Source organism: Poromitra crassiceps, assembly GCF_964638095.1.
Source record: "Poromitra crassiceps genome assembly, chromosome: 3".
NCBI classification, from domain to species: domain Eukaryota; kingdom Metazoa; phylum Chordata; class Actinopteri; order Beryciformes; family Melamphaidae; genus Poromitra; species Poromitra crassiceps.
This window is the reverse complement of record NC_139625.1, coordinates 29,269,864-29,407,363: the sequence shown is the minus strand read 5'-3', so window position 1 is coordinate 29,407,363 and position 137,500 is coordinate 29,269,864. Positions and strand designations below refer to the sequence as shown.

Here is a 137,500-nt window from a genome sequence, read left to right as displayed (position 1 = left end):
GGGAACTGCGGGGGAATAGCGTGATCCTCCCACGCGCTATGTCCTGCCCGTGGGAACTCCTTGCTGTCAGGTAAAAAGAAGCGGCTGATGACTGCACATGTATCGGAGGAAGCATGTGCTAGTCTACGGCTCTCCCCAGATCGGCAGAGGGGGTGGAGCGACTGGGACAGCAGGGGGAATTGGCTAAGTACAATTGGGGAGAAAATGGGAGAGGGGGGCGGGCAGAAAAAGGGGTCTGTCTGGGTCTGTCTCTCTCTTTGTGTCTGTCCTGGTCTGTCGCTCTCTCTCTTTGTGTCTGTACATGTTTCTGTCTGGAGACACGTGGTGCACATGGCGTCTATTTCGATTAAACAGATCCTCAAGTGTGGCACAAACAGGTGACATTGCAGATCTCAGAATCAAAGCAGGGAGGATGAATCACGCGAGCACCCTGGGTGCTGTGGCTCGTTAGCCTGCCAGCCGCGGCTCATCCACTCCCCTGTTCATGAGTGTTATCTCTGATCATAAATCCTGCTTTTAGCTTTGAACGGGCCTACAGAGACACAAACAGATCGATACCCCCCACTCAACACTCACCCAGATAAAAGACAGAGTGAGGAAAGGGGGGGAGGAGAAGGAGAGAGGGGAAGACGGGAGTGGAGGGGTGAGGCTGGGTGAGGGAGAGAGCAGAGCATTAGCAGCCAACATGAGGGCAAAACGCAGTGGGTCAATGAAAATGGTGAAATATTCATGAGAGAAGGAACGTGTCCCGAGAGAGTCCAGAGACAGAAAGACAGAGACAAAGAGTCAGAGACAGAAAGACAGAGACAAGGAGTCAGAGACAGAAAGACAGAGACAAAGAGTCAGAGACAGAAAGACAGAGACAAAGAGTCAGAGACAGAAAGACAGAGACAAAGAGTCAGAGACAGAAAGAGAGGGACAAAGAGTCAGAGACAGGAAGACAGAGACAAAGAATCAGAGACAGAAAGACAGAGACAAAGAATCAGAGACAGAAAGACAGAGACAAAGAGAGAGACAGAAAGACAGAGACAAAGAATCAGAGACAGAAAGACAGAGACAAAGAGTCAGAGACAGAATCAGAGGGACAAAGAGTCAGAGACAGAAACAGAGGGACAAAGAGACAGAGACGGTGTGCTTGCCTGTGTGTTGAATTATATACGCTGCCTGTATGAAAAAGCTGAATATTTCCATAATACTTGAGGCCCCTTTAGCTAAGAGGCCTCATAGTGGACATTGGTGTCTTTTATCAGGGCAGTTACAGCCCGCTACTGATTTCCATGGACAAGAGCTCCTATAGATAGTCTGATTTGCATGAAAATAGAGGGGTCAGACAGGGCCTAGTGTATATGAAGTCCTCTCAGTTCTCTGTGTGTGTGTGTGTGTGTGTGTGTGAGTGTGCATGAGTGTGTGGAGTTCAGTTGCTTGCCTACATTCTGAAATGGAGGCATGTTATGACACATCTCTTTAAAGATCAACAGAATACAACCTATTTCTTTCAAAAAGGTGGGTTGTGTTTGATTATGTTGTTGGTGTGTGAAGGGCATGAAGGGAGGGCTTGCTTATAAAACTAACGTTATCATGCACTGCCCTCTTCTGGCCATAAGCGTACAGTGTTAATACTGAGGAGCTGCGGCCATTTTTGTTGTCTGTGAAAGGGGAAGGGAGAGGGGTTGAGGAGAGGAGAGGAGAGGAAAGGAGAGGAGGAGAGAGGAGGGGAGAGGAGAGGAGGAGAGAGGAGGGGAGTGAAGAAGAGGTGAGAGGAGAGGAGGGGAGAGGAGAGGAGAGGAGGAGAAGAGAGGAGGGGAGTGAAGAGGAGGGGAGGGGAGAGGAGTGAAGAGGAGGGGAGGGGAGAGGAAGAGAGAGCAGAGGAGGGGAGAGGAGAGGAGAGGGGGAGGAGAGGAGAGGAGGAGAGAGGAGGGGAGTGAAGAGGAGGGGAGGGGAGAGGAGAGGGGAGGAGGGGAAGGGAAGGGAGAGGAGAGGAGGGGAGAGGAAAGGAGGGGGAGAGAGAGGAGGAGAGAGGAGAGGAGGGGAGGGAGTGGAGGGGGAGAGGAAGAGAGAGGGAGGGGAGAGGAAAGGAGAGGGGAGGAGGTGAGGAGAGAGGAGAGTGGAAAGGAGGGGAGAAGAGAGGAGGGGAGGGGAGAGGAGAGGGAGGGGAGAGGAAGGGAGTGGAGAGGAGAGGAGGAGAGAGGAGAGGAGAGGAGAGGAGGGGAGGGGTTGGGGAGGGGAGGGGAGGGGAGGGGAGGCCACATCAATATTTTACAATACTTCAATTCAGAAAAGACATGTACCAAACATGCACCAAACAACAACATCCTACGTTTGGGCCTCCTGTGAGCTGCATGTATTGGGGTCGTTCAAAAACTATTTAAAGGAACAGTTCACCCCAAAATCAAAAAGACATTTTTCTTCTTACCTGTAGTGCTAGAGCATTTTGGTGTGAGTTGCAGACTTTTGGAAAATATCAGCCGTAGAGATATTGGCCTTATCTCAAAACACACGCGCACACACACACACACACACACACACACACACACACACACACACACACACACACACACACACACACACACACACACACACACACACACACACACACACACACACTTGAAAAACTCAAAAGCAATATCTCTCCAGAAACGGTTATGGACTGGAGGATAATCCTCAACAGTCACGTGACATTGTGACGTCACCTTGCGTTCCGGAAGATAATTCCGTATCTAAAGAGTTTTAAGCCTGGAACCAAGCCAACTGCCTGCTAGAGAATCGTGACCATAAAACATTTGATTCAGAGTTGGAAAAAACATTGAAAAAATAAAATAAAAACAAGAAAAAGCGCTGCGTACAAGAGTATCTACATTATATCGCAAGAGTGAAGAAACTAGTCATCCCACAATCCATTCCGGCATTTCCGGCCAATCAGATTAGCGGATGATTGAGTGACAGAGCGTTTCAGCCAATGGGAGAGCACTCTGATCGGTAGTGGGTGGGAGTAGCGGTGTAGTGGAGGGTAAACGCAAGTAAACGCAGTTTATCCACCTCTTTCTTGTTGTAGTATTTTTTGATGTGCTGATGTTAATAGTGTAATTGTTTGATGTTGTGTTGCTGTTTTTTACTGTGTGTTTATATTGGACCTTGTGTCTGCTAATAAAGATTGATTGATTGATTGATTGATTTGAAATGATGCAGATAGTTTACTCACCTATTTTCAGATCACCTATATAAAACAATGAAGGGACACAAGGTGGGTAAACTACTCACCTTGGATAGTTTACCCACCTCTGTATTTATCACTACACCCCTGGGCGGGACCAGCATTCTGAGACTATTAGCTCCATGGCTAATGTTATCGTAGATAGACGCATTTCCGTGCATTAATGTGAACGAACCAGGTAATAGACTTCAAAATGCGTGCCGGTGTAACGGCGTTGTGTAGGTGGTACTTGCAGCAACCCATGTTAAGGGCTTGCCAGGGGTGAACGAACCGCCGACCTTTGGCTTGGGAGTCAGACACGCTAACCTCTGCACCAAGAGAGCTAGCTCCCTTGGCGGAGCAGATTAACGTGTCTTTATACTGGGGGGGTGAGTTTAACCAATCCACTCGCTACCACACTGGACTCACGAGGAATCGACACTGATTCACTTCGGTTACACTGGCGTTGAAAGCAGCATGACTCGTAATAGTTTCGATAAACTTTCAGTCACTCAGTGGGGGTTTTAGCCTTTTATTCAGCAAGCTGTAGCCTCAGTCAATAGTAGCCTAGCCAGAGAGAGAAGAGCCAGAGAGAGAAATGAGTGCAGGCCACCAATCACAGTCACAGATGACCATACAGCGAGCTCCACCAATCAAAGATGTCAATATTAAATTTTAGAATTGTGGGTAGTGTAGTAGGCTACTTCTCCATGACCTATGATCGAATAAAATATAAGAATAAACAAGGATGACATCATACAGATTTGTAGTTACAGGAATTTAAAGCATTGTTTCACAACTAGCTCGCCCGTGGTAAGTCTACCTTGGGTGGTTAGGACATATTATGGCTAATAATAAAAAAAACTACAAAACATTAGGCTACAGAATATAAATGGGGAAATACTCTTCCGGAACCGTGAACAGACAGGAGCCCAAAGCAGACAAATACAGATAAAAACAAGGATATTACAAATAAGGCGCAAACATGTCTTACAAGTTACAATCTAAGAAATTGGGCCATGAGCTTGTGGTTGTGTGTGGTTGTGTGTGTGTGTGTGTGTGTGTGTGTGTGTGTGTGTGTGTGTGTGTGTGTGTGTCTGTGTATGAGTGTGTGTGTGAGAGAGAGAGAGAGAGAGAGAGAGAGAGAGAGAGAGAGAGAGCACACCCGGTGAATCCCTGACCCTAAAAGTGGTGATGGTTGGATTAACCCAGCTTGTCAGGTGCAGTGATTTGTGACTCCACCCTGGGCTGGGACAGGACGGACCGGGGCCGAGGTGCTGCTGCTGGTTTGACTGGTCTGCCTGTGGATCAGAGAACAATGCACTCTGATCCAAGATGTTATTATAGTGGCAGTTAAGACACTCCTTCTGACCTGCACTGTATAAGCCTAACGTGTGATGCTGTGACAGACAAGAGAATGGTTAGAGTGAGTGAAGATTAGAACTCTTTTAGTGAAAGTCACAATGTCCACATGTAAGAAGCAAACTGGTATATAAGATTGAGATAGCATGATCTGATTTTATCTGGTATAAATTTGGTTGAAAAGAAAAATATGTATAACATATTTAATGATATTTTCAATTGTAAAAATACATCAAGATACAGTAGGTCAGATGATTTGTTTTCAGATTCAGAGAAATCTTAGAGTGCCATCAAAGCATATTACAATAGAACAGGATCAAATAAGGTAGAGCAGATGAATATTGTGCAATAAAGCATAGACAAAGTCAGTAATTATAGAATAAAACATTATTTTTGTTCATATGATTATATGCAATTCTATGTATCCTATATATTCATATGCAGTGGATCCTCCAAATGTCTTTGTTGATCCCTTATCTAGATAGTAAGTTGGCCTGTTCAGTCCTGATATAGCAATATACAGTATATCTAGTTTATAATCATAAATGTAATGTTTTTAGGAGCATGATAACCATCTCCGTCTCTCAGCGCCCTCAGGCAAAGAGGCTTGGCCCCGGTTCAAGTGAAACTCCTCTGTTTTCTCTCCTTGCTCTCTGTCAGGCCCTGGGCTCTTGATTGGCTGTTTTTCGACACTTGCCTCCAACCCCTTTTTCATGTTCACATTAGCAGTGGAGGCGGCAGCGGCTTTAGCGCTAATCCCCTGCTAACGGGTTAGAGAAAGAGGTAGGGTTTGAAACCGGCTTGTCATGGGGGTCCATATGAACACTAGATGATGGGAGGGTGGCGATGAAAGAGAGTCACCAAGAAGTCAGACATGGTGTGTGTGTGTGTGTGTGTGTGTGTGTGTGTGTGTGTGTGTGTGTGTGTGTGTGTGTGTGTGTGTGTGTATTCCTTTATCTTGTAATAAACTTTACATATTAGATTTTTTCTCCCAATTAATATACTCTTGTTCACTTTGTACTCTCTACATGGAACATTGAGCCTTTTCACAAACACCACCGCCCCCTCCTTCCCTCTCTGGCCTGGAATGATGCAATATGAAAATAGTTTTTGCCTTCTGAGGAATTTCTCAAGGGCTTCCCAAAAATCCAGGAAAATGTGTACAATATGAGGCACCAAACTGAAGAAGACTGACGGAGGCCTTGCCCCAACAGGCTACAGATGGAAAAACATCAATTCAACAACGGTAGAGGAAGAAGATGAAGTGTTGCATGTTCGTCTGCTCTTACAGTATCTGCTGCTCTTCTCTGCTGTACGTGCTTTCCCTGTTACAGGTGAAACAGGCGACACCTCGGCTGCCCTCAACGCCACAAAGCCCATGTGAGAGAATTAGCTGACAAGGCCTCAATTACAATCACATGGCACGCGTGTGCATATACGTTGGAGGTGAAGGAGTGGAGAGAGGACACATGACTTTCAGAACAGCAGCAACATCTTGGCTTGAAGACAACAGAAACTCCTACAGGTTTATACAGGTCCACTGAGATCCTGCTGACTGTATCCCAGCCTGTGTGTGTGTGTGTGTGTGTGTGTGTGTGTGTGTGTGTGTGTGTGTGTGTGTGTGTGTGTGTGTGTGTGTGTGTGTGTGTGTGTGTGTGTGTGTGTGTGTGTGTATGTGTGTGTGTGTGTGTGTGTGTGTGTGTGTGTGTGTGAGCCTGTGTGTGTGAGCCTGTGTGTGTGTGTGTGTGTGTGTGTGTGTGTGTGTGTGTGTGTGTGTGTGTGTGTGTGTGTGTGTGTGTGTGTGTGTGTGTGTGTGTGTGTGTGTGTGTGTGTGTGTTAAAATACAGAAAGTATTAAACTCTTTCTTTTATGGGGGCATTTAAAAGCCCCCATCACCCCAGTTCCAATAAGGGCAATTCTAGATTCTTTAAGGGCATTTTCCCCCGAGCCTCCGCTAATTTTCTACCCTGGTGTGTAGTGTTGATATGTGTGTAGTGTTGATGCAACGTTCCCACAGTGAGTCCATGTGTGTAGTGTTGATGCAACGTTCCCACAGTGTGTCCATGTGTGTAGTGTTGATGCAACATTCCCACAGTGTGTCCATGTGTGTAGTGTTGATGCAACGTTCCCACAGTGTGTCCATGTGTGTCGTTTTGATGCAACATTCCCACAGTGTGTCCATGTGTGTAGTTTTGATGCAACGTTTCCACAGTGTGTCCATGTGTGTAGTTTTGATGCAACGTTCCCACAGTGTGTCCATGTGTGTAGTTTTGATGCAACGTTCCCACATTGTGTCCATGTGTGTAGTTTTGATGCAACGTTCCCACAGTGTGTCCATGTGTGTAGTTTTGATGCAACGTTCCCACAGTGTGTCCATGTGTGTAGTTTTGATGCAACGTTCCCACAGTGTGTCCATGTGTGTAGTTTTGATGCAACGTTCCCACAGTGTGTCCATGTGTGTAGTTTTGATGCAACGTTCCCACATTGTGTCCATGTGTGTAGTTTTGATGCAACGTTCCTACAGTGTGTCCATGTGTGTAGTTCTGATGCAACGTTCCCACAGTGTGTCCATGTGTGTAGTTTTGATGCAACGTTCCTACAGTGTGTCCATGTGTATAGTTTTGATGCAACGTTCCCACAGTGTGTCCATGTGTGTAGTTTTGATGCAACATTCCTACAGTGTGTCCATGTGTGTAGTTTTGATGCAAAGTTTCCACAGTGTGTCCATGTGTGTAGTTTTGATGCAACGTTCCCACAGTGTGTCCATGTGTGTCGTTTTGATGCAACGTTCCCACAGTGAGTCCATGTGTGTAGTTTTGATGCAAGGTTCCCACAGTGAGTCCATGTGTGTAGTTTTGATGCAAAGTTTCCACAGTGTGTCCATGTATGTAGTGCTGATGCAACGTTCCCACAGTGTGTCCATGTCTGTAGTTTTGATGCAACGTTCCTACAGTGTGTCAATGTGTGTAGTGTTGATGCAACGTTCCCACAATGTGTCCATGTGTGTAGTGTTGATGCAATGTTCCCACAGTGTGTCAATGTGTGTAGTGTTGATGCAATGTTCCCACAGTGTATCAATGTGTGTAGTGTTGATGCAACGTTCCCACAGTGTGTCCATGTGTAGTTTTGATGCAACTTTCCCACAGTGTGTCTGTGTCCGTGTGTAGTTTTTGATGCATCGTTCCCACAGTGTGTCAATGTGTGTAGTGTTGATGCAACGTTCCCACAGTGTGTCCATGTGTGTAGTTTTGATGCAACGTTCCCACAGTGTGTCAATGTGTGTAGTGTTGATGCAACGTTCCCACAGTGTGTCTGTGTGTAGTTTTGATGCAACGTTCCCACAGTGTGTCCATGTGTATATTTTTGATGCAACGTTCCCACAGTGTGTCCATGTGTGTAGTTTTGATGCAAAGTTTCCACAGTGTGTCCGTGTGTAGTTTTGATGCAACGTTCCCACAGTGTGTCCATGTGTGTCGTTTTGATGCAACGTTCCCACAGTGTGTCCATGTGTGTAGTTTTGATGCAAAGTTTCCACAGTGAGTCCATGTGTGTAGTGTTGATGCAACGTTCCTACAGTGTGTCCATGTGTGTAGTGCTGATGCAACGTTCCCACAGTGTGTCCATGTCTGTAGTTTTGATGCAACGTTCCTACAGTGTGTCAATGTGTGTAGTGTTGATGCAACGTTCCCACAGTGTGTCCATGTGTGTAGTTTTGATGCGTTCCCACAATGTGTCCATGTGTGTAGTGTTGATGCAATGTTCCCACAGTGTGTCAATGTGTGTAGTGTTGATGCAATGTTCCCACAGTGTATCAATGTGTGTAGTGTTGATGCAACGTTCCCACAGTGTGTCCATGTGTAGTTTTTGATGCAACGTTCCCACAGTGTGTCAATGTGTGTAGTGTTGATGCAACGTTCCCACAGTGTGTCCATGTGTGTAGTTTTGATGCAACGTTCCCACAGTGTGTCAATGTGTGTAGTGTTGATGCAACGTTCCCACAGTGTGTCCATGTGTGTAGTTTTGATGCGTTCCCACAATGTGTCCATGTGTGTAGTGTTGATGCAATGTTCCCACAGTGTGTCAATGTGTGTAGTGTTGATGCAATGTTCCCACAGTGTATCAATGTGTGTAGTGTTGATGCAACGTTCCCACAGTGTGTCCATGTGTAGTTTTTGATGCAACGTTCCCACAGTGTGTCAATGTGTGTAGTGTTGATGCAACGTTCCCACAGTGTGTCCATGTGTGTAGTTTTGATGCAACGTTCCCACAGTGTGTCAATGTGTGTAGTGTTGATGCAACGTTCCCACAGTGTGTCCGTGTGTAGTTTTGATGCAACGTTCCCACAGTGTGTCTGTGTGTAGTGTTGATGCAACGTTCCCACAGTGTGTCTGTGTGTAGTTTTGATGCAGCGTTCCCACAGTGTGTCCGTGTGTAGTGTTGATGCAACGTTCCCACAGTGTGTCTGTGTGTAGTGTTGATGCAACGTTCCCACAGTGTGTCCGTGTGTAGTTTTGATGCAGCGTTCCCACAGTGTGTCCGTGTGTAGTGTTGATGCACCGTTCCCACAGTGTGTCCGTGTGTAGTGTTGATGCAACGTTCCCACAGTGTGTCTGTGTGTAGTGTTGATGCAGCGTTCCCACAGTGTGTCCGTGTGTAGTTTTGATGCAGCGTTCTCACAGTGTGTCCGTGTGTAGTTTTGATGCAGCGTTCCCACAGTGTGTCTGTGTGTAGTTTTGATGCAACGTTCCCACAGTGTGTCCATGTGTGTGTAGTGTTGATGCACTGCAGAAGGACAGTGTGTCCATGTGTGTAGTGTTGATGCACTGCAGAAGGAATGGCTTCATCTGGCCATTTTGACAGGTCTGATAGTGAAAGACACCAAATGATGAATTAGAAACAAGAGCAAACATATCCAAGCATCATGATAGATACAGATAGATCCTGAGATGAGATCATTTCAGCCAGCTGTCATTACCAGGCACATTTTTCAAGAAACAGTTGAGTTTCTCCTTTGCTTCCTCTTGAAGACATCTTTCAGGTTTGACCAGAAATCTGTTCAGGAAGGATTCTTCTGTGGTGAATGCTGTGTGTCTGTGTCTGTGTGTGTGTGTGTGTGTGTGTGTGTGTGTGTGTGTGTGTGTGTGTGTGTGTGTGTGTGTGTGTGTGTGTGTATCTCTGTGTGTGTGTGTGTGTGTGTGTGTGTGTCTGTGTATCTCTGTGTGTGTGTGTGTGTGTGTGTGTGTGTGTGTGTGTGTGTGTGTGTGTGTGTGTGTGTGTGTGTGCACGTGTGTGCGTGCGTGTGTGAGCGGAGCCCATGTTCTTGCCTGCATATGTGTGGCATACAGTGAAAAGAATGCCCTAACACGCTAATCATGCATTTTTCCAGCTGTTTTTTTCCTCATTTGCTGTATGCAAATCTACATCCATCAAACAAATGAGATGTTTCTTTACACCTTCTGAGGGATGAAACAACAAAATCTGGAGACCATCTTGCTAAGGGATCACATCTGCTGTGACGCCCGCGACTTAAAACAAATGTGTGCATGCTAGGGGTGGAAAGTGTGTGTGTGTGCGTGTGGGGCTGTGGGTGTGGCCCCCTTGCTTGGTTCACACCCATTTTTGAACCCGGCCTTCATCTTGATGTCAACTGCACTCTTGTCAAGTTTCGTGACTGTGTCTTGCACGGTTTTGACGCTATCACATTCGCAAAATCTGTCCACAGACAGACAGACAGACAGACATATTTCACCTGGCAAAGTACTTAAAGGTCCCAATTCGTGCAGCTGTAACCTCTTAAAAACGTGTGTCTCTGGTCCATAAAACATGATTCTGGATTAATCTGTCGAAAATATAGCAACCCCGTTTGTTGTGACGGAGTTCTCACTTCCTCATCTCGTCGCTTCCCAAGAATGGCCTGTTTCTATAATATATTCAGAACTAACAGTTCCCATTGGCCGCTGAGGGAGAGCCCGCCCCAGGCTCCCAGCGGCCAATCAGATTAGCGTCTGTGGACCAGCACGCTGGGTTGCGAGTTATCGTTAACTTAACGGTACTACGCTAAAGAGGACATCTCAAAATGCCTAGACTTACCGAATGCACCTCTGCAGTTGCTGGATCACGTACAGTTGGCGTCGCTCCAGCTAGAAGTGTTCATTTTGTGGCTATAGACTAAATGGTGCAGGTAGCTTGTGTGAGAGAGACCCGCGCAGTATGCAGGAGGAAGCTAGTGACGTCCCAATTCCCCTCTGGGCAAACGAAGCGTTTGGGGGTGTGGCTTGGAGGAGACTGCAGGGGGACGCTGGATAGGGACAAATCCAACTGTGGCAGTTCTGAGCGTGTGACCACTCATTACAGGGAGGGCTGACAGCAGTATATATGCATTTACAAGTAAAAACAGCTTTTGCACGGAATGGGACCTTTAAAACCTCTTCCCGCTATGATAGGTTTTTCCAGGACCACATTTTGCCATGATGACACAGACACACACACACACACACACACACACATACACACACACACACACACGCACGCACGCACGCACGCACGCACGCACGCACGCACGCACACACACACTTAACTTAACTGATAGAAATGTGAATTCCCCCCTGGGATGGAACACGGTGCAGTATTATTGCAGTGTTGTGTAGACCATGCAGTATAGAGAGCCAAAGTGAACATCGCTTCCTGCCTTTCTCTGTGTACCAGCATCAAAAGTATGAATGGTGATGAACGGCGAGAGACAATACTTTTTTGCTCCCGTTTGAATTGTGCCACGGGGTGCACATATCATGTTTGTCAATGTAAAAGATAAGTAAAGAAAGTCGCAGTTTGTGGTAAAATTGTGGCACTATACATTATAAATCAGAAAGACTACGCACAACCAGTCGCATAAGTGACGTCTCTCCAGCCAGTCCATGTTTTTTTTTTTTTTTTAAGTATGTTTATTCATTTTTTAACCATCAGAGGGGCAAATAGCCATCAAAGAATGCAATAACAAATAATATGCCCTCCGTCCCCAGCCACCCACAACACAACACATACAATCTCCACAAAAACAACAAAACATAAAACCAAACACACAAACAAAAACAAACTCACAGAGCACCCACAGCAGGCAGAAGGTTAAAAAAACAAAAAACACAGCAGGGGTATGCAGACCCAGCAAATGGACAAAGGCCCATCACACGTCACACGTCAGACCAAGCCAGTCCACAGAGACCACTCCGGAGGGCCCGAGCCCTATCCTCTCCAATGTAGTCCAGAAAGGGGATCCAGATTTGGAAGAATTTGAAAGGCCTATCCTTAAGCCAAAAGCCGATAGCTTCCAGAGGGAGAAGTTCCATAATACTCCGAATCCATTGCGAAACTGTTGGGGCTGAGTCTGAGATCCACTGAAGGAGAACACATCTTCTTGCACTATATAAAAGTACTTTGAGCAGCTTCAATGAAGAGGAAACAAGGCCCAATGCTGCCGTATGTAGTCCCAGAATGCAGGAGACAGGGCCAAGTGCAATTTTTTTCCCGAATATAATATCAACTTCTCTACACACTTTGACCCAGAAGTCACGAACCAGTCCATGTTGTTGATGGTGTGACGTACTGTATATTGTGCGACACGAGGGATGTAGTCGATTGACAAAAGTAAACTTTACGTTTCAGTTTAGTTACCTTTAAATGGACAAAATGTACATGGTACCCTGTGGCACAATTCAAACGGGATCAAAAAAGTATCATCTCTCGCCGTTCACCACCATTCATATTTTTTCAGACGCTGGTACAGAGAAAGGCAGGAAGTGACGTTCACTTTGGCTCTCTATAAAGTCGAGCCTCTGTGATTGCTGCATAGGTGCTAAGCAAAAAAACTTGATTGAGCAGAATGGGAGGTTTGACCGGGGTGACAACACGCAGAGGATGTTTAGCAAAACGCCCACGTTTCCCTTCAACAATCACTTCCTTCAGTTAAGTCACCTCACTGGTCCCATCCAGAGCCGTATAATAGAAGAGTTCCGACATCTCCATTCACGCCAATGGACCAGTTTTTTTCCAGGAAGTAGAAAGTGGAACTCTTGAGTAAAAAAAGCAGCACTGTTGAGTTGCAGCAAAATAGACAGTGTTGTACTTTGAAAGGATTTTTCATCCCTTGAAATGAATCAAATTGTACATTATCGGCTTTATTTTAGCATGCAAAAGTAGCGCGAGACCCATTCCTGGCTGTTCATTGGCTAATGAGTCTCGCATTTTGGTCCTCCGCTGACGCCACTCTCTTACTAGAGGACACTAGTCCCATCCATTTCCAAACTGCCCTGACCACTCCCCTCAGGTGCCATGTGACCTACCACTCCCCTCAGGTGGCATGTGACGTACCACTCCGCTCAGGTGCCATGTGACGTACCACTCCGCTCAGGTGCCATGTGACGTACCACTCCCCTCAGGTGCCATGTGACGTACCACTCCGCTCAGGTGCCATGTGATGTACAACTCCGCTCAGGTGGCATGTGACGTACCACTCCCCTCAGGTGCCATGTGATGTACCACTCCGCTCAGGTGGCATGTGACGTACCACTCCCCTCAGGTGCCATGTGATGTACCACTCCGCTCAGGTGCCATGTGACGTACCACTCCGCTCAGGTGCCATGTGACGTACCACTCCGCTCAGGTGCCATGTGACGTACCACTCCGCTCAGGTGCCATGTGACATACGGATAATGCTGCTTTGTTGTCTGTGCTTCTGAAGGCACCTGTAACAAACAGGCCTGTGATGAGGAGGGCTGAACAACTCACACTGTTTCTCTGCTAACCAACTTCAAAAAGCCAACGAGAGGGCTTTCTTTGCTCTGACCAAACGTGGAGTAGGGGATTGCCACTGGAATGTGTGATGAAACTTTACTCTGTGAACTGTGCTGGACGAAGAAACTTTAAAGTGTAACTAACCCCCAAAACACTTTTTTCAGCTTTTAACCAATATATATGGCTTTTGGGGTGATGTGTGAAGGATTCTGGTTAAAATTGAGACCAAACTGTTACATATTGTACAAAATGCATCATTTTCACCAGGAAAAGTGCCCTCTATGGGTTGAAACCTTCTTTTTTGGGGGGCCCTCTAAAATGGACGATTTGGTTGCATCCTACGTCACGGCCAACTTTCCCACTCATGTGATTTATTTTTTATTTTGATGTGATTAATATTACTGTAGTTCATGCCAGGATAGTTGCAACATCTCCATTCACTCCAATGGACCCGTTTTTAGAGCGAGCCCTTTAACAGTGCAATGCATCATGGGTAATCGCCTACTGTGCCTAATATTAGCGGCTAGTTAGTTATGTTACATGGCAGTAAAACGGCACTGAATGACCAAATTGATATAACTTTTAACCATTTAGAGTAACACTGTTTCCATACGGACCACCAGCGTTAGTTTGTTGTTTATAACGTGGCTATATTTATAACATTATCTATCTCTGATACACTGAAAATACTGGGAGGCGGGTCATAGCGTCTCTGTCGATGATTTGATTTGACAGTTCTGGGCACTGGCGTTGGCGTTGGGCAATCCTGGTGTGTTTCACCCCAACTCGAGTGTGTTCTGGCGCTATGCAAGTGGGTTCTAGGACAACGAGGCTCTCTGAGGCACGAGCCAACTACGTTAACGTGGAGCATTGGGGTAAATACAATATTCCTGGAATGCGAGTTTAACAAACCAGTTACATGTCCTCTGCATTCTACATCAAATTAAGACATTACCGTTTTTTTATTTTGTATGTTACATACTTATTGGCCAAGTTAGTTAGTGCATGGGCTAGGAATTCTGCCAGGGTCAGAGTTTTCAAATCAAGTAGAATACCGTTTTGCCAGAAATCTGCGGGTAATACCCCGTTCAAGACAACTCGGACCACCGGACAAAATGGGTTCTGACTCTGACCTGTAAAAAGTGAATTGAACGGTCATCCAGGCCGGAATTACAGCTCGGAAATTCGGGTATCATTCAGAGCTCCGCTTTATCCGAGTTGACGTCATATCCACACATCGCATCCAAAATGTTGCATTCCGCCTCCACTTCCCAGAACCCTCCTTGGTTTTTCCCAGTGTTTTCCCTCCGACAGGGAAGTGCAGCGTGAACGCAAATATGCCAGGGGTGTGGACGCTGGAATTGCAAGAAAAAAATCCTCTGTTTGGTTTAACCAATCACACTCGTCTTGGGCGGTGCTTAGCGTCAGGTCCCTTGGAAAATAGTTTCCAACAATCCAAATCTTCATCAAAACTTGCCATTTTCAGCATGTAGCAACGAGCTAGCGTGTAGGTTTCTGCTGTTAGCTTGCTAGCTAGTTAGCGTTGTTGTTTTCATTTCGGCGGCCAGGGACATTTACAGTGACACACAGGCAGGAGGGAGCCGAAGCCGCTCTGATTGACATGGTTGAAGCCAATGACAGAGCAGGTAAGCCGGGAGCGGAAATCCGGCAGCGACTGAAATGGACACCTCCAATGGGAGAGCAGCTGTAGAGCAGGGGAGGGCTTATGCCAGCAGCCTGTTTCCATGCAGCCAGGCTCCTCTCACAGAAGGGAGGGGAGGATGGCAAGCGAGACTAGTCTTAAAGTGAAGATGAAGTCTGCATACATGGCTTGGACAGAGAAACGACAACCTTCTTCTGAAGCCTGATGAGAAGATTTGAGGGTTTTAACTGCTCAGGGGCCTGATTCACCAATGTGTTCTTAAGATAGCTCTGAAATTACACAGAAAATTAAGGATGGTTAAGGCTCTTATTCTAATTCCTCGATATTTTCTTAGTAACAGTCTAATTTCTTACGAATATCTTTAATTTTCCTACATAAGAACTTCTCAAAATAGTAGAATAATTATCAATAGTTAGGAACCTATGAAGACTTTCAACTATAACCTACTTGTCTACAATTTATATTAGTGGCTTGCCTTTCACTGTAGGAAGTTTACCCCTTTCCCTCACAGAATCCATCATTCAATGTGCTTGACGATATGACTGGTATTGAATGGTTTATGTAATAATATAACTAAAACAAAACTTAGGAATATGATCCAAGCTCAAATTATGTGGCTATAGGTCATTAATTTGATTGATTTCTGGTGACTTACAAAGAAAAGTTAGATGTACAACTGTGATAATGAAACACATGTGTATTTTAAAATGTAGGCTAATTCCCATGGGTGTGGGATCTTAAAATAAACGTGTTCAAACTTCCATGATCGAACTGGAATGCTGCATGTTCGGTTTGCCTGCATTCCAAAAGCAGGCAACCATCAACAAACAGGCTTTGTATAAAAACCCTGCACTATATAGCTGACTGTAAATACAAAAATGGTTAGTAAGGTGTCACATTTTATTACATTAATTGTGGATCAAAATAGAAACTTGGCCAGATAGGCAGCATTTAGCATAGCATCTCAGAAAAGATAAGTAAGGTAATGAACCACCCCCACACACACACACACACACACACACACACACACACACACCGCGCACGTGCACACACGCACACACGCACACACACACACACACACACACACACACACACACACACACACACACACACACACACACACACACACACACACACACACACACACACACACACACACAGGTTACCAGTTTAGAGTGTTAAAGAGGTCTATTTTGTGAGGAATGTAACATTGGAGTCAATATTTGACTGATGACACCGTTCCCGCTGGGTATTTGTTCAACATACAGGAGAGAGCTATCATACATTAGGATTGTTAGGTAACCCTTTTTACATGCTGCTAACTACATATGAACACCAATGTAATTTTACATTCGTGTTCATGTCTTTGTTGAAATTGATGAAATAGTTCATATGTAGTTACATGTAGTTGCATTATGAACTATTTGTAATTAGACATGAGGTGTTCATATGTAGTTACATAGTACTGGACCTGTAACATGGAGTGAGTCTATATTCAACTGTAGTTCATATGTAGTTACATGGTACGGGACCTGTAAAGAAGCTATGGCCTGGGACAGAGATTGCTAAAACCCAGTGGTGGATTTGAACCACTGAACTTCTGATTGGAAAGCATGCAGCTTTAACCTCTCAGCCACAAGGGCTTTCCAACTTTCATTGTGGAGTTTGAGAGGATATCTGTGTCAGTCGGATGTAGTTGTAACTTCATAGCTTTGTTATTATACACAGAGATTTCGAATCCACCACTGCATGGATTAGCTGCTGCGGGCGGGGGTGCAAAACTCGGCATAACACCTGGACACTGGTGCTAGGCGGACTGCTATCTTCCCTGCCTTAAGGCAGGCGCAAACAGGTGCGCAAGCACAAATAGGGGATATCGCCTGTACCAAGATAGGGCCCTGGATGTGTTATTAATGCATCTGCTGCAGTTTCTGTGTCGTTTCAGCATTGAGCACCAAGTAATAGGCAACTGCTTCTATTGTATGGTGCTGTCGAGTCTGTGCTATGAGATCACTGCCTGGTTCTGAAACCGAACAACTTCCCACAAGTACCACAAAAGATGACTGGTGCCAACATCAACATCAACATACATCACCATCAAACTCTCTCTCTCTCTCTCTCTCTCTCTCTCTCTCTCTCTCTCTCTCTCTCTCTATCTCTCTCTCTCTCTCTCTCTCTCTCTCTCTCTCTCTCTCTCTAGTGGACCACATATAAGACTCAATTTTCAAGTGTCATAAAACGCAGCTTGGATCTCCCTTCACCCCTATCCCACAGTATCTTGCTTTATTATCTATTTCTTTTTTCACATGCACATGGCCTGAGATGTTGTTATTTTTATTTTTGTACTCCCCCCCCCCCCCCACACACACACACACTGCTGCTGCTGCCATAATGTGGTGGCAGAGATTTATAAAGGGTATAAAACCTTTATTGTAATTCATTCTGTTTACATTTTCTAATACTTAAAGAGATACTCAACACTTTTTCCACTTTTTTATGCTGAAAATCTTTATATATTGGAATTTAGCAGTGTCCGTATGAATCCAGGTCAAAGTCCTGACAATTACTGTAAATCTGAGTAATTCCTCATTTCTACTCACATACCTATGCAGTTCCATACATTCAGAAAAGACCAAATGCCAGGCCTAGATTCAAATTTCCCTCTCTTTCTATTGGCAAAGCTGTTTGGAATATGACGTAGCTCGTTCATGACGTCACCAACCCCAGCCCGCCCATCTCTCAAACCTAGGCCCCTGCCAGCCAGAGGGGCTGCACACCACGCTGGGCCTTGTGGCGACAATGGATAATTGTTGAATAGAGATAGAGAGAGAGATTTGTGGAGTGTTTTGATAGTGTAAATTGTAGTTGTGTGTTTGTAGTACTTAGTAGGTTGGTTAGTGTAACAGCAGTATAGGTTTAGTTTTAGACAACACAGTCTCTTAGAAAAACGTATAATACCAACGATGTGGACCAACGTTGCTATTTTACAATTTCGGCTCGAAAAACGTAAAATATTAACGTTCCGAGTGGTTAGGGTGAGGATTAGAGTAGGGGGAGGGGTTAGAAACAGAAAATCTCCATAAAACACGCCCAAACCCCGCCCACCGCTGTAGACGCGTACGTTCCCATTTTACAATTTCTTAGCCGACATCGTAAAATAGCAACGTTTGTCCACAAACGTGCCTATTTTACGTTTTTTTTTGGAGATCGGGTTGTTTTAGAGTACGTCAGATAGCCTAGGTTGTGTGTTTGTTTGTAAAAAAAAGAAAAAGTTTGCTCGTCTGTTTGTGTGTTTGTTTGTTTGTTAGAGTTTAGTGGCCAGGGACAGGTTAGGGATAGTCATGTGTTGAAAGTGTTTTGTTCCCGGCTGCAAAAGCTACACCGGTTTGCACCAGTTTCCCGGAGACCCGGACATGAGGCGGGAATGGCTGCGAAAACTGGGCTTAGCAGATCCGCTGCCTGACCGAGAGGTTGTTTGCAACCTGCATTTCCCACCAGATAGCTTCTCTAACCGCATGGAGGCGGATATGGGTTTTCAAAAGGCACTGGAGCTGAAACCCAACGCTGTATCCAGTGCCACACTACCGCCTAGGCCCAGTCCCCGACCCTCCCCCACTCCCACTCCCCCTCCCGCAGGGGCAGCGCCGGTGTCATTTTTTTCAAATGGTGGATATTTCATTTAGGAATTAAACTCTTTAGTTTAACATAATAAGTCACCCATAGCTCTGGAGTGGTCTGCCCATCAAAAATATTGATGTGTTTTTGCACAGATCATAGGAAATCTCACTTAGTTGTGAGCACATACTAGCAACACTTTGAGTGATAACGGTCCCTTAGTCAGTTCGAACAGCCCGTTAGCTTCATCATAACATCAGCAATGTTGTGAAGCAAAACACACAAACACTCCATTAAGAGAATCCCATAACACCTAAAACCACCGACCTGTTTCCTTCTGTGTGTGTGTGTGTGTGTGTGTGTGTGTGTGCGTGCGTGCGTGCGCGTGCGCGCGTGTGTGTGTGTGTGTGTCTGTGTGTGTGTGTGTGTGTGTGTGTGTGCGTGCGTGCGTGCCCGTGCGCGCGTGTGTGTGTCTGTGTGTGTGTGTGTGTGTGTGTCTGTGTGTGTGTGTGTGTGTGTGTGTGTGTGTGCGTGCGTGCGTGCCCGTGCGCGCGCGTGTGTGTGTGTGTGTGTGTGTCTGTGTGTGTGTGTGTGTGTGTGTGTGTGTGTGTGTGTGTCTGTGTGTGTGTGTGTGTGTGTGTGTGTGTGTGTGCGTGTGTGTGTGTGTGTGTGTGTGTGTGTGTGTGTCTGTGCCAGTGTTAGGAGCTGCAGAGTAGCATGTGGGTCTCCCTTGCCCTCACTGCCTGTATCTGTTTGTACTGTAAGCATTGGGAACAGACTGATAACATCTAAGCCAGGTCTCAGCAAAACATCAGAAAAACATCATCATCAGAGCCTTGGTCATCAAGCTGTTTGGACACAACCTCGCTTCCCCAAAACATCGCCCAATATGAGCCGCAAAGACCAGAATCAATCTGCAAATGACTAAGATATAAAGTGTAATGATGAGGCTGTAACAGCGAAGGGAAACACATATAATCAGTTACACATGAGGGATGGCAAGCCCACAAAGTCAATAAAGGAATATTTGTGGTTCAGACACCTCTGTCCTCCAGGTATAGTTGAATAGATCCCTAAAATATGGATGCATGGATTACATGGTTTCTCATAACTTCCCAAACTGAAGTTCTTTCCCTGCAGATATGACTGTTTTATTTAGAGAGACAACGAGCTGATAATGATCTTCATACAGAATAAAACAGTGTTTCATTGTTCAAATCAGCTCATCCCTAACACTGTGCCCTGTTTACCGAACAACAGCCAGCCTCTCCGGGCTCTGTCTGACTCGGAGCCCGCCTTGAACCGACGGCCCTGGCAGGGTGACTCAAATCAGACGTGCATGTGTTCCTCCTGCTCAGACAAGTGCCTGCATGCTGGAAAAGCAGGGATGGATTTGCATCTTATTTCCATCCTGGTTAAGCTGAGAGTGCCTGGAGTGAGGCGTTGACACCAACTGTCGTGTCTTCCAGGATGAGGGGAGGGCGAGTTGGAAGGGGAGGCGGAGGGGTAAATTATGGTTTGATGGAGGGAGGGGGGTGGAAAAGAGCGATGGGATGGGAGACAGGGGGCTGCGTCCCACCAAACAAAGTGACAGTCATAACAGATAGTGATCGCTCGTCCTCCAGGGTTGAGTCGTTAACTGTTGGAAACTACAGTTGCACTGGATTATATCCAAGTACTCTACACCAGTGATTCTATACCTTTTTCATATCAAGGACCCCTAATTTGGTCCACATTGGACCATGGACCCCCCTTTAATGACATTTTGTGTCTCAGAAAATGTGTCTAGAATTCCATGACTATTTTGTAAGTAGAGGTAACAGTGACGTTTTGATGAATATTTTGATCCACTTTTTTCTCTCTGGTACAGCGAGGCTCCTTGTTCCTCCTTGTGTGTGTGTGTGTGTGTGTGTGTGTGTGTGTGTGTGTGTGTGTGTGTGTGTGTGTGCGCGTGTGTGTGTATGGGTGTGTGAGTGTGTGTGTGTGCGTGCGCGCGCGCGTGTGTGTATGGGTGTGTGTGTGTGTGTGTGTGTGCACGCGCGCATGCGCAGGCGTGCGTGTGTGTGTGTCTTCCACACAATCATGACATCACCTCTGCCTCAGGCTGTTGAGCATAGAGAGCTTGGCCTGGGTGTGGGTTCCCTTCCGTTGCAGAGTTATTGTACCAAATGTCTGCTTAATCATTTCAACTGCTGTCAGAGTTGTCTGCATAAAAACTAATTGGGGATCAGACCCTTGGATTTGCAGTTTGATATTCTCTTCAAGATTGGATTTTTTGAGTCTTCCACTTTGGATTTCAGTTTTTATCCTAACCCCCCCCCCCCTCCCTTCCCCCTCTATTTCCTTCCTTGCATTCTCCTTGAAGGTAGCTTTCCTTGAGGAAAAACCAGGCTGCCTTTCCTGGGAATAACTTGGCAGGGCTTTTCTCAAGTTGGCTCCTGGTTGATGGGCATTTGTCCCTGTTTTTTCTGTTATCCCCCATGGCTGAGGCTCTCTGTACTCTGTTGAGTCAGCATCCACACAGACAGACCGACCATCAGCAGCCCGGCCATTATATTCCCAGCCACCCCCCCCCCCCACCCCCCACACACACACACACATCCTCGTATCCCTCCCTCGCGGCATTATCCCATGTCCTCAGTGCAAACACAAACAAGCTCCCAGAGAAGCAGGTGTCCTTCCATTGGGATAAATAAACAGTAAACCAGGATCCAAGAGCAGGAGCTTGTGTGTGTGTCTGTGTGTGTGTGTGTGTGTGTGTGTGTGTGTGTGTGTGTGCGCGTGCGTGCGTGTGTGTGTGTGTGTGTGTGTGTGTGTGTGTGTGTGTGTGTGCGCGTGCGTGCGTGTGTGTGTGTGTGTGTGTGTGTGTGTAGAAACTTTGAATATTGCTGATAGCATCTTTTAAGCCCCTCTCTGACAAAGGGGAAAAGCTGTTTATTTTCACGCATAGTAGTGTCTCTTTCTCATCTCACTATCAGCCCAAAGCTGTTAAAGGTTATTAGGAGCGAGTCAGAGGCCATAATAATAATGTGTATGCAAATGTGATATGAGCACCTCACAATAGAAGTTGGACGGAGGGATGGATGATAGATAGATATATAGACAGTGATGGATTATCACTAAGTTCCACTCGCTCTGTTTTATGGCAAACACTGTTATATGAATAGCAGCTGCCTGCTGCAGGATGCCGTGTGTTACCGTTACAGTGGGCCCCTGATTTGGTTATTCAATTCACTTGCATGCTGTTGCTGGCTGTGCTGCTTTCAGGACTGATTTGCCTGCTGTTTATGTGCAGTTGTGCAGGCTGATAGTGATCTATAGTTCAAGAAAATGTAAACAACTTTGTGTCTCCTCTCATGCAGTATTGATATGGTGGAGAGGATTTCTTACTAGATTGAAACAGTATGGGAAACAACAGGCCTGCTGGAGAGTCTTACTGCACATTTTGTGAAGAAGAAGAAGTTATAGTTTGCATGAGTGGACTAAGCCAGGGGTTAGGAGCCGAGAAATTAACAATGACACATTTTCATTCTCATCCATCTACAGTACTTTGAGAATATATGTTGGCACTTTGGCATGAACTGAGTAATTCCTAGCCTTCTTAAATGAGCTTTGAAGAAGTTTCTTTGTGCGTGCAATAAGCTGACTGAGGGAAAACCATAATAAGTGAGTTTAACCACATTTTTATTTTTGGAGAATTTACTGTTTATTTTAGTCTGACATGAAACATGATCTAATGATAGCTCTAAGTGCTATCATAGGTAAGGCTACTGATCTAATCAAGCTAAAAACAAGTGCTGTGCGGCCTCACCCACAGCTTGGCTGCTGAGTAGCCTTGCCTGCCCTATTGGCGCATGCGCAATGTCTCCCTCTCTCTCTCCCTCAGTCTCTCTCCCCCCTCTCTCTCTCTCCCTCAGTCTCTCTCTACTTCTCTCTCTCTGCTTCTCCTCTCTCTCCCTCTCCCTCAGTCTCTCTCCCTCTCCTCGTCTCCCTCAGTCTCTCTCCCTCTCCTCTCTCTCCCTCTCCCTCAATCTGATGACATCACTGAACTATAGCCTCAGCCTTAGGGCAATCAGCCTTAGGGCAATTAGGGCAATTAATCTGCCCTAATTAAAAAATCCGGCTCCAGGTCACCCACACGGGTGATCTTTACACTTCCTGAAAGTTTCAGCCCGATCGCACGTAAAACGGCATAGCTGTGGCCGGACAAAATTCTTGATACAAACAGACAAACAGAGTCCACATTGCCAAATTTATATATAGATATTTCATATTTTGTTGATTTTGGTGGCTGCTTGACTTACAGTATAATGCATCACCAAAGCACCAATAATGGCTAAGATCATCTCAAGGGAGTATGGGCTTTTACACTACATTTACCAAAACAAACAAATAGGAAACATCTTGTCCCCCATCAGTGATTGCTGATACCACTCACACCAAAGAGTCGACCAGGGTCGATCGGCCTATAGTAAGAATTAGCCTATAGTAACCCCACAATAATGGTTTGCAAATATATGCTACAATCCAGATATCACAGCAGAAATAAAGCTTCCTATAGTAGCCTATAGTAGGCTATCTTATGGAAATATTATATTAATGTTATAGCGTTACAGTATAGGAGATACAATGTATGAATTAACTAGCTACACTATAAACTCACTGTTTAGCACCACAGACACTCATAAGATTATATAGGCCTATAGGAACATTATAGGCTATAAATAGTAATTTACAATTCATCACCAGAAATGATGAACAAAATGCATGGAGCCTGTGTATTTTTAATACTAAAAGCAGCAGTTATGATAAAGTCACAGCTGTGGGCCTATTTCACTGTCCGTCCCTCTCCAACTCAAGTAGGACATCAGGCAGTAGTCTGGGTGAGCCAAACAGGCGCAAGTGGGGGTAATTGACAGTTAGGCCCCGCCCCCTATCCACCTGTAATCCAATCCCAGGCCCTGTCACAGGTAAAACCTGCCGCAATTTTCAGCATAGCCCAAAAAAGCGAGAAAAGCCGACAAAACCCGTTCTCTCAGTAGGGGATAGCTTGTTATTCGCCGTGGCCCTCATCCCGTGCTGGTGACTGCAGGTTTTCACGGTAAAGAAGACGGATCGGATTTTCAGTACCAACTAGAAAGTCCAGTTCGACCGACCGAGATGTCACAGGAGCATGACAAGTAAGTTGCCCTGACTCTCCACTTCTACTCAGCAGAAACAACAGCGTGATACCGAAAGCTTCTAATAATGAGTCCAAATAACTTGTGGATTTTTGCACTTTTTTTTTACTTTTTCCACAGCAAGCTACAGGAGGATTTAAAAACCGAGGTCACTGTATAGGCTTTGACCTGGTAGCCTATGACATAGGCTATTAAAAAAAAATGCTGATATTTCTCTTATATTGTAGGCTATCTTTATACGATAATCTAGTTGTTTTTCTTAATGGTAAGTTTATTTTAGACTGGCTGTCAAGTGAGAGAGTGATTGTATCTCATAATTTCCCATGATGTGAGCTCTGTGGGACGGGAACTCGGCTTATTTCACCTGTCATGTTCAAGCCTGTACAGGTAGCTACAGGTGTATCTCCCTCCACCTGTCGTGCGAGCGGAGCGAAGGCGCCTGTTAGAATAAAAACAGTCCCGTGATAGCCTGCTGCTGGGCGGTTTAGTGTTTAATTTTTCCTTAAGCCCTTACAGTTATGTGGATAGTCTTAATGATGTTTGTTCAGGAATAACGTGGACCTCAACGCGACTGCAGTTAGAGTGAAATGCCAGCTAAAAGGGAATTGTCACACCCTGCAACTTTTTTTTATTTTCCATTCATGGTTTTGGATAAAGAACACCAAAACAAACTATTTTTCATCTTGGAAGAGATGCATTCGGAGTGTTTTGAGGGCATTGACAAGGAGACATTTGAGGGGAGTGAAATTGTACACCTGCTAGGCGTTGCCCGAGTAAGACAGACAATGTAAGCAAGCTGTATAGGCTGTTAAGGAGCATTTTAAATGTGTTTTATATACCATTCAACCTTACACACATATCGGTCAAAAAGTCAACAATTTGGAGAACATAAAAGGTGTAATGTTACAGCAATTAAATGTATGCTTGCTGTGTGTTTTTTCCCCTTACATGTGTAAACAGCAACAATGACATAAATCACTGAAAGCATGAGTCTGAGCTATACTTTTTTCCAGTAATCTCCATTCTATTCACCATTTGAAAAACAATCGAGCGTTTTTGTTTTAGCAGAATAATTCAAGTCCTTGTGCAGTTTTATTGCCAGTAAATAGTGGATCTTATCGGGTTGCGTTTTATGAATGGCACAATTAGATATAGGATTACTAATTATCACTTTGCCTTGACCATTCAGAGAGAAAAAGCTCTATTTGTTGTAGATACTCAACTTGGAAACCGAGCCAATCCGTTTATCTGGTTGTTATGATAATTATCACAACTTACTTTGTTGTGACAGAGTGCCCGCAGATGGATTTGGTTGGAAGGTGATTTAATGTGATTGTCCCAATGAGAGATACAATGTAACAATTTTAACAACAATGTAATGAAGTTAACAACATACATGGGACATTATTGATCCCTGTGAGCAAATTGAAAAGAACAATTAGTGCCAAGGATTTTATTTTGTTGTAATCATCATAAAGAGTTTTAATTAAAAATGAATACAATCTGCACAACAATAACTTGCATTTTTTGTATTTTTCGGTTCTCTCATATGCTCACACTAATAACCTCACACACACTTGTAGTTATATGCTGTATTGTTGTTATTATGCTATATGGCATTCCTTCAAGGAACACATTTACTTTCAGGTATACAGTAGTTATATAGTTTTGTGCAATGAGGAGAGTTGAATAAGCATACATTCACATATTCACATATTCACAGCAACCAACAGTAAGGAGTGTATGTGTCAAATACACTGAAATAGCTTGATACCAGGTAACTGTCACTGCTCCCCACAGTCCTGTTTACAAAGCAGTGGCTCTCTGACTCTGAGTTGATATTGAGGTTGAACTGAAAGGAGGCGGAGGAGGAAGAGGAGGAGAAAGATGCAGGCGGTGACTGAGTGTGGAAACTCGTGATTATTTTTCACAAACAGGTTTTCTTGCAAAGACAGTAGCATGACTGTTAAAATACAGGAATGTAGCAGGGACAGATCTACCTCGACTGCGCTCAGCTTCTTAACCAATGAACGATCCACAAGTGAGAGTCGTCACACTGGACGAGCCAGTAGAGCATCTTTGCTCAAGACACCCCATTTGTTCGAAGGCTGAGATTTGTTAGGCAATCGTAGAAAAGCTTGAACAACAGGTCCTTCAGATAAACAGCATCTTCATTGTTGATCTGTCTTATAACCTGTTTGTCTGTTCTGAACAAGACCGTGATTGTAGGTGTCGGCTTTGTGGATTCACACAAGGTGTGTGGCCGATCAATCTGAGGCGAGCACTGAGTGCAGTTTAAAGGGAGATATTCTTAACTCCCAGAATAAGAGACAAGAGACTCTTCCACAACACGATACAGTATCAGCTCTTTAAAGCATGTTTAAAATAGCAGTCATATGCTTTTGAACTAATGCTTGAATTGTCAATGTCAGGTTCCTTTTTTTCTAAACATTGATTGATTGATTGATTGATTGATTGATTGATTGATTGATTGATTATTTTGGTCATATTATTCCAGAAATCAATAATCAATACAAGTATTTTCATATAGATCAAACAGGACCAAAAGGTGTAGACTGAAGCCGGGGCTTATTATGTCTACCCTTTTAACACAATCTCAAAAAGCCTTTGTAGTGCAAAAGAAATATTTAGAGAATGAAAGAAGCGAACTAAAGAAAAATAAAAAATAAAATAAAAAATGTTACTCAAACTGGCGTTGTCTCGGCTAAGCAGCATCGAAATTCCATAATATATAATGTAATATATATATAAACATATCTATATACATATATATATAATATAACTATACCACTGTTTTATATTTATCTATGATCTTGCATTTATACATATTTTTGAAAGTCTTAAGTGAGTTGCACAGTTTCATTTCATCATCAAAATTGTTCCACAGGTTCACCCCTTTTACTGAGATGCATCTCTGTTTCACATTCGTTCTTGTTTTTGTTTTCATAAACATAGATGTTCCTCTTAGTTCATAAGGACTGGTTCTGCGTTGGAAGAGCCTCTGAACACAGTCAGGGTGCATATTATTATTTGTTTTGAACATAAACTGAGCGGTTTTAAAATCCACCAAGTCATAGAATTTTAGAGTATGTGAGTTTATGAATAAAATGTTGGTTGATGCGTAATAATCTGCATCATCTCTGGGTACAAAGTTTCTTGGTACCTTGAGGATGAAATCACATAGATGAATTCTGTCTAATGGGTGTTAGCATATTATTACCTAGTTTGTACACAATAACATACAGAACTGTAAGCTATTTACAGACATACAGTAACCACACCACTTATCACCACAAATGATCCTTGTGGTCCATATCCACCCATCTATCCATATGGAATACCCAATACCACACAGATACAAGAAACACAAGCCTCACCCTTGCTCTCTCACTCAGCCTCTCTCTCTCTCTCTCTCGCTCTCTCTCTCCCTCCCCTTCCCAGTAAGCGTGCGGTCCTGGTTCTGCAGAACGACCCGGGGTATGGCGGCCAGCGCCGCTCCTTCACCACGGAGGATGAAGCCTGGAAGTCGTTTCTGGAGAACCCGCTGACCGCCGCCACCAAGGCCATGATGAGCATCAATGGAGACGAGGACAGCGCCGCGGCTCTCAGCCTGCTCTACGACTACTATAAGGTAGCACAGGAAAGCTTGATGATGATGTGATATCTCTAACCCCAAGACCATCCTGCTGCCCAAAACAACCAAAGATCAATGAGAGAGCACCACAAGCAAACCCACAAATGATTTCCTATGTTAGAGGAAGGGAATCAAAACCACAAGTACCATGTCTTATGTCGGAGGATTAGTTATCCAAATCCTTTGAGGCTTCACCTATATGATCATCATTCAGAATGACAAGCAGCCAATTAGACAACATGTGTGAGGCAGAGTGCATGTCAGCTGCTCGTAACTGATCCATATAGAGAGCAGCAGGACCGTGATGTGGTCAGACGATGAGCGGCTGTGTTTACCTTCCCATACAGGTGCCCAGGGAAAAGAGAACAATATGCCAGAACAAGCCAGACACACTGCTCTCTGATGTGGATCCCAACAAAAGGTAGGCGACCGCCCTCACCTAATACCCCCTTTAAACAGCACAGCAGAGGGGAGCTGCCCCTTTAAACAGCACAGCAGAGGGGAACTGCCCCTTTAAACAGCACAGCAGAGGGGAACTGCTCCTTTAAACAGCACAACAGAGGGGAAATGCGCCTTTAAACAGCACAGCAGAGGGGAAATGCCCCTTTAAACAGCACAGCAGAGGGGAAATGCTCCTTTAAACAGCACAACAGAGGGGAAATGCTCCTTTAAACAGCACAACAGAGGGGAACTGCCCCTTTAAACAGCACAGCAGAGGGGAACTGCCCCTTTAAACAGCACAACAGGGGGGAACTGCCCCTTTAAACAGCACAACAGAGGGGAACTGCCCCTTTAAACAGCACAGCAGAGGGGAACTGCCCCTTTAAACAGCACAGCAGAGGGGAACTGCCCCTTTAAACAGCCAGCAGAGGGGAACTGCTCCTTTAAACAGCACAACAGAGGGGAACTGCCCCTTTAAACAGCACAGCAGAGGGGAAATGCTCCTTTAAACAGCACAACAGAGGGAACTGCCCCTTTAAACAGCACAGCAGAGGGGAACTGCTCCTTTAAACAGCACAGCAGAGGGGAACTGCTCCTTTAAACAGCACAGCAGAAGGGAACTGCCCCTTTAAACAGCACAGCAGAGGAAAACTGCCCCTTTAAACAGCACAGCAGAGGGGAACTGCTCCTTTAAACAGCACAGCAGAGGGGAACTGCTCCTTTAAACAGCACAGTAGAGGGGAACTGCCCCTTTAGAGTCGAGCTGAACCCAAAAATGACTTTTCTTTTCTTTTAGTTCAAATACCTGGGTATTCAGTGCACCTATTTAATAATGTATGCCAACAAAATCGCAAAAATCTAATTTCTTTAGTTTTTCACACTTTTTCACATCAAAAGTTCATTTTTCAAGATTTCATTCATAACAGTAATCTACAGTTTGCTGATGTCACATTGCACTATCAAATTTCTACCCCATTTCAACCAATCATATCACAACATGGCAGTTGTCAATCAATCTTAATTTCAGGAGAATTTTCTCCTCCAAATGAAGGAGAAAATGGCACCTAGTGTCTGTAATCTGGCAGAATTTCTAGCTCATAACTAACTACTAACTTGGCCAAAGTAACATACAAAATAAAGCAAACGGTAATGTCTAAAGAAATGTAACTGGCTCGTTAAACTCGCATTCCAGGATAACGTTAACGTAAGGGGGTTGCCCCTCTGAGATTCCAGGCGGGCAGGCACCACTCATGCATCGGATTGTCCGCTCCGCTCCACACAGAAGCAGCTAGCTCCCTGGTACTCTGCGGATCCCACTCGCGTAGCACCACAACACGCTGAATCCCACTCGATTTGGGGGCGGAACACACCAAAGCCAAATCCAAATCCAGTCCCCATAATTGTCAAATCAAATCATCGACATGCTACTATGGCCCGCCTTTCAACCTGTCATCTCATACCCCGTTCAAGACCACTCGGACCAACGGAAAAAATTGGTTCCGACCTGTAAAAAGTGAATTGAACGGTTGTCCAGGCTGGAATTACAGCTCGGAAATTCGGGTATCATCCAGAGCTCCGCTTTGTCCGAGTTGACGTCATAGCCACATCAAAATGGTGACTTGTATCGTTAATGGTAATCAGATAATTATTATAAAGACGTTTGTTAACGTTTGAACACAAAATTTGATGTCTCAATTATGTCATGTTAACGTTATATGTGTTTCTATGTTTCACTCTGATTAGAGCAATATGTGAAGTTCAGCATTCGGTTAGCATTGTTAGCTAGTAGATAGCTACAATGCTACACGGGTTGCCATAGCTGCCGAGTGGGAAGTGCAACGTGAACGCAAATATGTCCGAGGCGGAGGCGAGGCGTTGAAACTTACGGCGGTCCGAGTTATCATGAATGCGGTATCAGACAAGTTTTGTTTTTCAGTCTGAAACGTGAATCCGACCCACGCGCCACTTGGGCTCCGTTGGGTTCATCTCGTCTAAGCACGGCAGAGGGGAACTGCACCCCCTTTAAAAAGCACGGCAGAGGGGAACTGCGCCATGAACGACATGCACAGAGAGACTCAAGCTCTTTCCCATTCTCCGAGTCTGCAGTGAGTGCAGCTTTATTTATCTATGTAAAGCTTGTCCGCGATGAGATCTGTAACACAAACACATTGAGTGATGCTGTTGGTCGACCATGAAAACATCGTAACTCCAGTGTTGATTTTTGTGTTTTGATCACATGGTTCTATTATATAGGATGAGACAATGTTCTGACTTTTGGGCTGATGAAACCCTTTCAAAACCAGTCAGATGAACTTGGCTGCAAAGCTGTCAAGCAAGGTTGGTTTTTTGTTGTTGCTGAAAAGCTGACATTTTGCAGATATGAGGTTTTCACCTGACAGCAGCGACAACAACAGGGAACAAGAATATAAATGCAACATGTAAAGTTTTAGGGCTACATTTAGGGCTGTTTACATGTGCACGACTTTGTTTACATCCTGTTTTTGCTGAGCATTTGCCCAGATTTTCATTCAGTTTAATGATTTTCTTATGAACTGTAACCAAGTCAAATCTTTGAGATCGTTGCATGATGTGTGTATACTTTTGTTCAGTACCTTTAAATCTAATGTCAGTGTGCTATTTCCGCTTTGTTGCAGACACCAGCTTCAGGTAGCACATTCCCTAACTCCGCTCCAAGAACCTTCCTTGACCAACATGGAGAACAGGATCCAGGTTCTCAAGGGGCCATTTAATATTCTTCTCCCCAACCAGCTGGCCCAGGACAAGAGGGTCCCCTTCCCCTCACCAGGTCTGTTCACATTGCATGACGATCAGACAAGACAAAACCACTCCATTTTCATCCATTGACTTTGCAATTGATTGATTGATTGATTGATTCAGACACAACCGTCACAGTTTCCATCGCCGCCGTGAACAACTACCCGCACGTGAAGACGGAGGTGCCCACCCACGGCTTCTCTGTAACCGTGCCCAACAACTGCGCCGAGGCGGACAGCCATGTGGGCGTCTTTGGCGACCGGCATCTAACCCACGGCTCGGTCCAGTTCAGCCCAGGCAACCAGTCCCGCACACCCCCTGACTCCACTTTCCCAGAGAGCTTCAAGGATGGTTCCCAGGAGGTGTGTGTTTCGATGTGTGGAGGGATCCAATACCCCCTCTTTCTAAACCCCACTAATGCCCTCCTACACCCCCCTTCCCTCTCTCCTCTCCTCTCCTGTCCTCTCTCAGATCTCTCCCATCAGACAATAGGCCATTCACCTGATCCCATGGAGCCAGCGGTGGGCTCAGCCTTCCCTGGTTTTATTTGAACATGCCAAAATAGCGGCCAGCGTGTTATTATGCCATTGTCTCACCAACACAATAAAGTGCTGTACTTTTCTCCTACAATAGCCAAAGCCCTTTCTCTCTCCTCTTTCTCTTTAATAACCTGGAGGGGATTACCTCAAGAGGAGGAACCCGACAAAAACCCAACACTAGGGGGAGGCGGAGGGTTGGAGGGAAGGAAGGATGAGGTAAAGAGGGAACACTAGGGGGAGGCGGGAGGGAAGGAGGGAAGGAAGGAAGGATAAGGTAAAGAGGGAACACTAGAGGGGGATGCGGGAGGGAAGGAAGGATTAGGTAAAGAGGGAACACTAGGGGGAGGTGGGATGGTTGGAAGAAAGGAGGGATGAGGTAAAGAGGGAACACTAGGGGAGGCGGGAGGGAAGGAGGGAAGGAAGGAAGGATGAGGTAAAGAGGGAACACTAGAGGGGGATGCGGGAGGGAAGGAAGGATTAGGTAAAGAGGGAACACTAGGGGGAGGCGGGAGGGAAGGAGGGAAGGAAGGAAGGATGAGGTAAAGAGGGAACACTAGGGGGAGGCGGGAGAGAAGGAAGGATGAGGTAAAGAGGGAACACTAGGGGGAGGCGGGAGAGAAGGAAGGATGAGGTAAAGAGGGAACACTAGAGGGAGGCGGGAGGGAAGGAGGGAAGGAAGGCTGAGGTAAAGAGGGAACACTAGGGGGAGACGGGAGAGAAGGAAGGATGAGGTAAAGAGGGAACACTAGGGGGAGGCGGGAGAGAAGGAAGGATGAGGTAAAGAGGGAACATTAGGGGAAGGCGGGAGGGAAGGAGGGAAGGAAGGATGAGGTAAAGAGGGAACACTAGGGGGAGGTGGGAGGGAAAGAGGGAAGGAAGGATGAGGTAAAGAGGGAACACTAGAGGGAGGCGGGAGGGAAGGAGGGATGAGGTAAAGAGGGAACACTAGGGGGAGGCGGGAGGGAAGGAAGGATGAGGTAAAGAGGGAACACTAGAGGGAGGCGGGAGGGAAGGAGGGAACGAAGGATGAGGTAAAGAGGGAACACTAGGGGGAGGCGGGAGGGAAGGAGGGAAGGAAGGATGAGGTAAAGAGGGAACACTAGAGGGAGGCGGGAGGGAAGGAGGGATGAGGTAAAGAGGGAACACTAGGGGGAGGCGGGAGAGAAGGAAGGATGAGGTAAAGAGGGAACACTAGGGGGAGGCGGGAGAGAAGGAAGGATGAGGTAAAGAGGGAACACTAGGGGGAGGCGGGAGAGAAGGAAGGATGAGGTAAAGAGGGAACACTAGTGGGAGGCGGGAGGGAAGGAGGGAAGGAAGGATGAGGTAAAGAGGGAACACTAGAGGGAGGCGGGAGGGAAGGAGGGATGAGGTAAAGAGGGAACACTATAGGGAGGCAGGAGGGAAGGAGGTAAGGAAGGATGAGGTAAAGAGAGAACACTAGGGGGAGGTGGGAGGGAAGGAGGGAAGGAAGGATGAGGTAAAGAGGGAACACTAGGGGGAGGTGGGAGGGAAGGAGGGATGAGGTAAAGAGGGAACACTAGAGGGAGGCAGGAGGGAAAGAGGGAAGGAAGGATGAGGTAAAGAGGGAACACTATAGGGAGGCAGGAGGGAAGGAGGGAAGGAAGGATGAGGTAAAGAGAGAACACTAGGGCGAGGCGGGAGGGAAAGAGGGAAGGAAGGATGAGGTAAAGAGGGAACACTAGGGGGAGGCGGGAGGGAAAGAGGGAAGGAAGGATGAGGTAAAGAGGGAACACTATAGGGAGGCAGGAGGGAAGGAGGGAAGGAAGGATGAGGTAAAGAGGGAACACTAGGGGGAGGCAGGAGGGAAGGAGGGAAGGAAGGATGAGGTAAAGAGAGAACACTAGGGGGAGGCGGGAGGGAAAGAGGGAAGGAAGGATGAGGTAAAGAGGGAACACTAGGGGGAGGCGGGAGGGAAAGAGGGAAGGAAGGATGAGGTAAAGAGGGAAGGCCAATGGCTGATTTCCCCATTCACAGAGAACCAAACAGGGAGGAAACATGATGTGGGTTTTTAGAGAGAACGAAATGACAAAAACTATGGGAAGAGAAACAGTGATAAATGGCAGAGGAAATAAAAAAATATGGGGAGAGGGGAAGATAGAGAGACTCAACCTGCTAAATCCCCATAATTGTTTTTGTTTAATGTGTGTGTGTGTGTGTGTGTGTCTCTCTCTCTCTCTCTCTCTCTGTCTGTCTCTCTCGCTCTTCACCCCTCCTCTTTGTGTGGTGCAGGTGTTTTCCTTCCCAGGGGATCTCCAGTTACGTATGGCCTCCATCGCGCCTGAGGACTACAGTGCGTTTGACACCATGCCGGGGTAAGCTGCACTGCCGCCGGCCCACTGTCCGGCTCCCATCGCCACACTGCCATTCAGCTGTGATACAACACTGTGCCCAGTGGCCTCATTCATGGCAGTCACTGGGGAGACACCAGACTCCCTTCTGTGTGAAAGACACAATGCGCCGCACAATGTTATCAGGCCCGGCTCTGACACCGCACTGATTTTAGGTCATGATTTAGCTGTAGCGGTTGTAGAAGCCGTCAGTGGAACACGCACCAACAGACTTTTACTTTGTTCTTTTGTCTGGGTGCAAACTTTACTTAAAAATTAATTTCACTTTTCTGAAGGTTTCAATGAGTAGAAATCTGCTTTTACAAAAGTCATTGATTTCTTGCAAGTCATAGTTCTTATAGGAACTTAAGACTGTAAAGTTTTACCCCCCCCCCCCCCCCCTCCCTCGTTTTTTTTCTTCATCTTTCTTGATTTTAGGAATCATTTTGAGTATACTCTGGAGGCGTCCAAGTCTCTGCGTCAGAAGACAGGTGACGGGACGATGACGTACCTCAACAAAGGCCAGTTCTATCCCATCAGCCTCAGGGAGATTGACCACAGCAAGGGCATGCAGCACCCCATCACCAAAGTCAGGGTGAGCGAGGAGGAGAACTAACTTCCTGGAGAGATCATAATGTTTCTTGATTGTAGCAGTATCACTTGCTTTGTTGATCAACAATGAGCAAAAGATACTACGGTATTATACAGTACTAATAAGTGTTGTGGCTGTCTGTGGTGCTGCGTTCCAGAGTGTAGTCATGGTGGTGTTTGGAGAGGAGAAGTGCAGAGATGACCAGCTGAAGCACTGGAAGTACTGGCACTCCAGACAGCACACGGCCAAGCAGCGGTGCCTCGACATCGGTAAGAACTGCGGCACATTGGACCGCGTCTGTCCGTCAAACATGATCTCACTGGTCTGATTTAGATGACGCTTGGAGGGACGATGCTGTTAGGCACTGAGCTCTGGGGGTAGTTGCCATGTTTGTTTGTTTGTTTGTTTGTTTCGTTTGTTTGTTTGTTTGTTCTCTGTAATCTGGTTTGAATGCTGGCTCCCTTGGTAGGACAATGCAGCAGATGAATGCAGTGTGACCCAGGCTGATCAATCTTCCTGTGTCTGCAGAGTGTGTGTCTGGTTGAAAGGGCAGCTTAGCTGTGGCTGTGTATCTCTGTCTCTGTGTGTATGTCTCTGTGTGTATGTCTCTGTGTGTCTGTCTCTGTGTGTCTGTCTCTGGGTGTCTGTCTCTGTGTGTCTGTCTCTGTCTGTGTCTGGTCTCTGTCCGGGTGACTGGTGGCAGTGATTCAACTTGACTGGCAAGGGATCAATATGCAAACAGAATGTGCACCTGTGTTAAGAAGCCTTTCTTTAGTATATCTGTGTGGAAATACTCACAGTCTTCTGTGCTATAAGTCAGTGATGGGGTCTGGGGAGCACACAGGAGTCCTTGGGTGGGATTCCAGGGGGGCCCCAGCAAATTGAAGAATTTACAAGAAGTTAACACGATTAGTCAATGTGCAAGAATGACTATTTTGATCATAGTTTCTCTGTTCTCTACTATCTTTCTACTATAATACAGATAGTCATGGAATTCTGGACAAAATCATATCAAAAAATAAAAAATATTCTCAGATTTAGGTCAGAGTGAGAGACGAAATCTCATCAAATGGGGGACGTTGGCCTGAATGTGTGCTATTTGTGGTCCTTGTTATTAAAAAGTTTGAGAATCACTGCTATAATAATAATTGATTGGATTTATATAGTGCCTTTGAAGACACTCAAAGCGCTTCACATATCAGGGGAGGGAACTCAACTCATCCACCACCAATGTGTAGCACCCATAAGTATAAGTACACCTTCAATACAATGATCATGTATCACCTCTAAGAATCTGCATCAGTGACAGTTTGATGTCATAAGACAGGGGTGCCCACACTTTTTCAGCTTGGGAGCTACTTTTAAAATGACCAAGTCAAAGTGATCTACCAAACATATTTATATATACTGAGTATACAGTGGAAAACAGTGGAACAGTGGAAAAACAGTGGAAAAACAGTGGAAACAGTGGAAAAACAGTAATTTTTTTTTTTTTTTTTTTTTTGCCCTCAATGCCATGCGATCGACGACACTACCTTCGCGATCGACCGGTCGATCGCGATCGACATATTGGGCACCCCTGTCATAAGAAATACCTCTTACCACTACACAGTCACTGCATCTAACAGTGACAGTTTGATGTCATAAGAAATACTTCTTACCACTACATAGTCACTCACCTCTTTTCTGCTGTGTGTGACAGCCGATTACAAGGAGAGCTTCAATACCATTGGCAACATTGAGGAGATCTCCTACAACGCCATCTCTTTTACCTGGGACACCAACGAGGAGGCCAAGGTGAGAGGCACACACACACACACACACACACACACACACACACACACACACACACACAATCGTACAATTGGGAGCTGCCCAGTATGGCCGCAGTCTTCTACTATTGGCCACTGAGCCACTGACCAGCTCTTAAGGGTGCCTTGCTCAAGGGCATCTTAGTGGTAGTTGTTGAGGGACAGGAGAATGTTACTCATTTCCCCACATCAATCTCCAATAATGAGGCTGTTTCCAACATCCCAGATTTCCACTTAACGGCAAATCCGATGTCAACAGTTTGGTCTGGCTAGTACGTATTTTCTCCCCATCAGCGTTCATGTAAGAACATGTATGTTTTACAATATCAACAATGAGCCAGGGTTTCTATAGTTAACCTTACAACATGACAACAAACTGCTTGTTTTGAACTGTTAACATGAGACTTGACCTCTTCACATGAACACGCTTGACGACTTTGCCCTAAAATAGACTTCTCTTTGTTCCTCCAAAACAGCCTTTACGGAAAACACAGGCTTATGGAGGAATAAGGATGCTGTTGTCCTTATGTGTTGTGTGTCGTCAGGTTGCATAGAGATAGGGAGGTGTGTGTGTGTGTGTGTGTGTGTGTGTGTGTGTGTGTGTGTGTGTGTGTGTGTGTGTGCGTGTTTGTTTGTTTGTTTGTGCGTGTGCGTGCGTGTGTGTGCGTGCCTGCTCTCTCCACATACATTCTTGACTGGTCCGACCTGTCACCCCTATTGTGATGGCAAAGTGACGCGCATTAGGCATTTCCACGCGCCAGACAGGTGCAACAATGGGTGCAGGAATGAGGAAGCTCAGCAGGGGGCCGAGGAGCGGATCGGACGGTGAACAAACCTAAATCCCGTCCGACAGGTACGAGGTGACAGGGAGGAGGAGGTCACTTCTTTCCGCTCCTCTCCATCTCCCTTGCTCTCCTGACCAGTTTGTGACGTGTACTGCTGGAGTTTGTAAACCAGAAGTCCAAGTCACCAGGCTGGCTTTGCTTCTGTGTTTGTGTTTGTTGTGACACCGCCGTGCCGCTTCCCGACACTGTTGACTGTTCCACTGTCAACCTGAGCTGGGATGGGAGGCGAGTTGACTGACAGGCTAACATAAGCAGGGACAAGACGGCGCCGCAGTTTGCCTCTCGCATCTTGCAGTGTTCTCTTTGGACGATATCTGACAACACACACAAACACACACACACACACACACACACACACGCACCAGGATGTGGGTCTGCCTGTCTTATGACTTGAGGCCTGTGTCCATAGGATGTTCATCCTTGTGTGTGTTCATTGCACCTCTGTGTGTGTATTCATCCGTTTTGTATGCCCCGCCCCACCGGCCTGTTTGAACCTCTGATCAACTAGGTGTAAGATGACACATGTTTGTGTGTGTGTGTGTGTGTGTGTGTGTGTGTGTGTGTGTGTGTGTGTGTGTGTGTGTGTGTGTGTGTGTGTGTGTGTGTGTGTGTGTGTGTGTGTGTGCGTGTGTGTGCGTGCGTGTGTGTGTGTATGGTGTGCCCCCTAGTGATCCCCCTCAGGCACAGAGAGACCCAGTGTGTTTACTGAGGCCAGCCCTTGCCAAATGTTTACCTGCTCTGGGGCTATTTACTGTAATTACCATAGAAAAGTCTGTTGATGACAATGATTTGTCTGATGCTGCACAACTGAAACGCTGCTGACTGACTGTTCTTTAACGCTTTAATAGTTGCTACAAACTAGAACTGAACTAGATCTCATGAATAGGGAACTACAAGGTAAATATACTGACAGAAGATATATCATTTCAGTTTGGCATTTATAAATGTACTAGTAATACATTGAGGGAGGTAAAAATCATCCTTGCTTTGTATGTTATAGATATATTACTGCTTATACCTTAGACCCATCCCGTTATTTTTATTTTATTTTATCCCTGTTAGGATGATGTCTTTTGTAGATATAGTGATAGCTTGTTTCACTGTCAGTGGGTCAAAGAATCTCATGACGAGACTAGAAAATCAGCATGTGATAACCGGAGTCGACCAATAGAGGGCAACACAGAACACTGGATGTGGTCTGAAGACAGCTTAGGCCTCCGCTGCAGAGCGAGGCACCCTTCAGTAAATGAATATAGGCTGAGGTGAATGGCAGCATAAACCCTATGAACATTTAGAAGCATTTATCATTTGCTGCTGTTGTAATTTGACAAACGACACCGTTTTTAGGTTGTTATAGGTAACAGCCGTTCCTCTGTCTCTCTAATTCATCCTATCTTCTTACTTCTGTTCTTGTCTACATCCCATCCTCCTCCTCAGATCTTCATCTCGGTCAACTGCCTGAGCACAGACTTTTCCTCGCAGAAGGGGGTGAAGGGGCTGCCTCTGAACCTGCAGATTGACACCTACAGCTACAACAACCGCAGCAACAAGCCCATCCACCGTGCCTACTGCCAGATCAAAGTGTTCTGCGACAAGGGAGCGGAGAGGAAGATCCGTGACGAGGAGCGGAAGCAGTCCCGCCGGAAGGGCAAGGTGTCCGAGCTCAACGCCGGCCTGGGGACCTGTGAGTAGCTGAGGAGGATGTGTACCGTCACTCAAATGCTCTTATGATGTGCACAAGTAACGGCACATTTGACCATTCATTCCCTACCTGGAATTCCCAACCTGTCCATAGGTTTAAGTTTATTTGCACAGTGATAAAGCTCACAGAAGTGGATTGATTTAAATAAGCGGGGGGGGGGGGGGGGGGGGGGGTCAACATGACAAGTTAAGACACAACTGCTTTCTAGATCAATATAAATGTCAAAACAAGCAACATTGAGGAAAATAATTGAACGATCTTGAACTAAACACTAAAATCATGCTGTTGTCCGGGGGAAATTTTATCTCATGTCAACTTTCCAGGAACTAAGAAAAACAGCCTTGTTTTCAACTTGATGTTTATTTAATGCGCATTTAAGTAGGGAGAGATACATATACATAGATGCCATTTTGAGTTTGCATGGGTTTAAAAATCCTAAGGGTTGTATAATTGTCTCATCCCATAGAGTCTATGATTCTCCACCTTTTTCTGTCATTTCGTCCACATTAGAGCCACGGACCCCCTTTTGATGAGATTTAGTCTCTCTGACCCAAATCTGAGAATATTTTGTATTTGTTAGATATGATTTTGTTCTGAATTCCATCACTATCTGTATTGAAGATACAGAGATAACAGTCATCAAAATAGTAATTCTTCTACATACTCTAATTATGTTAATTCCATAATGATGAAGTGTAATAATTCATCAATTTGCTGGGGACCCCTCAAGGACCCCTGGTGGTCTCCAGACCCCACGTTGAGAAGCGTGGGGTCTATAAAGGACCATGCATCCTTCAGTTGAAGTTAAAACAATGAAAGTCACCAATTGCAGTTGTAAGATTTTCACCCTACAGTGACGATAACCTTTTTCCTGTTGTAAGGACTGTAAAAATGTTCTTCTGGTTGAATAGCCACTTAGTAAAGCCTTTCTCGTTGTGACTTTTCCTCTCTCCAGTTGTGGATGTCAAAGTGCCGCTCCTCCAGAAGCGCAACGACGTGACCATCTTCAAGATGATGAACGACTTTGACACGCAGCCCGTCCTTTTCATTCCCGACATTCATTTCTCCAGCTTCCAGCGCCACGTGAGTGCCAGTCACAATGGGACACAAAGCTTTCCTCTCGGCAGCATTAGTGCCTAAGAGGAACTTTAAAGAGTACAGAGAGTTCTTACCCAAGGTGTAAGGGTTTAGGTTAGGGGGACATTAAGACACATCTCCTTTTCTTTCTTTCATTGCCTCAGAGACCATGGCAGCTGTAGCATCTCACATGGTACATAAACGGAGTGCACCTTGGTTTCCCAGTCACCACCCACTCATCACAGGGCAAGAGTCGGGTCAGCGCGACCTGGATGCCAGTGTTGACAGGAACACAGATCTAGTTTTAGAACCGTAGTGTTCTGATACAAGTCCCACATACTCATGGCTTTATTCCAGACTGTTGAGTCACAGAATGGATCATTTACTAGTGATTCAAAGCACACCGGGGGGTTCAGAAGATACATGTAGTGCCACGCACCCAGGGTGGGAATTACATGGAGGCCAAGAGTCAGGTCAGCGCGACCTGGATGCCAGTGTTGGCAGGAACACAGATCTAGTTTTAGAACCGTAGTGTTCTGATACAAGTCCCACATACTCATGGCTTTATTCCAGACTGTTGAGTCACAGAATGGATCATTTACCAGTGACTATGTTTACATGCACACAATATTCCGGTTTTTGCCCATATTCGGAAAATGACAATATTCCGACTAAATGAATGATCCACTAATCCACCAAAAATTGTGAAATGCAGAAATTGCCACCCTGGTGCCACCTGAACTTGTTTGTAAGCTGAGGGGGAGGGAGAGAGAGAGAGGGGGAGGGAGAGAGACAAGAGGGGGACGGAGAGAGACAGAGAAGGGGAGGGAGAGAGACAGAGAGGAGGAGGGAGAGAGACAGAGAGGAGGAGGGAGAGAGACAGAGAGGGGGAGGGAGAGAGACAGAGAGGGGGAGGGAGAGAGACAGAGAGGGGGAGGGAGAGAGACAGAGAGGTAGACAGGAGACAGAGAAAATCACTAATTATCTGTGTGCGCTATAAGGGGCGAGAGACTATTATAGGCTGTGAGCGTGTGAGGTTTCTCAAGTTTCTGTGTGTAATAAGGACTGGGATTTTGTCAATTGGGAAAGTAGACTGAGAGGATTTGTGAGCCTTTACTGCCCCCTGTTGGTCAAAGCATCATTAGGTCAACACTGAAAAGGTTGCACAGGAGGCAGTTCTGCATGTAGCTCAAAAATTACATTACATTACATTATGTAATTTGGCAGACGCTTTTATCCAAAGTGACTTACAGTAACACAATTAGTCAACAATAGAGAAATCAACTATGCAACATAATCTATGACAGCCACAACTTTTGAAGGAATAGAGTGGTAATTATCCCCCCCCAATGAAATCAATGAATAAGGAAGGGAGGGAGGGAGGGCGTTATTTTTGGTCTTCATGCTGCTTCATGCTTTCAGAAAAAGTCAGGAATTTAAAAAATCATTCTTTTCTGATTGACACGATGCATGTGATGATGCTGGGTGAAGCTTTCCGAAAAAGTCAGCTTTCCAGGAATTGAAAACAATCAATATTTTCTGAGTGGCACGCATGTATTCAAAAAATAATAATACAGGTATTTGAATGGGTTTCAGTGGGTATTGAAACTAATACAACCGATTAAAAAAGGATGTCAGAGAACATAGAATACATTTAGAGATAATATTATATAATGACTATGGTATTGTGTTAAATCAAAAGGGACTTTCAGTACTTGGAAAGGAGCACCCCCTAACTGCCGTTTTTTCAGGCTTTGCGCCACCTATAGCCATAGAGCTGAGCTGCAGGTTTGCATTGACCCGGCTCTGTTCTCAGTGATAAAGGCAGAAGAAATGGGTCAACATGGGGAAACCTTTTGGACTGACCCTTCACTTTGACCTCTGACCTAGTCAACTGATTTAGTAGCCTGCCTGTATTACAACACAAAGTTACGAGCTGCAGTGCATAGGAAGATATGTGAGGATGATTCAAACCAGCATTTCCATTTTAGGGAAATATATAAATATAGTAAAATACCATTCATGTGTATTTTAATGTAAGTTATTATTATAAATATGTTTTTGTCACAGATGCTAAGGCACCCAAATGTGTATAGGTAGCTTGAAAGTCACCTTTGAAATATGGCAGAATGCTTTTGACACTTATATTCCACCCCTCTCTCTCTCTCTCTCTCTCTCTCTCTCTCTCTCTCTCTCTCTCTCTCTCTCTCTCTCTCTCTCTCTCTCTCTCTGCAGCCGTTCTCAGCAGAAGATGGAGAGGACAGGTGAGTTCTTGGAAGCCCAGATTTCACACTTGTTCGTCACTGTTTTTATTGGTGGGTGGTATGGGAGCAGAGTGAACGTGTCAGCTTTTAGAGACAACCTTTGGCTGGTTAACCTTTGGCACCCTGCCTGTTAAAGGCATGGGCAACAGAAGCTGTTTGGAGGAAATGCCCCTGGGGCTCTGTATTAGCTGGGGCTCTGTATTAGCTGGGGCTCTGTATTAGCTGGGGCTCTGTATTAGCTGTAGCCTATAGCTATTATGGGCAATCAAGCAATGATTTGTGTTCTGTGTCCAATGCAGCACAGGCATGAAGAGATTACCCTTCACTGAGGATGAGTTTGGTTCACCCCCAAACAAGATGGGGAGACTGGAGGAACCAAAGAAAGGTACTGACTGGGGGGCTGTGGGGGTGTGGGTGTCTGTTTGTGTCTGTTTTGTGTCTGTTTGTTTTGTGTGGCTGTTGATGTCTCTCAAGGCATGCAACCCCACCCTCTCCAGGCCATGTGATTATTTCAGGTCTTTGAAAACACACACGTGCTGGAGGCCTCCACGGACCCAACAAAATACCATTGCTCAGTTTCATTTGACACACACACACACACACACACACACACACACACACACACACACACACACACACACGCACACGCACACACACACACAGGCCCTGCACTTTAGCCTATATCCCATTCATGTGCATACAACCTGCTTTTTTAGCCTTGATCAGCATTATTGTGAACCAAAGGTACTTACACGATGTAGACCGTAGACAGACATGATATGTGATCATGTGTATATGTATAGGGATACGAAGGTCGTAGAGAGTTGGGATTCGAGGGGTGGGTTGAGGACATGTCTATGGGGATGTGGGTGGTGGGATGGCGCGTGATCAGTAAGGGGTGGGGCTATGGAAAATGGACCGCATAATGGGATAAGAAGGTCGTAGAGAGTCAGGGTTGGAGGGGTGGGTAGAGGGAGTGGATAGGGGGCTCTGGGTGGTGGGAAGGACCATGGTGAGGGAAAGGGGTGGGGCTAGTGGAAAGGGGTCGTAGCTAGGGATAGGAAGGTCATAGAGAGTCGGGGTTCAAGGGGTGGGGGTTGGGGGATGTGGGCGTTTTTGGGGGAGGGGTAGGACCATATTTCATGTTGAAAAAGATTAGCTGTGTTGTTGAGGTCCTCCCAAACATTACCTAAAGTGCTATAAGGCTGAATGGCGACACCAGCGTATTTGTGCTTGTATGAGTCTGGACAGACATGGATGTAGACTGCTGACTTGTTGGCAGATGCATGCAACTGCAATGCGGTATTTACTTTTATTATTATTATTATTATTATTATTATTATTATACAATAATATATGTTTATCCAGACATACTATTTTCACTGCTTACTTCCTCAGATTTGCACTCTTCCATAAACAGATGTGTATCAAACTAGTGAAAACTACAGTTCACCTAATCATGCCTTTACTATAATTAGAAAGCTGCTTAAAATAGACTGACAAACTTATTGTCTTATAGAGAGGCAAAGTGGAACGTCACTTCCTGCTTCAGCACTGTACCAGAGATTTTCATCCGCCATTTATTTTCCCATAGACATTTCGTAAAATGCTTATAAAATAGTTTTACTTCGAACCAAACAGTTCAGCTAACGCTATAATCGGGAGAGACCATAGAACATTTCACTCGGACCAAAACTTAAAAAAACAACATTGAAAAAATATTTTCTTTAAACCCGCATTTTTTTTAACGTTTTGGTCCCAGTGAAATGTTATGCGATCTCTCCTGTTTCTAAATATATCTGTACCGTTTGGTTTGAACCAGTAAAACTATTTTTATACGCATTTTACGAAATGTGTATGGGAAAATAAATGGCGGATGAAAATTTCTGGTACAGTGGTGAAGCAGGAAGTAGGCGGTCACTTTGCCTCTCTATTGAGAGTCCACAAATAACAGTAGTTCCTGCAACAGTTTGGACAACAACGCAGAAAAATCTATTTACAGCAGCTCTGTTTTGAGATTACAGACTGCAATGAATCAGAGGTGGGCCCGTCCTTGTGTGTGTGTGTGTGTGTGTGTGTGTGTGTGTGTGTGTGTGTGTGTGTGTGTGTGTGTGTGTGTGCATGTGCGTGCGTGCCCGGCCATGCCAGCGTTGCATGATGATGACACTCTTACTTTGTCTGGGCATGGTGCCACCCGTAACAAGAGAGCCAGATAGCTGTGGTCCGTCCGGAGAGGTTCAACCTGAGACCAGGGCCTTGAGTTTGGGCCGCTGCCCATGCTGTGTGAAGGGGGGTAGTAGTCAATTATAATGGACCGTAGCATCATGTATCTGCGAACGTATAATTTGATTAAATGTGTGTGTATGCATGTGTCTAAAGAGAGAGAGAGAGAGAGAGAGAGAGAGAGAGAGCCCCCGCAGTGTGTTATAGCTCAGTGCAGATAGGAACCCACAAAACCTCAAACCCACATGGATGAACCAAAACAAACATTCCACTCTGCCAGTAACTTTAAGCTGAGTCAGATTTTGATTTACACTGAACTAAAATATAGACACAACATGCAACAATCACATTTTACTTGGTTGCTGTCCATACAAACAGAAAGCAATTTAACAAATGGATGCTGAAACTTCTTGTGCCATCTTGTGCAGGGTCACTACAGTATATTACCCCCTTTCCACCAACTGGAACATAGTGCTGGTACTGGGCTGGTGCTGGTTCAAAGTTGGTTCAACTGTGAACCTTCTTAGAACCGGTTTGCTTTTCTATGGGCTAAGGCTGGCAAGAGAGCCACTGTCATTACGTCACTGAATATGTCTGAACGCTTTGCAACATAACTACTGGGGATAATATGGCCAGCCCATAAATGTTAGTATATCTTCACAAATAACCATGCAAAATGTTTAAAAGCTGTTGGAATATCGTAGGTAAATATGCAGATGCAAAAGATATATTGGCTCTATCTATGCAGAAATTGTGCTGTTTCACTGATTCAGATGCTTAAAAAAAGTAGTAAATTTTCCATACCATTAGCAACAAGTGTAAAGGATATACAGTATTTGACATAATGTGTTGTCCATGAGGGCTGTATTTCGAGCCATGGCTGCAAATGAAAAGAAAAGCTGGAGAGAGGTCTCAGCATCACTTGCTGATGAGCATGCTGAGTGATTTAATGACTGACTACCCTACCTTCAGATTTAATTAAAAACTATTTTTCAGCTTTACGAAAACACCAGCCATTTCCTCTGCTGCATGGATGCGTGACCAAGGGCTAAAATAACAGGACCGTCCCAAGTGAACTGGAATAGTAGGTCATTAGTGGGATTGAGATGTACTTTCCCAGTTGCACATCATTTCTGGAATATCAGGAAATGGCTGAGCCAGAGACAGATGGAACCTTTTAACCTAAATATTCAATGCAGAGCTGAAATCCACAAAGGCAGTTCTCATCCTCACCTGTCGTACTGGAGCAGTTGAATGAAAACACTTTATGTCCACTACGCACTATGTCCGCCATTAAGGAAAAGATGTGTTGAATGACTCACAGTCATGTTGTCTTTTTATACAGTTATCTAGTAACTTCATGGCTTGGGGCCACCAAACTGTGAGACGCCACATGGAAGATCTTGCCACGCCAAACAAGACTAGGTTGACCCAGAGCAATCTAGTAAGAGAGTGGCGTCAGCGGAGGTCCAAAATGTGTGACTCAGTAGCCAATGAATAGCCAGGAAGGAAGCTTGTGCTACTTTTGAATGATAAAATAAAGCTGATAGTGTACACCTTGTGAGTCTGTGTGTGTGTGTGTGTGTGTGTGCGTGTGTGTGTGTGTGTGTCTGTGTCTGTCTGTCTGTCTGTCTGTCTGTCTGTCTGTCTGTCTGTCTGTGGACAGATTTAGCGAACGTGATAGCATCAAACCCATGCAAGATGCAGTCACAAAACTTTAAAGTTGTGTAATTGAGATCACATTGAAGGCCGAGTTCACAAATGCATGTGGTCCGAGCAAGTGGGCTGGAAGTAGGGGCGTTATTAGCACCGCGTTTCTTGGCAAGACCCGCCTACTCTGCCTCTGAATGCCCTACTTTTTAATGTCTATGACCGTAATATATATTGCCTACTGCAGCGTATTACTGCCACCTACAGTGATGAGTTCAGTAGTTCCAGAAGACCCACATCTCCATAAAACAACACTAGGTAGACCTGAGCCATAATTGAGGTTTTGCCACTTGGCTTTCAGTGAAGTGAAGTGAAGTGATCCTTTAGTCATCCCCATGGGGAAATTCATCCTCTGCATTTGGCCCATCCTCTACTAGGAAGGAACCTTCCTAGAACTGGGCATAGGGGAAAATCATTTGCGAGAAATTCAAGGAACACCAAACCAAAACTTTACATGTTGCATCCATATTTTTGTTCAGTATCGTTTCCCTGCCTTGACTGCAGCTTGATGAGGCATGTGTGTGTGTGCATGGACATAATAATAATTAATAATAATAATAATAATTGATTGGATTTATATAGCCCCTTTCTAGATACTCAAAGCGCTTCACATATCAAGGGAGGGCGGGGAGGGAACTCAACTCATCCACCACTGATGTGTAGCGCCCCCCTGGGTGATGCACGGCAGCCAGTTTGCGCCAGAACGCTCACCACACATCAGCTCTCACGGTGGAGAGTTGAGGACTGAATGTGCCAATTAAGTAGTCTCGACGCCAGACCCATGAGAGTTCTTATGCTGATACACTACGTTACTGCATGCTGCAGAGCTCTCTCTGGGTCTGGGACACTTTCCCTCAGAGGGCTGGTTATGGGAGGGAACCGTTCACTTGGATAGTCATATGCCAGTGATGGCTTCAGTCCTCTCCAATCAGTAACGACTTTGCGATCAGACGACACGGGAGGCCCAGCCCATTTTTCGAACCGCTCTCTCATCGGTGCTATGACCTGTCACTCATTCAATTTCAACCCGCCTTCAAAACCAGCAGTGGCTGTTAACTGGCACAGACTCACTTAATGCAGAGAGCAGCGATTCAACGTAATATTTGAGTCTGGGGAGAGACTACCAATTAAGTAACGAGGGATGATTAGGTGGCCATGATTGAAGGAAGGCCTGTTTGGGAATTTAGCCAGGGCACCGGGGGTTATACCCCTACTCTTGTAAAGAGTGCCGATGGGATCTTCAATGACCACAGAGAGTCAGGACCTCGGTATAACGTCTCATCCGAGGGACAGTGCTCACTCACAGGACAGAGTCCCTGTCTCTGCCCTGCGGCATTGGGGAGATTATTCATCAGATCAGATTATTCATCAGACCATTCGGACTAGAGGGGAAGAGCACCTCCTACTGGTCCTCCAACACCACTTCCAGCACCAGTCTCCCATCCAAGGAGTATCCTAGGCCAGACTTGCTTAGCTTCCCAAGGAAAGCCAGTAATGTAATGCAGGAGCCACTGGTGCTACATACTGTATGTGCTTTGCTTTGATGGCCGTCCGCCTCCTCTTCCTCCCCTACAGTGCTGCTGTATGTGCGTAAGGAGGCAGAGGAGGTGTTTGATGCCGTCATGCTGAAGAACCCCACACTGAAAGGCCTGGTGGAAGCGGTAAGTCACCCACATTTCATCCCGCTAGTAATGACAGTATGTGTGTGAGCCATTACCCTCTCTCTTTATTCTTGTTTTGTCACGAGGGTGGTCTTATGGGTGGTCTCGGGCCGTGATTTGCGGTGTCTGTCCGCCCGCCTGTCCGTCTCTGTGTGTGCGTGTGCATTTACGTGTGTGTGTGTGTGTGTGTGTGTGTGTGTGTGTGTGTGTGTGTGGTGTAAAGCACTAAGACAAAGGCATGCACGCACACTGCAGCTGGAGACCCACCTCTCCCACTGCGTCTCCAACCGCCTACACAGACCAAGCTAAATGAGTCGTGACAGGGCAGAGACCTGGCCCTCTGGTGTCCCGGGGAGGAGAGGAGGATGGAGGGATGGAAAGGGGAAGAGTGGGAGCAAGGAGATGATTGGGAAAAGAGAGGGAGGAGGAAGAGAGGGAGGAGGAAGAGAGGGGGCGAAAGGGGCCGGCGAAAAGGGGAGAGAGAGGGGGGGGAGTGGAGAAAGGGAGTGCACGTGAAACAGAGAGAGGGAGAAAAAGAGCAGGTTTAGGCCGTCCCGGGGAGAGAGAGGAAGAAGAGGAAGTGGGAAAGGGAAGGGGGGGTGTCTGGGGGAAAGAGGGCTGTAAGGAAAAAAAGAAGCAGGTATAAGGTTACTGGAAGGGTCATGGAGTTTGAAATGAGAGAAGGGGTTATTGGGGTTGTGTACAGTAGCTGCGGAGAGCCAGCAGAGGTGCTGGTGGGCAGAAGGCAAACCAGGCATCTAGGAAGGACTGAATGGAATGAATCAGGCAAGGATCCGTAGAGTAGGTTGACTTCTGATTTGTTTTTGTGCATGAGTGGAGAAAGAAATACAACACTGAATTGTATTTCCCCCCCCAACCAGATTTCAGAGAAGTACGAGTTGCCTTTTGAAAAGGTCGGAAAAGTCTATAAGAAATGCAAGAAAGGGTGAGTAACAGGCATGCACATACAAGCAATGTTCCCTTTACTTTCTTTATACTGCAGTGGTTCTCAAAGTGGGGTCCTTGAGCAGGTTCCCAGGGGGTCCCCAGCAAAAAGGGTAATTTATTTTCACAAGAATTCCAACCATAAGTAACACAATGACAGAATTTATTACAATTTTGGCCATGGGTTTCATACACTTTCTGTAATAAAACATCTAAAAGTGTGATGTCCCTCCCACTCTCCTGTCTTGCAGGTGTTGGGGTTGTTAGGCTGATTGCGTGCACCTGGGCCCACTCAATGGGCTTAAGAAGACTTTCAGATCATTCAGTCTCTCTCCCTGTTCACCGATGCACCTTTTGAATTATTTTAACTTTTACTTTGGTGTATAACTCCCCTCATATAGTATACCAAAGTAAAAGGTAAAATAATAATGTATTAACTAAAACTAAGGGAAAATAACTAGACAACACAAGCTACATTTAACAAATGAACAAAAGGTGCATCAGGCGGGAGAGAGACTGAATGGTCTGACATTTTTCTTAAGCCCAATGGGTGCACAGGGCCCAGGTGCACCCAATCAGCCTAATGACCCCAACACCAGGCTCCTGGGGCCAGGAGAGTGGGAAGGTCATCACAAAAGATAACAACTTATCAGATGGGACCCTGGAACAAAATCTTATCAAATGGGGGTCTGTCGTCTAATTTGTGTTTGAGAACCACTGCTTTACACTGTGAGGTTACAGTTCTCTCAGATGATGATGAGCTACTCACATCCCGTATCTGTCCCATGTCAGGATTCTGGTACACATGGACGACAACATCATCAAACACTACTCCAATGAAGACACCTTCCAGATCTCCATGGAGGAGCTGGGGGGCGTGTACAAACTCATCCTCACAGAAATCTGATTGGACCATGGGACGGAGGATCAAGTCAGTCAGGAGTTGTGGTTTACACATCTATCTATGCCAAGTGGGGTCACCTGGAATTCAAATGGGGTCGCCAGAAATGTCTTAAAAAAAAAAGTCAGCATACTGTTACATGTGACTTCACTGATGATGTCACTGATGATATTACCGATGTAGGCTACTGGAATTTGAATGTCTGGGGTCCGTAGATCTTTGTCACGTCAAAGTGGGGTCACAAGCCAAAAAAGGTTGGGAACCCCTGAGCTATGCTATGGGTCCTAACAGTTATAATGGACTAGATCTGAAACTCTAATCATATCGTCTCAGTGCTGTAAATAAAATATCCATGTCCCACAAGTGGTATTTAAAAAAGCCATAGCTCTTATTAGACAACAGCGTTGATTTGCGATGTAGGTTATACATTTTGATTAATTTTCAAGTTTTTGTACATTAAAAAAAATCAGGAAGTTGAGACAGTCGTGATTGTGATGCTACTGTGCCTTTGTTTTTCTATTTGAGTAGCAAATAATTACTTTTGTAATGTTTCAAATGTGCAGAGCATTTGTGGTGCTGCTATACCTCATGCAAGCAATAATGTTTCTCATATCTTTGCATTTTACATGGAGAAACTGTACAGGTGTGAGATGGAGAGACAGCAGCTCGACTTTCCCTTTCTAAAGCCATAGCACTGATGATTATAATCTTTAAAGTTGGGTATTTAACACACAAAATTAACACAGCAGATTGTGTTGTTTTGATAATGGAGGATACAGTGAGGCCCCAGTGGTTGAGTGTATTAATACTAAACATCGAGGCAGTATTTAGTGTATAACACCTTCCTCAGCATTATACCATTAGGATAGCATAGTAGTGTATGTGTTCATTGTATTGGGAATTAGCATAGGCTAAGTGTCATTTTGTGAATGGAAGGGGCGGACAGATATTTTTCCTCAGATCAATTTAAATAATGGCCTCCATGTAAGTATTATATAAGGAAAGAGAGTAATAATAATAATAATAATAATATTAATGCTAAAACATATCTACCCTTCCCTTGTAGAGTAGTTTTCTGAATGTTAATGAAATAGGTCATTGAATATCTAGCGCAGTCCATGCAGACTGTCCTGGAAGTGCAATATGATATTTAAGTAAAGACACATTCAGAAAAAAGAAAAGAAAAATCTCTTCTATGGCCATAGCTTTGTAAAGCATATTAAATGATAAAACAGAAATTTGTATGACAATGTTGTATATATCCATTGAAAATAATGTTGAAAAGGATCGACACGATCCCGCCTTTTGTATCTTAGTACTTAATGTGTATATATTTATTAAGAGAATGGATGTGGGTATTTTTTTTTTACAATATATCAAACTTCTATTTCTATTATTCCTAATAATATAATGTTTGTGTTCATTTTTATATGAAGTTGTTCTGACTTTACATGTCAAGGGTTCTTAACATGTTTTTAAATGATGTTGCTTTCTTCATTTTTGTAAAGCATTTGATGCACAATGTGCCTAATAAAAGCTATCCAGTAGCTGTGCTGGTTGTCTGAGGCTCCACTGTGTTACTGATGGCACCCACACTGTTTTGACACATACCATTCCTTGCCCAACAATTATATCAATCATTTTCCAGTAAAAAGTTGATCCGCCCAACAACATACAGCTTCAAGACTTTTATTCACTAAATAGTTGGGTCATTTCCAGCAGTTCCATGACCGCAGAAAGCAGAGGTTCATTGATCAGTTAATTTGTCACCTACGAAGGTTAAAAAACAAATTTAGCCCCCATGCCTCTCTGTTTCTCTCTTTTTTTAGAGCCCTAAATCCAAAATGGCTATCATCCGCTTTGTTGGAAACCTTTTAATTGTGTGCCCTACAATGCTGCAAAGTACATGGTTTCTGCGACTTTTTGAGAAGAAATTGTTTGGAGAAATTCATAATTGATGTAGTTTTGATGATTTGACCTATTTTTTACCTTCAAAATCAAGATTTTTCATAGTTGTAGAGCCTTCATATTAGGCTCTAAATTAGAGCCGTCAACTCAAGAAGCAAGGTCAGACTGCAGAGGCTTGTGAAGGACCAGTTGAAAACACAAGTTGGTTGGGTGTGGGGTGATATCATAGACTGCAAGGAAGAAACATCAACCAACCTGGGCGCTGGCGTGGCCTGTGGGGACTATTCTGCTAAGCTGAGGACCAGGAAAGACATTGGAACAGTTGTACTAGACTGTGAGGAAACTGACATGTATTGTCATATTGTATATGTCTTGCACCAATTCCGAGGTGATCGCCTGATGAAAGGCAAGCATGTGTTCAACTGCAGTGCCATGCTCTCAGAGGAGGTTGTAGACATCATCATACCTCTCCATGTGATCACTGGCATTGAGCACACTTCAGCGTCCTATGGGCACGGGAAGAAGATGTTTCCTGCCGGCAGGCCAGAGCTTCCAAGTGGCACAAACTGAAGAAGTGTACAATCTGTCTGCCACCTGATGACGTCTCATTGGATCTTCATGTGGAAAGGACAAACTATATTGCGTATTGCCAGCTCCAATCTGCTGCAGTATCTCATTGGTTATGGCTGAGAGTAGTAGTGAATAGCGATGATGAGAGGAGTATGGAGAATTAACAGATTCAGATGAAGGGTAGCGGTCCATGTCCTAATCATTGCAAATTCAGTTTAAATAGCTTGTTAAATTCCTTGTTAAATACTACTACATGTAGTTAGTTAAGTACTGCCATAAAGTGGATATTGATGTACAAATGTATTCCAATAAACACCTTTATCATTCAAATTCAATTAATTCAGAAATGAGTGAACATAGAAATTAGTGACTATAGCAAGCGAAGGTTTGTATCTCATGAACCACAAATGTTTATTTCTTTTTTTTTATACCTCCGAGACGACCTCTGTGTACTTAAATGTTGTTCTACACTTTATAACTCAGCTCAGCATGAGCAGAGCTTTCATTAGAGCCTAATATGAATAGCCTGGGTAAACCCAGCCTCCACGTGACCTCCATGTACTATCAATCACGAAGAAACTTACGCTACAGACAGTCTGTGACATCATGTTGAAGGCTGGGTTCACCCAGGCTATAATATGAAGGCTCTACGAGAACGTTGACAAATTGACCTTTTGGAGCTGAAAACTGGCAGCCATCTTGGTTTTGAAGGTCAAAAATAGGTAAAATCATCATTCCTCGCCCCAAAAAGCCCCAGGAACCATGTACTTTGTAGTACTGTAGGCCAATAAACCATTGAATAGGTCATTTCCAACATCGCCGATGACAGCCATTTTGGACTTACAGTATAGTAGGGCTCTAAAAAGATTTGCCCACACTTTTACAAGAGGCATGGCGCTACATTTGTTTATTAACATTCATAGATGACAAATACACTGAGAACCTCCACTTTCCGCGGTCGTGGAACTGCTGGAAATTACCCAACTGGTCTTCATTTGGTGCACATAGCCCTATTAATATCCAAGATAGATTTGTGAACTATGGATGAGTAGCCAGGTTATCAAATTATTTCAGTTCTGCACGTGAAACGTTTTATGTTATTGCTGGGGCATATTGTTTATAGCAGCTGTGCTGGTGGTCTAGGTTTGAGCAGCAGGAGAGATATGAAAGACCAAGCAAGCACACAGCAATGGCTCCGGTCCCAGTAATTCAAACCCATGCTCTCCGGTCGCAGGAACAGATGTCTGGGCATCAACCCTATAACCCTGCTGACAGGAAGCAAGCATGGGAAGATGGGCTGGTCCAGAGAGGCTGCACTGTAGGAGACCTGGCCTCACCCTCGGATGAAATGGCTTCTCGTTTTGTTCTCGAGCTCGGGGTTTGAGGCAGATTGATGAAATAAAGACAGGTTGCGGCTGGATGCACCCTACAAGATTTTCTCTTGGATTGAGTAAGAAACAAAACTGCCAAGCAAGAGAAAAAACCACACTAATGGGTGAAGAGTGGAACTTACACCACAGTCTTCCAAATTGGCATGGGAAAGTGTAGCTGAGGTTAGATCTGGTCAAAAATCCCTCCACCTTAGGATGGCTTTCCTCCTACTTGTTATTCTTACTTTACAAGGTGACATGACAGTATTACAAGCATCAGTAGGCTATACTGTATTGTAATTATGATTTGTTTGAGTCAATGGAGGAACCAGGGCCAGGCACTCACTACCCGTGGCTGAGAGCAGATGATCTAAGTGTAAAACATGACAACCTTCCAAGTAGGTAAGTCATGAGGCGTCTGTTAGTTATATTTTAACCAATCAGGCAAGCTGCCCTGTTACCCTGGAGTGTTCAGCCATCTGGTCTCTCTCTCTCTCTCTCTCCCTCTCTCTCTCTCTCTCTCTCTCTCCATCTCATCCAATCTTTTGTTAGTTTGGTTGGAAGATGAAGATGTCCTCGTTTAAACCCATAGTTGGCATGGAACTACATTTCTATCCAGCCGTACAAATATCAATGGGGATGGAAGACGGTTAGCCTGCCTCGAACCCAGCCTCACAGCCTGCCCTGAACCCAGCCTCACAGCCTGCCCTGAACCCAGCCTCACACCCAGTTTGGGCTTCTGTAGGTGGCGCTCTTTTCTTTGTCTGTGCAACAACAATGTGCAGCTGCTTGTTAAAGGCCATGGGAATGAATTCCCTTTGAGCTATATCAGGATGAGACAAAATACACCCATTTGATTCCATACAGTAATAATGATCTTTTGGGTAGAACGTGTCTGTTTATGGATTTCAGATTTTCTTTGAGTTTTCTAAAGGTTAATTTCAAGTTGCACACTCTGATCTAGTCGACTCATGTGCGCCCTTGGTGGAGGAGACCATGTGACCTACTTGCATGCTGTTCAAACAACCTTAGCATAGCTCCATTTGGGTTTGTACTATGAGAAAACGGACCACATTCCTCTCTTGTGACTGTAATCTTTCTCAAGTTATTGTACTGTAGCCTACCATTTGGTATCAGGTTGGAGAGAGACCAGACAAACATTTGCATATGTGGCTGGGTGATAAACTCTCCTTCACAGTTCATATTGAACATCTAACAAACAGTACATAGGCTACTTACATTGATTTGTTACACAGAAGTACTGAAACGACACTGTCATGTTTCTTCCGCTCCATCACATATAAAAGTCTCTGATCTCTCGTTTGGGAAGTAATACAAACTTCAACTGCTGGTCAACAAAGACACAAAGGTCTTTTTCCTCTGTAGTGTTGCAGTCAGTGTGTTTCAACATGTCTTTGTATGATTGATAAACACTCCTTTCTGCAACAATGTGATTCAGCATGTGCAGCCATACTGTACATACATCTGATAGAGCTATTGGCAAATGAAACAGCTTGTTTACTGTGACTCTGTGATTCTGTCTGGGATCCGAAATAGCAGCTACAAATGGCATTATCTCAGACTCAAGTCCCAATAACCTGAAAATAGACCCACAAGGACAGACACGCACGCACGCACGCACGCACGCACACACACACGCGAACACACACACACACACACACACACACACACACACACACACACACACACACACATTACTACGTTTCAGCCAATTTAGGAGAGATATTGATATAGATTTTGGCAGAAGATGTGCAACTTCTTGCAGGAGCATTGTATGGCGGGACATTGCTAACACAACCAGAGAAAGACACCCCCCCTCCCGAGCCAGACCCCCAGACTCTGAATATGATTTAAACTGTATTATTTAGTAGTATTATAGATTTCTGAGGCTCTAGCATCATCATCAGCCAGTGCACATGACCAGGCCGTCTCCAGGGAGTTCCTCCAGGGAGAACCTGCTTCATACTACTGATGTTGCCAGGACAACAGACAGCATCTCGTAGCAACAGATTGGCTTTAGAATCCAATAGCCACCAATCCAGAGTCTTACTTGTGGATGAATCATTGTTGTTGTTCCCATTCCTGCTTGTAGGAAGAAGGAGGCGGAGCCACGTGCTGTTCGATGCACAATAAAGCCTCCAGTGGAGGGTTTTGAGCAGATTATACTCATACAATAGTTCACGAGTCATTTATGTCAAATGCTGCTATCACAAACAATCTTGACAATGTACCTCTGTTACATTACATCCCCGTAACACTTTGTAGAAAACATGTCTCTAATGTTTTCCGCGCTTTAATGAGCGAGTTTCCCTGCCCCTCTGAAGATTTTACATGAAAGAATCACCAAGCTATTTGAATTCTTGGCTGACATAACGCACCATACTCGAAAATACATCTCAACTTAATAGGTTCCAAATAGACCAAAGGTCAATGACTTTACCAAGGACAGTTATTCTCACACCTCTGACAGGTTGCTGTGCGTGTGTATCTCATGGCTTTAGAAAACAACTTGTCAACCAAGTGATCTGTCCTTGGTCTTCCTCCAGAAACAATAACAACAAAACCATGCAAATATAAAGACAATACAAGCACAGAACAGACTATGTTACATCAGACACATTCGGATCATTTATCTAAAAGGCAAAGAAAGGCACAGGGAAGGAAAGGAGGAAGAGCAGAAGGAGAAGTCAAGGAAGCTCCTATTCTAAAGGCATTACAAACAGCCTGCACTCTACTCTGTCTGTTGTTGTGTCCTTTCACCCAGATGCCAGCTACCAGTGGTGGAGGGGGGGAGTGACTGACGAAGGCCAGTGTTTTCCACGAGTGTTTTCCACAAGTCAAAATGAGCTGCCAGAGCATTCTGGAAATGTTGATGAACTTGCCAAAGCCATTCTGAAACCTTGCAAGGCAATAATAAACAAGGTTGCCTAAATGTAGGCGAGTAATTCAGAAACAGGGCAACAAAGTTTTATTACATTTACCGCTAGTCAAACAATAACCTTCAAAATGTTGGGCTATTCTATCAAAAGAAAAATAAACCACTGAGTAACCAGGGCACAAGCACAAGTATTTGAGGTCCTCAAAGCATTTTTTTTTATACCCCCCCCCCCCCCACACCCCCCACGCCCTGCAACAGTCATTCTACAACTGTCATCTGTATGTAAGAAATGACAAAGCAGAAATATGACAGTGCAGCTCGGGGCAGACGTGCACTGCAGGAAGGAAGTTGTTGGCTTTCACTGTCATTCACGCTTTCTCCAAAGTATCTCAGCACTTTGTCTCATTGGACACCAATGCAGGAAAGACTATTGTTGGGGTAAAATGCTTCAGGCTAATCTAATCCATGGGGACTTGAATCTGTAACATCTCTCATGGCGAGGGGGTTGAATACAATTTTAGCTCTGATTGTTACTCTCAAGTTCTGCTTTTGAATATCGTGACCTTTTAAGGTCAACAAAAACAGGCATGCAAGAGCTTTTCCTACCCTTTCCCTGATTTTTGTCCGAATCTTTATTTTGTATCTTTGAAAATGTGTCATGCATTGGCTGTCTCTATCGATACACTGCACTCTTCGATCAAAACAAAACTAATTTGAGATGAAATGACCTTTGAAACAGTATGTAATCAATACTAATCATGAATCACTACCATGCTGTACCATTCAGCCATTTGTGATATTTTCCATTTATAACGTGGCATAGTGACTGCAGTCTTTGGTAGAGCTAAGTCTGTCTATTATTGGGTCATATCCAAAGTAATAAAGTCAGCATACATTTTGAGAACAGAAACTTCTTCCTCCACATGACACCCTTCCCTCACTGCATATGAAATATAGCCCTGGGGGGGGGGGGGGGGGGGTATATTTAACCCTGCTGGGGCAACTCCCCCCTTTCTGCGCCCCCTCCTGGAGTTCCTGAGCGAGGGGAGTTGGCAGGGTACGGGAGGTGTTCATGTATCGGCCCAGATAGGACCAGCGTAACCTTTCCTCCAGATTCCCTAACTGAGTTGAAGCGCACTGCCCCACTTATATCACAAACAGCCTGCTGTACCGAGGGCCTGTCATGCCTTTTCCTCGTACGCCCTCCCTTCTCCTCGCTAACTGCTGGCACTGAAGCCACGCCCTCCCTTCTCCTCGCCGCTCCTCGCTAACTGCTGGCACTGAAGCCACGCGGCTGCGGCCTCCGAGCCCTCGTTGCTCCCTGAGGTCATGCTTATGTGAGTCAGAGTGGGGCATGGCCCGCGCTGCCAGGCCCGGGGCCGCCACACCTGCTGCCACACTCCCCTTTGCTGCAGGCACAGAGCTGCTCACAAACAGAACAACCAGGTTAAGACAGAAACAAGTGGGAGGCCAAAAAACAGGAAAAAAAGAAGAACAGATAGACTGTGGCCTAATATGGGTTTGAAGCTCATGGAGTAAACATAAAGCCTCCAATTATCACAGGACCTACTGTTGTTTTAATAAAGCATCTTGGTTATATTAACTCATATTTTAACAAAGCTGGTTCTGTTAAATGTGTGCTATTTTCATACCATAGCATGATAAACTTTGTCAGCACTTTTGACAGATACTTTCCTTTGTTCAAATGCGACTGCTGATGTAACAGCATATGTAGGTCAAGACTAATTTGAATTCTCTGACATGCACTTGTGGGAATGGTCTCACAGACATGATCAGACAACAAGAAAAACCCGACAGATATCAACATTTACAGAGCCTAAAGTCAAGTTGAATGAATATTTTCAGTATCAGAGAAACAAAGCAGCTGTAGGCTAGTTTGATCTAAGCCCGGGCAATATGGATGCTGTAGTAGGCTATAGACTCGTCCCATATGGAACAAACCTTTCATTTTGTCACTGAAAGGTTTTCAGCTGTTTGTCTTTCTGCAACGATAACCATAATAAATACAAAGGATCATTATTGTATATAGGCTATATGGGGGGAGGAACAACAACAACATGGACCTGAGGCTCCACCCCAGAATTCCTTGAAAGGTGGCTACACCCACAGCCAAAACAACTTGTGAGATCATAGCCAAGTGGGGTAGCCTGCACATCAGCTTCTCATCATTAAATTGTGTTTCTCCATATTTCCCAATGCTCCTGAATGTTGTTTATAAGAACCAAACAGGAAATGGCTATTCCTGGGGTTAAATAAGAATGTGTAAACTATGGCCTGATGATGGAAAGAAAAAAATAATAATAAAAGACTAGCCTATATCCTCACGTTAGTCAATTGTGTTTGCAAAATAAATGTGCCAAGTTTATCTGTGCTCCATAGTAGGCTACTTCTTCATAAGCTGACCTATTTATGAGAGGGAGCAATGGAGCATATTGGCAACTTGATTTTTGCCACCCTAAAAAAGTAAACTAATTGTTCAAATAAAATGACGGTTTGATCTTGGTGTGGGTGAGAATGGAACCACTAATTGTCTGAGGTTTAAACATCTGGTAGATTGCTGGATGATGATAGATTGACTACTTTGATAAAATGGCTCAAATACAACCTTTTCTCCACATGTTTTGCTTGGTGTCGTCCTGTTGGTCTCTGCAAACACAAAGCGAGGGGAATTAAGGACTTGTTTGTCTCTTTAAAAAAAAAATTAAGCAGCTCAAAACAGCCCCAAAAAAACATGAGCGAGGAGACCCGCGGTTCATCTAGCACTAGTGATGCATTCACGTCCTATGGGGAAAACGGTAGAAACGAAGTGCGTGCCTCAAATTCACCTGGGAATTCTGTGTTTCTCTGTGAATTGGCAACAAGCTAATATCTCAGAGAGAATGACATTTCCACATATAATAAAAAATAAATAAACTACTGTTGTTTTTTAATCGCATCAATGTTTGTGATCCATTAAACGCTTAAAAATACCACAGGATGACACCCCATGCTGGATTTTGCTTTGTAGGTTGGCATACTGTTTTGCTGTAAACCACAAAGTCAAATTAATAATTTACTAACTGCATCTGAGCATGGGACAACTGAGTAAAATTATCATGAGCAACGGGAAGTCTAGAGTCTAGAGTTCGTGGTTTTTGACGGCTTCTGACCCTGGACCACTCTGGACATACAAACACTTGCGAGTGCCTGGAGCAATGCATCAGTTCCGACGGTGATTCCTATAGCACGTGAAGGCAGCATAGACTAAAGCGACCTTTTGCCTAGTTTAGCGGATGGCAGTTCACCGGGTTTACCCTGACACGGCTGACTCCCACGGCCACGCCCACCGACAGCCACGCACCCTATTTCCTCCAACCGCCCTGCGACCACGCACTGTTCACGCGTCGTCTGCTCGCCCATTGGCCCGGGCTTCACACACAGTTGTTTGCGATTGGTGGAGTGTTGCCACCCGCCGGTGCGTGTTGTGAGTTTTGTTTTTCATTTTTCTCCTCCCATGTTTTACACACAGCTGAGAGAGAAGGCAGCCAGTCAGAGAACAAAACCACCTCAACCCTTCCCAGTGCTGGCAACCACCGTCTCTTTGTTCGATACTGGCTTTGACAAAAAAAAGTGACATTATATGCCTTCGCGAAAATATACGGAGATGGAAGGCTCGCGTGGGGTAAGACAAATTTAAAATAAGTATTTCAGCTTAATATAACATTTATTTTTTGTTTTTCGCTTCAGTCTACTACAGCCTTCATCTGCTTTCTGTGATTGATTTAATTTAACGTTTCTGTGCAAACTATTACTATATGCCTCACATGAACGTCAAAATGGTGCAATATCAATGATATTAATTAAAAATGTAAGCATTTTTTGTATATATTTATATTTCTTTTATTAGGGAATGGCACAAATTGTGTATTGGTTTTTATTCAGCGGTTGATGCAAACTCAAAATATTCGAAAGATATTGTATTATTAAAACGTGTTCCATTCTCTCATATTGACACATTGTTTCATTTGGTTTAGTCAAGTGAAGGACCAATACGTTTAGTTTACTAATGTTATGAGAATATAGCAAAGTTTTAGTCTAATAAGCCTACTTCCTGATGCCAAACCGCTTTATGGGGATTTCACATGGCTCATCTTGGGAACACGTCACTGTTTGGTCTATATTTGGCAATGGGAGGTGTCCTGGCCCGCAGCCAAAGGCAGCGCTTGCTGGGCTGGGGTGTAGTCTCAAAACCCCCTCTCTCCGTCAGCCCATTACTGGCAGCAATGTGCGGTTTGGCCCCGGACCTGAAGTCACTTGAGCAGTGACTGAGCAGATGACTGCTGCAAATAAAGACATTATCCTCATTCTGGTTAGCGAAACAGAACGCTTTCCTTTGTGTGTGTTTATTCCATGATCAGATCTTTAGTCACATCTCAAAGTTCAGTCCCCACACAGACACCATCGGTGTCCCACACAGTTCCCAGAAAAAAACAATCATAACCGCCATAACAATGTGACACTAATTGCAATGTCATTTTCCTCCCTTTGATTGTGACTCAGGCAGAGTATACAGACCAGTGTGGGTCCTACTTGAAGAGGAGGCGACATGACAGCGAACAGTCCTTCTCCAGTGGCAGCAGTGGCTGCTCCTCCAGCCTGGAGTACACAGACCTGGAGGCAGCAGAGGCCTTGGTGTGCATGAGCTCTTGGGGTCAGGGCCAGTTCCTCGGCGGCAGCAGACTGAATCCCTGCAAGCCCAGACCCCTCACCCCGGCCTCGGACTCCTGTGACTCCCTGCTGCCACCTGAACTTCCGGAGCCCGCCAAGGATTTTGTGTCCCTCTCCTCTCTGGTAAGAGAGACTGAAAAAACAGATACAGTAGTAGTCTGACTTTGAAATTAGGGTTATGATAAAGCTACAGTAGTTGTGCAAGAAACACTGATTTGAATCATTGAATCATTGATTAAGGATAAAACAGGGAGTCCATTTGGAAAGACAAGGGTCTGCCTCTTACTAATATGGATGGAGGGGGAGTCACTATGACCGTGGTTTGATAAGTAAACATATTCTTGGGCCCTAAGCTTTGCATGTAAACCCTTGGCCTTGTAGCGGGAACGTGTACAGAGAGCTCTCTCTGTCCGTTTGCTGAGATCCTTGAGACCCTGGTTTATGGTGAGAGGCATGGGCAGGGGAGAGGTACTATATAGCCAGATAGGTTCAGTGAGGTCGTTTGAACTTCACCCAGAGCTCATCCTCTCAGCTGCTGCTGTTGTAAAAATCACAGTTTACAGCTCAGAATGCTCATTAGCTTTCTGTGTGCCTGCTGGCCTCCTGGGATTCTTATCTGTACAAACACTATCCTATATAAAGCTAGAGAAACATGCCAGATCCATGTTTGTAAGCGAGTTCATGCTATTACAAAGTGCTTATCGTATTGTTACGACTCTAATGTCATGCATCACTGATCAGTTTTCACGTGCGTCTCTTAATTCTACCGCCCCTGTCTCTCCCTCCTCTCTCCAGTGTATGACGCCCCCTCACAGCCCCAGCTTTATTGAGACTTCCGTGTCCAGCGCCTCCCCAGCGGGCCGGCCGAGCTCCAGCCTGGCTGTGTCCTCGCAGCGCTGTGGGCCCGGGGTTCATCACCCTGCCCTGGCCCCCATCGCTGAAAAGACCCCTTCCCTCCCCCCGCCGCCACAGCCCTGTAGAGCCATGGCGACCAGCGTCATCCGCCACACCGCCGACAGCACCCCCTGCCAGCACCACATTCCAGTGGCCCCCAACCCGGAGAAACACAGAGACACAGTAACGGCTGCAACGGTCTGCCAGCAACAACAGCAACGTGTTGTAAAGACTGAGCTGATAGCCACACCTCCACCTCCTCCTGCTCCTCTCGCACCCACATTGTCAGCCTCAAAGAGGGAGAGGCAGGCCAATCACCCAAACCCCTGTAAGGACAGCTCTGCCCCCACTCCCATCAATATCCAACCACAGTACAGAACGCCCACTCCCCCTGCCCCCACAACCCTCTCCCCGCCTCCAGTCGCGAGCCCTCAAATCATCTGCCAGATGTTCCCTGTCAGCAGCCAATCAGGTATAATCTCAGCCTTCATCCCCAGTGCGGTTCAGACCTCCAGTTGCGGGATGAGGACGCCCATCCTCCCGCAGCCCGCCTCCGCTAATGGCGCCACTGTCCACCAGTCGCTCCTCATGGGCTCCCCGGTGCCCCAGGGCACGGTGATGCTGGTTCTCCCTCAGTCTTCTGTCTCTCAGGCACCACACTGCACACAGACTGTCATGACCCTGGGCAACACCAAGCTGCTACCTCTGGCCCCGGCCCCGATGTATGTCCCCGCGGGGCCCTGCGGTGCCATGGCCACCACCAAGATGGACTTCTCCCGCAGGAGAAACTACGTTTGCAACTTCCCCGGCTGCAGGAAGACGTACTTCAAGAGTTCCCACCTCAAGGCTCACCTTCGAACACACACAGGTGAGCGTTTGGGTGCAATGCTTTGGTGCAGTGCTGAATAGAATTGATGCACATGGGGATCTGATTTGAAATCAGATGTGACTAACACAGATGAGTGTTGTATCCTGCTGGTAAAACATGCTCTCCATAGTCTTGTTATTCTTGATCGGAAGAGAGTGAGCTCATTGTTGTGTCTCAGAAGGGGCGTGGCGACATCTTTTGTTTTTGATGACTACACCATGACTCATTTGCTGACTCGACCCTTTCTCTCTCTCTCTCTCTCTCTCTCTCTCTCTCTCTCTCTCTCCCTTAGGTGAGAAGCCCTTCAGCTGCAGCTGGGATGGTTGTGACAAGAGGTTTGCGCGCTCTGACGAGCTCTCGCGTCACAGGCGAACACACACGGGCGAGAAGAAGTTTGTGTGCCCCGTGTGCGACCGGCGATTCATGCGCAGCGACCACCTCACCAAACACGCCCGCCGTCACATGACCACCAAGAAAATCCCTTCCTGGCAGGCCGAGGTTCGGAGCCTGAACAAAATGGCCACCGGCAAAACGCCCTCCTCCAAACCCGGCCTTGCCACACTCAGCATGCTGGTACCTGCTGGCTCAAGCTAGACAATGAGCTCTTACCTTACCACCCTACCCTCTCCAGAGCTATCACACAGGGACTTAGGCAGCAGCCAAGCACACGAGGCTGCTGCTATCTTACTCATGGAAAGAAAGAAAAAAACATGCACTGGACTCTTTTTCGCCTTCTCTACTGCTCATTTGTACATTTCGTTTTCTCAAAAGGATTATTTTTTGTTTACTTTGATATAATTGATCAAATGTATGCACTCTTGCCAAAGCCTTTGTATGAAGTTTGTCTTACACATTTCACAGTCTGCACCTCCCTCCCTCCCTCCACCCTACTCTTTTTTTGTGTGTGTGTTGATATTGGTATATGTCTATGTCAGTGGTTCCCAACCTTTTCCAACTCAGGGCCCACTTTTATGTCTCAAAAATGTTCGCGGCCCACCTCCGACCCCATAAATACAAAGGCCATATAATGCGTTCTCAGAGCACTTTTTTATTGAAAATTGAACATAAAGGACTGAACTGAATACAGGAGAAACATGTTGGAAGCTCCACAGTCACTAACACAGCACCTGTAACATGTTGCAACACCTTCAGTATTACAGTTTTCAAGGAGCTGTCCACACACACACACACACACACATACACACACACACGCACACACACACACACACACACACACACACACACACACACACACACACACCAATCATTCAAGGAGCTGTCCATCAGCACCACACAGATGTCAGAAATGACAAGCAAGGGGCTGTCTGTAACAGGCTAATTAACAAATGATTAATAAATAACGGTATCCTTCAACAATGGAAAAATGCATTCTCATAACAATTTGACATCCAATATCAGATCCAAACAAAATCCAAATATCAGAAGAAAGCCCATTAAATCGATAGGGTTACAAATAAACACAAACCCAATATAAAGATGATGTAAAGATGAAACTTCAATTCAAGCAAAAGCAATAACATCAAAGAAACAAAAATCATACTTTTTCAAGTATGATTTTTCAAAATCTTTCAAAAAAAAAATTGAAAAAAAAAATCTTTTTTTTTTTTTTTTTCAAAAATCATACTTTTTTGGAAATGATTTGGCGGCCCACTTGCAATACCTTCGCGGCCCACCAGGGGGCCGCGGACCACAGGTTGGGAATCACTGGTCTATGTGAATGTATTACGTGTTGTACTATGAAATGCATTTATTTGTCATGTTTGGGGAAATGTTTAACATGCAAAAACAATGTAAAAGTCAATATTAATCATCAATACTATGATTATACCTTGATTATATCTTGCTGTCTAACTTTTCATATTATTTAATACATATTTGTAATAAAAAAGAAGAAGGAAGTCACTTGTTCATTCAGTCTGCTTCTGTCACGGCTTTTAGTTTGACCTTTCCAAAGTATCTGGGAAACCACAGTCAGTCGTCAGAACGTGCGATCCAGGTCTAGTCAGCACCACTTCCTGGTTGTCTCATACAGAAACGTGACGCACAGGCTGTGGTTCCCCCCCCCCCCACCACCCACCCCTTCCTGGTCAGCTGCAATGCACTCGTGTCCCGCTGAATGTGCTGACGACTGGCCTCTGGGTAGCTTCCTGCTGGCTGAATTATTTTTTGGCGTTACAGAAGCTATTTGGTGAAACCATCAGGGGACATTATGTCCCGTTCATTAGAACCCAGCCAAACCGCTTCACGAGGAGTCAGAACAGACAAAAAGAGACAGAGGATTGTTTGCCTCAGAAGAGATCATTAGTAAATCATTTTGAGTCCATTCAGCTCTGTCCTGCTGGTCTAATCTCAAAACCAGACACACATGGGAACAAGGAGGAGATAGAGTCAGTCTGACTCTTGCATAATAGAAAAATACGTTTCAGTTTCATTCAAAACCGTTATTTCTATTACTAGTAAATTTGGTAATATATTGGTGAACATCTGTTGTTTTGTTATAATCTTTGGGAGGAAATTGTGCTTAGAAATAGCACACATTTTAGATAGAAAGTGAAAACGCCCACAAAGATGAAAGTGCACATTTACTAAATCCCCAAATTTATTTAAAATTATAATTGCTTTATCAACCGGATTAAATTTGCTCAGGGCTGGGATGAGCTATGAACACGCACGCGCACACACGCACACGCACACGCACACGCACACGCACACACACACACACACACACACACACACACACACACACACACACACACACACACACACACACACACACAACAGTGGGGTCCCACCATTGATAGTATAATAGATCCCACACATAGTAACAGCAACCTTTCCAATCAGACAGTGAGCAATATGAACTGTTGGGGGTGCGACCAATCACCTCTCTCCGTGGATACCCGCCCCTTTGCCTTACTGACCGACATATCTCTCTGGCTGTGCGCCATTTGTGGTGAGCAGCGACACCTGCTGGATAATGTCATATTTCGCTCTCACGTTGACAAGCAATTAAAATACAGTAGGTTAGAATAGAACATACTTTGACATGATCATCAGACATGGTAAATTGGGTAAGATAAGATATCATAAGGCACTTAAAATAAATGAATGAATGAATGAATGAATAAAAAAATAGGCCTAAAATACTAACTGAACATGTACCAATTCACTTTTAATGTCCACAAATTTAGCAGCACAAGCAGGTTGTGTATGTTTGTGTCATTTTCCTAGATAAACGAATAACTAAATAAATAACAGAAGTGAAAGGGACTAAGGTTAAATGTTCACTCTCCACCACAGGCACAACCCTAACGGGCTAATGTTAGTTTTCTTTGCAGAATTTATTTTATTTTATTCAATGGCATGCATTTACTCTGCCTCTGATTGGCTGTCATCATGGTTCTGTGCTGCTGTCAGGCCAAAATGGTGGAAGCGCTGTTGTCAAAATTCAGCATCTATACCTGATCTATACTCTTTGTTTGTACACCCACGTGAAGCGCTTGGTTGCGGACGACTTCTCTTGTTGCTATGGGTACGATAGCACATGTGCTATGGTAACGACAGGGAAGCGGTTGTAGGTTTTTTGAGGTGGAACAAAAAGTTAAACAAGTCTTAAATGACGATAAACGATATAAAGGACGGCAGCATAATCGTTTTTGCGAGGCTAGCTCATAACAATTCGTGTGGTAAGTTGAACGTCCGCTTGTGTGCTTTTGGGGGGTATTTAGCGTTACATCGCCAACGCTGGATGAGTTATGTTTGGTAACTCGAGCTAACGTTAGCTTGCTCTCTCTTGTTCTAGCTTGCTAGCCCTCTCGCTCTCGCTGACATCAACATGGAGTTCGCAGAACAGCTGAAGGAGTTCCACATGACAGGGGATGAAATGGAAAAATTTACAAAGGCTTTCAGAGATGAGAACTTCAGGGAAATGCTGTTCGATTACGCCACAGAATTATCAGACCCAGAGAACAAGAAGATGTATGAAGATGAGATAAGACTGTTGGAGCAGGAGAGGGGTAACAGCATTGACTTCATCGACCCGGAACCCTTTAGAGCTTTCAGGACGAGTTTGAATGGCAAGCAAAAGTGCTTCATCAACATCTGTGCCAACGACAACGTTGATAAGCCTAAATTTAGTTGGGGGATATCAGATGATGGCAGGAGGGGGCAGTATTGGTCCCTGCCTCACTCTCTGTGCCCTGGGAGAGAAGACAGAGACCCAAAAGGAAACAAGATCATGATCTATGATGTGATTTTCCACCCTGACACTCTTTACATGGCAAGCAAAAACCAGAAATTCATGGATATGGTGGAGAACATAGCCATTAACGGAATCCAGGATGGTTTCAAAGTGACTCTGGACAAAAAGAATGTGAGAGCGCTGACCATCAAGTATAAAGGGACTCCACAGCCTTGTGTGATCAAAAAGCCAATCCCTGGATACAAAGCCAAAGAGCCTGCGGCACAGCCCGACCCTCTTGCCTTCCCGTACCCGGATGAAAAAAGACCTACCACAGCCACAGCAACTCCGAAAACAACAGACAACTGTGACGCCAAACCCATGACCTTCCAGACCCAACCACAGAAACCCAAAGAGCCGACGGTGCCAACCTACACGTTGAAATACCGGTCTGTTATCGATCTGCTGGACTTCAGATGCTCCAGAGACTCTGCCCAGAGCCCCAGGCCCAAAGAGGTCGTGGTCACCGTTGACATGCCCCTCCTGAAGTCGGTCTCGGACACCACCCTAGAAGTCAATGGGAGAAACCTGCTGCTGGAGTGTAAGAAACCAGCCTACAGACTGGAGCTGCCCTTGGCGTATCCTGTGGATGAGGATAAAGCAGTGGCCAAGTTCAACACACAGAAAAGACAGCTGACCGTCACATTGCCTGTTCTTCCCTCTGAAGAGACCTTTGATTTTGCTGTTGGGCCCGTGCCAACGGTCAGTGACGATGAGAGACAGGAGGAGGGAAGAGGAGTTGAGGACGAGGAGAAATGGAAGGAGAAGAAGAGGGAAAGAATGAACAGTGAAAATGAGGGGGGAGGTGAACAAGGGGAAATTGAGGAAAACAAAGAGAGAGATGAGAGACGTGACGCAGTCACACAGACCGGTTTTCAACTGGATGCTGCTGTCCAGCATACAGGCCTATCCACTGAAGATGAAGAAAACACAGTGCCTGTTCCTGATGGGCCTCAAACTGAGAACCAGCCCATGTCAACCTTTGCTGAACAGTGCAGTGACATTGAAGAAGAGGGAGGAGCAAGTGTGGACTGTTTTGAGTCAAGGGCCCCGATGAAGACGCAAGAGAATGTGGATTATTTGAATGGAAATCTGAATAAGGTGAGAGACAAACTATGACAGTGATATTGACAATCAGGCTAAGGTGTGTGTGATCACCTAGGCTGCAAAATCAAATCTAACAATTGTCTGTTTTTTTTTCCCTCATGTATTCTAGGTGGAAGCAGACCGCTCATTTCTGAATCAAATATCCAGTGAGAAATCTCATACTACTGCTGCAGTGTCCACCGCCCATGCCATGTCACCCATTCCAAACCAGGACAACAACCTAAGTCAAGACTGCAGCATTTCCCAGGGGACTGAAGAGATCAGAGATGCGCCAAATAAAGCGAAGATGTCAAATTCACGCAAGAAGAGTGTCTGCTTCTCTGAGGAACTGGCTCTGGGCTCCGTGGAGGGAGAGGATCTGGATGAAGATGACTTGGCGACAACGCAGACCTTCCCAGACCAGGACACCAAGCCGCCGCCAGCCTTGAGGGAAATCGATGAGGGCGGAAATGAGGTAGTTATCAGTGATCACTCCACATCTGCTGGGTTCATCTTCCAAAACCCCCTGCTGTTTGAACTGGATTGAGTTGTTTGTGTCAGCAGAGTTTAATCACACAGAATTGGAAATGTTGAAATTTGTTACTTGTGTTTGTTAATCACTGCCACCTTAGACCAAAGGATGTTCCTTGTGTTACATAAAAACTGTACATGTGCATGCAATGTCAGTTTGAAAGTCTGCAGTGTGTAACTGTTGTTCATATTGTCTTGCCTCGTCAATGGCAAAGCTATATAGTGTAGCACAAATCATTATTGTTACCTTGATTCACATTGTGGCACTGGTACTACCTTTTCAGGGAAAGTCTTTGAATAATAAGCGGTGTTGTGGCAAGTTGAACACATATCGAATATGCACAATGTTTCTTTTTGTCTCCAGTTCTGGTTCATTGTACTTGAGCATGTAAACTAAAACAATGCATTAAACATAAAAACTCCACTCAAATTCATTATTTCAGTGTCCCTAGATAAGTAACTTGGGACTAAATGCTTTTATTTTATTTTCACACAAATATATACATAACAAAAACTGGGTCATCATCACCATAGTAAAACCTGACTACCTTTAGGCACAACACCTACAAAACCTGAAGCACTCAGTTCAGCAAAACAAAGTAACACTTAAGGTTATGAACACAAGGATGCAAAGTCATGGATAGTGAAAAAGGTGACATACCAGGGCAGACAAAATCATTCACTCATGTGTGCTATTTTGTGATGAAAAAGGTGAATCCATCCCTGTGAACAACATCCAGGTTTTATGAACAAGAGTCAGATGACTCACTTATGAGAGAAGAGCTTCTCTCGTGAGTCATCTCACAAAATATTAATTAAATAAAACTTCTTCCTTCACTTCTTGCGTTGTAGAAGCAGTTTGCAATATGAGGCAAGAAGAACACCACAGTAAAAGTGTGATAGCTGACGATTAAACAAGACAACTTGTGAGATTTAGCAACATAGCCAAACTGTCATTGTGTATCAGTGTCACCTTCCACTATTGCTACATTAGAGTCAGTGCCAGACGCAGGCTAAGCTGCAGGTGCTTGTCTCTTACCGCACCTTTGATATGTGGGAAGTATATATATGTATGTATGTGTGTGTGTGTGTATATATATATATGGGCTGCCCCTGTTAGTCGAGAAGAGTCTTAAGGCCAAATTATACTCTACGTTAAAGACGGAGATGGACAGAGCCTTCTGTCCGTACTCTGCGTTCATTTCGTGTTTTCTGTCCGTCATCTGAAAGCTTACGGATACGCATGAAACGCAGCAAAACCACACACACACTCATGCATTTGACTCTCTACTGCCCACTGGTGAATGTATTGCTTAAAATGATACCAACGTGAAAGACACATGGAAGTATGTGGGCAGTGACGATAATAACGTTTGAAACGGACGCATCTATTTACGTATGAAATTGGAGTATAAATGAGCCATAAGTCAACCAAGTTATCATTAGTTGGTTAGTCTCAGGAACAAAAAGACCCACTCAAACTCGTTTAGGGAGCTGTGCCTTGTCATTAAAAGGTTATTGGAGCAGGGTTGCCAGCTTTGGGTACCTGGGTGGAGTGACATTTTGATGCCATCAAACTACAAAGCAAGGACTCTGTATGTGTGGGTGTTTGTGTGTGGCCCCGTGTCCTTGTCCTCGTGTGTGAGCATATCTTGACAACCATTTGTCCGATCTACTTCACACTTAGACATGCAATGACTAATCAACTAATCAATTAATTGCTTTAACGACTATTAGTTGACTACGGAAATCTTTGGTCAAGGGCAGCCCTAATATACAATATATTTACGTGTGTGTGTGTGTGTGTGTGAGGAAGGCAGCTTGAAGCGCTTTTTACAACAAAGCTCAAAAGACTCAATACTGTCCTTTGCACAATAGCACTGCCAAAAACATGTGCACTACTGCTTTCAGTTATGCAGCACAGCAAAGTCCTCATGTCATCACCCCCCACGTCATGAGCCATTGTATAAATATAATAACATCCAAGGTGATGACAATTTGCAGCGGTTGGCTGTCCCTCTTTATCTGATGCCCCTCTGGAGGCAGTTGTCTAAGAACTCGGAGTAGCAGGAGAGGGAGCAGAAGTGGCGGTGCAGCGGGGCGTCCGTACCTCCCATGTCGTCCACCAGGACCACCGTGTGAGAGACCTGATGCAGGTTCATGCTCACCACCGTCTGGATGAAGAAGTTGACGCTGACGCGGCCGCAGTCACAGGTCTTTGCTACTTCAAGGTCCCGACACAAGTGGGCAGGGATGAGGTGAGGTCCGTACGGTATCCTGCCACATGAATCAAGAGAGGACAAGGTTAGGACTTTACTAATAAGCACAGTGTGGATTAAAATACTTTTACTGCAGGCTTGTGTAGTAGACTGAAATCAGACCAAGTATGGTGTAGTCAGTGTATACTGTGTAGGTTCAGTTGAAAAACATCCAGGTGATAAAACGCTTAAAAATCATGTATTTTGAAAAACACTGGACTAAAAAAAGTACAAACAAGATGTTTTGTTGTTCATCCAAACGCCATCAGCGCAGACGCTTTATGGACAAATCAACTTCCTCCATCCCACAAGCGGGGGGAGGGGCATCACTGTAAGCTGCTGGGAAAAAAACATCTTCTCTGGTAAACAAACACACATTAGGGACTACACATCTCAACAAGTCATGTGACTTCATCATGCCATGTGTTTGTCACGTGACTTGTGTGTATTTATTTGACAGTTACTTTCTGTTGCACTCATTACAACTTGGACTGCGCTATTAATCACATACCTCTATGCGATCTCATTCCTGAATGACAACGATTCTGCCGCGTGTTCAAATCATTAGGGACATCCCTTGCATCACATCAAGCGCTCCTGCGTTTCACCACATGACAAAATGTGCACACGCAGCTAAACGGTGCACTGACAGGAAAACAACTCCAGAGAGAGACATAAGAGAGGATTGTTCTAAATAAGACATCATATAAGTTGAAAGTATTTTCTCTGTTAAAAACAAGCACATATCTTTGACAGGACGACAGCACGTGTGTTGAGCTCAATTCAATGCATTGCCACACGGTTATTTACAGTTTCGTATAGCCAGACCTGTATCTCCACTTTGTTTTGGCGCTGTGCCATCAGTGGAGGCAGCCACCAATGTCATTTATCCTGGTTACTTGATGTCCCCGCCCCCCATTTTCATACACATAAAACAAAGTGTCTTGAAACCAATCCGCAACCAGAAAAAAGATTCAGGAAGCCAGGTAGTTACAGTACATTCCCAAAGGTTTGTAATTATATTAAGGCTATAGCCTACTTAATGCTGCACTGTGCAGTCAGTGTGCGCAGAATATGGATGGATGGCAGGATAAACCAGAGATTAGAGAAGTTTAATACCGTTAATTAAATTTCAACTTCATTTGAATTTAGTCTATACATTTTGTGTCTAGTGTGTGAAGCCCATTTGACCCTGCTGATGTGACAGTCCCTTTACAGTACACAATATGTTGCTGTTGTTTCTGTCTCTGTCAAGCAAAGATAGCAGTAGCACAGTAAAAAGTAGCGTATAGGTATTAAAAATGGTTTCGCTTAAGAATCGAGATCTAAAATCTAAGCAAGGAAATCAAGATTCTCATGTTATTCTGAATCGTGCAGAAAGTGACGGATGTCACTTTCCCACTGGAACACGCCCCCTCAATCAGGACTGAGTGGCAAAACCTACAGTATATGGGCAAAACATTCAGCAGGTTCCTCTCTGTTGTTTGCAGCAGCATGTGTCATTCATCTAGGCTGATTACTGCATTCAAAATCAGTCTTGCATCAGTGGGCGTGACCATGCAATGACTTCTGCCTGTGACGTCACGTGCATACATATTACCCTCTATTACAACTGATAATGGTGTTTGGATGAACACCAAAACATCTTGGTTGTACTTTTTTTTTTTAAGTCCATTGCTTTTCAAAAATAAATCCTTTTTAAATATGGTGTAGTCAGTGTGAGAGTGTGCTGAATTCTAACCTGAGGTTGGTCACAGCCCTGGAAGCTATCTCCTGAAGTGGAAGGGGGAATGTGAGGTGAATCGTGTGGTCCAGAGGGTTGGGCCGGGTGAACGGGTTCCCAAACAGATCCAAGTTCTCCAGACTCAGCTTGCGGAAGTCAGTGGGCAACAGAGCCAGCTGGTTGTGCGCTGCCGACAGGAACTTCAACTTTGACAGGCGGCCGATGTGGAATGGCAGCCAGACAAGCTTGTTTTCGTCCAGTTTGAGGTTGACCAGTTCTCGGAGCTGGCAGAACTGAGAGGGGAGGCCCTGCAGTCGGTTGTGGCTGAGGTCCAGGTGCTGGAGCGTCCGCTGCAGCGTGGACAGGCAGAGCGCCTCGCTGAAGCTCTCCAGGTGGTTGTTGTGGAGGATGAGCTCAGCCAGGCAGCCGAGGTCACCGATGGTGGCAGGGAGCTTCTTGATGTGGTTGTTACTGAGGTCCAGCTTGCGGAGAGCTGCAAAAACAAAAATGTTGTTTTATTAATGAATCAGATGTGATTGTGCATGCATCCATAGTTTAACAGAACTCGTGTAATGACAGGACAATAATGGCATTATTATGTATTGAGGTGTAAAAGAAAGAAGGTTATTACACCACAGCTCATTTTTATTAGTAACCAAATGCAATAACCGGCAACTGGTTGGGAATCTGAATAGCAAATGCAAAAACTAACTATTTTACATCAATATTTTACATAAGTTCTAGGGTCCTACATTTTTAAGAGAAATAACTTGCTATTGACATAATAGGTTAGTCAATAACTGAAGCATATTACAGTATCAATTTTAAGATTTTCATCTTACTAATAATGATCAGGATAATATAATATCAAGATAATTTTGATCAAGATAATCATAAATGGTCGTATTGGCACAGACCTCCTAGACAGGACCATGGCCCAAAGACAAACAATAAAAAGGGAAACCGAGTAAAAGCATTCGTCCTTAATATTTCAATTGTACAGTATTTTTCACCCACTGCTCTACCTACCTACCTTTAAGGGACAACATGCGCATGTCCACGCGTGACAGCTTGCAGTAGGACACCTGGAGCTGCTCCAGAGAGTAGGGGAAGTTGGAGGTCAGCGGATAGTCCTTCTTGGAGACGATGGTGAGTTTCTTCTTGGGTTTTTCAACGTCCTTGGCACGAACGGCAGTGAGCGTGGAGAGAGGAAGGCTGCTTGCGTCACTTCCTCTATCTGCCAAACGTGCAGCTGAGAGGAAGTTCTTCAAGCTATTTGCATCAGCCTATAGACAAAATAACAACAATAAGAATAATGACTGTAGAAATTGGTGCAGTCATATTTCCCAAGGTGGTTGTGTTGATGACGTGGGCAATGACACAAGAGAGACGAATGTTATGTATGACAAAACAATATTGCAAAATACAGAGGCTATGAATCAGAATTTACCAGATTGCTTGAAATAGCTGACCTAAATCCACTCGTCTAGAATATCTTGACACACTTCCTTAACATGAATAATTGAACTGAATGCTGTGGGGAATAAATTATTTGTGACCTATTCTGGAAAGTAGGTCCACTGGAGTTTTTACACAGTATCATGACTTCTGTTGTCATCATTTACCTGCCTGACTTGTTTGATTGTGTTGTATTGCTGTCAACATGATGGGTTGAATTATGTTTGAATCTAGGTGAAAGGTCACCAGTGCCTAAAACAGCCAGGAGGCATTCACAGCCACTGGGAACAATGATGCCGCCATGGTGGCTATCTTTGCATCGCTCGCATAGCATGAGAGGACCACTTAATCAACATAAGGCTTGTTGATACAACCTATCTGACAGAAATAAGCATCATCAACAACTGGAAATAACAACAATTCCCACTGATGAGGGATGCATTGATTCAAGACAAGACAAGTCTTTGAAGCTTTGAAGTCAGCAAAGACTAACAGATAAAACCCAATTTCCAAATCAACTGGGTCTTGTATATGGTACAGGCGTTTGCTATGAAGCTGAAGGGCCAAGTGGCCATCATGTTACAGTGTGTGTTCACACTATGTTGGATGGAGCCTGTACCTTGCTCAAGCATATGTCAACAGCAGGTTCCTTTAATCTCACAGTGGCCTTGCCCTCCTCCACGAACATTGTGAAGAACTTCTCTATGTTGTCTTTCAACTGCAAGAGAAAGGTTGGCAGACGTTGGTAGAAGTTCAGCAGTGGGAAAATAGAGTTCAACTACTAGGGATCTCGCGTTCCTAGAAAAGAGCAATACACACACACACACACACACACACACACACACACAGAACAACAACAACATCATACACACTTACCTTATACTTTGATCCCGCCCTGTCTTTCGCCGTGCAGATCATCATGTAGATATTGCTGCGTTGAGTGGTCTTGTCTGAATGTTTCCCGATGGAAAGCAGCGCCCTCGCCCCCTTCCCCCGATTTCTTATACCAAACGTGGGAAGCATCCGACTCACAACCTCGACATCACACTGCAGCTTCATCCCACCAAAAATAAAGACTTGGGACCAGCTTAATGCCCACTCGCAGTTAACCGAGAGGCTTTAGATGCATGCCAAAGAAAAAAAAGAGCTAACGTTAAACAGGTGAGCGGCGCGGCAGCTAGTCGCCCGACCAAGGATGTCAACAACAGTCCCTCGCTTGAGCTTCGCTACAGTAACAACAGCAACACGCTGCATTTGAACAACTGTCGAGAACACCGTAACGTCACACTCTCAACAGCACAATCATTTCGCAGACAAATGCAGGCAACTCCTCTGTATCTAGTCGAAGTCTTGTGTTGTGAAGTTTGGTGGTGGTAGCATCATCAGTGCTGTGGGTGGTAGTCTCCCGCGCAAGGGAAGTGACGTAACGACGCGCCCGGGGCGGGGACGGGGGAGGGGGGGGGGGGTCACAAATACATACAAATAATAACAACGTAGTTCAAAATCTTCTTTGGAGCACATTTCAAAAAGTATTATGAATTGTTATTTTTGACAGTAATTGCACAGACAGACAGACAGACAGACAGACAGACAGACAGACAGACAGATAGATAGATAGATAGATAGATAGATAGATAGATAGATAGATAGATAGATAGATAGATATTAATTAATTAATTATTTTATTTTATTTAATAATATTTTATTTATTTTATTATTATTAATTAATTTGACTTAATTTTTGCCTTAAAGTGAACTTCCTGGCCAAATTATACTGGAAGCATTCTTCTTTGCAGCAGCAACCATATTGGCCAGATGGTGGCGCTAGAACACACATATTTAGATTCAGATTCATTTAATTTATTCACATTTCATCAGAGGTTTCTCTCTTCCCATCGTGGTTATCAGTATCACCAAACCTACAATGTAAACAGTTATTCAATTCTACACCAAAACATTAGCTTAAACTATTAGCCTATGTAATATGCCAAAATCAAATTCCGGATCCAAAATCCCCAATTTACTTATCTTCCTTATCTTATTCCTTATCTTATGTAACCAGTCTTTGAAGTGGAAAAAGTTTGGGCCTTGTTGACATGATACACCTAAAGCCCTAACTGTCCAGTGCAATGAGAACTGGACTTCTCAATTCCATGGAATAATTGTACAAAATACGTGTTGATGCAAAGTTATCCAAATTATTATGACTGCCAGCTTTGTAACTGATGTCCTTTGAAAAACACACCCTCTGCTTGTCAACAAATCTGTGCTCTGATTGGTCGACAGTATGGAAGTGCTCTCACTCAGTCAAACTTTGTACAACAATTAAAAAGGGAAGAAAATTATGTTAATTCTGTTAGAAATCAACATCAAACTGAGATTAAATCATTGCACTGGATCTTTAGGTGTGGACTGGAGGACACATTAAAACAATCAATGAGGGCCAAATGCTTAATTAATTGTCCTTTTTATTAACGGTCACTGCCAAAACTGCTCAAGCATTTTGTCATTCAACATTGTGTTATGTGGTTACAGCTCAGTTACCACCTATTCTTGTTATTTGTAGCTATAGCAGGTTATTCTTTCGTGAGCTTATTTTTTCCAGTATTCCGCCTCTTCTTTTCTTCTTGTTCATCCCCTTCTCTCTTCTTTTCTCCCAATAAGAGGCCGTTCTATCCATCTGACATCAGTGCTGTACTCTTCCTAGGCTGTTTTATTTAGTTTGTAATCATGGCCCTCCGGTTCAGATGCCCTCTTGAATTTAACCCTACAGCATGTGCTGTATCGCTGTCTCCCCTCTCCTCTCTTGAGAACACAGTGGAAGGTTGCTGATTGAAGTCATTGGATTTCATTGCTGCGTTTTATTTTCTTGCACTTGTACTCCAGGACACCAGAGGCACCGGCGAACTCTGAGACTGGGTGACACTGTCACCTCGGGCCGGATCAGCGTGACCGCAGGGAGTCGTTTAATTCTGATCTCTCTTCTCCTTCTCTCTCATCTCCTCCTCTGCACCTGTTAGGCACACGGCTGACCCTCCTGCTGAACAAGCTAAAGCTCAGGACACACACACACACACACACACACACACAATCAGACGGAGAGACACATTAGCACACACCGAATGACTAAAAACACATAACACACAGATTGACAGAGAGACTGGCATGTACAGAGACTGGTACACTCTTAAAATAGAAGGTGAAAGCTGGGAATGGCACTTAAACCGCACACATGATCATATTGTGCGCACACACATATGATCATTTCATTTTCAAGGTATTCAACGTCAACACAGTTGTAGTGGAGTGAAATGTGAGTAAAAAAGAGAGCACATAAGGAAGACAGTTGACAGGGAAGGTTTGTAGTTCTGTTTGTAGTTTGGAAGTGTTTGGCTGCATGTGTAAACTCTTCAATTAAAAATTTACAATTTGCCCAATTGGCATGGGATATATTCATGAGTAACATGTTTTGATCAGTAACTAACTCCAGAGAAAAAACATGATTCACACTGACTTGTCTGCTATTGTATTGGTTCACAAGATACAATTCAGCTTTTCACTTTTGCACTAATTGAGCATATTAAGTAGATACATATCAGCCTCTTTGCATCTGGTCTGGTGCACTTTTGGTTCACTCATTGCTTATCACAGTGAAAGTTCTTCTTATTTCATATCTCTATGATCTCTGAGATGAATGAGAGATGCCAACTCCCACTATTTCTGTGCACTTCCAACATACTAAAAAAGAATCTGCTGCGTTTAACACGAATTAATCAATAAATCAATCTACTTTACAAGTCACTAGATTCATACAACATATTTAATGATCCTTCAGCATCATCATTTCAGTATAACCTATGTAGTTTCTTTGAATGCTTACATTTTGACATTCACTTCATCTTCCTCACTCAGTATATCATTTTTCAGTGAATGCTATATACCATTCAATTAAAGTTAAAAAAAAAAAAAAAACTAACCCAGTGCCCTCCCCCCTATCCTCCCTCACCCACCCCTCAGTGCCCCCCCACCACCTGGAGGGGAAGGACACCTATGTGAGAATGCTGTTCGTGGACTACAGCTCAGCATTCAACACCATAGTACCCTTCAGGCTGGTAAGCAAACTCAAGGATCTGGGACTAAGCACAGCAATGTGTGACTGGATCCTGGACTTTCTAACAGACCGCCGCGAGGTGGTGAGAGTGGGCAACCTCACCTCCTCCCCACTGACCATCAGCATAGGAGCGCCACAGGGGTGCGTCTCCAGCCCCTTCTGGTATGACCTCTACACCCACGACTGCGTGGCGACTCAAACTTCGAACACCATCGTGAAGTTTGCAGACGACACAGCGGTCGTGGGGCTGATCTCCAGGAGCGACGAGACGGCCTACAGAAAGGAGGTGGAGGCCCTGGAACAATGGTGCCAGGACAACCACCTCTCTCTGAACGTCTCCAAGACAAAGGAGATCATTGTAGACTACAGAAGGGGGGGGGGGGGGGGGGCGCACACCCCCCAATCATCATCAACGGCACAGTGGTGGAAAGGGTGGACAGCTTCAAGTACCTGGGAGTCAATATCCACCAGGACCTGACATGGGCCAACCACACCGCCACTGTTGTCAAAAAGGCCCAACAGCGACTACACGGACTCAGGCGCCTGAAGAAATTCAGGCTAAGGCCAAAAATCCTCAGGGACTTCTACAGAGGCACCATTGAAAGCCTGCTGACTGGCTGCTTCACCACCTGGTACGGGAACTGCACCACCATGGACCGCAGGGCGCTAAGAAGGGTGAGGCGTGCGGCCCAGCACGTAACAGGATGTGAGCTGCCAGAACTGCAAGATCTGTACAACCAGCGGTGCCTCAGGAGGTCCCTGAAGATCATCAAAGACACAAACCACCCCCACAACAGTCTGTTCTCCCTGCTACCCTCAGGGAGGAGATACAGGGTCCCAAGAGCACGCACAAATCGCTTGAAGGACAGTTTCTTCTCGCAGGCCACGAGACTCCTTAACATACAAATAGTGTAGTAGCCGTACTGTACCGCACTGCAGCTGCTAACATCACGTATGACTAATGTTCAATAGTATGTTTAGTAATTAGGTATATGCTATTTGCACCTAACAGAATGTTATTATGTTAAATTATGTGCAGTGAATACGCCACTGTCTGTGGCGTGTCTTACTGCTTTATTGCTTGTTGCCTCTTGTTTTTATTTTTTTATTTTTTGCACTATGTTGTAACGGAGTCTACAGCACAAGAATTTCACACGTGATACTTGTACTACGGAGTGACAATAAAAATCTTGAATCTTGAATCTTGAACAATGTGACTGTAACAACTAGTTAAGTTTTGTTCTGCCTGATGAGAAATGAAATGAAAAATATAGGCCATGAAAACATTACGCAAGTAGTACAATTATCAATGGTATTGTATGCATCATCTAATCAGATCTGATAGTCGGTCGTTGCTGTAATTAAACCTTCAGCTGACAGAGTGGTGTTGCCACAAAGAGAGAACAACACTGTTAAGGAGAGAATTTGAGAATGTCAAAATGAATCTTACACACCATTTACACCTGGTTTTTAATTGCGACCTGTATCCAGATAACCTATCCCAATACAGATCACATTTTAATACCAGGTGTAAATGGATCAGAGATATACGTAGCACAGTTTGTCCCCAGCATCCAGCAGCTGTTCATAAGAGGTAATTTAACTGTAATGGTACAGTATATGTGCAAAACAACAGAAACACTCTTTGATGTCCTCGTGAGTCTTATGTTCTATGAATGTGGGCAGTGGTGGCCTAAAGGTTAGAGAAGCGAGCTTGTGACCGAAAGGTTGTCGGTTCGATCCCTGGGACCGGCAGGATAAATCTCGGTGGGGAAAGTGAAAAGCAGCGCTTGCCCCTCCCTCATTACCACCACTGAGGTGCCCTTGAGCAAGGCCCTTAACCTCAACCGTTCCAGTGGAGCTGCTCAGTGGCCAGCAGATCAGACTGTGGTTGTACTGGTCAGCTTCCAGCAGGGATGTATTACCGAACGGGCCTACCGGGCCCAGGCCCAGGGTGGCCCATAATATAGAGCGTCTTCACAGGACTACTGCGTATCTTGCCGGGGCCTGGGATCAAATGATCCCTTATAGGGCCCGAACCCTTTATTTTTGACCAAGTGTTCCATACGTTTATGAACAATTAGAGGGTTATTGTGCTGTTTTCTGCTTTAATTGAGTGTACCTGCACTGTAAATCCTGTTTTACTGAGACAGGGTCCAAAATTAGCACAGCCACCAGCCAAATACTGGTAAAAGTGTCTGGTAGATTTGCTTCACTCACCATCCAAAAGAACAGTGGTAATCTATTGAGTGGCTGGTAAAATTTGAACATTCGCAACTGGTGGACAAAAAAGTTAATTTTGTTGCCTTTATGGAGATCCAGGTGAATTTATTTCTTGTAATTGTGCTGTTGGCTTTGAGAGTTCAGGTGGCTGTGCTGTAAATCCTGTTGATAGTCAGGTGAATGTATGTCTTAGTTATTATTCTGGCCTTAATTCTGCATTTGTGCGCATGTGTCCAGGCCCAGGGGCCCGTCATGTCATGTCATAATCTGCCTATGGCTTCCAGGTATGAAGGTGTGTGTGAGTGTGAGCAGGGCCCACTCGAAAAGAAAACCCTGGATAAATAAAGGTAAAAAAAAAGTCAGTCCCTCCAGGATTTTGGAAATGCAAATTCTACCAGTCTCCGTGATATTTGCGGGGCTTCCAATTTTTCGAAAATTCTGGCAAAAAAACAACAAAAACATGAAACTTTGAGAAAAGCTACTGCAAAATCAAGCATTTCTTTTATCGCAACGATTAATCCTGAAGGGACTGGGAACGTTTATTTTTGGCTACTTCAAATATACTATGGAATCTCCTGAAAGACTCCCATAAAACTTTCCTGAATCTTGACTTATTTTGACCTATCACTCTAAAACATCTTTGTTTTTCCTTCACAGAGCCGTCTCCAAACAGGAGGAGCCTCTGCGTGTGTAGTAACGACGCACCTCCCTCCCGTCCTCGCTGCCGCAGCCCTCGGGCCTGTGCACGATGAGCACGGGGAAGAAGCGAGCGTCCCGGTAAGTGGGCGGGCTCTCGTTGAGCGCCAGCTGGCTGGAGTCGGACCTGCGGCACGGCTCGTCCGCGCAGCAGCGCTCCGTCAGGTCGCTGCTGCGGCTCCGCCACGGGCCCACCGTGCGATGAGAGCCGTACATGCGGCACAGGGAGAACCGAGACGTGTCCAGGGAGAGACGGGAGTGGAACAGCGCTCCACGGCAGGAGAAGATTGAGGAGCAACTGGAGCTGGCGATGGTCCTCCTTCTTCCCCTGGACCTCTCCGCCCCGCCCCCTCCGGTCTGCAGCTCACAGCACTGCTCGCAGTCCTCCGGGGCCAGGAGAGCTCCGTAACTCTGGGCGGGCTGGCCGCTGTCCAGAAGGAAACGGTTTGAGGAAGACGTGTCGTCAGTGTCTCGTATCGAGTTAGAGTCTGCTGTGCCCAGGTTAATCAGCATGGCCTCGGAGTAGCTGGGGATGAGCTGGCGGTTTGAGCGGATGTGCCACTCCAGTTCAGTGCTGTCCACTGTGTCTACCCTTGGAATACCACACCCACCATTATTCCTTGCGGGCCTGTCTTCATCCAGGGGTGAGGGGCTGCTGTGGCTGTGCTCCAGCCCAAACAGCTTCTCTATGCGGTAGTGAACATATGCAGTGCGATACTCTGTCAGCACCCTCAGTGGCCAAGACAGCATGAGGAGAGCCGCCAGCCAGAAGGCAACCTGGGAAGTGTACCAAGGCATCCGGTCTGGGTCTACATAGGCTATCAGGTGTTCTTTGAAGTCTATGTTCTTCAGCTGCATCCCCTCCCTGGCCTCCATGTAATCGTCCAACCCCTCGATCTCAGAGAAGAACCCGGCTCGCTGGTTGAGGTACGCGTTCTCGGGACCCGCCCCGGCGAAGCTGAAACACTTGGTGAAGCGCAGTCGGGTCGCCGACTGTCCCTCCAGCCCCTTGAGATCACACGACACATCTTTCATCCCGCAGCGGCTGTAGTCGAACTCGCCCTCGGCCACGTGCGTGTTGACCCTCTCGTGGTACACCTGCATGGTGGTGTACGTGTCCCCGTTGCGGTACCTGGTGACTTGCCGTGTCCGGCGAACAAAATGGTAGCTGATGGCCTTCCACCAAACGCGAGGCCGGGCCTGCCGCATCCGCAGCACGCGCTCGTACACGCTGTCGACATCGGCTTTGCACTGCAGCTCGCTGCGGGCGCGGCAGTGCCAGCACTCCACCATGTAGACCACATACAGCATGAGCAAGAACGCCAGGGGGATGTAGAGGTAGCCGTCAGAGCAGGGGCTGTCATGGTAGATCATGGAGTGGTGCCCTCCCGCCCCCATGCCAGGTGGCCCGCGGAGAGACGAGCTGATGGAGGACGTGAAGGAGGAGGTGAGGGCGGAGTTGAAGCTGATTTTGGTGATGCGGGTGAGCTGACACCAGGCCACGGCGCCCAGGCAGCTGTACATGAGCAGGGAGAGCAGCAGGCAGCGCCAGTGGGACTCACGGCACACGCACGAACCCAGGGACTGCTTCACCGGACGCTGCTGCAGAGAGAGAGAGAGAGAGAGAGAGACAGAGAGACATAGAGGGGAGATGAAATGAGGAATGGCCACTTACACCGATGAGCCCCTGAAACATGGCAGTCATATTGTTACTTGCAGCAGAAATGCAAATGAGCGTGGCTGTGCTGTACTGTAAATCGCTGTGCTTTTAAATACCCAAAGCGCTCAATAAATCAAAGCACTGAGCTCACTGGAATTGGATTAAAGCAAGCTGTGCTGCAGATGTCGTGTCCCTTGGAGGCTGTTTATCAATGCAGCTGGTAGCCAGAAGATGTCATTGCCTATTCAATTAATTTACATTGTACCTGCGCCAAGTTTTTTGCAATCTCTTAAAAAACAAATATAGCCGCACCCATGTTTGATAACTGCTAGCCTATTGTAGTTTATGTTTTGTGTGGAGTCCTTTCGTCTCGTCCTCTCTTTACGGGACTCGGAACTTCTGAGGGATTATACTGGATCCCCCACACACCCAAGACGACAGGGCAGGTCGAGGGTCGGGATGCTCCGCATGACGAATGACACAAGTCAAGCAACAGCTGACCGACTCCCTTAGTTGATAACAGCCTTGGTACTTATGTAGTTATGATTATCACTTACTTCCGGCTCCACCCTACTTATACACGCCCACCATGACCTCTCCCTCTCTCGCATATCTCAGTTCTCTCATCCCACCCTCCCAACCCCTTGCTCTTCTCCTTCAGTACAGGAACCAGGGGGTTATAATGGAGTCAAGAAGAGCCCCCATCAGCGACGATGGAGCCAAGAAGCGACCCCATCAGCAAGACAGTATCCCCACCCTGAGTCTCCATTCCCTGGTTCCTGAAGACAACCATCGACCCAGACTCATTCAACCCCCCTCGATTATCCTTACATCCCATTACCCTTGATCCCTATCATTCATCACTCCTCCCTCGATTCTTTCATCCCTCTTCCCTCGACCGCCTATCCTTTAATAAATCATGTAAATAGATTTGATTGTGGCGTCTTAGTGAACTTGTCATCTTGTTATTTTCTCATGTTGTGGACACCGGTGCTAGTAAATACCCTATAGACGTGGAAGATACAAGCAATGAATAATATGATTATTGAGAAAACTGAGCACCTGCACCGTAACAGCAAGTGACACTTTATTGAACATCTGCTTTTTGTCACCTGACGACCCAAATAAAGTGTTTTAAACATTCTTATTTGCACGTGTTATATTAGTAATGAAGTGTAATGCTTCTGTACTACTTCTGTACTGTACTATATTATATAGTGCCACTATAATAGTGGTTATATGAAGAAACCTTTTGCTTATTAAATAATCAAATAAACTCCTCGAATGTCAACAAATGATGCCGCAGCCACAGAACTAACCCTAACACATCTGCACGCGTGTGCGCGCCCTCACACACACACACACACACACACACACACACACACACACACACACACACACACACACACACACACACACACACACACACACACTCTGCCCTACATTTATCTGCTGAGTACTGGGTGACTGGCTCGGTGCAGAAAGTGCTCACATTTCCAATACTGAATGAACAACACTGTATTTCTCCCATTCAGCGAAGACATGGGCCTACAGCTGCTATTAGTTTCAGTATTGTATCTGAAGGACTGTGTAGGGAATAAATAATACAACTGTTTGCTTTGTATGTGTTTACAGTAAGCGAACCGAACAAAAAGTGCAACTGGGTCTGCCTGCAGTGTCAGGTGGGTAGAGTTCGCTAACTGCAACTGTGTAGAAAATTAATTTGGTCTCAGTTTGTACAAAATGACTTCCTAATATTTTGACCTTGGTCTTGTGGCTGCACTCCTTCCTACATGAGAGCAGAGGTCCTGTTTTGTTAAAGCCTATAAGCTACCTCTGCTGTTTTATGGAGTCAAAGGATTTATGCTGACATCCATCCATTACTGCACTGCCACTGACACAGGGCCAGGGATGATGTCACTGACACAGGGCCAGGGATGACATCATCAGTGATGTCACTGACACAGGGCCAGGGATGACATCATCAGTGATGTCACTGACACAGGGCCAGGGATGTCGCTCTGGTGGTTCCACCCGTTATTTATGCAACAACACACTTACTGTAAATTATGGCAAATGCCCTGCATTTATATAGCGTTTTTCTCCAAAGCGCTTTCCAATCAGTAGGTACATTCACCCATTCACACACAGATGGCGGCAAGCTACCACACAGGGTGCTGGCACACAATCGGGAGCAATTTGGGGTTTATCAAAAGTGATTAGTGGACGACCCGCTCTACCTCCTGAGCTATAGCCACACTTACTGTACTTCTTGATTCCTCTCTGAACCTTTTGACCTAAGTGCAACAACTGGTTAATGTCTGATGACCAGGTATTGATAGCAGCAGTCAATTCAGTGTCAGAAATAGCAATGACTTTCAGACTGTTTTTTTTGGGGGGGGGGGGGGGGGGGGGGGACCTGTTGGCAGCAGATAAAGATAAACTTTATGTTAGTACCACAGTATGAAAAAGACATTTGTAACATAATGACAAACCTAAATAATGAATCCCTAGAATGTAACTTTGAGCTACTGCAGTCTATGAGACAGGAGTTAGAGTGACAGTGGATCTGAAGTAAAATAACTCATCATTTTACTGTCTGTCAAAGCCGCTGTGCTCCATGGCTGGCTGCACACAGCCAATTCCCCAGATGGAATCACAGTAATTACTCTGTGATAGGAAAGACAGAGGCTACAAGAGAGAACACACACACACAAGCGCGCACGCACGCGCGCGCGCACACACACACACACACACACACACACACACACACACACACGCACGCACGCACGCACGCACACGCACGCGCACGCACACACACACACACACACACACACACACACACACACACACACACACACACACACGTTCACCTGAATGCAAGATCCATGGTAATCTGTATGCATTGTGCAAGAAGTGTCTCTCTGCACTCTGCAGCCAAAATGCTGGGACTCACTTCTCATTGTGAGACAGTTACCTACACCCTCTCAGTCTGCATTCTGCATGAATGGATCTTCTAAAGGTCTGCAGTATCATTCCAGTTGGGAGCAAAGGATAGAACATTAATCTGTGGGTAGCCACTCGCACAAAGTGAAGATGCAATCTTACATCTGCTATACAGTATTACACTATGAGAAATATATTTTAAATAATAAAATAGATAAGAAACCTTGAATAATTATGTTCCGTCTATTTTGCACCACAATCAGGAAATGTATGGCTCACAGTTGCTCTTATTAAAGCCTACTTTGGTAAAAGTCTGCCATTCATCAGAAATGACAGGCAGATGCATTTTATGACTGTTTTTCCCCCTCTTCTTCTATACTTACCTCTTCCAGGACATCAATGCCAGCCGGTGTGTCTGCTTCCTCTTCAGCATCATTGGGGGTGCTGACCGCCGTGTCTTCCGCAGTGGTTTCTAGATCGGAAGACAGCATGCTGCACTTTTAGCATGGCAGGCAAGGAGGATGATGACTTCACTCCGCTTTCCTGACCCGCCGCTCCGCGCTGCTGGATGTCCCCCCGTTTGCTCCCTCTCCTGGCCCCCCTCTCATCCCATGCAGTCGAGCATCATCTGGGCCGGAGCCAGGCTGCTGCTGCACGCACCGGGGATCCCGCGGTGGTCCCGACTGGCTGGACGGAGGGGGGCGGGGTCGAGGGAGTTCACCGCAGCAAAGGCAGCAGAGGTTGACCATGATGATGATGCCGAGGAAGCGTCTCACAAATCAAGAACACCGCATATTCCGATCCAGACGCCTGTGCGCTGTCCAATGTCCTGAAGGCAATACGGAGGATACCGCGAGACTCACTGGGATAGCTCAATGTAACGTTGTAGGCTAAACAGTCATGCTTTTGTATAAACGTGACGGTGTGCAGTGCATTTAATGTTTTTTTATGTTTGGAATTTTTTATGTTTGGATTTTTTGTTTTTAACGGTCTTTAACGTGTGTGTGTGTGTGTGTGTGTGTGTGTGTGTGTGTGTGTGTGTGTGTGTGTGTGTGTGTGTGTGTGTGTGTGTGTGTGTGTGTGTGTGTGTGGTGTGTGTGTGTGTGTGTGTGTGTGTGTGTGTGTGTGTGTGTGTGTGTGTGTGTGTGTGTGTGTGTGTGTGTAGCGGAGGTCAAGGTGGCTGCACTGAGGGAGGAAGAGGAGCAGAAGAGTCAGATGATGAACGAGAAAACTTAGGGTCTGAGCAGAGAGATCACAGCTCTTTCAGACACAGTCAGAGCCATAAAGAAGGGGCTGAGAGCTGAAGATGTCCCCTTCCTGCAGGACTACAAGGCAACAGTGGGAAGAGTGGATGATCCACAGCTTGTCTCGGGAGCTCTGATAGACAAGGCCAAATACTGGGCAATCTGAGCTTCAGTCTGGGACAAGATGAAGACGATGGTCTCCTACACTCCTGTGATTCTGGACCCAAACACTGCTCATCCAAACCTCATCATGTCTGAAGATCTGACCAGTATGAGAGGTGGAGAGACACAGCAGCTTCCTGACAATCCAGAGAGGTTTGACACCGCCTGGTGTCTCCTGGGCTCTGATGGCTTTAACTCAGGAACTCACAGCTGGGATGTTGAGGTCGGAGACATTAGAGACTGGTCACTGGGTGTGTCATTAGAGTGTGCCCAGAGGAAGGGAAACAACTTTACGGTACTGTCTGGATTGTGGGGAATATGATTCATTGGTGGTGTATACATAGCACACTCCTCATCAGGTCCAGTCACTATCTCCCAGTGAAGAAGCTCCACAGGATCAGAGCAAGTCTGGACTGGAACAGAGGAAAGCTGTCATTCTCTGATCCTGATACGAACACACACATGCAGTCCTTCACACCTTCACTGACAGGCTGTTTCCCTTCTTTAGCTAAACTGACCCTATGAAGATGTTACCAGTGAAGGTCTCTGTAACAGTGGGACAGCAAAGTGTGATCAAACAGCAGAACACATTAAGGTCCACGCCCGACAGACAGAGAGGCAGATTAAGGAGGAGTTTAAGAAGCTTCACCAGTTTCTACAAGAGGAAGAGCAGGCCAGGATCGCTACACTGAGGGAGGATGAGGAGCAGAAGAGTGGCGAAAAGTCCAGCGCCCCCTGCTGGAGATGGTCTCCTACACTGATTCTGGACCCAAACACTGCCCATCTAGACCCCAGTTTGTGAGACTTGGTGGTGATGCATCTAAGACCATTACTACCAACACTGGCACGCCCCAAGGCACCGTCTTTTCCCCTTTCTTCTTCTCACTATACACCTCAGACTGCAGGCTTAGTCCAGAATCCGACTGCCACCTCCAAAAATATTCTGATGATTCTGCACTCATTGGCTACATCAACAATGATAACCACCTAGCCTACCAACAGGAGGTAGATAGATTTGTGAAATGGTGTGAAGACAACCACCTTATTTTAAATATAAGCAAGACCAAAGAGCTTATTGATTTTAGAAGGAAAAAGGCGGCAGTAACTCCTGTTTTTATCAAGACCGAGGCCATTGAGGTAGTCCCCTCCTAAGTACCTCGGTGTCTTTCTGGATAATAAGCTGGACTGGAGAGAGAACTCCAGTGCCATCTTTAAAAGGGTCCAGTCCATACTGGTCTTTCTTAGGAAGCTCCAGTCTTTTAATGTTAGCAGGTCATTCCTTCATGTCTTTTATCAAAGCATTTTAGCAAGTGTGTTATTTTATGCTGTTGTCTGTTGGGGGAGCGGGTTAAGAACTGATGACAGAAACAAGATCAATAAAGTGATCAGGAAGGCTGGATCCATCATTGGCTTAAAGCCTGACTCCCTCGAAACGATCCTTGAAAAAAGTTGGTGGACCAACAGTGTTGGTTGGTGTCTACCAACCAACATATTGAGCACTTGAAGCTGATGCTGACAAAATCAAAAAGAGGTGGCAGAACAAATGGAACAAATAAAGTAAAGGAAGATAACTTAAAAACAGTTGGGAGTGCAGGGTCTGGAGGTCGAAATAGCAAAGAGGAAATAGTTATGGCAAAATTAAGGAATGGCCATACATACTGCTTTAAACAGTTCCCTCTTTTTGATTGGAAAGCATAATGGGAGATGTGAGTATTGGAGTGGAAGAAACAGTGGATCATGTTTTATTGTATTGCCAGAAGTATGTGGCAGAGAGAGAAGTTTTAAAGAATGCACTCAAGAGAGATCGGAGAGGAAAATAGCAATACTTAAGACAGGGGTTTTCAAAGTCTGAGACTGTGGGCCTCCCCCCAGACAAAGCTTGGAAAAAGGACCCCCGCCTGACGCAATTCCTGGATGCCTATGTGAATGCATCAAAGCCGTAGCCACCGATTCAAAAAAAAATTGGCCACTTTGTCGCCAGATTAGAGGAATATTAACATTAAGATTAGACTGTTGTGTCATTATTCAGTCACCTTTTCTCACTCACCTCCATGTCACCACTTGCTCCCACTGCTGTGTTGGAATCCTCATTCTCTCTCCCACCCTTTTTGGACTTTTAGCCATATTTAGAGGAATATTTAATTTTAAATTAACATTAGGATTATACTGTTGTGATGTCATTATTCAGTGTCTTCTCCTCTTCTCTGCAGCATTACTCAATTTACCCTCAGGAATCAGGGACAGTGATAGCCTACCTGCTATTCCTCCCATATATCCAGGGCCGGATTAATAGTACCATGGGCAACCGGGGCTATTCATTTTCTAAGCTATTCATTTAGCCTTTTAGTCAGAAAGATTATATCTTCCAGACTGAAATGTTATAACAGAAGTGGAGTATTGGCCAGAATTACATGAACATTTGGACACTTATTCAGCGGGTATTTTTGCGTTCAGGTGCACTGTAATTTTTTTTTCTTTTTACATCTCTTGCCACCAGGGGGTGCTGCAGCACCCACCGCACCCAGCTTCCCACGCCCTTGGATGTGTGTCCTCCAGGCTCCAGGAACAGCTCCAAATGACCACGCTACAAACAAGCAATCAACGATACACTCTAACATGGCATAGGAGAAAATAGCCTACATAGGCTACATGTAGGCTATTTTCTTGCCCTTGCCCTTATAGCCCTGGATACTCAGTGGATAAAACCATGACTTACCTACAGTAAAGTAGGCTACTTGAATGACCTCAACTGTATATTTGAGTGGGGAGGGCTGTGTTAAATCAGCTGTCCTAAGAGAACTACAGAGATAAATATTCCCTCTAAAGTTCATGTATGATACTTTAAAATCACTGCATGGCTCTTACTCTATAGGTCGCAGTGTGTTTTTCAGCATGTGTGCTTCGAACAAGAGGTGCAAGGCAGGCACTGTATATTTGAGTGGGGAGGGCTGTGTTAATCAGCTGTCCTAAGAGAACTACAGAGATAAATATTCCCTCTAAAGTTCATGTATGATACTGTGGCGGAATGAGGCGCACACCGAGGCAGATCCTTGGCTTATCAAACTCTTTATTAGCGAGCGAACAGACACACATGATGGCAGGCACGCCAACACCTCGCTAGCTTCTCCTACCTAGCCTAGCTCTCCCCAGCACGTCTGCTCTCTTCCAGCTCCACACAGCTCTCTCGACCATTCCCACTTCCTCCCCTAGTCTCCACCATGGTCTCCACCCACTGGCCCTATGCTCCCTTCACTTGCCACTCCAAAACCCCAAACCCCACATGCACAGAACAACATAACAGACAGATACAGTTAGACATACACCCTACTAGCTATCCCATAATCAGTGTTGGGCAAGTTACTTTAAAAATGTAATATACTACATATTACTAGTTACTTTCATTTGAAAGTAATAAGTTACTTTACAATATTACTTTCTGTGTATAGTAACTCATTACTTATTACACTACTTTTGCATTACTTAACCAAAACAACAGTATCAGCAGAATGACATCGCCGCCCTGGAACCATCCCGAAAAATAATTTAAACCGCCTTGAAGTCAGTGTAAACAATCCAAAATTCTAAATGTTATTGTTTTCCTTTGTTATTGTCATCTATAGTGGTTATATGCATAAAAACACACAGTTTGATTAGGAAAGGATTGTATCTTTTTTAAATATGTGCTTTGATTTAATAAAATGTAACTCAATTTGTAACTTGAGTTACTTGACAAAGTAACTGGTATAATATTACTGAAATCCTATAAGTAATAAGTTATATTACTGAGTTACTGCTAAAAGTAATATATTACATGTAATATGTTACTTTTGTAATGAGTTACCCCCAACACTGCCCATAATACTCCACCTTACCCCCTGCTACACTACTTTAAAATCACTGCATGGCTCTATAGGTCGCAGTGTGTTTTTCAGCATGTGTGCTTCGAACAAGAGGTGCAAGGCAAAGGCCAAACACACTCCAAGCTTGGCGCTTTCTTACCTAAGCACCTCACTGACACACCTGTTCCTACCTCATTATCCTTCCCTTGTCCACCAAATCCCAAGTCCCGCCCACTACATGAACATTATTGCTGTTTGACCTACTTCAGATGACACCAAATACATGAAAAGGTCTGTCTGTCTGTCTGTCTGTCTGTCTGTCTGTCTGTCTGTCTGTCTGTCTGTCTGAAGGCATTTATTTGTTCTCTTCTGTTTGTTGTGGGGAAAAATTTCAACTTCTCCAAAACTACTGTCTCTCTCTGAACTATCTCTTTAACCAAATCACACACAGATTTAGGCTATTCTATGTGATCTCCTTTTGATAATAACCAGTGTTGGGCAAGTTACTTTCAAAATGTAATATACTACATATTACTAGTTACTTTCATTTGAAAGTAATAAGTTACTTTACAATATTACTTTCTGTGTATAGTAACTCATTACTTATTACACTACTTTTGCATTACTTAACCAAAACAACAGTATCAGCAGAATGACATCGCCGCCCTGGAACCATCCCGAAAAATAATTTAAACCGCCTTGAAGTCAGTGTAAACAATCCAAAATTCTAAATGTTATTATTTTCCTTTGTTATTGTCATCTATAGTGGTTATATGCATAAAAACACACAGTTTGATTAGGAAACGATTGTATCTTTTTTAAATATGTGCTTTGATTTAATAAAATGTAACTCAATTTGTAACTTGAGTTACTTGACAAAGTAACTGGTATAATATTACTGAAATCCTATAAGTAATAAGTTATATTACTGAGTTACTGCTAAAAGTAATATATTACATGTAATATGTTACTTTTGTAATGAGTTACCCCCAACACTGATAATAACTAATGTCATATTTTTTCACTTCCATTCACTGAGCTTTCCCTGAAACTGTTTGGAAGCCCCCTGGGCGCCTCCCACTTTGAAAACCTCTGCTCAAAGAAAACCTGGAGTAATACCAACAAGATTAATGAATAGAATCTTCGATATTTGTATATTTAGTCCACACACCATCCACAACCACACTCTAGATCAGTGGGTGGCGGTAATGCACCCGATAGCTGTTTGCCAACCGCCATTAAAACCAAAGAAGAAAAGAATGGTGTGTCACAAGAAAAGTCCTCCGTGTGTTTCCGTGAATGCCTGGTGTAAATTCAGCACGGATCCAGGGAACACTCACCAACCAACACATAACTAAAGGTGAAGATTTTGTAGAGCAATTTTATAACCAACAAACAAAACCTGCAGTTTACCCTGTGGTGATGCTATTTAGTATTATATTGGATGGTTGTACCGTTGAGGAAACTCTGGGCAGTCATGTTATGGTTTATGGTTGCTAAACTAGTTAAGTGTTACGTTACAACCTGAGCCTGCTGCATGAATCCGTCACAATGAAATGTCACAGCGAACGTTATATATAACCAGATAATGAGTGTTTGTCGGGTTTTCATTTCAGTTAATACTATAATAAATGACAGGCTAGCGTTATGATTATCAACACAATAGAGTTCCTGTGCTTTAGTCCAGTCAGTCAGTGATTCTCAGCCTTTGATATCAAGGACCCCCATGTTGCCCACATTATCATTAGAGCCACGGACCCCCATTTGATGAGATTTAATCCCAAATCGGAGCATATTTTTGCTGCTATTTAAACCCAGATGATTTTGTCCAGAATCTCTCAATCCCATGAGATCTGTATAGATAGAAAGATAACAGTGAAACTATGATCAAAACAGTCATTCTTCTACATTCTTTAATTGATCTATGCACTGGAATTCACTCAATATGCTGTATTATTCAGTGTCATCTTTTATCTCTGATCATCTCCCTGTCCTTCAGAGGGATGTTGCAGCGTCCCAAGCCCACAGACTCCGAGGCGGACCTCCTCCGAGAGCAGGAGCAGTTTCTGAGCTCCGGAGCCCAGCCGAATGTCACTGTGGTCCGCCGGCCAGACAAGAGGAGGGGGCAGGCTGGAGGAGGAGGAGGTCAGAGGGATGTTGTCACTATAGCAGGTGAAGTATGAGTCTGTCTTCTATTCCTATCGACTCATTTAGTTGTGACATTTGAGATGTCTCACCAGAGCATTGGATTTATACTTGTACCTGTGATTTGTGATGTGGTTCTAGCTTCTAGTAGTAACCTGACTCCACCAGATGGGGCGGTATTGACTATTGAGTTCACAAATTCACTGTGAAACAAATGTGAACCAACCTCCATCCATCTGGCAGCGTCAGGTTAAGCTTCTAGTGTACTTTCTTAGAAAATTCAGGAACTGTATCTCATCCCATCAGTATTATATTTGTCCAAATCATGTCAGGACCAATCAGATTAGGGTCAAAATTATTTTAAATTCTTCCCAAAGTTTGTTGTAGTCAACATGAAGTACCAGTTGTGGGTTTGCCTTTCAATACAATTCTACTTTTGGGTAGGCAAGTGTAGGTTATCATTCACAGAACAGTATTTTGGTAGCTTTCAGATAACATTTTCTGATTAAATTAGTTTGAGCTGGTGCTACATATCATTATGTGACAATCTCCACCCCTCTGGCCATTTAAACAGGGCAAAAAAGAACACTGCAAAACAAGAAAACATGTTTAGAAATACTATTTGACCCAGGTCTGATAACAAGTCATTTTGATTAGAAATATAAGACATAGGCTAAGGCTACACACTAAGTGCATTATATTTTGAAAGAATGTCTCATGTCTAACAGCAACATGGACCTTATATCCTTAGGATGAATGAATGCAGAAACACAGTACATTATGCTCATCTGTTTTATTTGCTGTAGATCTCCCAGACGAACTCCCCACTCTGACGCCGGCCCCTCCTAAGAAGTCTCGCTTTAAAGCCAGCCGTGTTACCTTCGAAGGCGAGGATGCTGAGGAGAGGCTGGACAGACATGACACTCACATCAGTGCTGTTCTTTCCAGGATCGTTGTGAGTGTTTGTTGTAAAACGTATCTCATTATTATTGCAAGAATGGAAAGCACAAGGTCTGTATCAAACTAGTTGAGACAGAATATGCTGTATGTGTGTGATGTTTTGTTCTGCAGATCTTATCACTTAGTCAAAGTTTGCTGATTCCTTCAAACTTGTGCAAGCCTGAAGCTGGAGGAGTTATATGCATGATGTCCTACTCTGATTCATTGGTTTGGCTATAGACGGTTTTAACTTGACAACATAGACATCCTAAATTGCCCCTAGCTTAGTTACTTCCTGTTGCAGTGTTTGCTAATACAATAGCTGCCAGCAAATAAGCTAGGTTTCAAATAGTTCCCAGTAGCAACATAATTCCGTGAAAACCGTCTATATTAGAGCTAGATCTGCTCACAATTCACCACTAAGCCAAAATCCCAGAAGCTTTTATTGACCTTTTTACATTACTAGCTGGATACACAGTTTCAGTTGCTTTTTCATCGTTTCATCACCTGTGGGCTCTCTGTAACATTGTTTCTTTCTTTTCCAGGAGAGAGATACCAGCTCTACCCCAGTCTCTCTACCAGCATTCACAACCACTGCTTTCCCCAAAGTGCTGCACCGTTCAGAAACAGACAGCCAGGTGCAAACACACAGGATTGTTTCTATTTCTTTGAGATTTTTGTCCATTCCTGTTCAGTTGTTGGCTTTTATAGAGTCCTACATATAGTCCTATAGAGTCCTACAGAGTGTAAGAGATGGCTTTTATAGAGTCCTACAGAGTGTAAGAGATGGAAAGAAGGATCTGCACACCGAAAGAGCTCCTGTTTGAAGTTTTATTTGCGTGGCGTTTCGAGCACCAGCTCTTCCTCAAGACTGCTTCTATTTTTTTTCTATTTTTGTACTATTTTTCCTACAGAGTGTAAACCACCAGATTCTCATAGTGAACCTTGACTGTTTACAATGCAATGGATATTTAGGTCTTAAAGCTTTTCCCTTTGTACTTAAAAACAAAATTTGATATTTGAGTGCTACATCAAGCTCTTTTGTATTGTTACATCAATCTGAACACGGTGGTGAATTATTAGAATAATTCTGCATTCCATTATTACAAATAAGTAATAATGTCCTTCTGGCTTCCTGTGACCAGGTGCTGCTGTCTTCAGCTGGTGGGAAGAGAAGCATCTTTGCTTGTCAGATTGCGGCCCAGAGACTTAAGGAAGGCAAGACTTTATTGCACTGTGCACCTGATGCTGGTGGTCAGACACCTGGACCCAAAGGCCAGATCCTGCCTGCTGAGACTAGCATGGATACAGGTCAGTGTCATCCTACAAATTCCCACCATCATTGGAAACAAAAGTCTGTGATAAAATATCTTTTGAACTCCTTTCTCCTCCATCCTCTTTGTCACCACCCGCTCCCCTTCCCACATGGTTTCTGTCTTTCCTTTCTCTGTCTGCTGGCTCCTCTCCACCTCCCAGGGCCGAGCGCAGTCTCAGGCCCCAGGATGGTGTCTGGTCAGGGGCTGAGGGGCCCAGACAGCTCGGCTGAGACCATGAGGATCCACCAAGAGAACCAGACCAAACTCCAGGCCATGTCTCAGCTAGAGATACTAGAGGAGCAGAAGAAAGTATTGGCTCAGCTTGGTACGTATTACTGTTGTACAAATAAATTGAAAGTTATTGATGGAGCCATTTGTTCTCATCTTCCAACTGTCTAATATGTGTTGAAATGAAGGCATGACATATCACGGAATGTAGTCTCGTCTCATCTTATTAATTGTTGTTTTCAGTATCGCTGTAGCAGCACCTGTACTGAGTTAGTAGCTTGACCAGTACTCACTTTTTTCTTCTTTTTTCTTGGTGTGTGTTTGTTGCATCAGCTGTGCCTAATACGATTATTTCCACTTCCCAGATCCTAGACTAGTGGAGTTTGTTAGATCTCGCAAAGCCCAGAGTGTCCCACCCTCTACCTCCCCATCCGAACGGCTCCAGGATAACGGAGGCAGGGAAGCATGTCTTCCTAAAAACGGTCTCACCGAGTCAGTGTCCTCCAGCGCCGCTGGCCTGTATCAGGAACCCCTGGAAGTAGAGATGGAGAGAGAGGAAGATGACCAACTGCCACCTATGACAGGTGCGATAAATTCAAAATAGATTTCTGATACCCACTAACTTCTGAGTGGGTCCTGCTCTCTTCCACTGCTGTAGATATGAATGAATGAACGGCAGAGTTATGTGGATGATTAACTCATATGATTATTTCACCTCCTCACTCCCCTACGCCTGGTGAACCAGTAACCTTATTCCTCACACTGTACTATCAAATCATTAGATGCATGGTACATCAATATTGGAGTAGAATCCTACAAGTCGGTCTGGCTGTCAGAAGCAAAATGTAAAAGGACCCAGTGAGATTTTGGCAGCATTATAAACGAGACACAGCCTGCCCAGTCTGCCAGAAAGACCAACAAACCTGGGTGGCTGCCAACTTCCTTGTTTCCCAAGCTCCCTTTTTCTCTTCTCTCTCCATCACCTGGTAATTTCCTTCCTGGCCTCCAGATCCCTCTCTCCTCTCCCCCGTCTCTCTCTCCACTCTCTCTATTCCCCTGTTTCTCTCTCCACTCTCTCTCCCCCATCTCTCTCTCCACTCTCTCTCCCCGTCTCTCTCTCTCCACTCTCTCCCCCGTCTCTCTCTCCACTCTCCCCCGTCTCTCTTCACTCTCTCTCCACTCTCTCTCTCCCGTCTCTCTCCACTCTCTCGCCCGTCTCTCTCTCCACTCTCTCCCCTGTCTCTCTCTCCACTCTCCCGCGTCTCTCTCTCCACTCTCCACTGTCTCTCTCCACTCTCTCCCCCGTCTCTCTCTACACTCTTTCTCCCGTCTCCCTCTCTCCACTCTCTCCCCCGTCTCTCTCTCTCCACTGTCTCTCTCCACTCTCTCTCCCAGCTCTCTCTCCACTCTCTCTCTCCCCCGTCTCTCCCCTGTCTCTCTTGCTCTGCACTCTCTCTCCACTCTCTCTCCCCCGTCTCTCCTCTGTCTCCACTCTCTCTCCCCCATCTCTCTCTCTCCACTCTCTCTCTCCACTCTCTCCCCCGTCTCTCTCTCTCCACTCTCTCTTCCGGCTCTCTCTCCACTCTCTCTCCCCCGTCTCTCTCCCCTGTCTCTCTCGCTCTCCACTCTCTCTCCCCACTCTCTCCCCCATCTCTCTCTCCACTCTCTCTCTGCGTCTCTCTCTCTCCACTCTCTCTCTCCCCCGTCTCTGTCGTGCTCCACTCTCCCCCGTCTCTCTCACTCCACTCTCTCGCCCGTCTCTCTCTCCCCCGTCTCTCTCTCCACTGTCTCTCTCCACTGTCTCTGTCTCTCTCTCCCCCGTCTCTCTCCCCCGGCTCTCCACTCTCTCTCTACCCCGTCTCTCCACTGTCTCTCTCCACTCTCCCCCGTCTCCACTCTCCACTCTCTCGCCCGTCTCTCTCACTCTCCCATCCCCTAATTGCGTAACTATTAATGTGGTGTTGCAGAGAAGCGAGCGCTAAAGCTAAAGCCGATCATTGACATCACTTTGTCTCATTAGCAGGAAGGCCAGTCCGAGCCAGAAGTAGCCACTCTGGGTAATGGAGTTACTGCAGACCATGGAAAGTGAAAGTACATAGACAGGAGGCCAAGATCTTGCTCATCATTTAGACCATACATGGGCAACATACGGCCCGCGGGCCGTATGCGGCCCTCGGGCGCCCCCTGTGTGGCCCGCGATGGAATTGCACAAAAAAAAAAAAAAAAAAAAAAAATTTTTTTTTTTTTTTTTTTTTTTTTTACAGTGCACTTGAACGCAACATGCAATATACCCGCTGAATAAGTGTCCAAATGTTCATGTCATTCTGGGCAATACTCTTCTGTTATAGCATTTCAGTCTGAAATATGGAATATCTTTCAATAATATTTATGACTAAAAGGCTAAAAGTAATCTCATGTGTAAGAAATGACTGTTCTACATTGAAGTAGAAATTTAAATAATTAACTTGTTGGTTTGGGATTTATTTAGCTTCAAGAGTGCATTTTTGTTCTTGTGTGACCCTCAACACAGGCTTTGAGAATCCCGGGCCACTTACTGATACTTATGCTTAAATTAACCCACTCATATTCTGGTTTATTTCAAGAAAAACATTTCGGCTAGTGGAAATTCTAATTGGCTGGTAACTTTAAAATCTAGCAGCCATATTGGCAGGTGGTGAAAAAAGTTAATTTCAAGCCCTGCAGGGAGAGCAGGTGGTGACATAAGAGTGAGTGAGGAAAAGGATCAAATATTGGTGGTTAAGACTGAATAATGACATCACAATTGTTAATTTAAAATGAGTTATTCCTCTAAACCTGGCTTCAAATGCCCCAAATTTTTCGTGCTGGCGCCGTTCAGCCCTCAGCAAAATCTGGTAGCGAGGACATTTTTTTGTGGCCCTCTCTATCATCAAAGTTGCGCATCCATGGGTTACGGCATGACAATATTTGTTCGGCCCCCGGCAACAATCTGGGTTTCTCATGTGGCCCCCCATTAAAAATAGTTGCCCACCCCTGATTTAGACCAACCCAAAAACAATATTAATACAACTATTGTCACTGTGTTGTTGTGCTCAGAAATAATTGATCATCTCTCCTTGCTCTTTCAGAGAAAACATATCAGTGGCTTGAAAATGAGCAGACAGTCACACAGTGTCACAGCATCTACATCTCATTAAAAGGATCATACACTATTTCCACCACAATGGATTATACACACAGAGCAACAGTATAGTTCCACCACACTCACAGTTTGGTCAAGCTTGCTAGACTGTTTTTTTTGCCGGTTACATGAATGACAGTTGCCTTGAGTAATACGAAACACTCATACATTTTTATTCGGCTTGCCTCTCCCCCGTGTGTCTGAATGCAGAGGAGGAGCTGCCAGTGAAGCCTCAGAAGGACTGGGTCCACATGGACAAGCTGGAGCCAGAGAAGTTAGAGTGGACAAGAGACCTGCCTCCTCCCAGGAGGAGAGGAACCAAGAAGGTAGAGAGGGAGTAACTCCAATAGAATGATTAAGTACTCAAAAACTGTTCATTGGGCAAACTGTATTCATTGCTGTGGATTCAGTGGTGATATACTGGATTACATTTGACATTTTCTGCATTCAATTGACTTGACTTATCTGGAATGACAGTAGGCAATTTGGTACGGCTTAAGGGTCTTGCTTGTCTTGATTAGGGAGTGGACAAATGGATGTTGGACTTGTATCTATTGCTAGAATCTAACCTGTGACCTTTCAGTTTTGGGATAGTCTGTCTGACCCCCTGCTTGACAGACGGGTGAATAGTATGTGTGCTAGAAAGGATGAACATGGCTGAAGGTCTTTACATTGTGTTCATGAATCTTGGCTGATACAATATTTAGTTTTTGTGGATGAAAGCCTTAGTGACAAAGTGTGAGCTGAACTTGATTTGTGCCTCAACCAATCACATTCTGTGGGTCTGTGTTCTGATAGGCCATGCAGGCTCGTTTTGACTTTGCTGGCACCTTGATCCCGCCCACAGAGGATCTGCCCACCCACCTGGGTCTGCACCACCATGGGGATGAGCCTGAGGTCAGTATAGTCTCTCTCTAGTACTCCTTTCTGCTGCTTTCGTGTCTCAAACATGGTAAAAGACTAACAATATATTTGAAAAGAGTTTCCCCCTACACTTGGTTTAACTTTAAAATAGAGATTTAAAATACTGTCAGTGAACAAAACAACAACAAAAAGTAAGAAGGGAAATAAAAACATTAGAAAAGGCAATTGGTTGTTGCTAACTTTCAGGTCGCCGCACTATGTTATCAGGGAATACACAGGTACAAGGATCTTGTACAGGAGCCGTGGGGCAGACAGGCAGCAGGAAACACACTCAAAGGATGCGGACATGGAGTACACCATTACTGTAACTAGAAAACTAGGATAGAGACTCTGGAGTAAAATGCTTAGGGTTTGTAATAAATAACCTATTGCATGCAACAAAGCTCAGATGAAACTTTTGTGATCCCCATGGGGAACTAGAATATCAAAACATGTAATAAAAATAAAATAATTAAATGATAGAAAAGCAATAAAGTAGATCATAAATTATTGTGGGGTTTTGTAATATTCTGTCAGCAATTATGGGAAAGAAATTGACCACGAACATTTGTGTTTTTCTCTCAGGAAGAACAAACTGTCATGTATAAATATGAGCAGCAATATAACACAGTGAAAAGTAACACAGCTGCCAAGGCTAGCGAGGATTGCTGGAGATTAATTGCAGACCGTGTAAATGTATACGTAAAGATCACTGCTCTGTCATTAACGCACAGTGTTCATACTTTTAATTGATACAATATTGAGTCTGAGACTGAGTCATATTCACAAAGTCGGCCTCATGTTCCCCAGGGTGGCGGTGATGGTAGGTGCAATCTGTTGCATCAGTCAGTCTCGGGAATCCTATGAAAGAATTTCAGTGCACTTAACGCAACAATAAATGTAATTAATTATTGATTATTGATTGATAACGATAGTCAAACAAGTACAGGATAGTGGGTGTGCATGTTTGGAGTGCGTGAAACTACATTGACTTTAAGCTGAGAGAATTGCTGAACAGAATATTTAAGGTGATTAAAAAGGCCATGGAATCCACTGAGAATGGTGATGCAATTTTTCCAGAGACTTCATTGTTTTTTTTATGCATTTGGATCCAATAGCCTGAACATAGTCTCGCTGGCCAGCCTCCCCTCCCTTCCGTAAGAGGAGTCTCACGTTTTCAACAATCCAACTTGCAATTTTCAGCTTGTAGCAACGAGCTAGCGTCTAAGTTTCTGCCGTTAGCTTGCCAGCTAGTTAGCGTTGTTGTTTTCACTGCGGCGGCAGAGGACTATTTACAGCGACACACAGAGTAGGGATGGGCATCGAATTTCGAATTTTCGAATAATCGTTGTTATTATCAAGGTCGACTTTTATTATTGAAATTCGAAATTCGAAATTCGAAAAAAAAAAAAAAAAAAAAAAAAAATTTTTGAGTGAAATGTTGCATTGTCTCCCCTGATTCTAAGTATAGTCAAATCGCTATAAGCATTTTAAGCAAGGTTTATGGAAAAATGAATGGCGGATGAAATCCCATGAAGAGGGAGAGGGGGTGACTTTGGCACCCCTTTGGCACTCAGACCTGAGCCTACTAAATATTTAATGAACCACAACCACTCATGATTGTCAAAACTGTTTTTTATTTTCGAAAATGTCAATGTAAAAAAAATTAAAAATGTAAAAAAAAAAAAAAAAAAAAAAATTTTTTTTTTTTTTTACATTTTTTTTTTTTTTTTTTAAATTCGAATTAAATTCGAATTTGGCCAGCGAATTTCGAATAGTGTTTTTGCTAGAAATGCCCATCCCTAACACAGAGAGGAGGGAGCGGAAGCCACTATTGATTGACATGGTCGGAGCCAATGACAGAGCTTCTTAAGTGGGGAGCGAAAATCCAGCAGCGTCTGAAATCGACACTTCCAATGGGAGAGCAGCTGTTGAGCAGGGCTTATACCAGCAGTCTGTCTCCGTGCCGCGGCCAGACTCCTCTCACGGAAGGGAGGGGAGGGGGGCCAGCGAGACTAGCCTGAACATAACCAGCAGGTTAAGTGTGCAGCCTAAGTTACTATGTCCATGTGCCCCCAGAAAAGTGAGCCATTGCCATGAAAGCAAAAAGCCAGGGTTAAAGCCAAAGTTACCTCGCTAACTGACTAATCTTGCCTGGGTGCGACAGGCCCTGGTGACAGGTTTTTCAGTTAGTTCTGTCGTTGATGTTAACCTGGAGGATTTCTCCCCAGCTGGCAGGTTACTCCCTCCACGAGCTCTTCCTCCTGTCTCGGAGTCAGATCATCCAGCAGAGGAGTCTGTCCCTCAGCACTCTGGCCAGCATCCTCACAAAGGTACACAGCTATGCACACACAGACACATGTTTACGTAACACACAGAGACACCTGCATGTACAGTACTCGCTCACGTGGTTATTATTTGGGACTCTGCAGGCACGTGCCGGTGATTACGCATCAGTTTTGAGAGGCAGCGTGACGTCCACTCTGCTGGACGCTGGTCTGCTCTTCCTGCTACGCTTTGCGTTGGACGACAGCGTGGAAGGAGTGATGTCTGCGGCTGTGCACGCGCTCAGAGCCCTCCTGGTGTGCACAGAACACGAGGTAAGACGACTTTAAGCATTGCACCATGTTGGCAACACCTCCAATCCTCTTAATGTACGGTTGACTGTTAGGTTGAATGCGTTGTTGCATTAAACTATTAAACAAAATGATCCACAGCATTTTATGTAAATATCTGTTTTGCTATTCTCTTTTGATTCCCGTTTGATGAAAGCTTTTTGTCGTGTTGACCACATAATGATTCTACAGTGTGATTGGTGAACTGGTGCTTTTTGGACCTCTGTGAACACGGTCTGGTCCAGGGTTGTAACAACAACATGCACAGTGATCTGGATTGAACAAGATGGCTGACTAAACACATGAACGCTAAAACCTGCGTCCGCCTCGTTAATATGCTACACTTTTAAATTTGCTCTCCTAAACGTGGCAATGTCTGTTAGCTCTTTCCTGGGAAAAACAAATGTGTTATTTGAATGTGTCCAGCAGGTGAAGTAGCAGTTTGTAATAGAAAACAAACTCATGATCAGTGATCGCCACCATGGCAGAAAAGAGCAGAATCTACAGAACGTTTCACATTTGAACAGAAAATCCAAGGGGGGGAAATCACAATACTGGCATTGAGACACTATTTGATTGTCAAGTAATCTCTTGGAAGTGCAGTGCAGAAGCACTGCAGTAATTACTACTTGGCTCCAAAGATGTTGCCAATATAAATGATGAAGAAAAGAAAAAAGGATCTTGCGGATTTCTACTTCAATGGTAGAAGATTGGATGCACATCAAGCAAGAAGGCAATTACAAGATGCTGGCTTCTTAGAGAGCCTGCCACCATGAACCAATGGATAGATATTGTAAACAGCATGCAATATAGAACATGTGACAGAAAGAAAGAAAGAAAGAAAGAAAGAAAGAAAGAAAGAAAGAAAGAAAGAAAAAAAGAAGAGTACTGGACTAAATGGGACACATACCTGACTAACAAAGAGTCTGACAACTGAAACTATAGTAAATGCAAATGTGAAACGCAAAAGTGAGTGTTATAAAACAGAAAAAATAAAGTGTAAAAAAAAGGATGGATGCACATTGGTTACTTGTCACTGTCCCTCTGTAAGGACCGGGACCTAACATCTGGTCTCTCAGTGTCTTACCAGGTTTATCTCCCCTCTCCAGGAGTGTGTGGACAGCACCTTCTCCTGGTTCCGTGGCCTGGCCTCCTTCCCTCTACTGCCCTCCACTCAGGAAGAGGAAGACGAGGAGGACGAAGGGCTGGAGGAGTTCATGAAGATGACTGCCAAGGAGAAGGAGGAGAGGAAGACGGATCATGACGTGGCCAGCCAGGACGTGGTCAAGGTAACTCAGCAGCACATCTTCATGTAGAAGGGAAATAAATAATGGTTGACTGGTTCATTATTGGATCTCTGGTCTTGGGTTTCTCTCTGTTTCAGGGTCTGCTGAAGATGAAGCTGCTCCCCAGGCTGCGGTACATCCTTGAGGTGGTCCGGCCCTCGCCGCGGGTGGTGCAGGACGTCCTGGAGGTCCTGACCCGTATCGCTAGGCACTCCTCCACATCTGCCACTCAGGTAACAACAACACTTGTACCTCTTATTGTGCTACTCGCATCTTTTGCCTTGAACGATATTCAAGGGATTTATTGTATGTCACTCTTATGATCTATCATTCCTAATTGTCTATATTGCCAGCTGCTGGACTGTCCTCGCCTGATGGACACAGTGATGTCAGAGTTCCTTCCCACTTCCTGGACAATGCCGTCTTTGCCCCTCCCCCAGTCTGTTTATGGACTCCCATTGGCCAGCGCCATGAAGCTCATAAGGGTCTTGGCTACCTCTGGCAGACACGCCTGCGCCAGGCTGGTAGGTGCTGCTGTGGAGTCTGGCATGGGCAATGCCAGCTCAAGTGTTTGATTGGTTTATCTATACTCTAATTCCAGCAGTGTATGTATCTATGTATGTCTATGTATCTCCAGAACCGTTGTTTGGATCGACTTCAAACTTGGGGAGTGCGCTTAGGGGGACCTGACCAAGTGCAGTGCGAGAAAAATAAATAAAGAAATGCACCCACAGGGGGAGCTACATCGATATTTTACATTTTCATTGTGACATCATCAGTGATGCCAGGAGGGATGGGAACGGGCACTGACTATGAATGGGGGGAAGGGGAATGGGTAGGGGGGGTCGAATGGGGAGAAAGGGAGGTAGGGTACGGGCACGGATATTGCACTAGTTCTCTATTAATGAGAAATAATAATAATCAATTTGTTGGGTCCTACAAAATGCCATGTGTTTTTGAGCCACCTTATGTGCAACGGATGCAATAGTGAACACTGTGTATATTGATTTGCCAGTACATAGGACACACAAGTTCAACTGTGTCAACTGCAGTTCAACCTCTGGGATTCACTATTAACCGTTTTTGTGAGAAATATCCAATCAAATTCTTTCTACTCCTTGTTTTTATGCCTTTTTGTTAAGTACTTTGTAACCTCTAATTTTAAATAAATGCTATATAAGTGATGCTTATCATCACTATTTTTGTCTGTCTGTATGATTCCATTACTACAAGTATAAGTGTCAGTGTGTTGCTCCTCACTCTCCCCAGCTGAACTCTATGGGAGTGAGGGAGCGTCTGTCCCGCCTCCTGAGCACTGAACCCACTGAGCTGCTGCTGGAGCCCACCGAGGCCCTCAGGGTCCCTGCTGAGGCCTACAGACTGTGGGCTGTAGCTGCCAGCTACGGACAGGCCTGCAATTTATATGTGTAAATTATCTACCTAAAACATGTATACACACACACACACGCACACACAAACACATGCACATGCACATGCACACAAGCTACTATAAAATATCACAAACTCAAATTTTCAGTTTTGATATTACTGCAGAAAGCTGGAGACTTCTTTTTCAGTGGAATGAGCCTTTAAATGTAGAACATGTAGTACTTTGTACAGATCAACCTCACGCGAGAGAAACGCTTGGAAAGTGATATGGAGATAATTCATGTAGATAATTGTTTTATGAGACAGAATATTTTATAGTGTATGCATAGTGTGTTATAGTTTGTTTTTACACCACATGAAAAATTGTAACAGCTAAATATCTTCTCAGCGTGGGCACATTAGCAGAGTAAAGAGAAGAACTATCTCTTAGCTTCATTTGGAAGAAGTCTTTCTTGCCTTAGGGGGCTCTAATCAGTTTGTGTTACACACTAGTTTACTTAGTGATTCATGGAAAATGCTTTCAGCACAAACCACCATAGGATCACTATGCTACTTTACTAAAGCAACAGTTTGTATAATTAACATTTTGTATACAATCCTCTCCTCAACTTTTGGGTTTCTTCCCCCAGAGACCTGTATCCAGCTCTGGTGAAGGCGTTGCAGTCTGCGCACCGAGCACTGGGCCCCTCAGAGCCGCTGCTGCCCCTCCAGCTCCAGAGGGTCTCGGCCCTGCTCTCTCTGCTCACACAGGTCACACACACTGCTGGCTGCCACCAGGAGCTGCAGGCTGGCATGGTCAGGTAGGGATGAGTCAACATGGATGAGGATTGAATAGATGGTTCTTGTAGCAATGTGTTTGTTTAAAAAGCATAATATTATCCTCTCTACTTGTCACTACAGTTCCCAGGGTGCACAGTGCCCCCCTCCTCCTCCAGTGACATGGGGTCACGTGACTGGGCTGCAGGCCTCATTACTGGGGCAACTGAAGGGCTTAGTGAAGAGCCTTGATAACCCAGATGAGAAAGACAGCAGCCTGGCACTGATACCAGCCTACCTACTATACCTGGAGGCTTACTACCATCAGCTCTCTAGACAGGTACAGTACGACAAATATGTTAGTTCATTAGGGACTTTGACACATAACCATATAGAGCTCAACAGTGCCCGCCCACTTTTTCGCAGTTCTGGTTCCACCAGAGAATTCCCCATTCATTTTCTTCATAGACATTTTGAAAATTCCTTGTATAAAGAGTTTTAAGCCTGGAACCAAGAAAACCAGCCAGCAGATGAATCGTGAGTGACCATGAAACATTTCACTTAGAGCAACAACAACAACAAAAAAATAGAGGAAGGGGGGAAGAAAAGAAAAATCGAAATTATAATTACCCCCCTGTTTTTATTCTTGTTTTTGCTCCAAATGAAATCTTTCATGGTCACTGACAATCATCTGCTGGCTGGTTTTCTTGGTTCCAGGCTTATAACTCTTTATATAAGGAATTTTCAAAATGTCTATGAGAAAATGAATGGGGAATTCCCTTGTGGAACCAGAAGTGGGCGGTCACTGTTGAGCTCTATCGCAAATATCAAGTGATACTGTCATAACAAATCCGCTGTCAGCTGTCGAATTTAAGAAATCTGGCTTATCGCATAGATGCACACCGACATATATACGGTAGTTTAAATCTCCATTAGTGGCTAAGCTAAATTTGTGATTCAATAGCTGTGGGTAGTACAATTTAATTGAATGGTTGTTAATGGAGCAGAACAAGTACAAAATTCTAATAACTTGTACTCACTAATATGTAAATAATGTGAACCCCTCCCCTCTGACAGACCTGTTTCAGGCCAGTAGAGACTCTTCAGGAACTGGAGCTGCTGACGTCAGAGGTTCTCCTCCCAGTGCTATCCCACAATGCTGTGCAAAGCCTGATAAAGAACCTCAAGTGAGTGTGATTTATTATGAAGCACAGTGTAGCCAGTCAATTTGTAGTTTGTTTTGTAATTATGCCTTGTCATACTGTCACTTACTTAGGAATGGAAAGTTGCTGTTTTTTTAATCAAATGTAAATTATCTTAAATGTACTTTTAACAACACAAACTGGATTTACATCACTTTTTCCACCAACACTAGGTCTTCCTCGGTCGTGTGTAACTGGCAGTCTAGTCATCCAGGCACAGACTTCAGCCCTAGTCTTCCTAGTTTGACCTGCCCAGGATGGAGGGACCGCCCGGGGCTGGCTGCTCCCACCTCCCCCTTCCCTTTTCTGACGGGCCTGGCGCTCCTCCTGGATACACTCACAGGCATCCACAAAGGTCTCATCTGCAAAGTAGGTCTTCTTTAAGAAGCCTTCTTCATCATGCTAGGAACATTGCAAGCCAGATAGAAATATGCTGCCATCTTGTGTTGAGACACAAAAATCCCATAAAATGTATACAAATTTCCCCCTTTTCTGTGTCTGACTTTCTCCCTCACTCTCTAGTTCAGTGGTCTCCTCCTCTCAGAGCCTGTGATTGGCTACCTGCGTAGTTGCGGTCAGGCCATGCCCACCCTGTCTCACACCAGCGCGTGGCTCCTCCGTCACGAACACCACCTGATCTACCTGCTGCTCCGTCTGGCACACAGACTGGTAGGCCCCCTCCTAAATAAAACCCTAATTTAATAATCACCCCCTAAGATGCACAATATTGGATTTTTATTCATTTATTTGTTTGTTTGTTTGTTTATTGTTGTTTATTGTTTATTTATTTAATGTGGTTTATTATTTGTTATGCCGATATCCGATAGGCCTACCGATATTTTCTAACTAACTCCTTTGGCCGTTGCCGATAATACCGGCATATATTATATGCACTCGTTTTCTCCCCACCTAATTTCAGAGAACATCAAGTCTCTCCTGTAGTGGAATTCACACATTATTATACCTTCTCTTATCATGATGGCCCAGACCACTGACAGATGCAGACATAAATACAATGCTTTTCAAAATGTACACATTCACTTGGAAAAATAAGAAAACTACTTCAACTTAGATTATGTAAAACATGCCATTTCGTCAAGCATTTAGTCAAGCATCTGGGCAAAATTAAAGCGTCATTTTATCAGCCTCTCATATCGGCAGGAATGTTCGTTTCGGGCCGATGCCAATATTTCAGCCTTTATCAACCGATACCAATGATGTACCGATATCTAACTATGCTATCCCTATAGATATTATACAGTTCCTTCTTCCAAGCCTTGTTCCATTCAGCTTTTGTCCTATACTCAACATTATCTCATAATGAATGATCCCGGATCATTCATAGTTTTGAACTGAAGGAGATTTTAGTATCAGTAGGTACAGGTCAATGTGGTTTCCTTATCTGTCTGATCTTTGGATGGTTTTCCCAATAAGTTCCTTTCTCAGGTTGGGATAAAGTTTATTTCCCCATCCTCATGAGTCACGCCTGTTTATTGATTTCCACCCAGCGTCACCAGGCATGCATGCGTCGTTCTACCATCACCCAGCAATGTTTCTCTACCCTCTTTATCGCTCCTGTATACTCTCTCCTCCCTCCTCCTGTCTTTTTTCAGGTTCCCAATGAGCCAGAAGTGGCCAAGCACACCTCGTTGTACCACCAGGTGGCACTGGTCCTGCTGCCATGGCTACTACCAGGCAGCGAATACCTGGCCCATGAACTCCTCTCCACCATCATCTTCAGCAAGGACTTCATATCGTGAGTTTGTTTTAATGTTTTTGGGTTGAGACCTTTGGATAAAAAGAGAGCTAGGGCCGCACCACCATGGAGATTTCCAAATTGCATCAAGACTGTAACATCATATTGTGGTTTGCTGTGATACAGGCAGCTGGTAACAGCTGAATATAGTCCAGCAGTTTACTTACCCGTTTCGCCTAATGAACACTTCTGCTCCTCATAAACCAAAGAGCAAATATATTGAATGTTGCTGTAACTTCAGGAAAGAGGCATAACAATAATTGATAACAAAAAAAAGAAAAGAGGCTTAACAGAAGAGACAGCATAGTACATAGTTTTATGATGAGTTTCTTTCAGATTATGCAATATGTGAAAAACACAAAATGTGGTTCTAACCGTAATGAGCCCGTCTGCAAATTCTACGCCTTCTATTACCGCAGTACTGTAATAAAAAGTGGAATTATGTAATTGTTTGGCAAATCCACTTGGCTGCATACCGTCCCTGAAGTACATTGAGTACCATATGGATCTATGCATCAAACACAAAGCCCTGGATTATTGTACATGTATGTGTCATTGCCTCATTACGATGGATTGTAATTTTTGTTCATGGGCGTCTTATTCCATATGGAAAATAGAATTTTTTATCTGGTTCTCCCTAACTGCTACAATTTCCTGACTGATGCTTCCTCTTAGACTGTTTTCTGTGGTCTGGATCTAGTTTTGATGAAACAATGTAACACAGGTTTGGGAAAGTTTTATGACTTTAAAAGCCCCCTTCCAGTCTGTTTTTCTACCTGTTTAATGTCATAAAACTTCATATCCAAGGTTTCCCAAACTTTCCCAAACTTGTGTCACATCGTTGCATCAAAACTAGATCCAGACCACACCACAGAGTAACTAATTAAAGCCCCCCTCCAGTGTATTTGTCATTTTTAAGGTATTTGTCAGTTTTGATGCATGAAGAATGGCCAAAATATTTTAGTTAAGTTTAATGATCTTACAAGTCATTTGCATATCATAGCGTAAACGTGCTTTATAAATAAATTGTTACAATATTGCCTGATACATGGGGCCCTGGAGAGTACAGCAGGGAAGCAGACAATATGCGCTTTGTTGCCTTCTTATCCAGTGTTTTGAAGGTAAATCATAATTTACACAAATTACAATATATTCAAAGATTTCATGTCTTGCTTTTACCACCAGATTGGATCAAAAGAGCAGCTGACCTGTTTCCACCAAATCCCATTTTGTTTATTAGGCATAAGCTGACAGTGTGCTTGCTGTGTATTCACCTTATGTTCATACGCGGGGGTGGGCCAAATTCTTCCGGGTTGTGTTAACACTCCCGGCGGTCACCGCGCGAAATACAAAAGAACGTCAGAAGAAGAAAGTTGTTTTGATGCGGACAGTGCAGGGAGTAAAACAAAGAACGTAGCCTACTACTTTGAGCTTGGTACACAGCAAGCAAGCGGAGTATCCACTGTTAGTCAGGTCAGATAATGTTATCGTCGACAATGACGAGCACTTTCTTGTAAAACATACCTGGACTCCAACAAAGAAAGCTTCAGATGGTTTTCTCTCCTCCGAGCGCAGCGCGAGCCACTTATGAACGTATGAAGCCACTATAAGACCTGCAGACGTTAACGTAATTCCCTGGAATGTGAGAATTAACGAGCCAGTTACATGGCGTTGCATTCTTAGACATTGCCGTTATTTGGTATGTTACATACAATTGGCTAAATTATTAGTTAATTCAGAGTTAGATGATATTGGAGCAGCTCTTTTTCTTTTTTTTTGCCGGAAGTCGTGACACAACCACACAACCGGGTCAAATGGGCGTGGCTACATAAGGTGAATTATGACATTATTCACTTGATGTCTAATTATTTGTTTGCCTTGCAGAGAGGGCCGCAGCGGAGGACCTGAGGCTCTAGAGCTGGCGGAGCTGAAGCTCCATGAGGAACCGCACCACGCCTCTCCCTCCCTGCAGACTGTGGGCGGTCTCCTCAGGGAAGCCTGCGTCCAGCTCCCCTCCATCCGCGGCTGCTTCCTCACTCACCTGGCCTACCTCGAGACCTCCGTCCTGGTCTCGCGTGATGCCCATCTCGGCCGCAACCCCTGGATCAACTCCCAGCTCCTCCCGGAGCTCAGTGGCCCCGCTCTGCCCTCTGACTGGCCGTTCCTCCCGCTCGTCAGCCTGTATGAGCGGACAGGTGTGTCCGGCGATGGGCTGCAGGTGGAGGAGCTCCCTCAGGGGGCGCTGCAGGCGGTGACGCACTGTCTGCAGTGGCTGCTGCTACTGGAGGTCTGGAGGGAGGACGCGCTCAAGGTACATGGAGGACAGGAGATGCACGCAGGTTAAGCGGTAGGTTAGGCTGTAGATTGGCTAGATCAGTGGTTCTCAAATTGCAGTCCAGGGAACTGCAGGGGCCCTTGAGTGGGTTCCAGGGGGCCCCCAGCAAAAGGGGAATAATTTATTTTCACTTTAATTTGACCCTTGTGTCAATTTAGGGGTCCTTGATGTGAAAAGTTTGCTTACAACTGAGCTAGATTGTTTGCTTGTTATGCCTCCGCCGGCGATAGCCAGGCCAGCATTATGGTTTCGGGTTGTACGTCCGTCTGATGTTGGTTAATGCGATATCTGAGGAACGTCTTGATGGAATTTCATCAAATTTGTCTCAAACATCCACTTGGACTCAATGATGACCTTATTACATTTTGGTGGTCAAAGGTCAAAGTTCAAGGTCACTGTGACCACACAAATGCCATTTTCAAGCTCATTAACGCGATATCTCACTAACGCCTTGATGGAATTTCTTCGAATTTGCCTCAAAGTTCAAGGTGACTGTGACCTCACGAATGCCATTCTCTAGCTCGTTAATGCAATATCTCAGTAACGCCTTGACGGAATTTCTTCACATTTGGCTCAAACGTCAAAGTCTGGACAGACATGGATGTCGACTGCTCAACTGTTGGTATAGGCCTATATCCGCAGTGCAGTCGTTCTAGTTTTGTTTCTTGTTTTATATCAGTTGTTAAGGCTGAGGGTTGCTGGTAGAGTAGGTTAGTGGGGTAGGTTAGGCTGTAGAATAGTTAGATCAGTGGTTCTCAACCTTTTTACACCAAGTACCACCTCAGAAATGAACCACCATAGTATGAGAGGGAGGGAGTCCACGTACCACGTACCACAGGTTGAGAACCACTGAGTTAGATTGTTTGCCTCACTAACATCTGCTTTTGTCTATTCTGTTTTTCTTGCCTTCTTTTTTCTCTCTTCTCCCTCTTCTGCCATGCTTCCTTTATATAAGTTGTTCAGTTTCTGTTTATTGATAGTGTTTCATTAGATCTAGCTAGACTATTTTCTGTGAAGCCCTTTAGACCTGCCTGTGAATTTGGGCTATTATGGCTTGACTTGACTTGACTTGACAAAACCTCATTCTGATCTTCAAAAATATCTTCTCTCAACTGTATTTGTTATTCGACATCTGAAAACATTCTTTCATGTTGTAGGTGGTCCTCCCTGTAGCCAAGCTTGCCCGCCTGTCCTGTGTCTTCCTGTGTTCCAGTGACTTGTTCCTGGAGAGACCTGTCCAGAGGCTGGCCTGGGCTCTACTCCGACTGCTCACCAGGTTTGATCAAATATATCATGTTTAATTTTTCTTATTCTCTTGGGGCGTAACCTACAGTGAGCGAGAGAGAAGCAAACATATATTACATGGAGAGAAATGTTGACAGATCAAATCCGATAATAAATAATAAATATATATAATATAATAAATAAATAAATAAATAAATAAGATAGTTAAGAATCAAAGCTCTTCCGTATGCAGGCCCTCCAGACTGGACTCTTTGGACCTCGACATCCCTCCTCCAGGCCTGGCCTCCTTCCAGGACTTGTATTCTGCCCTTGTGGCCCAGTACGAGGCCGTGTCCTTTGGAGACCGGCTGTTTGGCTGCTGGGTCCTGTTGCCGCTGCAGCGGAGGTACAGCGCCACCATGAGGCTGGCTGTGTTTGGAGAACATGTGGGGATGCTGAGGTCTCTGGGGGTCACTCTGGAACAGGTATTGATGATGACGCTACGCTACCTTTTTTGATGATCATTAGTTGCATAAGATGAGATAAACAGTGCATTTTCGAGTGCAAATGTCTTTTATGGAGATGTTTCTGGAGTCATTTTTACTATGTTAGGAAGTCATGATTTGAGACTGCTTTTACCACTTAACAGATGCTTAGGATTTATTCAGTGTCTCCTGGTCTCTTTTCCTTACTCCCTTCATCTCTCGCTCCAAGCTGCCCATCCCTATTGAGCGATTCACCTCCCCCTCCGAAGACTCGCTCCCCCTCCTCCATCTATACTTCCGCTCCTTGGTGACGGGCACCCTGAAGCGCAGCTGGTGTCCCGTTCTGTATGTGGTCGCTCTGTCTCACCTCAACTCCTTCATCTTCTCTCAGCACGCTGCAGCACAGGTACGGCACAGAATGCCACACATAGTGCATGTAGTATGCACATAAAGAACTGAAAGGGAAATCTACTTTGGGACAGAAGTGAAATATGTCTTCTTTTTCAATCTCTCGTTCTGTATCTCACCAATGGGAAGCGCCACTCGGCATGACCAACCATGGAAGCTCCAATAACACCACCTCTGCCACCTGGCAGACTAATCATCTTTCAGATGACCGGGACGGACCGTCCCCTTATATAAAAGGTCGAGGAACCGTTCCAGTCATCTGAAAGATGATTGGTCTGCCGGTTGGCAGAGCTGGTGTTATTGGAGCTTCCATGGTTGGTCACGCCGAGGGGTGCTTCCCATTGGTGAGATACAGAAGGAGAAGTTAAGTAACCTCACGATTTCTGGAGAGTTCCCTCTTGATTGATTTATGAGCATGTCTCGCCCAAAGCTAAACAAGGAGACCAAGGCTCTCTTGATGATGTCTGCTGTGCTGATTTATGCCCTGTCTTGTCTGATTATGTCTTCATTGTGTTGTGAAGCCAAATGCAAATTTCCACACGACTTGTGGTAAATCCTTTTTTTAATAATATATAAATCTGTTCATTGAGGGAGTGAAGCAGTGACATTAGTATAGAGAGCGAAACAGATCTCCATTTTCTTTGAGAAAACAGCAACAACAAAGAAAGTAAAATATGACAAAAACAAAACAAAAAACAGCAAACAAAACTCTGCTTAGTGAAACCCCCCTCCCACCTAAATTGTCCCACCCTCCCCACCCACATTACATACCCTGGTAAGCTTCTGGGGAAACATCATCATCATTTTGTTTTCCATAGCACATCACAGTAATAGAATATATACAGTTAAACAGCCTGTTGCACATCATATCCACTCAGAGGAATCAACAATTAAATAAGCCCGCCAGTACACAAACATGACCAGAACCTCAAAACCAAACATTAAGTCCGGATAAACCAAACAATAGCAGCTCAGGAAGGGGTTTCCGTTTCACTTCTCAGGTAGTACTTTCAGATTTTCAAAAGATGTTATGAAAGGTTGCCACTTTGAATAAAAACTTTTGATTGACCCTCTTACCGTGAATTTGATGTTTTCAAGCTTAAGAAAAGATATACCGTCTTTTAGCCAGGTGGCCACAGACGGGGGAGTGGAAGACGACGGGCAAGAAGTGACATAAAAGCAATAATATCAGATTTATTCTGAGTTACTGTTAGGATCTCGTCTGGGATACCGAATATTGCGATTAAAGGGCAGGGTAGTAGTTCCATTTCGAGGACCTCAGACAGTGTCTCAAAAACAGATGACCAGTATTCGTTCAGTTGAGGACAGGACCAAAACATATGTGTCAAATTCGCTGGGGAGAAGGAACATATATATATCGGGTATATATCTGCTAATCTAGCTTTACTTAGATGAGCTCTATGCATGACTTTGAAGTGAATGAGCCCCAAACGTGCACATGATGAGGAGGTGTTGATTGTGGCAAATCCTGAATTTGCATTAAATTGGAGGCTGGCTTTGTAGATGGCACTCAGTGATTTTACAGGGATATGGGCACATTTTTTGATTTGAATGAGTGAGTCAGTGACATTTTCTGGGTCAAACATGAAGTAAAGTGTAAAGCTGGGGCATCCTGGTGGCTCACGTGGTAGCACGCGTCGTACACATGTCATCCACTCTCCCTCCCCACCTTTCCTTTGCTATGAGGGAAGAGTTTAAATTGGTTTAACTGTCTCAACTCATGGGAAATGGCCTGTGAATTCTCTTTAATGGTGGGATTTTAGATTCATTTCACATTTCAGGTTAACATCTCGGACATTTATCATCTTTTACACCCTTCAAGAACACCTTGCTTTAGGGCTAAAAAGTTGAAAACGTTGATATTTGCGGATGATGATTGGTCAAGTATACACAGCTGTAAACTGGAGTGCATTGATGGGACTTTTGATCATGAATCCCCTGTCCCTCTGCAGGAGGTTGAAGCGGCTCGACGCAGCATGCTGAGGAAGATCTACTACCTGACCGATGAGGTACTCGCATTGTTTTTCTGTTTTCCCAATCAGAATCTTCTTTATTTTATTTATTTATTTATTTTTATTTTGCATGATTTTTAGCGGGGGGGTCCTACTTCCTATCTGGAGGAAACCTCAGGGGAGCACGAGGACAACATGCAAACTCAGCACAGAAAGGCCCTTTTGATGAGCTCACCTGGGCAGTAGGCACTCAAGCGCAAATTATGCTCGAGCGAAATCGCCGGCGCTGAATGCGTCGAGGGGGTCGCCGCAGCTGGGCGTCCTATCGGCGCAGCTCGGCGTAGGGGGCGTGCAGCTCCTCGAAAATGGGAATCCGCGGCGTCAACTCCTTGTTGTGAGGAATGAGGAAATGCCATTTGCTTGTCCCTCATCTAGCAAAGCCTTCTGCAGGCTCACCGGACTGAGTTTTGAAATGGAGGGACAATAAAATGTGCCCCCACCGACATGATTGCAAGTTCTTGGTAAACGACACGATAACGTTTTTGGACGTGTTTTGGTTCAAGTATGCACAGTCTCGCTGTCGCCGCTCGGCGGCGGCAAGGCTCCAAGTCGAGGTTGTGCAGAACCTTGTCAGCGCCTTCAGGAAATGGGGATGGGGACACAACCTCAGCGCCCACAGCTCCCCAGGCGGGAATCAAACCCAGGACCTTCTTGCTGTGAGGCGACAGCGCTACCACTGTGCCACTGTGCTCATTTAATCTTCCCAAGAATCTTCTTTCCTCCATTATGTCAAGTTTCCGCTTTCTCTCTGTCTCTGACGTTATCCTCAGCACAGTATTTATTGATCCTATCCACTATTCCCTCGGCTCACATATCACTCTGACAACATTCTTTCCCCACACATCCCTTCAATGCCTCACTCAACTTCTGTCTGCTTCTCGTCTCGTTGACCACATGTCCGATTGAGGATATTTGAAGCCCTCAGACAAATAACCATATGAATTCATTTTGAAAGTTTTTGAACAGCGCCCGCAGCTGCAGTTACAGTCGATCCAAATTGGTTGGAGAGGGAATGTTGTGCATCCCATGAAGCCACACAACCTCGTCTCTCTGTAACACTGCAACATAAGCCACGCCCACTTTCAGACATGAGACAATATCCGTTGAATCGCGTCCGCACGTTCCCCGGAGTTACCCTTTCCTTTAAGAGCCATTGTTTCATATCATTTGTTTTCACACATGAGTAAATCTTCAGGAGTTCACTGCCTGTCTGAAAAGGGCTATAGATGGTTCTGGTTCTGAAAGCCACAGTATGTAACTATTTTACCATTAATGTAACAGCTTCTAAGTCATTTTGATGGCACACTGTCTCTAATGGCGAGAATGGCGCCTCTCAGACCAATAGCAGGTGGAGTTGTGGCTCTGTGGGTCTCTGGTCTCGCGCGAGCTGCGCAAGAACCCCAACTTGGCGACGGCTAGGGCTGTCCCTGACGCGTCGATTAGGCGACGTAATCGACTACGTAAATGCATTGGCCTGCATAACGTGCGTCAATGCGTCAGAATTAACTGAATGAAAGATCATTAGTACACTAGATAGCTCCATTCCAATATCAGATTTCAAAATAAAAGTTTTTAATGGCTTCTGTGTACGTTAGACTTGTAGACTTTTATTTCGGGAAAAATCTGACCGGAAGACATATTGTTGTCGGATTAGCGGAAGCAGCTAACGTAAGGTAGAGAAAGTGAAGTCGGCTCCGTCTATCACATGGATTTGTTATTCCAAACTGGTAGTGTGAAGTTGGCTCCGTCTATCACATGGATTTGTGGGACAGGACAAGCTACCAAACATTGTCCACGATCATCTAAAGTGTGGGAGTATTTTAGACCGAGACCCACGATGTGCTGCAATGTAATGTAACGTTGTAATGTGCAACAACAACAATGTAATGTAACGTTAAACTCCGCAAATTGGAAATGACATAAACATAACCTACCCAGAGCGCGTGTCCTGTTGATGGGCAACAGACAGCACCAAGTCAGTCCTGTTGTAACCATGCTTTTAATGCACTTTTTGATCACGCATATTGATTATCAACATGTGGAACGTGTTTGTTAGTGTAGGCTCTCAATTTATCTGTTGTCTGTTGTTAATGCCTGGGAGTGAGCGAGCGCAGGCATTAACAACAGATAAATCGAGAGCCTACATTAGTATAATGTTAGTCACTTACAGAGATGTAAACTAGTCACTAACTAGTCCTAAAATAGGAGGATTTTTGAGTGGTTTTATGTCTGACCTGGTATCTGTCACCTTTTTCACTACCAATGACTTTGCATCCCTGCACTTAATTAATGGAAGATAAATAATTTCAATTACTTTCCTTACCGCACATTAATGAAAAAACATGTATTTGCCAGTGATTATCTTAACTGCACACATTACTCCAGTTTAAACAATCTGTCAGCAATCCTTTTGAATTTGACGGCCACATTCCCATACTCAAAAACCAATGGGTGATGTCACTGTGACTCCGTCCATATTTTTATACGGTCTATGGCACAAACAGAAACAGTCAAATAAGGCTGCAAACTGAACGACGTACAAACAGGAAAGTTACGCTTGTTCACACCAAAAGCATCTCAGAAATATCGAGCAGGAGCCTTGCCATTCACACCAGAAGCACTCTGTTTTGCTCCACGCCTCGCTCTGTTTTGCCCCGCGCCGGTCACAACTTGCATTGACGACTTCATGCCTGGCTGCTCGTGGCTCGCGTGAAAAATAGACCAGGTGCCGAAATTATCGCTGCTGCACGAATGCAGCGTCGCTTGCTTCGGCAAAGCGAGGCAACGCGCTGCGGCCGGTGTGATCGATCTGAGGCGTTGCTTCAGCGTAGGATAGGCGTCTGGTGTGGTTGGGCTGTACTGTAAGTAGCATAGTTATCATCCTGTAATTACCAATTGTGGCAGCAGAGGCCGCTGTTGCTGCTGCTCAGATTTCTCCATGTTCGAACTTTAAAATGGCTTCATTTAAACCACCACTCCCTCCCCCTAACCTCTTCTGCTCCTCTCCTCCTCCACTTCCTATCTCTCTGCCTCATGTCCAGGTGTTGAGGAACCACCTGCTGCTGTTCCGTCTGCCCCAGCAGAGCTCGGAGCTGGGCTTTGATACATACCAGCAGTTGCCTCCCATCCGAGCCAAGTACCTGGAGAGCGTCCTGGGAGCTGAGGACAGCAGCGACCGCAAAGGTGACTGAGCGGGGGGGCAGATGGGAAGAGTGAATGTACAGAATGTACGCACACATTCATTCCAACTCCTCAGAGGTATCAGGTCTAAGTGAGCCTTTCTTGGACGGAGAACTAACATAGTACCAAGAGGATGAAAATGCTGATTCGCTGTGTGGCCTCTTTTACAAGAGGAACATAATGTTTGTAGTTCAGAGGTATAGTCGCAGCCCTGGGTCAAGTAGGATTTGCAAATAATTATTAGCACTTAATTTTAACCCGCTTCAGAAAGTTTCGACCATTTCAGGAAAACCTGAACTATCCTAATGAAGCAAGCATGACGGATCTGGTAAAACAAAAGTTTAAAACAAATTATTTAAGCATTTTTTGCAGATACTGTTTGGCCCCGGTCTGGTAACGCAACACAACACAACACAACACAACACAACACAACACAACACAACCACAACCACAACCACAACCACAACCAACTCAATTTATCTGTTGTCTGTTGTTAATGCCTGGGAGTGAGCGAGCGCAGGCATTAACAACAGATAAATCGAGAGCCTACATTAGTATAATGTTAGTCACTTACAGAGATGTAAACTAGTCACTAACTAGTCCTAAAATAGGAGGATTTTTGAGTGGTTTTATGTCTGACCTGGTATCTGTCACCTTTTTCACTACCAATGACTTTGCATCCCTGCACTTAATTAATGGAAGATAAATAATTTCAATTACTTTCCTTACCGCACATTAATGAAAAAACATGTATTTGCCAGTGATTATCTTAACTGCACACATTACTCCAGTTTAAACAATCTGTCAGCAATCCTTTTGAATTTGACGGCCACATTCCCATACTCAAAAACCAATGGGTGATGTCACTGTGACTCCGTCCATATTTTTATACGGTCTATGGCACAAACAGAAACAGTCAAATAAGGCTGCAAACTGAACGACGTACAAACAGGAAAGTTACGCTTGTTCACACCAAAAGCATCTCAGAAATATCGAGCAGGAGCCTTGCCATTCACACCAGAAGCACTCTGTTTTGCTCCACGCCTCGCTCTGTTTTGCCCCGCGCCGGTCACAACTTGCATTGACGACTTCATGCCTGGCTGCTCGTGGCTCGCGTGAAAAATAGACCAGGTGCCGAAATTATCGCTGCTGCACGAATGCAGCGTCGCTTGCTTCGGCAAAGCGAGGCAACGCGCTGCGGCCGGTGTGATCGATCTGAGGCGTTGCTTCAGCGTAGGATAGGCGTCTGGTGTGGTTGGGCTGTACTGTAAGTAGCATAGTTATCATCCTGTAATTACCAATTGTGGCAGCAGAGGCCGCTGTTGCTGCTGCTCAGATTTCTCCATGTTCGAACTTTAAAATGGCTTCATTTAAACCACCACTCCCTCCCCCTAACCTCTTCTGCTCCTCTCCTCCTCCACTTCCTATCTCTCTGCCTCATGTCCAGGTGTTGAGGAACCACCTGCTGCTGTTCCGTCTGCCCCAGCAGAGCTCGGAGCTGGGCTTTGATACATACCAGCAGTTGCCTCCCATCCGAGCCAAGTACCTGGAGAGCGTCCTGGGAGCTGAGGACAGCAGCGACCGCAAAGGTGACTGAGCGGGGGGGCAGATGGGAAGAGTGAATGTACAGAATGTACGCACACATTCATTCCAACTCCTCAGAGGTATCAGGTCTAAGTGAGCCTTTCTTGGACGGAGAACTAACATAGTACCAAGAGGATGAAAATGCTGATTCGCTGTGTGGCCTCTTTTACAAGAGGAACATAATGTTTGTAGTTCAGAGGTATAGTCGCAGCCCTGGGTCAAGTAGGATTTGCAAATAATTATTAGCACTTAATTTTAACCCGCTTCAGAAAGTTTCGACCATTTCAGGAAAACCTGAACTATCCTAATGAAGCAAGCATGACGGATCTGGTAAAACAAAAGTTTAAAACAAATTATTTAAGCATTTTTTGCAGATACTGTTTGGCCCCGGTCTGGTAACGCAACACAACACAACACAACACAACACAACACAACACAACACAACACAACACAACACAACCACAACCACAACCACAACCACAACCACAACCAACTCCACCTTTAAGAAGGCTCTGAAAGTAAAACTGCTCAAATCCTATTTGTAATGAGTATCTACACCCCTCTGATCATGGAACTGTTATTGTATTATGTATTATGTGGTATGTATGTTCTATGTGTTGTATTATTCGTTATGTGATCTGTGTGTTTTACATATGTATATTTGTCCGCTGATACCCTGTAGGCCTTTGTTATGAGATCAGGCTCCCTTCAAAAGCTTTAAATAGCTTCCTGGGAGACCTGGCAAACACTCACATTGTAAATCATCACCATGAAATGGTGATGATTATGAATGATGACGATGATAATAATGTACGGTGATGACGATGACGATGATGATATGTATGCGTGTGTGTGTGTGTGTGTGAATACATTTTTAATTTCATATCATTTCATTTCAACCCTTAACCTGTAAGGAAACAGAGAGGGATCTGATGTTTTTCCTTGTAATTATGAATAGTTGCTGGTTTGTGCTGAAATACAGACCAATGTGATTATCGGCATAGAGTAGCGAATGGCCTATTTGACAAGTGCCTGTGTGTCATAAAAACAATTTTGAATAAAACATGCCTTTTGTATGTACCCATTATGTAACCATAACTCTTTTTATCTTGCCTTTGTGTAAAGGAGCAGCACTGCAATAATAACCAACAAAAAGAAAATACTTTTTTAATTGAATTTGTAAAGCTTGTCTTTGTCGACTGCCACACCACTGATGCAGCACACACACACACACACACACACACTAGTGCTGCACGATTTGGGGAAAAGGTGCGATTAGCGATTAGGGTGGACAATATTGCGATTGCGATTGTGATTGCGATATAATAAACAAGAGGTATCTAGGGATGTGCCAGCATGAGTTTTTGACGGTATGATAACCTTGGACAAAAATACCACGGTTTCACATATCACAGACTAAAATACATGAAATATGTTACAATTTAAAATATATTAAAACTAAAAAAATAAAACAATTTGAAATTAAATTATCTTTACAAAAAAATAAAAAAAATTGAGACATTTGCCTGTCCCAAACATGTAAAAAAGAAACACCAGTCAAATAGAAACTGCACTGTGTTACAGCACATAGAAGATGGCTCAGCAAAGTTGCAAAGTTATGCCTACCCCACACTACAGGATTTTCAAATCCTTGAAGATTATAAAAATCTTGAGAGCCCACACACTACAGGACAGAGAGAGCCGATTTTTTAACATTTCAATCTTGGGACACACACACAATCGCGTCTGTTCAAACGCAACCCCACACACTAGAAGATTATGCCGAAGATTCACCTTGGAAGCAGGGCTCGACGTTAACTTTTAAAATGCCTATTCAGTGTGCGCACCGGGTGTAGTAGTGTCATTTCGTTTTCTAAACAAATTTTATTTTTTGTTTTTATAATGCATTTGCACTGAAAGGATTTGTTTAACTAATATTTGCGCGGACAGCCGCGTCCATTCGGGGTGTAGGCCTACTGTGCACAGCCAGTCGAAAACCGTCTGCACAGGTGTCTTGTGGAGGGGCGTGTCTGCTGATTTGACTCACTTTTCCGTGCGGACACTCGCCGATGCGGGAAGCTGAGACCTAAGCGCTTGTTGTAGGCTACATGCTTTGCAGTATAGCATTTAGTTTTCCGTCCCGTTCAAAGACGCACGGGTATTTCACCTCGATGACAATTTCCTCGTTCTTTGTTTCTGTGCGGGGCTGCGAGCGGACGCGGACCAGATTATTTTGCGAAAAACTGTAATGGAAACGCAGCTACTACTGGCTCTCTGCTCAAGATGCAATCGCCTGTCGGGTTGTAAATATCTAACATGTTAGATATGCCCGATTCACAATCGGGAAGAGGCAGTCTTCCCGATTGTGAATCTTTGAACCCCACACACTACAGGATCATTTGGGAAGATTATCTGCCCGACGCGCTTCAAATCGGGAGCACCCCCGAGAAAATCGGGAGGGGGGAATCTTGGCCATAATCTTGCAAATTATCCTGTAGTGTGGGGTAGGCATTAGTTACATGTCTGTCCAGCAATACTAATGAATAGGGGTGTCACAATATATCGTCCCACGAAATTTCGCGATAGTAAAACGTCACGATATGTATCGTTGAGATGAAATCTCATATCGCGAAAAAAAAAAAAAAAAAATCTCCAAAAAATAGACTAAGAAACGTCTTTGTTTGTTGAAGTTCAATGTGTGGAAAGTAGTTCAGTTGAACAAGTCTCTGAAGAGACACATGAGAAGTTATACAGGAGAGAAACCATTCAATTGAGTTTCTGGCAAAACTGTTTACTTGACAGGAAAAACTGAAGATGCATAAAAAATAGATTAAGAAAAGTCTTGTTGTTTGAGTTTGAAGAAAAACTGAAGATGCATAATGAGAATTTATACTGCTGAGAAACCTTTTAGTTCAAAGTAAATCTAAGTGACGGTGTAACTCATTCTATTTCAAGATAAGCCTTATCTCCAATCTCATGTTTTTTCTAGTTGTTATTGTAATAACAATTTCCCACAACAGCATGTTTTGTATTTGTGGATTTCAAATAAAATACTACTTTTCCAGTCATATATTGTCATTATTCAAGTTTAAAAAAATATTGTTAAAATCGTATCGTATCGTTATCGTGATACGTATCGTATCGTGAACTGAGTGTATCGTGACACCCCTACTAATGAATGATACACCCCGTTTATTTATTTTGTAGCGACAGATGGCCTTAAACGCCACACTCACGTGACGCTTCTTGAGAGAGAGAGGTGAGAACGTGCATCTGCAGACTTTTAACGAGGGACCATGAAGGCGTCATGTGACAGGCTAGTTAGCTAGCCTGGAGGTGATGCTGCCAGTGCTGGCAGCTGCGACAGTGTTTTGCTATCAACCTTGTTAATCTCGTTATATTCTTCATCACAGCGGGTCATCCCCACTGTGTACTTAATCGCGCACTAGTTCTGCATAAGCACCTGCAGCTCTCTCCTTATTTTACTGACGTTCTCACTGATCACACGGCTGTTTACATGCGTTTCTGAACGAACAGCTAGCTAGTTATTAGCATAGCTTGCTGTTAGCGATCATGGATGTTCTCTCTCGCCCTCTCGGTAGATAATATGTAACCTTGCTGCACATAACATTACTTATTTGCGGGAGTGCATGGGAGAAGTCTCCCGCAGGTATTGATGCCCAGTGTGATGGCAGAGAAACGTGTGTTTGCTGCGTCGCGTCTAACGTTAGTTTAGAGGAGGCTCTCACACACACACACACACACACTCAAAAAGACGTGAAAAAAATAAAATAATCGCACACTTTTGCGGTTATGTAATCGCACGTGCTGACATCGCGATTGCGATTGCGATTCGATTAATCGTGCAGCACTAACACACACACACACACACACACACACAAACACAAACACAAACAAACACACACTGAAGACTTTCCAAATCAAAAACCATCCAACTGGGTCTCTCGGGGGGACATACTAGCACACGATCCAGATAAACAATGCATTGTGCCCTTAGATCAATAACGCTCACTCTGAAATCCTGCTAATCTTCTCCAACATGGATCCCATTAATTTTCCACTGAAGCTGCCCTAACTGTTGCCTTTGTCAAATCACATTTGGAAAATGCCCATAAGGGACAAGCGTGGACAAAGGGATGCCTGTGTTTTCTGTGCTGTGTGTCTGTGCTCGTCGGTCACACAGCAGGTTGGATGGATCCAGTCCAACCAAACGCAACCTAAATAAAACATAAAAAGCATTATGTCATGTGCTGGCGAAATGAAAAGCTGGACTTAGATAACCCATTACATGTCCCGCATGACGGCTTAACGACAAAATCCGAGGGAGTCTTTTTCTGGACAGTATTACCTTTCAAATGTAGCCAGACTGATATCAGAACACTTCTCATTAAGATTTTACTGCGGCTGTAAAGTGGACTTTCCATCCAGCCAACAGCCTGTCCAGTATGGGGGGGAAAGAGAAGTGGTGCTTTTTGAATGAGTTTATTCCTGTCCAGGAATACGACCCAACAGCAAATAAAGGATATCAATCTCACAGCACATTTTCCAAGTCTTTTCCTGCATCATTTGGACCCATAATCGGTGTCAAAGTGTCCATCCATCCATTGTGCAACAAAACACTTTTCTTTGTGAATTTCTGTTTCTTGTTCAACCAATTTGTTTTCGTTTTCCCATCTAGTTATTGTTTGCAGCACAGAGAGCACCTCAAAGCACTGGCACCAGATTGACATGATGTTCTTTATTCATGCCTTTATTTGGCCCTCTATGTAAAACCACATGGACTAAGAGACCCTATTTTTTAGGTTTTAAGACAAAAAGTCTATTGATAAAATAACTGTCCAAATTCCTTTCCCAGAGGAATTCCTTGGCGTCTAATTAGCCACTGAAAGACAATGGCCACTCCTGTGGGTAATACTGGTCACACGGTTTGCTCCACATCTGGTCTCTATTTTGTCTCATTCATGAGGAAATATGCAGAGTTGTTTCCCCTAAATAAGCAATAAAACTCAAGGAGGCTACATAAAGAGAGTAATAGGCCAGTAAATAGACACTCATCCAGTTCCTGAGACGACCATCTTAGTTTGACCTGTAGGCAGACTTTCTTTCAAGCAGCTTTTAAATCATACAAAAACCTTGTTTAAGCCAATACAACACTAGGGAACATTTAAGACTTATTTTTTGGCTCCCATCTTTGCTGAACAACATCCAGCTCCAAGGCATGTCCGTTGCACCACTAATCGACACGCATCTCTTTTGTCGAGACTGATTTGTGGAGGATTTGTGAATTTGTGTTGGAAGTACCTCAGCATGCTTTATGTATTGACACGTAAACATGCTGCAGCAGGAAGTACCTCAGCATGCTTTATGTATTGACATGCTGCAGCAGGAAGTACCTCAGCATGCTTTATTTATTGACATGCTGCAGCAGGAAGTACCTCAGCATGCTTTATGTATTGACATGCTGCAGCAAGAAGTACCTCAGCATGCTTTATGTATTGACACGTAAACATGCTGCAGCAGGAAGTACCTCAGCATGCTTTATGTATTGACATGCTGCAGCAAGAAGTACCTCAGCATGCTTTATGTATTGACACGTAAACATGCTGCAGCAGGAAGTACCTCAGCATGCTTTATGTATTGACATGCTGCAGCAGGAAGTACCTCAGCATGCTTTATGTATTGACATGCTGCAGCAAGAAGTACCTCGGCATGCTTTATGTATTGACATGCGGCAGCAAGAAGTACCTCAGCATGCTTTATGTATTGACACGTAAACATGCTGCAGCAGGAAGTACCTCAGCATGCTTTATGTATTGACATGCGGCAGCAAGAAGTACCTCGGCATGCTTTATGTATTGACATGCGGCAGCAAGAAGTACCTCAGCATGCTTTATGTATTGACATGCGGCAGCAAGAAGTACCTCGGCATGCTTTATGTATTGACATGCTGCAGCAGGAAGTACCTCAGCATGCTTTATGTATTGACACGTCAACATGCTGCAGCAGGAAGTACCTCAGCATGCTTTATGTAGTGACATGCTGCAGCAGGAAGTACCTCAGCATGCTTTATGTATTGTCATGCTGCAGCAGGAAGTACCTCAGCATGCTTTATGTATTGACACGTAAACATGCTGCAGCAGGAAGTACCTCAGCATGCTTTATGTATTGACACGTAAACATGCTGCAGCAGGAAGTACCTCAGCATGCTTTATTTATTGACACGTAAACATGCTGCAGCAGGAAGTACCTCAGCATGCTTTATTTATTGACACGTAAACATGCTGCAGCAGGAAGTACCTCAGCATGCTTTATGTATTGACATGCTGCAGCAGGAAGTACCTCAGCATGCTTTCTGTATTGACATGCTGCAGCAGGAAGTACCTCAGCATGCTTTATGTATTGACACGTAAACATGCTGCAGCAGGAAGTACCTCGACATGCTTTATGTATTGACACGTAAACATGCTGCAGCAGGAAGTACCTCGGCATGCTTTATGTATTGACATGCTGCAGCAGGAAGTACCTCAGCATGCTTTATGTAGTGACATGTAAACATGCTGCAGCAGGAAGTACCTCAGCATGCTTTATTTATTGACACGTAAACATGCTGCAGCAGGAAGTACCTCAGCATGCTTTATGTATTGACACGTAAACATGCTGCAGCAGGAAGTACCTCAGCATGCTTTATGTATTGACACGTCAACGTCCCAACATGCTGCAGCTATAGGCACAGGGAGAAAGGATGATCAGATCACAGGCTGATCCAACTTCTGTGGAAATTCCTCAAGACAATTCAAAATGAGGCTCAGTAGTGTGTGTGGCCTCCACGTGCCTGTATGCACTCCCTACAACGTCTGGGCATGCTCCTGATGAGACGACGGATGTTCTCCTGAGGGATCTCCTCCCAGACCTGGATCAGGGCATCAGTCAACTCCTGGACAGTCTGTGGTGTGGCGTCGGTGGCTGGAACGAGACATGATGTCCCAGATGTGCTCGATTGGATTCAGGTCTGGGGAACGGGCAGGCCAGTCCATAGCATCAATGCCTTCGTCATGCAGGAACTGCTGACACACTCCAGCCACATGAGGCCGAGCATTGTCATGCATGAGAAGGAACCCTGGGCCCACTGCACCAGCATATGGTCTGACAATGGGTCTGAGGATCTCATCCCGGTACCTAATGGCAGTCATGGTACCTCTGGCTAGCACATGGAGGTCTGTGTGGCCCTCCAAGGATATGCCTCCCCAGACCATCACTGACCCACCGCCATTCCGGTCATGCTGGAGGATGTTGCAGGCAGCAGAACGTTCTCCACGGCGTCTCCAGACTCTGTCACGTCTGTCACACGTGCTCAGTGTGAACCTGCTCTCATCCGTGAAGAGCACAGGGTGCCAATGGCGAATCTGCCAATCCTGGTGTTCTGTGGCAAATGCCAATTGGGCTGCACGGTGTTGGGCTGTGAGCACAGGCCCCACTTGTGGACGTCGGGCCCTCATACCACCCTCATGGAGTCTGTTTCTCACAGTTTGAGCAGAAACATGCACATTAGTGGCCTGCTGGAGGTCGTTTTGTAGGGCTCTGGCAGTGCTCCTCCTGTTCCTCCTTGCACAAAGGACCAGATAGCGGTCCTGCTGCTGGGTTGTTGTCCTCCTACGGCCCCCTCCACGTCTCCTGGTGTACTGGCCTGTCTCCTGGTATCTCCTCCATGCTCTTGACACTGTGCTGGGAGACACAGCAAACCTTCTTGCCACAGCGCGCATTGATGTGCCATCCTGGATGAGCTGCACTGCCTGAGCAACTTCTGTGGGATGCAGACACCGCCTCATGCTACCTCTAGTGGTGAGGGCACTGGCCAAATGCAAAAGTAACCAAAAATCAGCCAGAAAGGATGAGGACAGGGAAATGGTCTGTGGCCACCACCTGCAGAACCATTCCTTTATAGGGGTTGTCTTGCAAATTGCCTCTCATTTCCACCTGTTGTCTGTTCCATTTGCACAACAGCAGGTGAAATTGATTCACAATCAGTGTTGCTTCCTAACTGGACAGGTTGATATCCCAGAAGTGTGATTGACTTGGAGTTACATTGTAATGATTATGTGTTCCCTTTATTTTTTTGAGCAGTGTATATATATATATATATATATATATATATATATATATATATATATATATATATATATATATATATATATACAGTATATATTCAAATAGGTGTGTCCAAACATGTGACTGGTAGTGTGTGTGTGTGTGTGTGTGTATATATATATATATTATATATATATATATTTAAGCAATATAGCATGAGAGCCAGTGTGTTGTGGCATATATATCCCGCTGATCAGCTGGGATCAGCGGGATCCCTGCGGCCTCATGGGATAACTGCTGAGCAGCGGGATATATGCCACAACACACGCAGCTCGAGTGCTATATTGCTTTTATAAAACGGTTTCCAAGTATGATAATATAATAATAATAATAATACGACAATACGACAATACTGTAAGTCCGACTGGCATGGCATTCTGATAGAGTCAGTTGAAACACTACTGTAAGGCGGGACCTCTAGCAAGAAGATAGACGTGTGGGTGATTTGATTGGATCGTTCTGGAGACTGAAGTTGACATTGGCCAATCCTGGCGCTTGCTGAGAAGCTGAGAGCTTTCTGCAAAGCCCGACACCAACTAACGTTACGTCTTATTTAGAAATGCGGGGTTAACAGCCTTTTTTTTGCAAAGAAGACATTAGCCTGCGTCTATTCTTGTACAAAACATAATTTTCTGCAAAGTATTAGTAAAGTTATAAGCGAAGATCGATTCACAAGGATCTGACAGCTGTCTCCGCCATTTTGTTTTTTCTACATTGTCATTTGAGGTAACCAAAGCCTTTTAGTAAGAGAGTTGCGCCATCATGCGTCATGGCTCTTCAAATAATAATCAATGGCCATGGGTTATGAGAGTGGTATACGGTATTTATACCATGGCTGTGAACCAATCAGATTGCTTGATTTGAGAGAGCCGTTTTATAAATATATATATTATACACACACACTACCAGTCACATGTTTGGACACACCTATTTGAAAGTATCATGTTTTTCATTATCTTAAATCCATTTTGATCTAAAGGCTTATGCTTAAATGCTTGAAATTATATATATATATAAAATACAAATAGCGAAGTTCACGCCTATGTGTGAATTTCTTTCCAAAGCCTTTGCCTTTCCATCAAAGCAAAGGGCGGCTGCTTTAAAGAATCTAAAATATAAGATAGTTTTGATTTGTTTGATTTCATTTTTTGAACAGTTTTTTGGTCACTGCATAATTCCATTTATGTTATTTCATAGTTATAGTTTTGATGTCTTTGCTGTTATTCTACAATGTGGAAAAACAAAAAAATAAAGAAAATTTTTGGTCCGGGTATAAAGTATATTTGTGTTTTCAATTCGTAGTCGCATAAGGAGAATGTGCATATTTGATTTCTCATTGTCTGAGTGAAGGATGCTAAAAGCAATATGACTCTGGCCTGGGTAAACCCAGCCTCCACGTGACCTCCAAGTCTGTGACGTCACGTTGAAGGCTGGGTTCACCCAGTCTAATATGACTCGCCCACGTTTCATTTTTCAAACGTCAAGTTGAAATTGAAAATACTCACAGAGGTGGTGGGCGGGTCCGGGTATAAAGTATATTTGTGTTTTCAATTCGTATTCGCATAATGAGAATGCGCATAGAAATCAAATATGCGCATTCTCCTTATGGGACTATCAATTGAAAACACAAATATACTTTATACCCGGACCATTTTGCGTGTCCAAACCTGTGTGTGTGTGTGTGTGTGTGTGTGTAGCTCATCTCCCTCTTGACTCTCGAAACATGGTTACATGTAATACTATGGTAATGAAGTGTATACAGTATATATATACATACATACACACATTCATATACATATATCCTCTCTGTCCTTGTCTGCCATCTCCTCTTTACGTCCAATGTGTTTTTCGTCACTCTTCGCTCCGCTGTCTGTCCCCATCCCCTCCTTTCACTCTCTCCTGTTTTACCCTTGAGACGCTTTCAGCCTGTAAGTCTGTCCCACAAAAGCCCAACAATGCCTCTTGTTATATAGGCTAAAACTACCGCAGGGCCGCTCTGTCCCAAACCTGAAGAGTACTATAGTCCTCTCTTCATCCACCTGATGAGGGCTATTTGAATATAAATTGTATTTAACCCCAGAATACTGTAGAATACTGTTGCAATACTCCAACATTCCATGGGATTTTAACAATGCTTTTTTTTTTTTGCTTTTATAATTCAGTGAGCTATTTATCCATTTATTGCAACAATTTCCAAGCTGGAAAATATTCTCCCTAACTATATAGTCTGTCAAATGCATTGCCAGTACAGCAGCCTTATAAATGATCTCTTGATATTCCCACGTCTTTGCTCCCTTGTTGCTAGCATTGGGAGACAGAACATGAATCAAGCTAAATGATTTCAGAATAACATGAGAATGTGTGTGTTGGAATATATACACTTAGTTTAAATAAAGCATTCTCGTTATCTTGGGAGCAGTCAGCGCTTGACATTAATGAGGTAAAAAATGTGCATCTGTACAGTGTTTGGCAGCACACAAAAAGGTTTCTCTGGTAACTGCAGGTGTGAAAATAGAGAGCCAACAGTCGATGTCTTTTTTACTGTAGTGGTGTGGCAATGCCCCAAAATGGAAAAACCCAAGTGAAGTAAAAGATTCTCAAAAAAAGACCTGAGACCTCACCAATCACTGATTGATTCATCCTTTCTGGGGATGTGGGCGGTTGGAGTCTTTACCAGCATGAACTGGGAGGAAGACACACAGTCACACGGCCAACACACCACCACACACACACACACACACACACACACACACACACACACACACACACACACACACACACACACATACACACACACACACACACCTCCAGTCTCCATTTCAGTCAAGGAGAATATTCAATCAAAGAAAGGGTCAGGAAGGGGCCTTGGATTGAACCCGGGTCGTTTTTATCTACCGTATCTTCCCAGGGCTGGACCATCGACATATTATAAAGAATGGACAGGATATGAGCTCTCTACAGTGAGGCCAAAGCATCTGAGATCGCTGCCCTGGCAGCGGGTGCCAGTATAGGTCACAAGGCATAATTTTGATAAACTTACCTCATAGTGGGAATCTACCTTACTTTTGGCGAGAAAACAATTAATAGAACTTAAAGTGTCATATTTACAGAGCTAGAGAGCATTGACTGTATATAAATACTAGGGGTGGGGGAAAAAATCGATTCACCTAAGTATCGCGATTTTTAATGTCACGATTTTTTGGATCTATCTTTTATTCCAGAATCGATAATCGCAAAAAAAAAAAAAAAAAATTGGGTGCTTGCAGTCAGGCCACTCACTGAACAGCAGGCCAGGCGCCGCCTACTGGTTTACTAGTGGTTTTATTACTTTATTAGTTAGTCTGAAGTAATAATTACACTTCAGGGTTAAAGTGGGTGCATCTCATTGTAAAATTGGACTTCAAACGGCCCAAATCTGGCTTCAAACGGCCCAAATTTCACGCGCGTTGGCCCATATCGGCCTGGCCTGCTTGGTATCTAATGCCCGGCCTGAATTATGATCCCAGTCCGCCCCTGTTTTTAACTATATCGCCCAGCCCTACTCATGATATATAATATACAGTCTCTAGTGTATGATTCAACTTTTACCATGTTCTAATCTAGTGTAAAAAAGCAAACAAACTGAAAAAAGAAAAGAAAAAAATAAACAAAAATCGCAATAAATCGTAATATCGAATCGCAATAATCGTAGAATCGCAATACTTAAGAATCGCAATATAAATCGAATCGGCACCCAAGAATCGTGATAGTATCGAATCGGGAGATAAGTGAATCGCCACAGCCCTAATAAATACTACACACTGCCCGCAAAGGTACTGTAGCACCAGCCTGAGCTAGATAAAAAAAAAGTTCAGAGGGGTGGGGACCTCACACTGCGCAGAATCGGGTACAGTAGTTTTGGCCTATTTTGGCTTCAAAAAGAATAGTGCGAGGAGGTGGAGTCTACACATTATTTTATCTTAGTGGGCTGGACTGGGACAAAAAAAACGGCCCTGGCATTTCTATATCTCACAATTCCATAGGGTAGGTTTGAGCAGTTATGGCACTCACTTATTTTGAGTCTTGAGTTGTGAGATAGAAGGAAGCTTCTGAGCAATTCTAAAGTTCAGAATTTGAATTCTTCATCATAAGAAATGTATGATTTGACACCAAGATCATCCATATCAGATTAGTCTACGCAACTTTATTGCAGTTACCATTTCTATAGGCTTCCAGTCTGTGCCCGCAAAGAAATTGGCATTCCCCCATTCCTTTTAGAATGCCTTTGGCTATAAGTGTGCCAAATTATATGAATTGATCACAAAATGCACAATTGTTATGCTTAACTGCCCCACTATATCTTGCCCCACTACAAGCTCTTAACTGCCCCACTACAAGCTTCTGATACCCTCTCATCCATCCCAATCCTGGGATGATTTGTTTTGTAAAACAGGATATGAGGGGAATTAAATCATACAAAACTAATAGACAGAGGCAACTCCCTTGAGGAGGCTGTTCATGAGTGTGTTTAGTTAAAGACAATCTGCCTGTCCACGAGTGTGTTTAGCCTGTCCACGAGTGTGTTTAGCCTAACCTGTCCACGAGTGTGTTTAGCCTGTCCACGAGTGTGTTTAGCCTGTCCACGAGTGTGTTTAGCCTGTTCACAAGTGTGTTTAGCCTGTCCACGAGTGTGTTTAGCCTGTCCACGAGTGTGTTTAGCCTGTCCACGAGTATGTTTAGCCTGTCCACGAGTGTGTTTAGCCTGTTCACGAGTGTGTTTAGCCTGTCCACGAGTATGTTTAGCCTGTCCACGAGTGTGTTTAGCCTGTTCACGAGTGTGTTTAGCCTGTCCACGAGTGTGTTTAGCCTGTCCACGAGTGTGTTTAGCCTGTTCACGAGTGTGTTTAGCCTGTCCACGAGTGTGTTTAGCCTGTCCACGAGTGTGTTTAGCCTGTCCACGAGTATGTTTAGCCTGTCCACGAGTGTGTTTAGCCTGTCCACGAGTATGTTTAGCCTGTCCACGAGTGTGTTTAGCCTGTCCACGAGTGTGTTTAACCTGTCCACGAGTGTGTTTAGCCTGTCCACGAGTATGTTTAGCCTGTCCACGAGTGTGTTTAGCCTGTCCACGAGTATGTTTAGCCTGTCCACGAGTGTGTTTAGCCTGTCCACGAGTATGTTTAGCCTGTCCACGAGTGTGTTTAGCCTGTCCACGAGTGTGTTTAGCCTGTCCACGAGTGTGTTTAACCTGTCCACGAGTGTGTTTAGCCTGTCCACGAGTATGTTTAGCCTGTCCACGAGTGTGTTTAGCCTGTCCACGAGTATGTTTAGCCTGTCCACGAGTGTGTTTAGCCTGTCCACGAGTGTGTTTAGCCTGTCCACGAGTGTGTTTAGCCTGTCCACGAGTATGTTTAGCCTGTTCACGAGTGTGTTTAACCTGTCCAAGAGTGTGCTTAGCCTGTCCATGAGTGTGTTTAGCCTGTCCATGAGTGTGTTTAGCCTGTCCACGAGTGTGTTTAGCCTGTCCAAGAGTGTGCTTAGCCTGTCCATGAGTGTGTTTAGCCTGTCCACGAGTGTGTTTAGCCTGTCCACGAGTGTGTTTAGCCTGTCCACGAGTGTGTTTAGCCTGTCCACGAGTGTGTTTAGCCTGTCCAAGAGTGTGCTTAGCCTGTCCATGAGTGTGTTTAGCCTGTCCACGAGTGTGTTTAGCCTGTCCACGAGTGTGTTTAGCCTGTCCACGAGTGTGTTTAGCCTGTCCACGAGTGTGTTTAGCCTGTCCAAGAGTGTGCTTAGCCTGTCCATGAGTGTGTTTAGCCTGTCCATGAGTGTGTTTAGCCTGTCCACGAGTGTGTTTAATTAAAGACAATCTCCCTGTTTAGGGTTAGTCCCTTGAGGAGCCTGTCCATGAGTGTGTTTAGTTAAAGAGCATCTGCCTGTTTAAAGGAAACAGCCTTTGTTCTCTGTCTTCCCATATTAAAGGCTTATAATCAGATATCCCACCCAGACCAGTGGCTAACGAGGTCTCCTAAAAGGAGAAACATGCATTTGCACTGTTCTGCCAAGAGCTATGGAAGGTTATTATGAATAAATCCTTCTGACTTAAGTGACTGAGACAGTGCTCATGTGCTCAGTGCTGCTTACCAAATGAGCCAGCTGCATAGGTGCTCATGTGCTCAGTGCTGCTTACCAAATGAGCCAGCTGCATAGGTGCTCATGTGCTCAGTGCTGCTTACCAAATGAGCCAGCTGCATAGGTGCTCATGTGCTCAGTGCTGCTTACCAAATGAGCCAGCTGCATAGGTGCAGTAATCTGTCTCTGATAAATGATGACACCTCGGGGCTTTGAGGTTTGATCCTGGGAATGTCAGGTTCACTTAGTTCTCCCACCTTCGCAGTGTAAAGACGCATCACACCTGCTCCTTCATTTCACAATTCACGTATACAGTGTTTTCTTTTCTTTTGACGTCAAACAAATTGAACTTTGAAGTCGACTGAGCTTTGTGTTGGACATTTCATGACATAATGAGTGCTTAAATCAGCAACAGCAAATGTCAATCAAGGCTACAATAGTTTTTGCTTCAGGTGAGGTTCATGCTCTCTGGATTTGCAGTCCAAAGAACTATGTTGGATTGTGGATACAACATGGCTGAGGTCCTACAAGTATTTGTAGTAGGCTGCAGAACATTTTCAAATCAATAAAATTCCTTAAAAAAAACATATAAAACATTACTCTGATAAACACTCACACCTCAGATGGATTTTTTTAGCAAAAAAAAAGGGGGGAAAAGTACTACTCCAAGACAAGAGAATGCCTATTCTCAGAAGAATTTGACTGCTTGACAGAAAATCTCAAAGGTGGCATACTTTGCGTAGGATTCCTTCACTGTGAAACATCGTTGTAATCCTGGCTTCCCACCAGCCGGAGGTGCTGTTTAAACAGCTGTCACTCACTCTCTGGTCCAGGCAGCAGACCCCAACTTAGGTCCCCGGTGAGACATGCAGGAACTTAAGTGGACTAAATGAGTGTCACCAGGTCCTAATGGCATTAGCCGCTGTCGTAATTCACTGAAACTGATCATATTAGAGGGAGGACATGATGCTCTGACGATGTCCCGCCAACAAAGCCTGCATTCAGTCCAGAGCTGCTCTCATGGCTGACTCAAAAACAAGGAGAGTAGTAGTAGTAGAAATACATTTGTGACTTTACGAAGCAGCTGGGAAAAAAAACATACTGAGGTATTTGTGGAGATATTTGTCACAATGCATGCATTCATTTCCGTGCGTGTTATCGCAAGTATTTTTTTAAAGGCTCGCCCGGGTGCGTTGGCTCGCTAGCTCGGCTGCTGCGTGGCCTCGCCCACCCTGCAGCTCGCCCGCTGTGCAGCCTTGCCCACAGCTCGGCTGCTGCATGGCCTCGCCTACTCTATGACATCACTGATGATGTCACAATGCCTATGACATCATCAGTGATGTCACAATGCACAATTGCTCAAGTGACATCATGATGACATCACTTCCGGGACAAAATTGAAAGAAATCATGGATGATGTCACAGTGGGATTTATGACATCACTGATGATGTCACAGTGGGACTGGGACAGACAGAGCCCGAGCTCCCATTTTATGGTCGCGATAGATGATAAGATTAGAGTGAACATGAATTTATGTCCTACACCTAAAGGCTTGCTGAGTTTAGTGTTTGGAAAAGAACTAGAACACACTGAATGTATGAATACTAATATTGGGAAACGTGTGTGTGTGTGTGTGTCATTATGTACATAGTCTGCTGTCCCTCGGCCATTCATAAAAAGTAGAAAACTAAGCGACAGAAAGAGGACACACTTGTTCATCTCTATACATTCACCCAAACAATGCTCTTTTTCTTTTTCAAATCAAACCTGTAGACTGTGTGTGCTTAAAGCCTGTGTGACACAGACTCACTGTCCGGGCCAGGTTTGCTGGTCATCTGTCTCTCTGTAGTTTGGGGAGATATGAATAATTTCACACCCTGCTAACGAGGCTGCTAACGAGGGCTGTGCGTTTCAGCCAGGCTGAGATGCGAGCGGAAGGCCGTGTCCCAGGATGAAAGAGAGCCAGCCGCATTCGCCAGATGACTGTTTCAAAGGCCTATCTGCTGATGTAAGCTCAGTCAAAATCAGACAAGATTTTTTCTAGCCTGGTACCGCTGTGAATTCCTCCACTTCCGCTGTCTGCGTGTGTGTGTGTGTGTGTGTGTGTGTGTGTGTGTGTGTGTGTGTGTGTGTGTGTGTGTGTGTGTGTGTGTGTGTGTGTGTGCGTGCGTGCGCGCGGCACGTGCGTGCATGTCTGCGTGTGTGTGTGTGTGTGTGTGTGTGCGCGCACGCATGTCTGTGTCTGTGTGCGTGTGTGTGTGTGTGTGTGTGTGCGCGCGCGCATGTCTGTGTCTGTGTGTGTGCGTGAGAGAGAAAAACAAATAAAGATAATTAGAAAGGGAGAGAAAAACAGTGACAGAGAGGGAGAGATCTACGTCTGAGAAATTGAGCATCGTCAGTGCTTCCAATCTGCCTTGACAACTATATGAGCCTGTGAGAAGTGCCAGGCCTTGTGTTGACTGCCAAACTGCTGGAAAGAAGTAGGCCTACATGGGATGTATGGGCGCTTGTTGTGCTATGTAATCCTGAACTTGTGAGCATTCAGCCCCACACACACGCACACACCATTTGACCTACATTTTCCAGGTGCCCTGTATAAAAGGCCCTCTTGTACAAAGCATGTGGTGATTGCACGCGGCGAGTCCCACACGAATGAAGCACAGTCGGCCTCATTTGCCCTCTGTGAGTTCGCATCCTTCATCAGCATCCCAAACTCCTTTGTCTCTCCCCGGTGATTCAAGTGCTGGATTCCTCCTGGATGCATTTCGGGTGTAACTCCTCGGGGGTTGATGAGGGCGGCTTGATGGAGCTGTCCCTGGATTCAATGTGCCCACATGGCGTGAAGCCATGGAAAGCCTTTGAAGGCTAGGGGATGGTCACACTCGCTTCAGATGCTCACCCATGGATGGGCTCTTAATGTGCATGTAAGGTTCCACTGTATATTCACGTACGCCCAAGCGTTCAAGCCTACATCAAGTCTGACTCGCCCGGTGAACTCAAGTGACCGAGTGTAGCCTACACAGGTTTATTCATTTCGGTCCACACACACACAAACCTCAGTCATGATAAAGAGTATCAATAATGAACAGAAGTAATAATAGTAATAGTCCACGAGTTTTCATGGTAACATAAACTGGGGACTGTCTAAATAACCTATTTCTATGAGGACAGGAAGAGTAAAAAAAACATGAATAATTTGGGACACAAAGAAAATACCTTCCCTCATGGCAACACTGCAGGAAGATTAACATTTTACAGCAACATAGTCATTGATGCTGGTTGATTCCTTTATTTCATTTCATTTCATTTCACCCAATCATGTCAATAAGTTGACATAGCTGTGACTGTAGTGAGTAGTGACACATCAGACTGCAGCTAAACTCTGTTTACATGACCTGCTAGAGTGTTGAACCACATTAACCGACACATAAAGGTAATGGGCGGAAATGTAAAAGGTTTTCAATTACTTCCATTAACTGACATGTAGGACAGCAGGGCTTGGCTACCATGAGAGGTCAGAGAGGGTGAGGCACTAACTGACATGTAGGACAGCAGGGCCTGGT

At 44.7% G+C, this 137,500-nt stretch overlaps 6 protein-coding genes across 7 annotated transcripts; 4 read left to right on the top strand and 2 right to left on the bottom strand.

Moving 5' to 3' along the window:
- The first annotated feature begins 23,639 nt into the window (after positions 1-23,639).
- Positions 23,640-50,839, top strand: grhl1 (grainyhead-like transcription factor 1). 2 transcript variants are annotated; one of them, XM_083633275.1, is made up of 16 exons: positions 23,640-23,797; positions 27,260-27,449; positions 27,800-27,873; positions 30,548-30,699; positions 30,807-31,030; positions 33,458-33,540; positions 33,994-34,150; positions 34,305-34,416; positions 35,850-35,944; positions 38,241-38,487; positions 39,461-39,588; positions 41,818-41,846; positions 42,146-42,231; positions 47,355-47,440; positions 48,322-48,386; positions 49,178-50,839. In XM_083633275.1, exons 1-16 carry the CDS (start codon positions 23,778-23,780, stop codon positions 49,290-49,292), a joined length of 1,863 nt encoding a protein of 620 aa, XP_083489401.1. In that variant the 5' UTR covers positions 23,640-23,777; the 3' UTR covers positions 49,293-50,839. The 2 variants fall into 2 exon arrangements, with proteins under 2 accessions (XP_083489401.1, XP_083489400.1); XM_083633274.1 differs by having other exon boundaries at positions 30,792-31,030.
- Positions 50,840-59,575: 8,736 nt separating this feature from the next.
- Positions 59,576-64,424, top strand: LOC310772763 (Krueppel-like factor 11). The gene is made up of 4 exons (XM_083632680.1): positions 59,576-59,715; positions 60,594-60,884; positions 61,557-62,523; positions 62,816-64,424. The coding sequence occupies exons 1-4, from the start codon at positions 59,674-59,676 to the stop codon at positions 63,115-63,117; spliced, it is 1,602 nt and encodes a 533-aa protein (XP_083488806.1). The 5' UTR covers positions 59,576-59,673; the 3' UTR covers positions 63,118-64,424.
- A 1,677-nt stretch (positions 64,425-66,101) lies between these two features.
- dnaaf2 (dynein axonemal assembly factor 2) lies at positions 66,102-68,498 on the top strand. Its single transcript, XM_083632985.1, has 3 exons — positions 66,102-66,230; positions 66,347-67,885; positions 68,001-68,498. Exons 2-3 carry the CDS (start codon positions 66,380-66,382, stop codon positions 68,415-68,417), a joined length of 1,923 nt encoding a protein of 640 aa, XP_083489111.1. The 5' UTR covers positions 66,102-66,230; positions 66,347-66,379; the 3' UTR covers positions 68,418-68,498.
- Positions 68,499-68,882: 384 nt separating this feature from the next.
- Positions 68,883-75,182, bottom strand: lrr1 (leucine rich repeat protein 1). Its single transcript, XM_083633638.1, has 5 exons — positions 74,717-75,182; positions 74,460-74,558; positions 73,416-73,668; positions 72,401-72,875; positions 68,883-70,678 (listed from the first exon to the last, which is right to left on the bottom strand). Exons 1-5 carry the CDS (start codon positions 74,897-74,899, stop codon positions 70,423-70,425), a joined length of 1,266 nt encoding a protein of 421 aa, XP_083489764.1. The 5' UTR covers positions 74,900-75,182; the 3' UTR covers positions 68,883-70,422.
- Positions 75,183-80,825: 5,643 nt separating this feature from the next.
- On the bottom strand, positions 80,826-85,967 carry LOC310772866 (transmembrane protein 151B; the record flags this gene model as incomplete). The annotated part of the gene is made up of 2 exons (XM_083632798.1): positions 80,826-82,472; positions 85,860-85,967. The coding sequence occupies 2 exons, from the start codon at positions 85,965-85,967 to the stop codon at positions 80,826-80,828; spliced, it is 1,755 nt and encodes a 584-aa protein (XP_083488924.1).
- Positions 85,968-92,724: 6,757 nt separating this feature from the next.
- On the top strand, positions 92,725-120,693 carry rpap1 (RNA polymerase II associated protein 1; the record flags this gene model as incomplete). The annotated part of the gene is made up of 27 exons (XM_083632483.1): positions 92,725-92,893; positions 93,673-93,821; positions 94,351-94,443; positions 94,951-95,116; positions 95,282-95,446; positions 95,715-95,933; positions 98,720-98,835; positions 99,308-99,406; positions 101,644-101,745; positions 101,845-102,012; positions 103,137-103,316; positions 103,412-103,546; positions 103,667-103,837; positions 104,583-104,740; positions 105,332-105,502; positions 105,603-105,798; positions 106,536-106,645; positions 106,834-107,029; positions 107,183-107,329; positions 108,274-108,416; positions 110,301-110,727; positions 111,909-112,027; positions 112,229-112,460; positions 112,690-112,866; positions 114,842-114,898; positions 117,943-118,084; positions 119,529-120,693. The coding sequence occupies 27 exons, from the start codon at positions 92,725-92,727 to the stop codon at positions 119,588-119,590; spliced, it is 4,269 nt and encodes a 1,422-aa protein (XP_083488609.1). The 3' UTR covers positions 119,591-120,693.
- Between the last annotated feature and the right edge of the window lie 16,807 nt (positions 120,694-137,500).

Bases quoted from the DNA above. Each gene is read 5' to 3' on its own strand.
- grhl1 (XM_083633274.1), top strand. From the start codon at position 23,778: ATGTCACAGGAGCATGACAA. The intron at 33,541-33,993 runs GTAAGCTGCACT...TCTTGATTTTAG, and splicing joins GCGTTTGACACCATGCCGGG to GAATCATTTTGAGTATACTC. The intron at 38,488-39,460 runs GTGAGTAGCTGA...TCCTCTCTCCAG, and splicing joins CAACGCCGGCCTGGGGACCT to TTGTGGATGTCAAAGTGCCG.
- LOC310772763 (XM_083632680.1), top strand. From the start codon at position 59,674: ATGCCTTCGCGAAAATATACGGAGATGGAAGGCTCGCGTGGG. The intron at 59,716-60,593 runs GTAAGACAAATT...ATTGTGACTCAG, and splicing joins AGATGGAAGGCTCGCGTGGG to GCAGAGTATACAGACCAGTG. The intron at 62,524-62,815 runs GTGAGCGTTTGG...TCTCTCCCTTAG, and splicing joins TCACCTTCGAACACACACAG to GTGAGAAGCCCTTCAGCTGC.
- dnaaf2 (XM_083632985.1), top strand. From the start codon at position 66,380: ATGGAGTTCGCAGAACAGCTGAAGGAGTTCCACATGACAGGGGATGAA. The intron at 67,886-68,000 runs GTGAGAGACAAA...CATGTATTCTAG, and splicing joins TGAATGGAAATCTGAATAAG to GTGGAAGCAGACCGCTCATT.
- lrr1 (XM_083633638.1), bottom strand. From the start codon at position 74,899: ATGAAGCTGCAGTGTGATGTCGAGGTTGTGAGTCGGATGCTTCCCACG. The intron at 73,669-74,459 runs GTACAGGCTCCA...TTTTGTCTATAG, and splicing joins TTGACATATGCTTGAGCAAG to GCTGATGCAAATAGCTTGAA. The intron at 72,876-73,415 runs GTAGGTAGGTAG...TTGTTTTTGCAG, and splicing joins GCGCATGTTGTCCCTTAAAG to CTCTCCGCAAGCTGGACCTC.